Below are 144179 nucleotides of genomic sequence, written 5' to 3' on the forward strand. Positions count from 1 at the left end.
AAAGTCCCATTGAATGCAGGACTGCTTCTGTTTATCTATAGGCCTGAATCTGCAAATTCTCCTTTCACCAACCTATCTCTATCTACCTCAAGTTAACTCTTTGCCATGTTGGGCAAGTAAATAAAGCACAGAAAACGACACTCTGCTGTTTGGACATTCCGTTACTCCACCATCATCCCTAGACACATCACAGAGGTAACATAATCATGCCGTCCCAATCTAATCAGCGGCACTGGGTTTTTATTTTTTGCTATATAAACGAAAAATAATGAAAATTAAAAAAATATATATATTCTTTTAATTTCTGTTATATAATTTTGCAAACAAATAATCTTGCTTAGGCCAAATTTAGGCCAAAATGTTGGTCTCCTACATTTCTTGGTTAAACATAACATAAATCAGAATATATTATTTAGTCTGTGAGAAATTTATATAGTCTACAAATTTTAAATTGATCAATCCTGATGTACTGACTGCCTATATCATTTCTTGAGGCCCTAAAATGACAGGACAGTACAAATATCCCCCAAATGACCCCTTTTTGTAAAGTAGACAGTCCATGGTATTTAGTAAGAGGCGTGGTGAGTTTATTTAGGTTGTAATTTTTTGTAAATTTTTTGGGAAGATTAATTTATTATCTATTTTTTTAACCACCGCCCACCCAGCCTATAGCAAAATGACGGCCGGGTGGTGGTTCAGTTATCCTGACTGGGCATCATATGACATCCAGCAGGATAAGCCGCGATCGCTGGTGCAGCGTGTCAGTCTGACACACCACATCACTGATCTCGGTAAAGAGCCTCTGGCGGCTCTTCTGACAGGGGGGGTCTGTGCTGATTGTTTATCAGCACAGCTCCCCCTATGGATGCCCGACCAGGCCCACCAGGTATGCCACCCTAGACCACCAGGCATATGCCAATCAGTGCCCAGGCAGCAGCCAATCAGTGCCCCTTAATAATGGCTGCTAGTGCCATCAGTGATATCTTCTATCAGTGCCACCCATAAGTACACATCAGTGCAGCCTTTCAGCGCCCATCAGAGGTGATCAAATACAACCAAAAGAAAGCTATATTTGTGGGAACAACATGATAATAATTTTGTTTGGGTACAGTGTTGCATTACCACGCAAAGTGCCTGGTATTGAAGTGGTTAATGAAATAGGAGCAAAACATATCCCTCTATAGTGTGTATTTGTCTCAATTAAGAGCACTAAGTGTCATATCTGTCTGCTGCCTCATTCCTCTACTATCTGCATGACTCACTTCTGACAAGTTTTTCTGACACCAAGGGAAAAAAGGTGACAGGGGAGGGACTTCCAGCATACAGTTTGTGATTGACAGTCTCAGCTCTGTTCTTGTGTGTTGTGCGAAGGGGGTGTGTCCCTTCCCTCCAATCAGCTCTCGGAGCTCTCCTTACTGAGCTCTGCAGTGTTTAACTTCAGCTCTCCACTTCGTGATTTGCAGAACGTGATGTGCCATTTATTTTTTGCCACAGCATGTATACAGCTCTGAGCAGCTGCATCTCCTTGTTCTGGTGGGCAGTTGGGGGGCAGTAAAACTAAATTTATTGTTCCCTGGACTCCCATGTAAATGATCCCTTACAACATTGGTGGTTTATTTGCTCTTTTCTAAAATAGTTTTGAGGCTAATTCATATGGCCAGTTCAGATGCAAATATTAGTTGGCAAAGGTCTAATTTACCATCAATTTATAAAGCGTGGGTTTTCTTTTATTTGATCTGCTATTCTCTTCTTTTAGGCTTAGGTGGATGGTACAGCTACCGGATGTCTAAAGCCGCTCTGAACATGGCCACCAAAAACCTTTCCATTGAACTAAAGAGGGGAAGTAAGAAAGTGATTTGTGTTTCTCTTCACCCAGGCACAGTGGACACAGACTTGTCAAGACCTTACCATAAGAACGTGCCCAAAGAGAAGTTGTTTTCTCAAGAGCTCTCTGTGAACTATCTCATGAAAATTATTGATGGCTTAAGCATTGAACAGAGTGGAAAGTTTTTCTCCTGGAATGGTGGTGAAATTCCTTGGTGAAATAGGTCTGATTATGTTGTGTTGTGTTATGTTAAATGAATTAGTCAGGACATAACTTCTCTTGATATACATATACAAGTATTCAATGTATTTGATGGGATTCCATGTAAAAGAGTAAATTCATATGCAAATCAAATTTAAAGGTATGTAGAATAAGTGGAAATTTGCTTGTCTTAATTCATTTATTATGACGCTTTGGAGACCACAGTATTTATCATTAAATGTAGGTCAGAACATATTGAACTGCAGAGGATATGTCATATTTTGAATTCACCTTATTAATAATGCAGAGCCATTGAGGTTTTTAGGAGACAAAACAATAGGTTACAGAGCCATTTTAAATCATGGCTTCAGTATTTAATCTATGTGAATAGAGAGGCCACCTTCATGACAAGGGTTACTGGAAGCCTTGCCAAACACAAATAGTATGGAAGCCCGCATGGCCCAATATGGAGGACCAAAGAGCCCAGACTTTAAGGTAAACCTCCACAAGGTGCCTGGACTATGGAGACAAGAGGAATAGAAAGAACATATATTTTCACAAAAGTGAGGACTGACTCCATTTGAACTTTAGACAATCCCTTAATGGAATACTGCTGCTTTCCTCATTGAAAAACTCTCTTCTATGCTGTTAGTTCCAGGTTATCGTTATCTATTTTAGCAGTGGCATCTAGCACTGACTAGCTGCATCAGTTTAAAATTTACTTTGGAAGGTATAAATCCTGGAAAAAATAATAGCACTTTGAATTGATAAGTTTTCAACCCAAAAGCAAAGACACTGTGAAGCCTCGTACACACGTCCGAGAAACTCGACGGGCAAAACACATCGTTTTGCTCGTCGAGTTCCTTGTGAAGCCACCGAGGATCTCGGCGAGCCAACTTTTCCCATTGCCCAATGAGGAAATAGAGAACATGTTCTCTTTTTGGCCCGACGAGATCCTCGTCGGTTTCCTCGGCGAAAAGTGTACACACGACCGGTTTTCTCGGCAGAATACGTCTCCCATCGAGTTTCTTGCTGAATTCTGCCGAGAAAACCGGTCGTGTGTACGGGGCCTGAGTTGTATACATAGAAGTGGGCATATTTTGTAATAGCGGAAAACAACACGTGACCCGCAAGTGTGCTCTGCAGTTTACTCGACAACAAGGAAGACAAGCACAGTACATTTTACTGCAAGCTGACTTTAAGTACACGCACTGGGAAGAGGTGAAATGTTATGGTTTTGTGGCTTGTGCATAGTCAAAGTAAGGTAGTCCAAGAGATAGAACTCATAGTGAGTTCCTAGAAGATGCATGGCAGTCTACGAGAGATTTGGGGAGATTTGTATATTTATTTGGAAGACTAGCACAGTGGGAAAGTGGGTGATGCTCAGGTTATTCAGGTCACATGACAAGTCTGCGTTAAATACATGTAAGGTTACGGAGCCGCCCACTTTCTCACCCAGGAAGCCGCCCACCCACTCACTCACCTGCATTCCCGGGTGGGGGGGGATGCCCCGTTGCCCCCCTGGATCCGCTCCTGTGTTAGACAGTCATTTTTGCCATATTCATTGTTAATGAGATGCCACATTACATTTTACTGAAGTGCAATGTTACACAGCAGAGACCTTGCTAGCATTGTAAAAGATCTGAGGCACCCTGACAAAAGTAAAGAGTCACATTGCTCTTACAGTGGGAGGGGCTTAGGGAGGCATGGTTAAATATAAGCCAATGTGCACATATGTCACAGTCCTTGCACCCATAAAATATGCAATATGTAATAAATATTACAGTATGCAGAGTGCAGGGGGCAGACCTGCATTATGCACAGAATTCAGTGGTTTGGAGTATGTAATGTAAGGAATGCAAAGGCCAGATTTGTATGTAACGCACAGCATCCAGTAATACACAGAGTGCAGGAGTCAGTAATACGTAGCACAAGAGTGTCTGGGTCAGTAGTATGTAACGCACAGAGTGCAGAGGTTAGGAGTATGCAACTTATAGAATAGTATTCAGTAGTGTGTAATGCACAGAGTGCAGGGTCAGTAGTATTTAAAGAAAGAGTGTAGAGGTAAGAAGTATGTAATGCACATTGTGCAGGGGTCAGTAGAATGTAATGCACAAATGCAGGGTTAGTATTATTTAAAGTATACAGTCTAGGGGGTCAGGAATATGTATGCACAAAGTGCAGTAGTATGTACCGTACAGAGTCCAGTGGTCAGGAGTTTGTAATGTACAGGGTGTAGGATTTAAAAGTATGTACCTCCCTCTCTTTTACGCACAGATCCATGACCCCTTACCAACCCCCCCCCCCGCAAGAAAATCCACGCCAGCAAAAAAAAGAAAAAAAATACCCAAGAAATCCCTTCCTCACCCAGTCAGCAGAAAATATCTTACCCCCAAGAAAACTCCCTCTGTGCAAAAATTACCCACTTTGCAAGCACAAATCTTGACCGAGCAAAAAAATGTACCCTCTCCCAAACAAAAATCCCCACTCCACAACACTAAAATCCTCCCTCTGTAGCACTGAAATCACCCTATAGAACAAGATCTCTATGTGTCCAGCTTCACCCTACCAAACACTCACCAGACCTCATGCAGAGTGGCGTCCACGCAGAGCAAGGGATGTGTCCACAGCTGTGTGATATCACACGTTAGAGCCGAGGAGGAGCTTAAATGTTCTCTTTGCTCTGCACTGCTGCTCTGATCTAAGGTCTGGAGGGGAAATATGGTACTTTGTTGCTCTGTAGGAGTCTCTGCATAGTGACTGGTAATATAACCCATGGCTGTGCAGTGAAACCTGTATAACAGCAAAGTGTGGGGCTTCGCTAACCAGGCCACTGATAAGGTGACCCAGGACACATGCTATCAGGGCCTGGCATGAGCAATGCCCATATTACACAGTGCATGTTGTTGTATAACATGTTGTTAAAGTGCCATGTTATATACCATGTTACTTAGATGCCACACTACAGATTGCTGTATTGTCATATACCATGCTACTCACATTTTTCCTGTACCCTATTGCTTCCAGGTTATTCTGTGCTGTCTTTCCCTATATCTACTTGTTAAATACACTTATCTCAATGTTATCCTTCTTAACATATAACCATCCAAAAATTGTGGCGGGATCACAGTTGTACCATTCACTTGATATTTTCGGCCTGTGCACTTCTTGTCCAGCAAATTTGTGAATGGAATTAGTTGTTGCAAATGGTGGCTCCTCATAGTCTTCTATTCTAGTGACTAATTATATTCATAAAATAGCAGGGAGAGGGCAAAGGCTTTGAGAAATGATTCTGCAGTTTTGAGAGAGCCATATCTAAAAAATCACAGGACATACACTTACCTCTAGCTGTCCTTGATAGTCAAGTTTTCTGGAGCTTTCCTTCAACCTTAATATCTAGTACAGGTCAGTAATAACAAGGAAGTCAGTGTGCATGATTTGGTTGATAATAGTTAGACTACATACCCAACATCATGTATGGCAATGATCTTTTTCTACAGTATTTTAGCAAAGGACGGGTGTTTCTACTTGGTCCGGGGCTGCTTTTTAAGGAAAAAAACTCTAGAACTTTATACACCTTTTATTTTGATGCACCTGGACAGTTCCGATCCTAGGATCACAGATGTCTGGATGCAGAAATATTTCTTGCACCCCCAAATTGGCGCGGTCATTTTACTAACCTGGAATATATTTAGCTGATTTAAGCTGAAAGCTCATTTGGGCTTTAAAGATGCTGTAACTCACTCAAGGCCTACTCCTGCTAGTTGTATTTTCTTTGATCTGCCTTAGGCCTCGTACACACGACCGAGGAACTCGTCGTAAATGAAACGTCGTTTTCCTTGACAAGTTCCTTGTCAGGCTTGTTGAGAATCTTGTCAAGCTTTCCTTGCATACACACTGTCAAGACAAAATCTCGTCGTTCTCAAACGCGGTGACGTACAACACGTACAACGGCACTATAAAGGGAAAGTTTAATTCCAGTGGCGCCACCCTTGGGGCTGCTTTTACTAATCTCATGTTTCTGCATGTTAAGTAAAAGTTTGGTGAGAGACGATTTGCGCTTTTCAGTCTGTTACAGCGTGACGAATGTGCTATCTCCATTACGAACGCTACTTTTACCGAAGGTGCGCTCCCGTCTCATACTTTATTCTGAGCATGCACGGGTTTCTAAGCATACACACGAACGTGTTTCTCGTCGTAAACCAGCCCGACGAGGAAATTGAGACTCCTGTCGAGGAAAAACAAAACTTGTTCTCTTTTTTTCTCGTCGAGTTCCTCGGCAGTTTTCTCGATGAAAAGCATACACAAAACCGTTTTCCTTGGCGAAAAAGCTCTGCCACCAGGTTTCTTGATGGATTCTGTCGAGGAAAACTGTTGTGTGTACGAGGCCTAACAGTTATGCCGCGATACTGCTGCTTCCTGAATGCCTGTTTTTATCTTTGGCAGCCAAACAGATTTTCGATTTAAATATTTTGCCACAACCATGATCCAAGCATTTGGCTTGTGGTTGAGGCACCACTTACTTGAATGTATTGCATTGACTGTACTCACTAACACATCATAGTGTAAAATATTTTCTGTGGCCATGAAGCAAGCCATCACAGAACTTGTTCTCTTTTTTTTTTCGTCGATATCCACGACAGTTTTCCTCTGCAAAAAAGCTCTGCCACCAAGTTTCTTGATGGATTTTGTCGAGGAAAACGGTCGTGCGTACGAGGCCTTACAGTAGATTATTCTTTGAGATCAGACCTCCTCTTCTACATTCTACATTTCAGTATAGAAAGCTTCTCACTAGGGTTGTCCCGATACCACTTTTTTAGGACCGAGTACAAGTACCGATACTTTTTTTCAAGTACTCGCCGATACCGAATACCGATACTTTTTTTAAATCTGTCCCCAAATGCAGCCATGTCCCCCCACAAATGCAGCCATGTCCCCCCCATATATGCAGCCATGTCCCCCCACATATGCAGCCATGTCCCCCCACAAATGCAGCCATGCCCCCCCATATATGCAGCCATGTCCCCCCACATATGCAGCCATGTCCCCCCCATATATGCAGCCATGTCCCCCCCATATCCAGCCATATCCCCCCATATCCAGCCATGTCCCCCCCATATCCAGCCATGTCCCCCCATATCCAGCCATGTCCCCCCCATATCCAGCCATGTCCCCCCCATATCCAGCCATGTCCCCCCATATCCAGCCATGTCCCCCCCATATGCAGCCATGTCCCCCCCATATCCAGCCATGTCCCCCCCATATGCAGCCATGTCCCCCCATATGCAGCCATGTCCCCCCCATATGCAGCCATGTCCCCCCCATATCAAGCCATGTCCCCCCCATATATGCAGCTATGTCCCCCTTACCGTACATGCTGCCGCGCCGTGCCGCCACTTGGTTAATATGGGCGGGGAACATTACAGCTGTCATTTGAATAGCTGTAGTCTTTCGCGCCGCGTATAGACACTCCCCCTTGCTCGGGATTGGACAGTTCACCCGAGCAAGGGGGAGTGTCTATACGCGGCGCGGAGGGAAACACTACAGCTATTCAAATGAAAGCTGTAATGTTCCCCGCCCGTATTAACCAAGCGGGGATGCGGCGTAGCGGCGGGATGCGTCGGCGGCGGGGGGGGAAGTATTCTATTTTGGTATCGGGGGTATTTGCGGGAGTACGAGTACTCCCGCAAATACTCGGAATCGGGACAACCCTACTTCTCACAATGCCATGAGTGGATCTATCCATTGAGACTTTCTGGCACAATGATAATCCCTATGATAGTGCCAAAGAAAGAAGACACAGATGGGTTTATCTACTAAAGGAAAACTGTGCACTTTGAAAAGTGCAGTTGCTCCAGAGCTTAGTAAATGAGGTAAATTTTCACTTTGCAACGAATTCCCAATCACGTGCAAGGAAAAAAACAACAAAAAAAACAGCATTTTTGTTTGCACATGATTGGATGATGTCAGCAGATCTTCTGCTAATTTACTAAGCTCTGGAGCAACTGCTAAGTGCACAGTCAATTTGCCTTTAGTAAATCAACCCCAACAAAACTGAGTTGTAAAATGCTGGTAATATGCTGAGCAGAACATATGTTCCTGTACCAGGGACACATGACACAGGCACCACGTAATTAATTAAAGTTAATTCCTGTGACATCAGATTTATTCATAAAACGTTAAAGGTATAAATGTTTCAAACATCAAAATAACTCACAATTGGCTAAAGAGTTTGACTCCAGATTACTAAACCACCAGGAATTAAACCATGAATTGGCTTATTCAACCAAGCAGAGCTTTAATACTGTGGAAGGTACAGCAACCCTTAGCAACCAAATTCCAAAGTTTAATTGGCTGTTCAGAATTACTGCTTGAAGCACCTTACTCTTTAACTTATTGAATAAGCTCATTCAGCTTTCCAAAACCAACAATAAACCTCTACATTTCCCTGCACTCGACATGCTCCAATGCACAAGAAGTTCTGGTTTTGAACATGATTTCGGCAAAGTTCTATTGCTTTAAATGTATTATGCAACAAATACAACATCAATGTTTCCATTACTAAACAGTTCATGGTTTATCTTCTTCAATGCATTGCATTGAATCCAGTCTTACAGCCACAAAGGACTGTTCATCATTGTATAAAATATTTAGTCCTTTTTAAAAACTGTCAATGTCTAAAAAGTTTATCGACTTCTTCACAAAATTCCTTATAAAGTGCAGGGTTGCTGCATTTATTATGCAAGTAGGACATCTGCCATTGTCTATTCAGCTTATTGTAGTAAACTGAAAAAGTCTTTGCTTTCAAAATTCCGAATGTTGTTCCTACGGTCCGATGTGCTGTATGGTCACCCTGAATAAAACAGGTCCTGATAGTTTAGGGTAGCCCATTCTGAAGACTCCAGTCTGTATATTGCTGTCAGATGGACACTTTGAAGGCTCCTTTACACCTCTTTATGCTCCTCTGTGGCTGGACAAGATAGGTCTCCATTAGTGCAGATTTCTTGCTTGGTTTCAGAGGTTGGCACTGATTGTGTATGTCTTCGGGATTTTATCTTCTTTATTAGTTTGACAAAAACTAATAAAACAGCACAAAATATCATAGAAAATCCACTTATAAGGAATGCCGCTGTATAGTTTCCTGTGGTGTCTACCAACCAGCCTGTTTAGGAAGAAATACATATTTAAAATTGATTCCAGCATTAGGTTAACTAAATTAACAAACTTTCCTTTTATTACAAGAATGTTACTTGTTTTCTTCTCTGGGAAACATACATTTAAAGGTCTCTCATCACTTGATTAGAACATTTCTAAACCCCATTTTTTTTAAAGTTTTGAATAGAGTAGGGAAGGGTAGAACCTTGTCAGGTTTCTTTTCCCATTAGGGAGATTACCGTATATACTCGAGTATAAGCCGACCCGAATATAAGCCTAGGGTGTCCATCTGCATGCCTCACTTTGCCTTACTGTGTCCATGTGCATGCCTTACTGTGCCCATGCCTCACTGTGCCCATGCCTCACTGTGTCCATGCCTCACTGTGACCATGCCTCACTGTACCCATGCCTCACTGTGCCCATGCCTCACTGTGCCCATGCCTCACTGTGTCCATGACTAGAATGAGGTTTAACATGGGAGTCTATGGAAGGGGTGCCTGGCTTTGAAAACTCGGTGCTCCCCAGCCGTAGGTCCCCCAGACAACAAACTTTGCACACATGTAGAGGAGAAATGGGGCTACATGTGTGCCAAGTTCCAGGTCCAAGGGAACTATGACCGGCCGGTACTGGATCCCCAAATTTCAGAAATGACCATTTAACATGGGAGTCTATGGAAGGGGTGCCAGGCTTTGAAAAATCGGTGCTCCCCGGTTGTAGGGCCCCTGGACAACAAACTTTGCACACTTATAAAGGAAGAGTGGGGCTACATGTATCCAGGGGACCTATGGCCGGCCGGTACCCGGTCCCCAAAGTCCGGGAGATCAGCCTCAAAAAGACTAGGCTTATACTCGAGTATGTACGGTATTCCTTTCTACATGTTCTGGTGACTAAGTCAGTGGAAATCCAGAATTTTGGGTTGTCGCCAGAACAGGAATAGAGGGAAAAACTTCCAATAAGAATTTTTTTAAACGTCGCTGTCATGGATATGCAATAAAGTCTGGCAGCTTACCTGTCTCCATCTGTTCATTAGAGGCCTGACTCTGTTCTGGTTGCCTTTTTATCACCTCTCCTTCCTGTATGGCCCCACCCAGGCCATCCCAGAAAGTGTATATTAACTGTTGCACTACAGGTCTGCAGTGCGTTAGCTTAAGTTCCTGTCTGCAGTGTGCTACGATTACCTTCCTGTGTACCGTTTTTGGCTCATCCCTGACTTTTCCTGTTTGCCTGTGACCCTGACCTTTTGCCTGTCCTTCGGTTAAACCCTTGTCTGCCTGTTGCCCTGACCTCTGCTTACCCATCACTATCGCTTGTCCTGCTTGCTGCTTCCCCTCTCTCCCTGCAGAGCGTGACCTAGGGGATCCCAGGGGTCGCGACCTGGATCCAGCTGCGGCGAAGGCCATCCTCACCACTAGAGGCTCTGGTGAACACAAAGCTTGGTCTTAGACTCCGCACCCTGGGGAATCTTGGGTTCACGCTTCCTCTCTGACAGCAGCAGTCGGCTATAGGGTTCACTACCCTGTGGTGCATCCCTGACCCCAACGGGGTGCACTTGTCACCTGGCCACAGGTGACCCGACAGTGGCCTATGGAGATTTTTAAGGGTAAATGTTTGTCGCCATTCCATGAGCGGGCGCAATTTTGAAGCGTGACATGTTGGGCATCAATTTACTCGGTGTAACTTTATCTTTAATAATATAACAAAAAATGGGCTAACGTTACTGTTGTCTTATTTTTTAATTCAAAAAAGTGTATTTTTTCCCAAAAAAGTGTCCTCGTAAAACCGCTGCGCAAATACGGTGTGACAGATTGTATTGCAATGACCGCCATTTTATTCTCTGGGTTTTTATTAAAAAATATATATAATGTTTGGGGGTTCTAATTAATTTTCTAGCAAAAAAAATGTTTTTAACTTGTAAACAACAAATCTCAGAAAGAGGCTCGGTCCATAAGTGATTAAGCGTCGCTTTTGCACCGCTTTTCAGTCACCCAAAAAAGGGTTAAAAACTCCTGTTTTGCCGCGCATTAAAAATGCCTTTCAGGCGCTTTGAAAGCGATGCCCATTTATTCCAATTGGACTGGGCATTTTGGGAGCGCTAAATACAGCGCTCCCAACGCGTCCCAAAGATGCTGCTTGCAGGACTTTTCCGAACGTCCTGCAAGCGCATCACCCAAGTGTGAAAAGTCATACTGTATTGAATGGGGGGTGGTTTTCAGGCGCTTAGCAGAAGCTATTTCCAGCACTGAAAACCGCCCCAGTCTGAAAGGGTCCAAAACACCCAGAACCAAGGAGACACCATAAGCTAGGCAGTCAACCAGCTGCAGCTGAAGTAACCCCTAGCAATCTCTGGAGGAACCCTGGGGTTTCACAGAACCCTGTTTTAGAAAAGCATTAATACACTTACTGTAGTTCCTCATTACATACTGATGTAGACTTACCTGATATAGGAGGGCTCACTAAATAAGGCACTGCATGGAGAAAGAACACCACTCCAAGAGCAGACGATAAGTAAGCTGTTCCAACTACATCTCCAGTCACCACAGGAATCAGAGCCACATAGGCACCATCAAAATAACCAAATGTAACAGAGAATGGCACAAGCAACTGAAAGGAATTAAGAATTGGCAGAAAGAGACAGCTAAGACCATCCAGTGCCACAGCTATGATATAGCAGGAATATCTGTGTTTTTTCAGGACCCTGCAAAACAAACGCATAATATAATAACACGCATATTAATACTTTTAATAGTTTTAAAAGACATAAAACTAACCAGAGTTGCTGTTATCCTAGGTACCCTTTTTTATGTAGCCCTGAGGCCCCCTGGATTCTGTGCCTATATAGAGATCTGAAAAGATTAGAGTGTAAGCTCTCATGAGCAGAACCCTCTTGTATTGATTTGCATTGTACTGACTCCCTTTTTTGGAGCTGCTGACTTTTTTCTGAAGAAGCCTGGAGCTCCGCTTTAAGCCTAGTACACACGGGCTGAATGTCAAGTAACATCGGATATTTTTTATTGAGTTTGGCGCATTTGTATGGCAGCCGGTCCGACAGAAGCTAGCCGTGCATGCTGAAAAACCAGCAGCCGATGGCTGAAAGCGCTGACCGGAGTGTTCTGGTGGGGGGCGTGTACTAGGCTTTAGCCCTGGTTTAGGCTGCATTCACACCTAGGCGTATTGTCGCCTGTAGCGCAACGCTATTGCAGCCTGCAATACGCTGGAGGGGTGATTTTACATTGTCGGCTATGGAGATGGTTCACATCTCCACGCCGAAAGCCGAAACGCCTGAAGCTCAAAACAAGTCCCGGACCTTTTTTTCAGGCGGCTTTCGGCGTTCGGCCATAGCCGACAATGTTGATCACCCCTCCAGTGTATGTAACCGCGGCGTATTTTACCGCGTTTTGTCGCGGCAAATCACGGGACAAAACGCCGCAATTTGTCGCGGCAAATCGCGGTAAAATACGCGGCGTTCAGGTGTGAATGCAGCCTTGAACTTGAATGTTTTTCTGCTTATTTCCCTACGCCTGACTACAGTCAACATGCAGAATCCCATTTTTTTCGAATTGTCCCTGTCCACACTTGTTCGTACAGTCACCCTACACTCTACGGACTATGCTAAAAAAAAAAGTACAAGAGCTTTTTTTAACATATCCAGGCCTTGTTACCACAGACCTCAGTGGAAGTGTCTGTAACTGACAATACATACATTTTTGTGCCTTTTTGCACATTTTGCAAGCTTGAAGAACTCTTCTTTTCCTCCCCTTGCTAGGCCCAGCTAACAAACTCCTGAAGCCTGATTTAAGTGCAAAAATGCCTGAAAAAAATGCTTAAAAAAATCACCAGAAATATGCTCTGCTCAGCTATGAATAACAAGCTTAATTTCCTGGACACACACAGAAAATTCCTAAAATAATTGCAATAATGACTGCAGATTCATTTAATGCTCAATACTTAAAGTCTAACACATGAGGGCAGTAGCTTCTTATCAGTTTTTCTAAGGACCTGTTCACACTGATCTGCAGCCCAAGCTGATGCTGCATATTTTTGGGCTGCAGAGCAGTGATAGGAGCAGTGTGATGTATTTTTTTTTAACAAACTATTTTTTTGATGTGTGCATTGTGACACTTTATTCATACCACTGCACAGAAACATGGTGTGCTGTGCTTCTGTGCAATGACATGCAGAGCTGAGCAGAATGGTGCAATATTATGCAAACATTAACCACTTAAGCCCCGGACCATATTGCTGGTCAAAGACCAGGCCACTTTTGGCGATTCGGCACTGCGTCGCTTTAACTGACAATTGCGCGGTCGTGTGACGTGGCTCCCAAACAAAATTGGCGTCCTTTTTTTCCCACAAATAGAGCTTTCTTTTGGTGGTATTTGATCACCTCTGCGGTTTTCAGTTTTTGCGCTATAAACAAAAATAGAGCGACAATTTTGAAAAAAATGAATATTTTTTACTTTTTGCTATAATAAATATCCCCCAAAAATATATATATAAAAAAAAAATGTTTTCCTCAGTTTAGGCCGATACGTATTCTTCTACCTATTTTTCGTAAAAAACAAAAAAAAACAAAAGGCGTTTATTTAAGGTCTGAATAAAGAATGATGAGCGCAAACTAAAAATCTAAAAGTGAATATAAAGACAGTCCATAGGGGACTGATAGCAATCAATAAAGATATGCAGTGAATTCAAAATTTGTGAAATAACCCAAAACTGATAATAAATCCAAAAATAAAAGTCCAAATATAGAAATCAAAGTTTGGATAAATCAATCTGGTGTGCCAGTGATAAACAAAACTTCTGCACTTCGGGCATCAATGTGGACAATCTTGATAACTCTTTGCTTAGCCTGGGATCACAGAGCGCTTACCTCCAGACACTAGGTCATGCGTATCAACGAAATCCTCCCAAAACTGGAACAGAATCCAAACAGTGGGTAACTCGTGTTGCACGGAATCTTCCCAGTGCTGAGATAGAGTCGAGGGGCGTTCTCTGTATCCAATACCAGTATCGGTCCAGGCGCAGCGAAGTCGACTCCACAGGATAGCCACAAGGTGTATCAAGAGCAAATGTAGAAATAAAAAGCTCTCATGGTGAAGTATGCAAGCACTTAAAATTTAAGTGAAGTCACGTGTCGTGACGTAATGCATAAGGTTAGACGTGACCGGAAGTGACGTGACACCCTGACCGTCCACCGGAAGTGCCGCTGTTTGGCATTTATTCGTTTTTTCAATGTAAGCACATTTTTACCTTTATTACATTTTAAGTGCTTGCATACTTCACCATGAGAGCTTTTTATTTCTACATTTGCTCTTGATACACCTTGTGGCTATCCTGTGGAGTCGACTTCGCTGCGCCTGGACCGATACTGGTATTGGATACAGAGAACGCCCCTCGACTCTATCTCAGCACTGGGAAGATTCCGTGCAACACGAGTTACCCACTGTTTGGATTCTGTTCCAGTTTTGGGAGGGTTTCGTTGATACGCATGACCTAGTGTCTGGAGGTAAGCGCTCTGTGAGCCCAGGCTAAGCAAAGAGTTATCAAGATTGTCCACATTGATGCCCGAAGTGCAGAAGTTTTGTTTGTCACTGGCACACCAGATTGATTTATCCAAACTTTGATTTATATATTTGGACTTTTATTTTTGGATTTATTATCAGTTTTGGGTTATTTCACTAATTTTGAATTCACTGCATATCTTTATTGATTGCTATAGGTCCCCTATGGACTGTCTTTATATTCACTTTTAGATTTTTAGTTTGCGCTCATCATTCTTTATTCAGACCTTTATTTGTTGTTAGCACATTTTAGATTTGAGCAGCATTTTGTTTTTCACTGGTCACTTTTAATTTTCACTGTTGGCTAGCGCTTTAGTCACCCACTTGTTTATTCCAATAAGCGTTTATTGATTGGTTTGCGCAAGAGTTATAGTGTTTACAAAATAGGGGATAGCTTTATGGCATTTTTATTAATATTTTTTTTTTACTAGTAATGGCGACTATCAGCGATTTTTTTCGATACTGCGACCTTATGGTGGACACTTCGGACACTTTTGACACATATTTGGGACCATTGGCATTTTTATAGTGATCAGTGCTATAAAAATGCATTGATTACTATAAAAATGCCACTGGCAGGGAAGGGGTTAACACTAGGGGCGAGGAAGGGGTTAGTTATGTTCCCTGTGTGTGTTCTAACTGAAGGGGGGTGGGACTGACTTGAGGAAATGACAGATCGCTGTTCATACATTGTATGAACAGACAATGAGGCTTTTCTCCCCCTGACAGGAGCGGGAGCTGTGTGTTTACACACACAGCTCCCGGTTCTCGCTCTGTAACGAGCGATCGCGGGTGCACAGCGGTGATTGCACACCCACCGGGCACGTGCGTCGGGACCAGGGGCGAGCGGCCCCTATTGGCTGAATCGCGAGATGACGTATAGCTACATGATCTCGCTGCAGCGGCTGGTGGGCAAGCAGTTAAACGATGCAATAATTTGCAGCGTGACGAATGTGATATCTCCATTACGAACGCTAGTTTTACCAGAAAGAGCACTCCCGTCTCATACTTGATTCTGAGCATGCATGTTTTTTTCCCCCTCTGAAAAGCATACACAAAACTGTTTTTTCAGATGGCCAGGAATCCCGACGGGAAAAAAGAAAGTTGGTTCTCTTTCCGGCAGTTTTCTCGTCGGGAAAACTGCGATGGAGCATACACACGGCCGGTTTTCCCAGCCAAAAGCGATCATGACAGTTTTCCCGATGGGAAAACCGGTCGTGTGTACAAGGCAATAGTGTAAATGGACCTTAAAACTGCATCCATTAGGTTAGCATTTTTTTAAAGTGTTAATTCTTAAAGTTAATTTGCAACATATGCTGCCTACAAGGTGATATTTGCTTCTCTTTCTTTTCTATTTATTCACTAAAACAAGGGCAGTCAGTTATATTTTACAATTCAGAATGCTTAAAGAGGGCTTGTGTCTTTGGGTTTTCGCTCATTTCAAGCAGGTTTTGCATTTTTATACACGTCTATTGGAATGCAAAGCCCACTTGAAGCAAGTCAAAAGGAGGTCAACTGCCCCGTTGATGAAGGGGAATTTGCTAAACTGGAACAGAGACACTCTGGGGCAGCTGTGCATAGTAACCAATGAGCTTATAGCTTCAGCTTGTTCAGTTAACCTTTAAAAATAAAAGCTAGAAGCTTATTGGCAGCCATACCCAACTGCCACAGATTCAATGTAATCTAAACATGTGAAAAAAGCATTTTTTTTTTTTTATGCTGAGCTCCATGTGCATGTTGGACCAATTCCATAGGTGTAGGATCGCTGTAATCAATATAGTAGTCACTACTACTTCAGTGACAATTGCTGTCTTCCAGGTTGATTGCTCAGCACAGGTTCCAATCAGAAAATCCCTTGCATCTTTCTTAATGTCTGAAAAGCGTTTTTATTGGAGGGGCAGGGCAGTGACATCACAATCTGCACCTCATCCAACAAGAGAGCACATTGTATTAGCACAGAACCCAGAAGACTGTGTAGTGGCAATTACTGCAGTAATTCTCTGCTTCCACAGTTATTTCACAGGTATGACATGTACACACTTACATTGGTGGACCAATGCAATCTGGACCAATGTAACTATGTAACTATGCAGTAAAATGTATACCTGGAGTTCAGCTTTAATCAATTCTGTCAAGAACCTGGATGAGTAAATTTTAGTGTGAAAAAATACATAAACCTTCAGTAAAAACTGCATCAAAGACGACTGTTCCAGAATAGGTCAACCCTGGCACCACTACCCCTTTCACCTTATTTACCCTCAAATTGGTAATTTAATATAGTGGGTAGTCCCATTTTCTAAATGAATGGAAGGCAGGGTGGGGACTGGACTTATTTCAACATTTTCAGGAGAAGTGAAGATCTGAATTTAAGTTCAGCTGCCTATAGATCTCTACTGATCATGTTGACATGGGATTTTCCATTGAATTAACCTTTGCCTATGCATGTTTTCGTCATATGCTTATATTACATACATCAGTAACATGTGTAGGCTAATCGGAAGTTAAGTACATATAAATTGTTTCATCACAATTTAAAACGTGAAAAGGTTTAATCAATATAAAAATGCAAATAAGTGAATATTAGAATATTGAAGTTATAATAATGTTAACTTAAAATACATTTTTGATGATTTTGCATTTTTATGACTGTGTTCTTCTATTTTTATATTCGATTCACAGATTTATTAGTTCTTTTTGTAGTATTAGCTATCTATATGTTAGACTTTGCAGTAGCACCTTTCTCAGTGCCTTCAAAGATAACAGGATAAGCTGCCAAGGGATTGTACTGTTCTTACCAGAAGAGTACACTACCCAGATAGCATGCAATTGTGCTGCAAGTTTGAAAATGACTTCCTAAGCTATTGCTAGACTTGCCAGGCTTCACAAGTTTGTTGCACAATTGCAGCAAGTTTGCATTGCATGATTCCAGATCAATTTTCTTTGCAAATATTTTGCAAGTCAGCTGCAAGTTCTGGTTCAGTTATGTTGTGCAATAGTCATCCCCACCACAGGGGTCACTGTGCAACTTTGGTCTTGCTAGAGACTTGCCACGCAAATTTGCTACAAATTGGAAAAGTGTCAACTAGAACTTGTGCTTCAGGTGCTCTGCAAGTGTATAACTTGCCAGTGAAAATGTGCAGCAAGTTAACAGACTTAGGCCTAGGGTGACCACATTTCCAAACTGCCATTCAGGGACACACCCCTCTCTCACCTTCCCCAAAAAAAGATGAGGGGGGTGGGGGGAAATGTGGTCTCGGGGGTTGATGGGGAATTTGGCGGCGGGGTTATTTGTCAGGTGAATGTGCCACTTGCCACCAGATGCAGTGCCGCTTGCCACCCATAGCCTGCCACCAGATGCAGTGCCGCTTGCCACCCATAGCCTGCCACCAGATGCAGTGCCGCTTGCCGCCCATAGCCTGCCACCAGATGCAGTGCTGCTGTCGCTCCCTCTGCATGAGCCACGTGCGTAGAAGGAAAAGAGTGGCGTCACTATCTGGAGAGTGAAGATCACACCAGTCCCTGCTGCTTGCTTCTGGGTGCTGGAGAAGGAGGAAATGCTGAGGTGGGTGTGAACAGCAGTGCTGCACTAGGCACAGGCCTTGCTCTCGGCCTCGCTGTCTGAGAGTAAATTGTCACTGGTTGCAAGATGCCAGACAGCGCTGGCCCTAGCAACCAGTCCCAAAAATGTATTTATTAGTTAGTAGGGGGTGGCTGTGTCCTCTATTTCATTCCGGGACATTGTATTGTCCCAGAATGAAGGTGCCCGGGACCCGGGACAGACATGTCAATTGCGGGACAGTCCCGGGCAATCCGGGACACGTGGGCACCCTACTTAGGCCTCATGTACACTGCTTCTGGTAAATGGAGCAGATGGGCATTTTTTTTACAGCTGCCCCTAAACTCTCCTATATGTCATCCTATCAGTACTGTACATGTACACAGGGTCGTTTATAGTAATTTTTAGGCAGTTGAGTTTGGAGACATTTTTTGGAATGCAAAAAAATTAGCTCAGACAGATCTTCAGAGGCATTTGAAACGCCAAATGCCGGTAACAGCTTGTAAACGATGCTAAACGCAGTAACTCGCGTTTAGCAGCATTTCCTTTACAGACGTTTTTCATTTTAACAAAACTCTTCTAGATGCAAACACGGCATGTAAAGGTGGCTAAATGGACGTTTTTAAACACCGGGTTCTAGCTGTCAGGTTAAGTCGCTCAGGATAATTTGGGTAGTAGTACAGTAAATGCTTCTGCTATCAGTATGGAGTTCAACTAAGCAAAACATATATAATTAAACCAGGGCTTGACAAATTTGCTTGGAATCTAGGAGCCAGCTAAAAAAGTTAGGAGCCAGTCTTTCGGTTGCTGATTTTCCAGCATGCGTGTCTGACAGAAGCCAGCAGAACAGCCGGCTTCTTTCAGACCTACTGACCTACTGCCATACACATGGGCCCAATGGCAGCAAGTTTTTTTGAGCCGGCCGATGTTACCTGACATTCAGCCCGTGTGTACTTGGCTTGATGATGTGATGGGTAGCAGCTCACTAGAAAGGGACAGTGCAGCAAGGTTACAACTGCAGCATGAAGATCAGTATTCTGTGAAAGACGGTACCCTTGCCGCTACTGCGCATTCGCCGGTTTCAGACAAAAGAAACATAGCGCAGAGCTGCTCACGATGAATACAGCTGACTCGGATTAACCCCTCACACTCGATCGATCGGTTACACACAGGAAGACATGAGCTCCATCCAGATGACAGCAGCTGTGGGACATGGCGAGGGCTCATGGCGGACACACAGGCTGGTTGCGAGGAGGGGAGAGCAACAAGCTGTATCACATACACACAGGCTGGATGGGGGCACACCATGGATATCACATGCTGGGTGGTTGGCACAGGGGTCACACCTCGCATATCACAGGCTGGATGGTTGGCACGGGGGCACACCATGGATAGCACAGGCTGGATGGTTGGCACAGAGGGCACACCATAGATATCACAGGGGGCACACCATGGATGTCGCAGGCTGGCTGCATGTCACAGGGGGCACACCATGGTTATCACAGGGGGCACACCATGGATGTCACAAGATGGGTGCATTGCACAGGGGGCTCACCATGGATAGCACCTGCATTCCACAGGGGGCTCACTATGGATATTGTGCTATCCATGGTGTGCCCCCTGTGCCAACCATCCAGCCTGTGCTATCCATGGTGTGCCCCCTGTGCCAACCATCCGGCCTGTGATATGCATGGTGTGCCCCATGTGCTATGTCCCCTGTGCCAACCATCCAGCCTGTGATATGCATGGTGTGCCTCCTGTGATATGCATGGTGTGCCCCTGTGATATGCATGGTGTGCCCCCTGTGCCAATCATCCAGCCTGTGATATCCATGGTGTGCCCCCATCCAGCCTGTGATATCTATGGTGTGCCCCCATCCAGCCTGTGATATTAATGGTGTGCCCCCATCCAGCCTGTGATATCTATGGTGTGCCCCCATCCAGCCTTTGTGTATGTGAAACAGCTTGTTGCTGTCCCCTCCTCGCAACCAGTCTGTGTGTCCGCCATGAGCCCTCGCCATGTCCCGCAGCTGCTGTCATCTAGATGGAGCTCATGTCTTCCTGTGTGTAGCCGATCGATCGGTGTGAGGGGTTAATCCGAGTCGGCTGTATTCGTCGTGAGCAGCTCTGCGCTCGGTTTCTTTTGTCTGAAACAGGCGCACGTGCAGTAGCGGCAAGGGTACTGATCTTCATGCTACAATCTCGCTCTAAAAGGCCGCAAAGCCGTGCAGCATCTTAGTCTGCCCACCCGCGCGGTGGTGGGAGGGGAGGGGGTCGTACAGGGACAAGACACCTCGCGCAGTACAGCCCAGGAGCCAGGTCACTAATTCTAGTCGCCAATGCGACCTGGAGCCTGGGGTTTGTCGAATCCTGAATTAAACAATAAAAAGTCAAGGTTTTTAAAACTTTTACACACATAGACAATATTATTTACATTTAAATATGTCTAAAGCCAAAGCCAAAACTTTGCTTTTGGGTTCGCGTATAATAGACAATGGTTAGAAACCCGGACACAATTCTTCTTGTCTGTAGCCCATTGGGGAGATTTCCCTACACTTCCTATCCTGTATACACAATGGAAAGTAGGAGAACATCTCTCCAAAGAGAGAGGAGCTCCCATTTTAGACAGCAGTCACCAGAAAGATATCCCCATTTAAAGATTTCCCCTTTGTTCCTGTACCGGTGATCTCAAAATTTTAGATTTTTCTCACTATAAAGGTGGCTATATACTGTATGGCTCACCTTGCAGTCGATTCATGTGAATGGGCAGAAAATTTGAGCTGTGTTTTCAACACCACCCAGTTCGACAAAGTTCTGTTGGGAAAAAGTAATTGTTCTGGGAATTTGATAGACGTGGGTGCCAGCTGTCAGAATATAATAGGCAACAGTGTCTATCTACGCTATTTAGATTGGGTGTGGAAATTTATGAATTTCTCTTGTTTAGCCATCTGGGCTGAATTAAAGAAGTCTTTAAATGTATGGTCAGCTTGTGTTCCAGTTGCAGTGGTTACCAGGGAAAGTAGACAGTGTAAATCTCCCCAGTATGGACCTAGATAGTGATTAAAACCTGACAACGGTTTTGCTCTATCCAAAATTACAAAAAAATTTAAATAGACTTTAAGGTGACTGCATTCACATATCTAAAACACAAAAAAAAAAAAAAAAAAGACTGTTAGCCCTGGTTCACACTGGGTACGATTTGAGATGCGATTTGACATGTCAAATCGCATCTCAAATCGGCGGCAATTGTCGGCAATGGCACTGTCCTAATCAGTGCGACGCCGCATCTGCGATTTCAAAAAGTAGTTCCTGTACTACTTTTTGCGATTTTGGGCCGCGATTTACATTAAATTGCGGCCGAAATCGCGGCGAAATCGCGGCAAATCGCGGCGAAATCGCGGTAAAATCGCGCATTTTACCGCGATTTTGAATTCGCAGCAGTGTGAACCTAGGCTAAATTCTCTTTAAAGAGGAAGTAAACACTGATGGGTTTTACTTCCTCTTTTTTCCCCTGCAAAGTAAAAGCATAATGGGCTAGTATGCAATGCATACTAGCCCATTATGTGCCACTTACCTGCAATCGAAGCCTGTGCTGTCCCGCTGGTGGCCGCATCCATCTTCGCCCCTCTTCCTTCCAGGACCTCGGACTCTGACCCTGTGAATGGCCGGCGTTGCGTGCCGTCACTCCCACGAATGCACGCGGGAGCCGCTAGTCATGGCACTTGTTAGTGAAGAAACGGCACGGAGGGCCGTCTCTTCACAACGCATGTGCCGATTACATCATCGGCACACTGCAAGGTAAATATCTCCTAAACGGTGCGCGTTTAGGAGATATTTACAGTACCTATAGGTAACTCCTTTTATAGGCTTACCTGCAGGTACAACTTCCGCATTGGGGGTATACAACCACTTTAAGCGCCAAATATGTTGATCTTTTCCTGGCCTCGAAGTCCTGGACATCCTGAAAAGCTAATTCACAGATATAGCCATTAAAGCCATTTACCCTAGACACAGTAGCCCTTGTATATTCAACATAAAACACTGTAGGTTCAATTCACAAAGCTAACATACTAGGATTATGGTGTTTATTAAAGACAAAGAGTGACAGCTATTATTAATTTGAGTTGAATGAAATCTGAAAATTGGAGTTGCATTGCGTTTTCTTTGTTAAAGCTTTGTGAATATTGCCTTATGGCATCTATGGTCTACTGCTTTGGAAGCAATGAGCCATTATATCCATTCACTTCATACCATCTCATTGCTCTCAAAACCCGTCTCCACAGAATCCAGTGTATCTTAGAATCATCCTACATCATATCATGTTAAACCATTACTTTAATTAATTAAAAAAATAACCAAAGTATGATCATCATTGCATTGTATAGTTAAGAATTAACTCAATTTACCTTCTGTCTGTCAGCCATCCAAAAGTAATGTTCCCAACAATGTCTATGATGCCAAGTATTGACATTAGGAAGGCCGCTTGTTGGTGGCTAACTCCAACACTTAGGGCATAAGGCACAAGGTAGACAAATGGAGGGCTGCACCCATAGGCCAGGAAGAGGAAGGACACAGCCAGTACAATGAAGTTAGGCTTTAGGAGAAAGCTGTATTCCTTTTGGGAACAGTAACAGAGGCTCTTGTGACTGCAGTCCTGGCTCAGAGGTGAGCATTTGGTGGATGGGCTTGTACTGTTATTTGATTCATTTGTACTAAGCTCCTGCTTTAGTGAAGATTGTGCACCGTCCTCTCTTAGGTGTATCGGTCTCATTAAAGCACCACAGACGCAAAGATTGGCCACAAAACCACCGAGAATGAGGAGAGCCCCTCTCCAGGAAAATTGTTCAATTAGCAGCTGAACCACCGGAGCTAAGATAAAGGTGCCAATGCCACTGCCTGACATGGCAATTCCATAAGCCAAGGCTTTTCTCTTGTCAAAGTACTTTCCCACCATGGCAATTGCAGGGCTATAGCAAAGTGCAAATCCCAAGCCTATAAAAACAAAATAATACAATTTATTTTGGGAAGCAAACACAATAATGCATCTTAGAATATTTTAAGGGCTTATTCACACCAGTTGTGTTTACATTAATCAACGCATACTCAATACAAAGGGAACAAAGAAAACAATTGTTCTCTACGTGCCCTTTTTCCCCCATATATGCGCAGTGGCCTGTAACATCCTTAAACACACAATACCACATGAGGTCGCAATGCGATTTTGCACATAAACTTAAATTAAATGCCGTTTTGCGACATTTCGATAAAGTTAAAAAAAGTAAACAGTGTAATGCTTTGTATTGCAGTGTCCCTACACAACAAACATCAGCTAGCATTAGTTATACAGAGCATAACACAAGCGGGCTGATGTGAACAGGCCCTAACACCCATGAGGACAGAAATATTGATGCTGCCATTATTGATTTCTTTTTAAAGGCGATAATTCACTTTTAGTAAAAGCTACCGTATTTATCGGGCTATAGCGCATCCCGGCGTATAGCGCGCACCCCCGAATTTGAAGGAGGATTCCTGCAAAAAAAATTAAAAATACTTACAGTTTGGATGCCCCTCGTCGGTGTCTTGCCCGTCGTCCATCTTGTCCTGCCCGTCGTCCAGCTCGTCCATCGGCAGCCGTGTCCGGTCCGGCGTCCTTCTGCGGCCATCCCCACTTCCAGCGCTCTGTTCGAACCACTGCGACGAGTACACTCGTGTATAGTCGGGCGGGCTAGGCTCCTCTCGCGTAAACGACGTACAGGACGCACACGACGTGACCGCGAGAGGAGCCGAGCCTGCCTGACTATACCCGAGTGTACTGCGCTCGGTATATGTCGGCGCAGTGGTTCGAACAAAGCGCGGGAAGCGGGTATCGGCGTATATCGCACACCCACGATTTTGCCCTGTTTTTCAGTGCAAAAAAGTGCGCGATATACGCCGATAAATACGGTATTTAGGTCCACACTCCCTCGTTCACTAACCTACTCTAACCAAGTCCCCCCACCAAGCTGCATACTTACCTCAGCTTTAAACCATGCTCCATCATCCCCTAAACTACAACTCCCTACATGCTGCAGTATTGAGTCACCTTGCTGAGTTTATCAATATCTGCTATTTGTTATAGATGAGCCCTCACAGTATGGCTCTATTCACTGCAAGGGACAGGTAAGCATGTGCAGCTGTGAAATGAAGCAAAAAACAAGTTGAATTTGATGCTTAAAGTGTTACTAAACCCACAACAATGAAATCAGTCTGTATATGCAGTACAGCATGCTTGTTATACTCACTGTGGAACCTAAGGGGTTAATCCTCTGCATTGTGTAAAAAAGCTGCTTTATCCTGTCTGAGCCATGGGAGCACTCTGGGAAATGCTCTATAGCTAGAGAGTTTTTATTTTTTCTTGGGACGGTGCATGTGACTGGCACAGGGCCAATCAGCACTGTCCAGATAGAAGGTCAGGGGTCAGCATCATAGGACTGTCAGAATGAAAACTCGTCCTACAAGCTTTAACTAGACACTCATAGAAGTCATAAGACTGCAATACACCGCTGATGAGAAAAAGGTATTTAGTTGTTTATATTTACTAAATGAATTGCTTTTCTATGTTCTATGTACTGTGGGAGACCAGATATAGTGAATGCAGAGTCCTGGGTTTAGTAACACTTTAACCCTCAGTCTACAAGTGGCATACACATTAACACTTCCAAACTGCAATTTGTGATTTGACAATTGTGCAAATCGGTATATTAAAATTTTCAATGTAACAATTACATTGAAGGGAAGTATTTGCATTATCTGTTTTGTTGAATGCATTGATAACCCCTCAGCCCTTTTTTATCCCCAATTGTTTGTTCCCTGCAGTCCTTTATAATTATTATGCACTCATGTACATTTCAGGCCACATTGTCAGCAGTGCTCATTATGTAATAGAGTAGACAATTTTTTAATTACTGCTCATCATATTAAAAATGTTTCACAAGAAATAAAAGCATTCAAAGCAAACAGCCACTGGAGTGTTGATGCAGGTGCCTTTGTGATGCACATTCTTCCTTTGCAAATGCCTGGCAGATTTCCATGCAAAAACAATAGTAATGCCAGATTATTAATACTATCCTCTAGGAGACTGCATACTAAGCTTTTAATACCACAGCTACTCAAAGCTAATAACGGTTGTTAGTATTCCTGTCTCCATTTAACTAGTGAAATAGCCAACAGTCACTGACACATGACCACATTTTCTATTTCTGTGTGTGCTTTACGTTCACTATAATATAATGTAATCACTATAATAGGATTCAATCACTATAGTATACTAGGTTGTAAGCTCCAACGAGCAGGGCCCTCTGATTCCTCCTGTATTACATTTTATTGTAACTGTACTGTCTGTTGTAAAGCGCTGCACAAACTGTTGGTACTATATAAATCCTGTGTAATAATAATAATACGATGCAATTACTATAATACAAATTTATCATATGCCGTTATCTATGAATTATGCTCATCATTCTGTTGGTTGCATTTTCATGATCCCTTGTTTTCATTTAATGAACTTAAATGATGGCCGCATATCCACAGAGCATGGGCAGGTTCTCAAGAGGGGTCACTACAGTAATTTTAGGACTATGGACAGCCGAATGATACCAAGTCCACTTATCTCTCCAGCGTATTTGTTTTCATAATTACAGTATTTATCGGCGTATAACACGCACCTTAATTTTAAGAGGGAAGTTTCAGGAAAAAACATACATTTTAAATAAAGAATTTTGAAGCAAAATAAGGGTCAATGCCCATCAATGCAGCCTGATCAATGCCCATCTGAAGCCTCAAAATTGCCCATCAATGTAGCTTGATCAATGCCCATTCGCAGCCTCACAATTGCCCATCAATGCAGCTTGATCAATGCCCATCTTCAGCCTCACCATTGCCCATCAATGCAGCTTAATCAATGCCCATCTGTAGCCTCACAATTGCCCATCAATGCAGCTTGATTAATGCCCATCTGGAGCCTCCCCATTGCCATGAATGCATCCTGATCAATGCCCATCTCAGGGAGGGGGGGCGGGATGAGCTCCGTCAGATTACATAGAGCAAGAATATCGCGTTTACTCGGCGGCCTCTTTAATACAAAGTCCCGCCTCCTGGACCGGCATCTATGATAGACAGAACACTGGTCCAATGCCGGCCCAGGAGATGGGACTTCCTATTACAGAGGCCACTGAGTAAACAGGAAATTCTCACTGTATGTAATCTGACGCCAAACGTCCCGCCCCAATCCCTGTTCTCTCCGAGGCGGCCCAAATTGCAGTATCAGTGTATAACACGCACACACTATTTGCAACCGATATGCAGGGTGAAAAAGTGAGTGTTATACGCCAATAAATACAGTATTATAATTGTTAGCCTAAAAGATGCCTAGACCCCCTGCAGTTTGGTTTTCACTGAAAATCACATATAGTTTGCAGTTCTCACGTTATTTCCTTTGTTGACAGCAACCAAAGCATAGTACAGAGTTGTAAAGCGGAAGTAGAATTTAAACCACAGTATATTACAGTATACTGAGGTATGTGGCAGACAGATAAACATTAGGAGCTAAGAAAGGACAGGATAACAACCTAATATGATGCAATAAGCTAATAAAGATAATATAAAGCAGAATATTGATCGACTCAAGAAGTCCTTCTGCTCAAGCACTGCATGTCTAGATGCACATCTAGTAACAAAGCTTATGATTCAAGGGGTAAAACACCAGTGGTAGAGAAAATTAGAGGACCAATGACTGCTCACAGTAGGTGTTTGGGTGCTGGCCATTTCAGGCTGTATGGTGCTCCAATGGACAGAACTTGAGAATGTTGTTTTGCAACTTACGAACATTTCAAAAAGTCTTCTCCAATTTTTTAATTATTCACAGTTTATATTACTTAAGATCCCTTTTATTTTGAATCAAATACATATATGAAACTATATTGAGGATTACCTGTAATGACTCCTAGTGTGAGGTAGAGATACTCTAGGCTTGTAGCAAAGGAACTCAGGACAAGTCCTGTGGATGCAAGAAGTCCACCGAGTATGATGCCCACTTGACAAGAGACATGGTTGCTCACATAACTTCCAAGAGGGGCTGCAAAAAGCAGAATAGATCATTATATAGTTTGTAAGATACATTTAAAGTACATCAGAGGTGAACAAGAGCAGTAGGGAATTACCTGTTCAAATGGTCATAGGACTTTCCTTTTGAGCAACATACTTATGAATTGGGAAGTTTTGGGAAGAATTATATCCGTTGAAGTCTTCCCATTCCCCTGTTGCCCCTATACTTAATAACCTTCACTTTCCTCTGGGACAAGATCCACAAACATTTTCATGGTGGGTTAACAAGGGCCTTTACAGGATAGCACATTTCATAGACCATAGAGGAGTTAAACCTCAGCAATACTTCCGAGAAACATTGCAAATGCCCCAAACAGAATCCTTTCGTCTTGGTCAAATCACTCGCTTCATAGAATCACTTGATACTGATCTAGCAGTTATAACCTCTAAATCCTTATTTGAAAACAGATGTTTACATATGCCTGATTCACGTGGGGGAATTTCAGATCTCTATAATCTCTTCAATGCTAAACAGTCGAAACCCTCCTATCAATTGTCCTGGGAAACGGACCTGGGTGAATCCATAAGGGACGAGGTCTGGGAGCGCTGGTCGGCCATGGTTCACAGAGGGATACTTAATACTTCCCTAGTTGAAGCAAATTTTAAGGTACTATCCAGATAGTATTTAGTTCCGGCGAAATTAGCCAAATTGTATCCTGAGGCATCACCTCTATGCTTCAGGAAATGCGGACAAATAGGTACCATGTTTCATATCTGGTGGACCTGTCCCAAGGTACAACACTTGTGGGACAAAGTTTTCAAGTTGATCCACTCAGTGACTGGGCACAATGGGCCAGATCCACAAAAACCTGACGTAACTTAAAAAATCCAATTTAAGTTACACTGGCTTAAAGTTTCTACCTAAGTGCCTGATCCACAAAGCACTTATCTAGAAATTTCAGGCTGTGTAACTAAAATTCCGCCGGCGCAAGGCGTTCCTATTCAAATGGGGCGAGTCCCATTTAAATGAGGCGCGCTCCCGCGGCGGCCGTACTGCGCATGCGCGTCGGCCGTACTGCGCATGCGCGAAGTTACGTTACGCCGAGTTTTGAGAATCGCGACGGCTTAAAGTTGCGTCGGGGAAAAAAAAAAATGACAGCGGCATGCATTCCTGAGGGAGAACTCCATGCCAATTTTCAAAGAAAAAACCGGCATGGGTTCCCCCCCCAGGAGCATACCAGGTCCTTAGGTCTGGCATGGGTTGTAAGGAGACCCCCCCACGCCGAAAAATTGACGTAGGGGGTCCCCCTACAATCCATACCAGACCCGTATCCAAAGCACGGTACCCGGCCGGCCAGGAAGGGAGTGGGGACGAGCGAGCGCCCCCCCCCCTCCTGAGCCGTGCCAGGCCGCGTGCCCTCAACATGGGGGGGTTGGGTGCTCTGGGGCAGGGGGGCGCACTGCGGGCCCCCCCACCCCAGAGCACCCTGTCCCCATGTTGATGAGGACAGGACCTCTTCCCGACAACCCTTGCCATTGGTTGTCGGGGTCTGCGGGCGGAGGCTTATCGGAATCTGGGAGTCCCCTTTAATAAGGGGGCCCCCAGATACCGGCCCCCCACCCTAAGTGAATGGATATGGGGTACATCGTACCCCTATCCATTCACCTGGAGGCAAAAAGTAAAAGTTAATAAACACACAACACAAGGCTTTTTAAAATAGTTTATTATTCTGCTCCGGACGCCCCCCCTGTCTTCGTTATTAGCTCAATTACCAGGGGGGGCTTCTTCTTCCGCTCTCCGGGGGTCTTCTTCCACTCTCCGGGGGTCTTCCGCTCTCCGGGGGGGCTTCTCCGGACTCCGGGGGGGCTTCTCCGGACTCCGGGGGGCTTCTTCCATCTTCTCCCCTCTTCCGCTCTTGACTCGGCGAACCCCGGTTCTTCTGCAGCTCTCCGGTGCCTTCTTCTTCAGCGCTGGCTGCCTGCTATGTTTGTGTGTTAGCTCGATTTCAAACAGGCAGCCGGCGCGGTCTTCTGTGGCGTCAGGGTCTTCTCTTCCTTTCTTCCGATGTTGCCTCGTCGCCTGTTGTCGCTGTAATGATGGAAGCGCGCCTTGCATCACATTTATATAGGCATCACCGTCCCATCATGCTCCGGTAGGTACCCACGTGGTGGGTGCCTACCCACGTGCACCCACCACGTGGGTACCTGCCGGAGCATGATGGGACGGTGATGCCTATATAAATGGGATGCAAGGCGCGCTTCTATCATTGCAGCGACAACAGGCGACGAGACAACATCGGAAGAACAGAAGACCAGAAGACCCTGACGTCACAGAAGACCGCGCCGGCTGCCTGTTTGAAATCGAGCTAACACACAAACATAGCAGGCAGCCAGCGCTGAAGAAGAAGGCACCGGAGAGCTGCAGAAGAACCGGGGTTCGCCGAGTCAAGAGCGGAAGAGGGGAGAAGATGGAAGAAGCCCCCCGGAGTCCGGAGAAGCCCCCCCGGAGTCCGGAGAAGCCCCCCCGGAGAGCGGAAGACCCCCGGAGAGTGGAAGAAGACCCCCGGAGAGCGGAAGAAGAAGCCCCCCCTGGTAATTGAGCTAATAACGAAGACAGGGGGGGCGTCCGGAGCAGAATAATAAACTATTTTAAAAAGCCTTGTGTTGTGTGTTTATTAACTTTTACTTTTTGCCTCCAGGTGAATGGATAGGGGTACGATGTACCCCATATCCATTCACTTAGGGTGGGGGGCCGGTATCTGGGGGCCCCCTTATTAAAGGGGACTCCCAGATTCCGATAAGCCTCCGCCCGCAGACCCCGACAACCAATGGCAAGGGTTGTCGGGAAGAGGTCCTGTCCTCATCAACATGGGGACAGGGTGCTCTGGGGTGGGGGGGCCCGCAGTGCGCCCCCCTGCCCCAGAGCACCCAACCCCCCCATGTTGAGGGCACGCGGCCTGGCACGGCTCAGGAGGGGGGGGGGCGCTCGCTCGTCCCCACTCCCTTCCTGGCCGGCCGGGTAGCGTGCTTTGGATACGGGTCTGGTATGGATTGTAGGGGGACCCCCTACGTCAATTTTTCGGCGTAGGGGGGGTCCCCTTACAACCCATACCAGACCTAAGGGCCTGGTATGCTCCTGGGGGGGAACCCATGCCGGTTTTGTTTTTTACAAATTGACGTGGAGTTCTCCCTCGGGAAAGCATACCAAATGCCGTCGCTGCAATGGGCCTTTACAAGGTGTGACTAACTTTACACTTTGTAAAACCAGCCCTAATTTTACACTTGCAAAATAACACTTACGGCGCAAAAAAGAAGCTAGAAAGCTTTGTGGATCGCCTTAAGTGCTAATTTGCATACTAGCAACGGCATTTCGACTCGAAATGCCCCCAGCGGCGGATGCGGTACTGCATCCTAAAATTAGGCAGTGTAAATCAATTACACATGCCGGATCTTCTGTGTAACTTTGGAAAAAGCCTTTTGAGGATCGTTTCCAAAGTTACACACAGACTGAACAGCACTTAAGTCGGAGTATCTCTTTTGAGGATCTGGCCCAATGTACCTATTGATCGAAAATCAGCATTGTTTGTAGACATATCTATTGATGTTCCTAGAAGTATTCGAGTTCTTATTTTTTTTATTTTCTCTGCTGCCAAGATTACAATAGCACGTGCATGGAAGACTTCAATTATCAGTATTAGAATGTTAAAAAATAAACTTTCGTGGATTATGGTCAACGAAAAATTGACCAGCATCCTCAAAGACAAGCAAGCAAAATTTGACGAGATATGGTCCCCATGGATTAAATACCTGCAGTCTCCATGATCCTAAGTTATAGGTTTTTGGGATGATTTAGATATGTAAACATTGATTTGGACTGATTGATAGTGATTTTATTATCTATATACTATATTCAGTTTTTATTCTTGAGAGGGGATGTAGAGATTCGTTGTTTGATTGTTAGATGACTCGTCCTCCCTTCGCAACACTACCTGTTGCATGATAAGTTGTCTGAGGATGCCAGATGATTTCCTAGATCTTATGCTTTGTGATGAATTACTATGTTACCATAGGTTTGTGGTATTTGCTCTTTAGGATGCACACATTTGATTTATATGTCCTTGTATATGATTAACTGGTTACCCCTTATTCCCTCCTTTTTATTTCTGTCATCCCTGAAATTTACTTCAATAAAAATATTGAACGTGAATTGGGAAGAACAACAATTGGCTATCTTCACTACTGGATACGCACACAGCACAGTATTATAATATCAGATCCTTGCTCTAGCTCAGAGATCTCCAAACTACGGCCCTCCAGCTGTTGCAGAACTACACATCCCATAAGGCATTGTAAAACTCTGACATTCACAGACATGACAGGAATTATAGTTCCTGAAAAACTGGAGGTTCATAGTTTGGAGACCCCTGCTTCTAGCTTACTATACAAAATCCATAAGTTAATTATTCAAATATGTATTATTCTAATTACATTTAGGATTACAAGATCTTTTCCTTAGGTTACTTACCACATAACATAGTGGCACAATCAACAATGGAATGTATCCAAGCCGTTCTTGAGTAATCTTGACCAAAATATAATTGGAATTCAACAAAGAATATTGAGATACACCTACAAATATAAGTAATAGGCAATGAACAGGTCATCACATTCTGCTGAATATGAGTTATGGGTGTTGGGTAGTTCTTTTAGGAAAGAGAAACTGACATACCTTGTAACGGCTCTTGTGCAAACTGTGACAAGAAAGCAGCCAATCACAATCATCCACCCCCAGCCACCATCAGGCGGTGTTGTGTGCAAACTCTTCTTCTTCATCATGGCTGCCATCCTCAGTCTGTTCTTCAGTCTACAGGTGCTACCTGAGGCAGGTAAAATATTTTGTACAGGGGCTTTGTACACATAAGATTATATCCAAATACAAAAAGATTTCCAGCGACATACGGAACGTTCCACGGAGTTCACTTTTTTATGGAAGATTTTATTTACCATCTGTAAGAGTAACATTAGAAATAGATGTATTCTGATTAAATTTCACAATTCAAAACATTATACACAAGGGTACAATTGTATAGCAGCAGCTAAAGTAGCCACTCCAACACTTCACAGCTACAGTAGTAGTAGTCACATTCAACTGGACTTGTTCTGTAACATTGAGGGCATTCCGCTGCTTAACCATAGAGCTTAATTTGGATAAGCAGCAAAATACCTTCAACATTACAGAACAAGTCCAACTGAATGTGCCTAACTACTACTACTAGCTATACCTTGACCTGGATTAATGAGAACCTTCACACACTTAGCACTGCATGCTTTTCAGCTCTCTTGGTGCACAAGTAAAGTAGATTGATTCCTTTAGAAAGTCCATTATTAACCAATTTCTGCACCTATTTCAACATCTTAAAGAGTAACTCCACTTTTGTTGAGAAAAAAAATACTCCCCTGGATAAACAATGTACATTACAAGGATTTTATTTTGTTGAGGATTCCTTCCTTTTGATATATATCCTTTTGATATTCTGATTGTCTGTGTCCATGTTGTAAGTGAATCTAACAGGAGTGGTTTTATAATTATCAACCAGCTGCTGCACCTGCAGGGCATTAACCTCCCTGGCGGTATGATTATTTAAGAAAATAGGTGCTGAAAGCGGTACCATTATTTGCAAGGAAATTTGGCGTTTTATACTGTAGGCCTGTAATTCTTAGGAATAACTCACTTAAATATGTCCAAACAAGAGTCTAGTAGGCATCCCGGGTATGAATTTTTTTAAAAAACAAAATTATAAATTATAATATAATAAATAATTATAAATAATTCTAACAAGTAATAATATAATTATAATAAAAATTATTCAATAATGTAATCAACTCAAAATCACTGAAATTTGCTCAGTTGCAGAATTGTCGCTGTCATTACTTTTATTTCTTTATGACAAATTTCCCCACAAATCGCTATTGCACAATTCTGCAAGTGATTATAATTTATTATCGCTGTTTTCTAGCTGCTCTAAAATCATTTTTGACATAAAGGGACACTTTTGGTTGCATTGGACAATCTACAGTTTGCAGGCAGAAAGAACAGTTTTTATTATATAAAAGTACATGTAGGACACTGGGCAGACCACTAGGGACAAGGGGGGTGTGTATTTTTTACATACAGTACTGTAATCTATAAGATTACAGTATACTGTATGTAAGGTGTTTGTTTACCTTTTTGAATTTGGCGCCCTTCTCCGCCCCCGTGCGTCGTAACGTCGCAGGGAATGGAGATCGGCAGCACACAGAGGCACTGTGTGTAACGAGCGAGCACCCGCTCGCTCACACAGTGCGGTGGCATCGCTGGATCCAGGGACAAGGTAAGTAAACCATGCCTATGGATTCAGCGAGGCGAGCCCGAGTCTGACTCGGGGTTACCGATCGCAGCACAAAAATGTAACCCCAAGTCAGACTCGGGAATACCGCCAGGGGGGTTAATAAGGAAACTTGCAGGGTCTGCATCCCTTTACATGTGATTTCCTATTCGGAGTATCTCACCAAAAATTGCATTTTTGTTGCAGGGGATGCCTGAAATCTGATTAGTATCTTAGTGTAGACTTCTGGCAAAATCAGTGAGCCAATCACACAAACAGAAAATTACGTTTCTGGGAGGCGTTCTGTACACATTCTATGTACAGTACACCCCCAGGTAGGCATATTGCATTGCACTTTACAGAAAATTACAGAGCTCCAGTTTGAAAAGTAAAGGTAATTTTTAATAACAATACAATATGATTATAATTTAAAATTGTATATGCTATACTATTTTTTTTCTATTTGCTATTTTTTTACCCACAAATGTGGAGTTACCCTTTAACCACTTCCCGACCAGCTCCTGTACATATACGGTGGCAGGATGGCTCTCCTGCGCAAATTACCGTATATGTACGGTGGCTCCTAAAAGCCATAGCACGGTCGCCGCCGGCCACCCGAGATCACGGGCACAAGAGCCAGAACAGGGATTAAACACAAACAAATCCCTGTTCTGACAGGGGTGGAGAAACAAATCGTCTGTTCCTACTAAGTAGGAACAAGTATCTGGCTCCTTCTCTAGTCAGTCACATCCCCTCACAGTTAGAAACACACCTAGGGAACACATTCACCCCTTGATCGCCCCCGAGTGTTAACCCCTTCCCTGCCAGTGACATTTACACAGTAATTAGTGCATTTTTTTTTTAGCACTGATCACTGTATAAATTTTAATGGTCCCAAAAATGTGTCATAAGTGTCTGATCTGTTCACTGCAATGTCGCAGTCCGGCTAAAAATCGCAGTTTGCAGAAATTAATAGTAAAAAAAAAGGTCATTAAGGGGGTAAACCCTTCCGGGGCTGGAGTGGTTAAATACTTGCCCTGTTGGTGGTAGTTCAGAATTTTTTTTGTAAAAAATGGTAGCATAATCCATTGATGCAGACAGAGGAACAGTAAAGGACGTTGCTGTGACACCACAGGAGCATGCATGATTAGTGAGAGAGAGAGGGAGAGTTAGAGAAAGGGAGAGGAGGAAGGCTCTTATCAATGGGGGAAAAAAATCTATTGTTTCAAATTGATCTTTTTTTCCAAAGGATGGTTGCTCAAGGATGTCCATTGTGCCCTTAGGTGTAAGACTGTCATATAATATTGCCAAAATTGACCATATCTGATGACAGACATCCTAATTAGGCAACATAACAAATATGTGTACTTATTAAATTAATATAAAAGCCAATAAATACAATACATATAAAGCAAAACTAAAAAAACAAGAAAAAGTAGAATCCACTATTATATTTTACAACACAGATTACCTGAAACCAATGAGTATCTTATGGTCGCATTGGCCACAATAGCTAACAGGTGGATAGATTTCCTATCAATATTCATGGGAGAGGATGGATCTGTTCATCCTCATGACCATAGTTATAAGGCTAGATTTGCTGTAAGTTTTGCTTCCAGGTCAACATTTTTTTTGCTATGCAAAGATAGTAAAAGAACCACTTCCTTTTTCCTGTAGGAAAAAAAGGTTGATCCTTAATAAGTCGTAAGTTTTCCAGCCGTCTGGAAAGTCTCTGGTACTCATGACAAGCTCTTTGTTGCCAGTTCTTATTTTTTACTACATGCTTATTACTAGTAATCATACAGTCTACTCTTAAGCCCAAGTGCACGTAAGAGATATAGCTTGCTCACCTGAATGCAAATATGCAGATGATTAAAATGCATTCGTCTACATGTCTACAATTTACAAAGAGACCTCATTGCTTTCAATGGAAGTGGTCATATTGGCTGCTTTTTTTGTGCACTAAATCAGGTTCTCGTTTGCACCAATCCAGACAGATATTGAGAGTTCAGTGGTGAATGGTCTGCCGTATCACAATTACGAATTATTATTGTACTTCTGAACTCCAGACAAAACATATGGTTAAAAAAGTTTGATACATAGCCATAAAATTCCATTTTACCAGTAGACGTTTGATGTGCATATTACTTTGTTAGATGAGCCTGTTATTTATTGTATAAAACATATCTATCTATGTTATATAGTAGGTAAAATATATGTAAGGTGAACATGTGACAACAACATATATTACAAACAGGCATAAATGGTTAAAAATGGGCAATACTTTGTGCTGGCGCAAAAACAAAACCCTGGTGCTACCCTAGGTCAATATGTACACTTTGTCTTTTAAATATTTAAAGTTACTGACTTAGTTCATTTCCACACCATTTTGTGAGATGATTTGAAAAACCCATAGAGATAAAATGACTGCTAGCCGAGCTGCTTAATATTGTGTATGAATTTACAGTTTTGCCTATATATTAAAGCACATATCAAATTCATTCTAATACATTCCTATGTCCATTATAAAGTCAGAGGCTTTAGTCATTAAATGTAGTCTTACCATAGAAGAGCACATTGCCTGTATCCCTGCAGGTATGCCTACTGCTGAAGGTCCTTTGGGCAGTGTCATAGTTTTTAGAGCTACAGGCAGCTGCTACACAATCTATCCCTTGCTTTCTACCTTTGACCCTTTATAATGTGAGGAGGGGAGGGGGGCGCCTGCACATGTACTTCCTAGAGGTCTAAGGTTCTCAAACAGAGAGATCAGCAGCAGACATTCAGAGCAAACAATCCAAACATCAAGACCGCTAATACCTGGAAGGTGTGCTTACTCTTCCTGTAGGAGTTTTTGTGCATTTTTATATGTATATAAAGGCTCTATGCTGGCTTTTTCCCAAGGACCACCATGTTACATTGAGATGATAACTTTGAGCATAAAATGGGACAATATGCTGTGAACATAATCATAATAATTCAAACAGCAAATCTTAGAAATATTGCAGAATATAATGGCATAACATCAACAATCCCTTTGAAACAATTCATGTCAACTAGTACGTTATATACTGTAGATATCTTCTTTAGAGTTTGTCTAGAAAGCAATAGCAAAAGTGCACATGAAGGTGAAAAAACAACAATATCTGTCATTGTCAGTAGGATGTTTTTCCAAATCCCACTCTTGCCTCATCTTTTCGGGAAAGGAACTGGACCCATGGGAAGAAGATCACAGCAAAGCATATAACAGAAGAAGAAAGGTAGCTGAGAAAAATAACCTGTCCATTAGGTGGATTCAGAGAGAGTTAGGCCGGCGTATCAGTAGATACGCCGACCTAACTCGGAAACTGCACCGTCCTAAGTTTAAGTGTATTCTCAAACTGAGATACACTTAAACCTATCTAAGATACGACAGCCTGCGCCGTCGTATCTTAGGGTGCAATATTTAGGCTGGCCGCCAGGTGGCGATTCCATTGAGTTTGGCGTAACATATGTAAATAACTAGATACGCCCGTCGCAGTAAAGATACGCCGTTTCCGTAAGAGATACGCCGCCTAAAGATAAAGATGTCCCCTAGGTGGCGTAGCCAATGTTAAGTATGGCCATCGTTCCCGCGTCAAAATTTGACGTCGTTTGCCTCAAGTCGTTCGTGAATAGGGCTGGACGTAATTTACGTCCACGTCGAAACCAATACGTTCTTGCGGCGTACTTTGCCGCAATGCACACTGGGATATGTACAAGGACGGCGCATGCGCCGTTTGTAAAAACCGTCAATCACGTCGGGTCACAGTTAATATGCATAAAACACGCCCCCCACATCCTCATTTGAATTAGGCGCGCTTACGCTGGCCTAATTACGCTATGCCGCCGTAACTTAGGAGGCAAGTACTTTGTGAATACAGTACTTGCCTCTCTGACTTACGGCGGCGCAGTGTAAATACGCTACACTACGCCGCCGCAAAGATGCGCGCCCCTACCTGAATCCAGCTACATGTGTATATAGTATTACAAATGCTGGTCTAGCACTGCCAAATCTGTATTTATACTACATGTCTTCTCTTTTAGTTACTCTACATTGGTGGCTTTACGTCCCTGAGGAGAACCTAGCCTGGGAGGCAGCTAGAGTTGGTTCCCTGCAACTGCTTCAATCTTTAATACACAGGGGACCCAGGTCCCCTGGGCTTGGTCTACTATACTTAAATGGCCCTCTTCTCCTGGGATTTGATCCCTTAATACCCCCCTTTGAGACAATCCCATCCTACCACATCTTTCCACCCTCCCAGAACCCCAGATTTGGACAAGAGTGGGTATACATGAGGTAGGAAGGCTGCCGCTCCAGGTGAGCACACTAGAACAATCAATGTCCACTCAGGAACCAATGGGTGCCGGCAATGCACGGGATATGCAAAAGATGAACAGCTGTTTTTCCCACTGTGTGCTGATGCTTGTAGTGCATTTTTCCTTTACCCAATAAAGGGCACGTCTTTTTTTAGAAATTGGAGTGCGGCTGTCCATATCTTTCTTCTTTTGGGTATACATGAGCTGGGGCATGTCTTCCCAACCAGGGAATTCATATCCTACGACTCACTGAAAAAAATGTTTGCCCTTCCTAACTGGTATTTTTTCAAGTACCTATAACTATGGCATGCTTTTAGGACCTAGTCCCCCCCTATCACCTGTCTTTCAACAACACTCCTTGGAGTCTGTTTTAAAGGGCCTGATCTTGATAAGTCCCTTTCTCATGCATTCTCATGCATTCCTTAGAACTCATCATGGGGCCAGAACTTCTCTATTATTCCAGAAGTGGGAAAACTGACACCCCCACCCACTGTGAGAAGGAATGGGAGGATGTGGTGGCTCAATATACTAAACTGATGATATCTGCTAGCGATAAATTTATCTGTGTGATATTTTTACATAGGGTATATTAGAAGTTGCATTGCAATAAGCCCACCCTTTTTTCACTCTGTGGCAAGTTTAAATGACACTGGCACCTTCATCATATGGTGTGGAGGTGCCCCCTGTATGCCGATCATTGGAAGCAAGTTTCATCCCAGTTGGCCAGGGCACTGAGACTGTCACTGGTTCCAGATTCCACTGTTTTGCTGCAAGGCATTTATGGCTTTTTCTCTATTTCAAAACACAATAAACTGCTGCTGTTTTACATGTCCTACTATGCTAGAAAAAAAATTCACCTTAAATGGCAAACTTTCCACCCCACCATCCTACATTGGTTGGTGCTTGACTATTAGATTGGCACTCCCCTTATACCAACTGACAGAGTATATGAGCTAAGGCATGGTTGGATTCGGCTTTTTCTCCCCCTTGCCCCCATCCCTACTTTTCCCCTTCTTCTTGTGCCTTGAAGAACTTGTTGTTAAGATGGTATGTGTTAGGACATCTTTCAGCCTCCTGATTTAAAGGTATCCCCCTTAATGTGCTGACATCTACCTGCTGCTATCGTAAACTCTATAATTCTATGTTATTGACAGGTCTGCCTGAAGTATAAGTTAAACCTAAAAATTAACTTTGCTTATTTGCTCCCTCTTGGTCTGTTAAGTGTCTTGTTATACTAGGACAAGAAGGGCATGGCTGGCAAGACCACCAGACACAATGAAGCAGTAGAAAATGCCTGAGAAAAGAAAAGAAATGTAGCCACCTTACCTATAGGTAAGTTTTCACATATAAAAAATATTTTCTTCGGTTTGGGTACTTTTTTTAAATTTGAGGTCAGGCTTTTCATCTGAAGTCAGATATTGTTATAGAATATATCTGCCGGGGGCGTGGCCTGACGCGGAGGACAATGGAGGCTTTCTGAGGAGGCTCCGTATAGCCGAATTCAATCAATAGCCATCCGGTACCTAGATTCGGAGATTATCGCTCCTAAATCCTCCATCCCTACTCAGGATATCCCCCAGTACATTTCGGTACCATTATTGTACCTTCAAAGGGACCCCCGGTGGTGTACGGTGCTCCGTAACGGAGCTCTGTAGGAGAGATCTCGTCGCCATTTTGGGGCCTACGAAGCCTTCTCCTCAGGCGCACTCAAGTGGGGAAGACTGGGCAAATACTGACACATTCATTGTGTCTTCTCCCTCGCGGGTAGCAACCGCAGTGAGGAGGATACGTTACCCGATAGACATAAGGCATACTTTGTACCCCAGCACCGGATCCCTCGCTCCTGAGGCCTATGCTCCCTCCTTGATCCACGGTCTCAATTGCCGCAGAAGACGTCACGATCGAGTACAGCAGGGAAGGCAGACAAGTTAATCTGCCAGTCCTCTCCCATCTGTACCGCATCGATCGACGGGGGGACCCGAGACGAATGTCTGACAGGAGACTGGTGGAGATACACAGCTGATATACCTTAGGCCCTCTGACGTACTTTATAATCAGGCTGTGAGGGGGAACGTCGCCATCTTGTGGTCTAAGAATATATTATATTACAGAACTAGTTCTTATGTACTATAGACTGCATGGATTCAGATTGGCCTTTTTATTTTTTATTTTCTTCTAATTAATTCATCCCCTGGAGCCCGAAAATTGGAGTGAGATCATCCGTTTACTTGCACCGGTAAAACGCTGCCTCAAGAGGGAAACTGAATAGTATTTCTGATCGGCGACCGGGAAAAGAGCCCGATCTTACTATCATAAGCCCACAGACATCATTTGAGGTCTATGTGAGGAGGTAACGCTGCCATCTTGCGGCCTGCATACTTCAAGATACTATAAAAATAATATGAACACTTTTCTGTGGCAATAACTACTGAAAATACACACTTTTCTCTCATAATCCGCCTCAGTAGCTTAAACTCGATGTGTGGTGACTTGTGGTAATTTTGAAACATACATGATCCAATATGTCACGCTATTTGGAGTTCTTATTGTATTTATCTCTTCTCTAATCTGAGGTAATTCTTTTTACACTGGCTACCTGACTGCAATAATAGTCTAATAGCGGTAGTCAAAGATTGGTTACCAACTGGATACGGTGCCCAGGGTAGGTGTTGTATATTGTAGGACTATCCTATGATTGCCCCTGCTATGGAAACTTGCTGAGGTATTCCTACACACCGTCCGATGTTAGTCGACAAAAGCTACAAACCAATCCGCTAATATAACACCTGCATGATATGTAATTTGAGGCATTTTTATGATGCTGATCTTTCCACAATACTTAATGTAAAGGCTCAAATCTGGGCCTGGTCTGTTCACATAAGCAATACCCACTGTAAGATGGTGGTTATAAGACTGTTATGCCTATAGGAGCTGATATAGGAGTGAACTGTTGATTTTACGATATAGAGCAACTCTACCCCTGCTGATAAGAATTCACTATAACACTTATTATATATGAAGGGGAAACAGGGCAAAAAAAATAAGAACTCAATTATCAAGGAGAGTCTTTTTGATATGGATACCCCTTCTCATACAAGTCCTCAGGTGTCTGTGGTGGATCCTAAGTTTACTGATGATTTCTCGTCTCATGTGACACCCTCCTCATCACCTCCTCCCTTAAGTTCTACTACATCTTCAGCTTTATTTTCATCTGTAGTAAGGGAGGGTATAATACCTATAATGGCTGATCACGGGATTCCTATGGTTTCTCCCTCACATGACCCTATACAAGTAACTGCTAACGTTGAAACTGCCCCAGAAGTTTCTTTAAATGTTGCTGATCTCTATAACAGGATCTCTGAAATGCTGGAAAGGGGTTTAGCTCACACGGCTGAGAAAATTACTAAAGATATTAGGGCAGACTTCCAATGTCTTGGCAATAGGATGGACTCAGTTGAGCATAAATTGGACACTAACGTTTCTAAAACTGAACAACATGATGATCATATCCATTTCCTACAAGAACAACTGGAGGCCGCTCAGGCTAAGATTGACGATTTGGAAAACAGGTCAAGAAGAGAAAACTTCAGGGTTAGGGGTCTTCCTGAGTCCATTATGGACGTTCATTCAGCAATACGAGACATTATGAGAATCCTCCTTCCATCTGCACCTGATATAAAATTGGAAATTGATAGGGCTCATAGATCATTAGGTCCACTGAGAAGAGATGGTTTGCCCAGAGATGTGGTGGTCAAGCCTCATTATTTCTCCACCAAAGAAGACATTATGAAACGGTCCAGACAACAGGAGAATCTTCAATACCAAGGTACTAATATACAAATATTTTCTGACATTTCACCATATACCATTCAGAAAAGAAGAGCAATGAAACAGTTATTGTCTGCCCTCATCAACAAAAACATCAAGTATAAATGGGCTTTCCCCTTCGCCTTAAAATTCAATTATAATGGTAGAAACCATATAATACATAATTTCCAAGAAGGTGAGCGACTTCTGTCTGATCTGAAAATTATATCTCTTGATCCTGTCATGGACACTAATCCGCCTCAACTTCCATCTGCCAAGAGGAACACACCTACTAGTCCGACTCAAAATCCTTGGAACAAGGTCAAGTACAGGAAAATTGGAGGTGACCAAGCACCCTGATATTGAATAGACTTACCCAGGACGTATCTCTTAATCTTTAATTCAGATGAATTTTTATCCCGGATGCTTTTTAAAAAAGAAGACTCCGGGACTACATGTCTAGTTTAATGCCGTTTTTCTTTAGATTATTCTCCTATTGTTTTTGGGTCATCCTATGATTCACATGCCTTTTTTCTTAAACTTGTTTTAAGGTGTAATGTTTAATCTGTCGGCAACTGACGACGGTGAGGTATTGAACCTCAACTTACCTCTTGTGTCGACATTTTGTCGACCCAATGGGTAAGAATATAGTCCTTTTCTGGGACTATGAAAAAATTTCTTGTTTGAATGAGGGAAGGAGAATCATTCTCTTCCCCCATTCTGGGTCACGAATTGACCTTGCACGATCTAATAGTTTATTGTGCCATATGTTTTTATATTTTTCTCTTTTTATCTCTCCTTTTCATTTCTTTTTCTTTCTTCTTCATACTCTCTTCGTTTCTTCAGCCTGCCTGCCATTGTTCGTATTTGTGAGACTATTGACGATATCTGTACGGTCCCGCATGTTCATAGATGTAGACAAGACTTATGGCTGGATCGAATGATGTATCTAAACCCCTTAGTGTTGTTACTCACAACACTCAGGGGTTGAATTCTCCTGTTAAGAGGCGTAAAGCCTTTCAAGTATACAAGTCTCTCCGTGTAGATGTGGTTTTCCTTCAAGAAACCCACTTTCCTAAACGATACAACCCTTCCTTTATGCATGCCCACTTTCCATTGTTTTACCTAGCTAAAGCAGAAAACAAAACTAAGGGTGTGGCCATTTTGTTTTCTAGGTATTGTAATTTTAACCTGACTAAAGAATTTGGAGATCCGGAAGGTAGGTTTCTATTGTTACAAGGTACCCTTGATGGCAGACTATACACATTTATTTCTTATTATGCTCCTAACAGAGGTCAGAAAAAGTTTTTCTCACAGATGCTTGATACCCTCCGACCATTTATGGAGGGGATCATTTTTATGGGTGGAGACTCTAACCTAGCTTTTGACACGGGATTGGATAAGTCCAAACCTTCTGTCAATGGAATCGTCAGACCGACTAAACTTAGTCTACAAGTAGCACGCATTATACATCAGTCTAGATTAACTGACATCTGGAGGGAGTTGAACCCCAAAATTAAGGACTATACTCACTATTCTAACCCTCACCATTCTTATTCGCGTATAGATCATATATTAATCTCTAACCATCACGTCCCAGCTGCCATTAAGTCTCACATAGTTGATGTTTCTTGGTCAGATCACTCGATGGTTCTATTGTCACTGAGGAGAGAGGACACTTCTCCTAAAGTGTCTCATTGGACACTAAATAAGTCTATTTTGAAGGACCCTGCCCTAATGAAGGATATTGAGCGATCTCTTCTAGAATACTTTAAGCATAATGATACAGGAGATGTGTCCCCTGAAACTCTGTGGGCTGCCCACAAGGCTTCTATCAGAGGCAAAATTATACAAGTGGCCGCTGGCCTCAAGAAACAAAGAAACATAGACATAAGGAAGCTGGAAAACAACTATATAGAGCTCCGTAAAAAACATAAATCTGATCCTCTTAACTTTCCTACTCAGGCACTTGATGCAGCTAGATCTGCCCTAAACTTGGTACTTACCACTAAAGCTGGGGAAGATATGAAATGGACTGGAGCTAATTTCTATAAATTTAAAGACAAAATAGGCCCGATGCTAGCTCATAAACTCTCACCCAGATTTCAATCACGGTCTCTCCCTAAAATAAGGATGACTGATGGTTCTCTTACCCTGAATCCTAGGAAGATAATGGAGGCCTTTCATGATTTTTTTTCTAAGCTTTATGCATCCACTGATGATTCTTCTTCAGAGGGAATGGATGATTTTCTAGACAATTTGAATCTACCTCAATTGACTGAAATACATAGAGAAATGATGGAGTCTCCCATATCAGCTGAAGAAGTATTGTTAGTAATTAAAAACCTAAAATTAGATAAAGCCCCGGGCCCTGATGGGTTTTCAAGTGCTTATTATAAAACATATTCGAGCATTTTAACACCCTACATGGTTAAATTTTTCAACCACATGACCGGTGGAGTTCCCATAGACAGGCAACTTAATTTGGCATATATTTCGGTTATCCCAAAGCCAGAAAAAGACCATAGCCTGGTGGAAAACTATAGACCTATATCCCTCATTAACAACGATCTTAAGATACTTACTAAGGTAATGGCCAATAGAATGTCCTCTTTCATTGGCCAGTATGTTAGTAAAGATCAAGTAGGCTTCATCGCTGGAAGGCAAGGTCCTGATCAGGTTAGGAGGGCTGTGGATCTGATCTCCATTTTGAACTCGGGTTGGACTGGTGATACTAATCAAAGGGGAATGCTTCTTTCTATTGATCTACAGAAAGCATTTGACTCAGTATCATGGCCATTCATGTTAGAAGTGATGAAACGTTGGGGGTTTGGCACGAAATTTCTTGGAGTCTTATCTGCACTTTACTCTCATCCTAAAGCTAATATACGCTTTCAGGGTATTTTTTCGGAACCTATTGAGATTCATAGGGGTACTAGGCAGGGTTGTCCTCTGTCTCCCCTGGTGTTTGCAATAGTTATGGAATCCCTGGCTATAGCTATTCGTGAAAACACAAACATCAGGGGAGTTAGATGTGCCAAAATGGAGCATAAATGTGCCTTATTTGCAGATGACCTTTTACTGTTTTTGACCGCTCCAGATACATCCCTACCGGAATTATATTCTCTTTTAGACAAATTTTCTATGGTTTCAGGTCTAACTGTAAATATGGCCAAGTCTAGGGCCCTCAATGTTTCTCTCTCTGAATCCACGGTTTCTCTACTGAAGGAAAATTATGGATTCAAATGGGACACCTCTTATATCAAATACCTGGGTATCTATTTGACCCCCAACATCCAAAACTTATATTTGGCCAATTATCCACCTATGTATAGAAAACTTGAGAAAGATTTGAGAGATTGGGGGACTCAGAATATAGGTTGGATTGGTAGAATTAACTTGGTTAAGATGACTCTTCTCCCTAGGCTTTTGTATCTTTTTAGATCATTACCCATACCGATAATTAAAAGTCATCTAAAATCCTTTCAAGGAAAGATTATCAAGTTTATTTGGAACAATAAGGGTCCACGCCTTCCATCTCGCACTCTCTATAACTTGCCTGAACAGGGGGGTCTGGGGGTACCCAACTTATTATGGTACTATCAATCAGCAAGATTGGCACAGTTATCGGAAACTTTTCTTAAACATGAACGCCCTGACTGGTTAGATATAGAAGAGCAGGCGATCCCGAATCTAACGATAGAGGAGTTAATGTGGAGTCCTACCAAGAATAGGCCTTCTATTTTATCTCCGACTCTTTCTCAAACCTTTGTTTTATGGGATTCACTTAAAAACAATCCCTCTCTAATTTCTAAAGGCAGACCTTTATCGAGTGTTTTTCTAGACCCACTCTTTGTTTCTAAAATTGAAGTAGATTCGTTCAAATGGTGGCATGACAAAGGGTTGTATCGTATAGGCCGTTTTTTTTCGCGCTCGGGTCCACTTCCTGAACAACACTTCATTGACAAGCTAGGTCTTCCTGTCTCAGAAAAATTAAGATTTTCTCAACTACATGACTATGCACAAAGCCTATGGGATAGTGGCTCGATCTCTGGACTATTGACACCTTATGAAAGTAATTGCGATCAGGGTTTGATCAGGAAGGGGAATATTTCAATCATATATCAATCGCTTGCTAATAACTGCACCAAATTACCTCATATGCTGGCCTGGGAAAGGGAACTTAATAACAATTGGGATTTATCTGACTGGTGTAGTAATTATACTAGATCCATTAAAGGATATGTGAATATATCCCTTGTAGAGGCTAATGTAAAAATGTATACTAGGTGGTATTTAGTTCCCGTTAAACTGGCTTCCATGTATCCGTCAACTTCGCCCCTTTGCTTCAGAGGTTGTCAGGGATTGGGGTCTATGGTACATATATGGTGGGAATGTCCCAAAATACGTGGATACTGGAATAAGGTGTTCAACATAATAAGACGTGTCACAGGCTGTAATTTGCATCAATCCCCCACTATCGCTTTACTTCACGGGATGTTACCCCAAACCTCCAAGGTTACTAGAAAACTCATCCTATACATTCTGACAGGTGCCAGGATCACAATTGCAGCTGCGTGGAAAAAATCTACTGTCTCCATCCGGTATATGAAACAAAAGGTTACATGGATTATGGAACAAGAAAAGAGGGTCTGTTCCATGTTGGATATGTCTACTCTTTTCCATGAAATATGGGAACCGTGGATGAAATTTATGGGAATATCTTTTACCCCATAAAGGCTGTGGTGATATTTATATCCTTAGGACGATGTTGTTCATTGGCAGGCAGGCTGCCATTTCTTTTTCCTTTTACTTTCCCCTGATCTTCTTCGTACTTTCTTTTTTACTCATCTTCTTGTCTTCTGTTTTTTTTTCTTTTTCTCTTCTTTTCATTGATTGTTCTTTGATTTGATAATTTTGTTTTTTATACGAGGATAAAATCCTTGTTATTTCTCATTCTCAGAGTGTTATGTTTAGAAAAAAAAAAGATATATATTAACATTTGTATTAGCCTATGTTTAGGTTGTCAAAAGATTCCACCAAATTTTTGGGGATGTTAGGTATGTTAAGGGTTTTGAGAATATATATTTACAGATACAGGTGGGTATTGGTGATAATTATTGGAGGGAGGGAGGGGGGATTGAAAGGTTTGCTTAACCTCTTGGACACAGACAGTTCCCAGTGGGGGTGTCAGAGAGGTCATTGTTATCCAGAAATCCTATCCTTTATTCGTTCCATGAAGTTAGATCCAGTACACACATGGGGTTTTTTATTGTGTGACAACAATAACCCTAAGGAATTATATAGTATATGGAAATATCCTTTTATTTATTTAATTATAAATTATTGGTTAAACCTAGCTTTTCTTCTTAGCTATTACAAACTGTTATACTCTCACCGTATGGTGATAGCATATGATATGGCTGTATATGATAGACGGTTTCTACGACAAGACCATCTACTATGTAAAGCAATGCATTTGATTTATTATTTCCTGTGTATTACTGACTTGTATACTGCTGTTATAGTACAAATGTATGTACTTTTATTGAAAATAAACTTAAATTTGAATGAAAAAAAAAAGAATATATCTGCCACGAGTCCACCAAATAAGCATGCCAGCAATATTCTCTCTGAAAAAGGTGCCATACACAGTGCCTTAACAGGAGGCTTTTCACAGCTATGGGAATAAGAACGCTAACTTTCACATGGTGCTCTCACATGGGCTGGAAGGGTGCCAATTCATTTGACGTTTCTTACAGCACAAACTTGAAAACTTTCAAGAGCATATTTTAAATGTCCCTGAAATCTGCCATCTGACTTTAGCCTACAGAAGGTTCAAGTGTAAAACAGGGAGGTATGTGTGTGGAGGCTTAGATACACCTATGAACTGGTCGATGGCTACCACTTACTGGAATATGGCGCAGAAAATGAAATAGGCTTAAAAAAACCCAGTCTTGTTGTCACATTGTTACATTTACTAAATGTACATACTATAACTGGGTACTAACATTTATAGGTAAAATTGATCCAGGGAAAATCCGATTGCGTCTCAGGGGATCAGGAAGGATTTTTTTCCCCTGCTGTAGCAAATTGGATCATGCTTTGCTGGGTTTTTTTTTTGCCTTCCTCTGGATCAACTGTGGGTATAGAATTGGGTATATTGGATTGTCCGATATATATATATATATATATATATATATATATATATATATATATATATATATATATATATATATATATATATTTTTATGGTTGAACTGGATGGACCTGTGTCTTTTTTCAACCTGACTAACTATGTAACTATGTAACAGTAGGTTGATTTACTAAAACTGGAGCTTCCAGTTTTTTTTTTTGTCAAAGCTTTATTGAACAAGCTGAATTTAGGAGCCGAATGGCTACCATGCACAGTTGCACCAGAGTCTATGTGTTCCAGTTTTAGCAAATTTGCCTTCATTGACAGGGGCAATTGGCCTCTCCAGTTTTAGCAAATAAACCCTAGTATGTCCTAATACACAACATGGCAGAATTTTCATGGCAAAGTAGATTCACTCTGATCAGTTATAAGAGCAGGGAACACATTGTCTACATTTAGCACCATTACCACTATTCATAGTGGCTAGGGCACACAGCAATCCTTCCAGAAACACAGGCCAGATGGTAGGTGAGACTACAAATAGCCTCATCATACCCCCAATGCTTCAGTTCCATTCTTACATATTTACCTTTGTCTTCTGACGAAATTGATTGATATAGGACAGCAAAGTGATCCATCACTTTATATATTTACTTAGCCAATTAATCTTGTCTCTAGACAAATTTAGAAAGCCAAAAAATTCAACAGAACAAAATGCTTTGTATAGGCTGGTACATGTGCACATACTGGATTGCATTGCATTATTGAACTTATTATAATTAGCCATTCTTTGGCAACATTGCCAATCAAAAGTTAGTAGGACATAGCAGGGAAGAGTTAGAACCTGTGTCAATTTTATTTTGCTGTCTTCCTCCACATTTGGTACAACAGATAATTAAAGGAACTCTCTACAAATCGAAGGTAAGCCAAGACTTTCCCTAATAGAAATAAAGATGGCAACAAAACCCATCGCCACTCTACTTAAAACTAGTAAGAAAAATTTGCTTAAGTTCTACCAGAAGCCAGTAATACGAGATGATTAGCAAAAGGAGCCATTTAGTATTGGATAAGTACAATCCACCGTCTAAGCCAGCTAATATTAAATATTCATGTCTGAAGAACATTGTTATGTATGTGGGTTAATGCTGATCTGTCTACAGTCACTATTCTTCTCAACTAGGGTTCCTCCATGGGTTGGCCTTGAGTTGTGGCTGATTGGCCTCCCACCTAATGATGCTTGTGTAGTTCCAGGGTCAACGCCACTTGGCAAAGTCAGCAGCCTGACACCAATCATCTTTTTTAGCTGTCTGTAAGAGTGGTAATATTCCCACTGACAACTAATGTATGCAACATTTTCCCCATGATACTCAATGATTGTTTTAGTAAGCTAAAATAAATGTACGGGTTCCTCTACGGTTAAAAGGTCAAAAAAGGCTGGTGTACAGAATGTCTTCCTTACTGCTGTACCTGCTACAATAATTTCCAGGCTGATGACTGTACAACACATTTGCTGAAGGTTACTATCAGCTCTACCAGCCTTGTCTGCCGTATGATGATGACACAGTTAAAAACAGCTGTATATAGAATTTGCTGAGGCTGCAGTTCCACCTTGTACTGCGTACTGCAAGCTGGCTTACAATGCAAATTTGTTAACAAGTGCTTAAAGAGATATTCAACTTGTACTTTTGGATTTTCCCTCAAATTAACTCCCAGTAAATGTAAGCGTCTTATAGCTGTCCTGAACACTGGCACAACACTAAAGCCTCGTATACAAGATACAATTGTTGGAAGGGGATTGTCTGTTGACAGACTGTTGTCTTAAAATCTTACCGTTAGCATGCTCCTTTTGACAATTGTTGTCCAACTTTTAGCTAACAAATGTTGGATGACAGGCTAGTAAATTTTCGGCGGATAATGGTTTGACGTGATTTTCGTATTGGCCAGTACACAAATCTATCACACAAAAGTCAAAACGTACAAACACATATGCTCGGAATCAATGCTGACCAAACACGAAATTAGCAGAAGGAGCCCAAAGGGTGGTGCTCAAGAGCTTAAATTTCTCGTAGTACATCACTACGTTCGTGTTTGTGGCACGGCAATTGTGTATCGTTGGTATGCAAGACAAGATCCTGGCACATGCCCTTTTGACAAAAATCAGACACTCGATTGGCCAACAATAGTACCGTGTGTATGAGGCTTTATTAACCACTCACCAATACGTGGGAACCGCAATGGCCGCCAGGCACCCGCGATTGCCCAGTAACGGAGCAGGACCGTGGATCTGTGTGTGTAAACACACATATCCACATCCTGTCAAGTTAGAGGAGACCGATGGTGTGTTCCTTGTACAGAGGAACACCGATCGGTCTCCTCCACTTGTGAGTCCCCTCCCCCTACAGTTAGAATTACTCCCTAGGACACATATTTAACCCTTTGATCACCCCCTAGTGTTAACCACTTCCCTGCCAGTCACATTTATACTGTAATCAGTGCATTTTTATAGCACTGATCACTGTATAAATGTGAAATGTGTCAAAAGTGTCAGTTATGTCCGCCGCAATATTGCAGTCACAATAAAAATCGCAGATCGCCGCCATTACTAGTAAAAAAAAATGCTATAAATCTATCCCCTATTTTGTAGACGCTATGACTTTTGCGCAAACCAATGAATATACGCTTATTGCGATTTTTTTAACCAAAAATATGTAGAAGAATACATATCGGCCTAAACTGAGGAAAAAAAACGTTTTTTTTTTTAAAATGGGATATTTTTTATAGCAAAAAGTTAAAAATATTATTTTGTTTGCAAACTTGTCACTTTTCTTTTGTTTATAGCGCAAAAAATAAAAACCTCAGAGGTGATCAAATACCACCAAAAGAAAGCTCAATTTGTGGGGGAAAAAGGATGTCAATTTTGTTTCGGTACAACGTTGCATGACCGCGCAATTGTCAGTTAAAGCGACGCAGTGATGTATCGCAAAAACTGGCTTGGACAGGAAGGGGGTGAAAGCGCCCTGTATTGAGGTGGTTAAAATAGCCAGCAGTGAGTATCTTGTTTTAAATTATGGACACAATTTGAAGCCCCCTGACCCCTGTCAATCCAAGTTGGGGATTGGTCATGGCTCCTCTAAACACCCCAAGCAGCTCCACCTCCCCTATCCTCCTTTCTTTCCAGCATATTCTAGAAAGCTCTGGAAAGAAGTGGGAGGTCATGGTGATGCTGCTTGTGAGTCACCAGCTCTACACTGAGTCACTCCCAGCCCAGATCAAAACACGCCAAGCCTGGAAATGTACCTACTCTCAAAAAAAAGTAGCACTATCCTTCTAGCACACAAGAGGGTGCTACATAAGGTATCAGAGCTATCTATATATGCTTAGCATTTGAATTCACACTAGCTTGTGTCATAAAATGCTCTGCAATAGAAACCTGATTAGCAGCTTCAGGCACTTGTTCAACAAGGGACAACATGTCTTAGGAAAGCTTTATGATTCTTTTCCTCACCATACTATTAATAGCTATTCTATAGAATCATCGATAGAATTCGCTTCTGTACAACATGAATCACAGTTCCCACAGTGGAAATGTGTATACTTACAGTACCTCTCAGTATAGAAAAAAAATAGTTTGCTTTGGAGATAAAGTAGCATGTCTTGTCACATATGGCTGAGCTTGGCCTAATTGGTAAACAGATCTGCTCAATTATAGTTGTATTTGCTCTGTTAAATTACCCAAGCAATGTGTTTGTTCTCCAACTCTGCCAAAAGCAACTTCTCTTTTTATTACTTCTAACACATCAGTCTAAAAGCCAGCTCCCAAATCGAGGGCTGCAATATAAGCCCTAGCCCGAAAATAAGCCCTAGTTTAAAGTGGTTTCTCAATTATTTTTTATTGAATTTTTATACAAATATAAAACCTTACATACTTTGCAAAATAAATGTACAGATCATTCAAACAAACACAAAAACACAAAACATTCAAAAAACACATAAAAAAACACAAGAATGGATCTATCCCATAGCATATACTCCTAAGATTTTCAAAATTATGCGAGAGAATGAAGAGCGGCACCACCCCATAAGTGGTTGTAAAATCCTAAAATCCACTCTATTACAGTATTCTATAATTAACAATGTGTGTGTTTCAGCAGGGGATCTCGGCCCCCCTCTGCAGTGCTCAGAGCAGTGAAGAGAGCTCTGGCGGGTCATGGAAGCGCAGAGTTTACAGTTTTCATTATATAATACTAATACTATATAATAGTGGATTCTAAGATTTTACAACCACTTTTACTCAGTTGCATTGGATTCCCGACAGGCAGGGAGGGAGAGGGGGAGAGAAGACAGCACATGACATGATAAGACCTACCCCAAAAATAAGCCCTACTGTGTCTCTTGTTGCCAACATTAATATAAGACCCGGGCTTATTTTCGGGGAAACACAGTATATTAATTTCCACATTGTATTTCAATTATTGCTAGCTTACTCCTATTAATCTGATTAATCTTGAAGTTTGTAAACTAACTTTGTGAGGATACCCACACATTTACTTCCTTGAATTATGTGGCATGTATTTACTATGTATATACACAGAAATGCATATGCTTCAAAATATATTAAACATAAAAACCAAATAAATGCGAATGATCCAAATCACATTTATTTGGTTTGAAGCACTTTTATATTTAATATATGTGTACAAATATTTCTGTTCATCTTTAGTATTCAGATGTTAAACAGGTGGTACTCTGGATATAGTTTACCAATTAAAGTGGTTGTAAGCGCCATACAACCACTTTTACCTACAGGTAAGCCTATATTAAGGCTTACTTGTAGGTGCTGGAAATATCTCCTAAACCTGCACGGTTTAGGAGACATTTACAATATATACACGTGTGACGATGTAAAAGGGCATGATCGTGCTCTTTCTAAAAGAATAATGCCATGACTGGCGGCTCCCATGCGCATGAGCGGGGGTGACGTCACATGACTCCGGCCAGTCACAGAGCCAGAGTGTGCGATCCCGGAAGGAAGAGGGGTGAAGATGGACGCTTCCAGTCAGAGGGGACATCAGTGACATTGCAGGCTTTGTTTTCAGGTAAGTGGCACATAATGGGCTACTATGCGATGCATAGTAGCCCATTATGCTTTACCTTTGCAGGGAAAAAAAGAGGAAGTAAAACCCATCAGGGTTTACTTCCTCTTTAACAATCGTGCTATAGCCGAATGATGGTTACAATGTGGTTCGATAACTCTGGGAGGACGTACTATGACATCTTCTCAGAATCGACCCTGGGGCGTGCACACAGGAGTATCCACATCACGGATTTCGGTAAATGGCCACTGACAGCAACCATTTACCATGTGATCACTCCGTCAAATGACAAACTGATGTACCGATCGGTACAGTGTGAGCGGAGAGGGGAGAGCTTTTAAAATTCAACAATAACACAGTGTCTCGGATTTCTAAATCCTGTATTTCATGATATGAGCTTGGTTTAGTGGTAAAAATAAGTGTGAAGTGCAAGATTTCGGTGAGTGTAAAAAGATGTCCACTTGGCGACTTCAGACTGTAGGCTTACTTCAGCTGGGTGCAGGGTGTACTAAGATGGCCGTGACGGAATGTCACTTGCGTTACAAGTTTTAACGGGTCGCCTAATCTGACGGAACTACTTTCAGGGGAGTCAATACAGGAATCACTGCTTGCAGGCAATAAGGTACCATGGGATATGTGAACTTAGAAATGAGTAAACAACAGAGGAGAAACTGCAAAGCATGTATAACACTAACCCCGGAGGAGCTGCTGGTTTGTTTTGGGTGGCATGTTATCTCTGTGACTCTGTCGTCTAGGGTAGTGGATGAGAGCCATAGTAATGGAATGTCCACACAGCAGGTGTCTGTGACTCAACACCAGGATCTCCTTCAGGTAGTTTAGATTAGGTTACCGACTGACAGGCAACCAACATCCAGCCTCTCAGTGTCCAGTTCCCCTGGTCCCCGATGGATGGTCAGGCCCCTATTGGAACACCAGCCTCTCTTGGCACTCCTCAGGCAGACTCTCCACCAAACAGCTTCCTCCAACAGGATGGACAGCCCAGGAACTCTTTAGGTGGGAACCCAGTTGATTACTGAGTCCCAAGCGGCAGATCAAATGCTACGGGCCAACGTGGTCCCGAAGCCAGGATCTCTGCGTAGCACGTGCACCCCGGCCCGGAAGGCCATTTGCCGGGGTGCCGTGAAATGGCTACCCTGAAGGTGGGCGCCCCACGAGGAGAAGACCCAGGAAAATTGCGTCTGCAACATAAATACCCCCCCCCCAAGCATGCACAGCAAGGAAGCCTCCTCCTGATAGGCTGCTGGGGAAAAAGTATCCAGTCCTTGACTCCACTGCTGCCACCTGCCCTCCTGGGGTGGAACTGCACCCCAGGAACAATAGCATGAGCCCACAGCATAGCCAAGCTGGGACAGAAGCTCCAAATTTGAACCAATTAACAACTGACCCCCTCTAAATTTCAATAGCACCGGTTCTGAAAAGTAACCAGGCACTACACACTACACAGGAAAAACTCACAATATGAAAGGAGATTGTTAAATGAGTTGTAAAGGAAAATGTTTTTTCACCTTAATGCAATCTTTGCATTAAGGTGAAAAAACATCTGATGTTGCCGCCCATCCCCCCCCCCCCCCCCGAGCCCCGTTATACTTACCTGACCCCTCGAAAAGTCCAGTGCGGTCCCGATATTCTCTTCGCTGCTCAGCCTGGCCGCTGATTGGCTAGCGCGGATGGATTGAGAGCAGCGCAGCCATTGGCTGGCGCTGCTGTCAATCACATCCAGTGACGTGGCGCGCTGAGGGGCGGGGCCGAGTGATACAGCGAGCGGCTATGGCTGCTCGCTGTATCACGGGAGCGTGCCCGCAATTAGTGACCACCATGCGAGCTCTCGCATTACTGTGGTGACTAATTGCGGGGAGGACCGAGACAGCCGAGGGACCCCAGAAGACATGGATCGGGGGAACTCTGTGCAAAACGAACTGCACAGTGAAAGTAAGTATGCCATGTTTGTTATTTAAAAAAAAAAAATTCCTTTACAAACCCTTTAAGCTTACATTGGATGTCAAATAAAACTATTCTTTATATTACTATTAGAATGCTGATGTTATTAACCCCCTTAGCGGTAAACCCGAGCGTGACTCGGGGTGGGTTTTCCATGTTAGGATCGGTATCCCCGAGTCACGCTCGGGGTGGACGTGCAGAGTGTGCAGCAGCGCTGCTTACCTGCTCGCTGAATCCACAGGCAAGTTACTTACCTTGTCCCTGGATCCAGCGATGCATCCCCGCTGTGTGAGCGAGCGGGTCCTCCTCGCTCGATTCACAGTGTCCCCGTGTGCCAGCCGATCTCCGTTCCCTGCGACGTTACGACGCACGGGGGCGGAGAACGGCGCCAAATTAAAAAAAGTAAACAAACACTATACATACAGTATACTGTAATCTTATAGATTACAGTACTGTATGTAAAAAATACACCCCCCCCCCTTGTCCCTAGTGGTCTGCCCAGTGCCCTACATGTACTTTTATATAATAAAAACTGTTCTTTCTCCCTGCAAACTGTAGATTGTCCAAAAGTGTCCCTTTATGTCAAAAATGGTTTTAGATCAGCTAGAAAACAGCGATAATAAATTATAATCACTTGCAGAATTGTGCGATAGCGATTTGTGGGGAAATACGTCATAAAAAAATAAAAGTAATGACAGCGACAATTCTGCAACTGCAAATTTCAGTGATTTTGAGTTGATTACATTATTGAATAATTTTTATTATAATTATATTATTATTTGTTATAATTATTTATAATTATTTATTATATTATAATTTATAATTTTGTTTTAAAAAAAAATCATACCCGGGATGCCTACAAGACTCTTGTTTGGTCAGATTTAAGTGAGTTATTCCTAAAAATTACAGGCCTACAGTATAAAACGCCAAATTTCCTTGCAAAATAATTGTAACGCTTTTGGTACGTAATTCCAGACAGAATCATACCGCCAGGGAGGTTAATTTAAAGTGTGCACTGTGACCATAGAACTTCATTAGGACAGAGCACTACCCTGTGCTGATATAAAAGCATGTCTGATGCCATTTAAATGCAGCAGCTATTACTGTAGCCAGTACAAGCATTACCTTTGTAGCCATTATACAGTAAAAATAGATACCGTACAACAAAAATAATCCATATTCTTTATATTCAAACGTCTTCACTTTTATTAAACAACACGGTGTAGGTCTTTAAAAGCACGTGAGGTCAGTGAGTAAACATGTTTACGGTATATGTCCGGCATGGTGATTTGCTGTATGTAGCCACATCCTCTTGTGTATATTAGCTTTCCCTGCTCTGACTCTCTCAGTCCTGTTGGTCAATTAAAATATATGACCGGCAGCCCTCGTCATCTCCAGCAGTGAGATTTCTGGTAAGTGGATCGTTCTTAGACTGAACGCTATATTTATATATTGAAACAGTATACGCGTACAGTATTCCAGACATTTATTTGTACATACAGTATTGTACATAAGTATAGGTTGCCAAAATAGAACTGGAAATGACTATTATTAGGTGACTAGTGCCAGGCAAAGTGTTAGAAGTATTGACAGAACCTTGCCACATACAGAAATAGGAGATTGATCCTACTAAACTTCTTGCACTCATGTAGTCAGATTCACGTAGTCCGGCGTATTTTTAGGCGGGCGTAGCGCAGGTCATTTGCACTACGCCAACGTAAAATAGAGAGGCAAGGCCATTATTCACAAAGCACTTGCTCCCTAAGTTACATCGGCGTAGCGCAAATGGCCCGGCGTAACCCAGCCTAATTCAAAATAGGCAGGTAGGGGGCGTGCTCCATGTAAATTACCCGTGACCCCATGTAAATGAGGGTCGGTGGTACGGCGCATGCGCGTGCATGCTCAGAATCACGTGGCAAATACTCCTTGCTTTCAACGTGAACGTAACCTATGCCCAGCCCCATTCACGTACGCGTACGCAAACGACGTAAAATACGACGGCAGTTCCGACGTCCATACTTTGCATGGGCTGCGCCACCTACAGAGGTGTTTTATCTTTACGCCGGCGTATGTCTTACGTAAACGGCGTAGCTTACTACGACGGGTGTACGTACGTTCGTGAATCGGCGTATCTTGCTCATTTACATATTCGACGCGTAAATCCACGTACACGCCCCTAGCGGCCAGCGTAAATATGCAGCTAAGATACAACGGCGTAGGAGACTTACGCTGGTCGTATCTTAGCGACAGTGAAGCATATCTCAGTTTGAGAATACGCTTAAAGATACGACGATGCTCATTCGGACTAACGACAGCGTATCTACTGATACGCCGTCGTAAGTCTCTATGAATCCGGCTAATATTTTTTGTATTAAACCGGAAATGTATTGAGGCCCGAGTTAATGTGGCAACGTTGGGATGGAGAGAAGGCATGCTATGTTTTTCTGGTGGTTGCAGGTGATTTAGAATATTTTTTAAATGTGATATTGAAGTGCTGGCCCTGACCTATTTAAAGTGCACCTCTGCCCAGACTATAGACAAGCCATTTCTAACCTCCACCCCCCTTGGCATTTTTCGTGTTTTGTTGCCTCACAACCTGGAATTAACATGGATTGTTTGAGAATTTGCATCATTTAATTTACAGAACACAACTTTGAAGATTTTTTTTTATTATTATTGTGAAGCAAACGACAAATAGGACAAAATAACAGAAAAAGTCAATGCGCATAACTATTCACCCCCCTAAAGTCCATACTTTGTAGAGCCACCTTTTTGCGGCTATCACAGCTCTAAGTCGCTTTTGGATAAGTCTCTATGAGCTTGCCACATCTTACCACTGGGATTTTTGTCCATTTCTCCTTGCAAAACTGCTCCAGGTCCTTCAAGTTGGATGGTTTGCGCTTGTGAACAGCAATCTTTAAGTCTGACCACAGATTTTCGATTGGATTGAGGTCTGGGCTTTGACTAGGCCATTCCAACACATTTACATGTTTCCCCTTAAACCACTCAAGTGTTGCTTAAGCAGTGTGTTTGGGGTCATTGTTCTGCTGGAAGGTGAACCTCCGTCCTAGCCTCAAATCACACACAGAGTGGTAGATGTTTTGCTCAAGAAAATCCCTGTATTTAGCACCATCCATCTTTCCCACATCTCTGACCAGTTTCCCAGTCCCGACTGCTGAAAAACATCTCCACAGCATGATGCTGCCACCACGTTTCACTGTGGGGATGGTGTTCTTTGGGTGATGTGATGTGTTGGATTTGTGCCAGACATAGCGTTTCCTTTGATGGCCAAAAAGTTCAATTTTGATCTCATCAGACCAGAAGCACCTTCCTCCATACATTTTGGGAGTCTCCTTTTTCACCTTTTCACAAACTCAAAACGTGCCATTTTTGTTTTTTGCTTAAAGTAATGGCTTTCTTCTGGCCACTCTGCCATAAAGCCCAATTCTATGGAACGTACGGCTTATTGTTGTCCTATGTACAGATACTCCAGTCTCTGCTGTTGAACTTTGGAGCTCCTCCTGGGTTATCTTAGGTCTCTGTGCTGCCTCTCTGATTATTGCCCTCCTTCCCCGGTCCGTGAGTTTTGGTGTGCGGCTGTCTCTTGGCAGGTTTGTTGTTGTGCCATGTTCTTTCCATTTGGTTATGATAGACTTGATGGTGCCTAGGGATCATCAAAGATTTGGATTTTTTTTATAACCTAACCCTGACTTGTACTTCTCAACATCATTGTCCCTTACTTGTTTGGAGAGTTCCTTGGTCTTCATGGCAGTGTTTGGTTAGTGGTGCCTCTTGCTTAGGTGTTGCAGCCTCTGGGGCCTTTCAAAAAGGTGTGTAATGACAGATCATGGGCACTTTTTCTTTTACTGAAAAATCATGTTATTTTTTTCTGAAAAATCATTAATGTATATATTTTTCAAATTTTACTTCACCAACTTAGAACATTGTGTTCCGATCCATCACATATAATTCAGATTAAAAAAAGATTGAACTAAAGGCTGTAATGTAACAAAATAGGTAAAAGACCAAGGGGGTGAATACTTTTGCAAGGCACTGTATTTGGAGTTTATATTATATTAAAGCTTATATTATATTACTTTTCAGTACGGGCACTACGTTAGAGTAGGTGGGAATGGGAGGATTAGTCTACTCCCATTCACTGTTTATGAAAATTTAGGCTGTTGCCAATTTTCAGAATTTGTCCTGTGGGTCAGTCTGCGCTCCGGGGATGCGTTGTCACCCCCGGGCGGCAGATGGGGCTAGAGGGGATTCTGGCGGACCTGCCTTCTCCCAGCAGCCAATCAGAGGAGTTCTTCCCTTGTTGGGCATGCTGGGAGGGGGATATATCGGGGCAACCGCCTTTTGGCCGCTCTGTTCTGTGCGGGGCCCGAGTTCCAGGTGCGGCATCCACCTTCAGGTTGCGCGCATCCATGGGCCCCGCCACCGTGGCCTGCTTTACTGAGGTCATGCACCATGCGGAGCCTCATCCTAACCTAGAGAGGGGCCCCAGCGACTGGCTGGGCCCCAACCTTCTACAGAGAGGATCCTAAGCCGGGAGCTGTGCGATGGGCTTGAGAGAACCTAGAATCAGAGGTTGTCCAGGAGGCCTAGACGAACCATCGGGGATCCAGTCACCACACTGCATGACAGGTATGCTCAAGTTGTCAGTGGGTGACACTATCTGAACTGACTGGGAGGATTCACCAAATCTAATTTCATAAATTTCAAATTTTTAAGCCTGTGGCAGAAGCCTGTTCCTCCCAGTGATACTTAAGTGGCGCTCCGGCTGCCAGGCCTATGGTAGACGCCTGTCCGGGGGCACTTTACCCACCCTGATTGTGGTGGCGACTAATTGGGTTACATTATTGCTGAGAGCAGGCTTGCTCTCTTTCATATCCAAGGCCTGATGCTAAAGTTTCTCTACGCTCATCAACTATTCTCTATAGTGTGTCATGTTGATGTTGGCCATGTTAGGCCTTGGAATAAAGCATTGAAAACTCAATTGACGTCTGGACACTTGCTCTTTATTCACACTCACAGCTATCACCCCTAGACCAAGTTAAGAAGGTAACTTGAATAGGCCGATCCCAAACTAAACAGTGGCTCCTTTCGGGGGTGAGCGCTACACTTATATTATATCTCTCTAGCTTATTTAAAGTGCTTCTGCCTAGACTATAGACACTACAAGCCATTTCTAGTTGCATATTCATTTAAAAAAATGCATTCTCAAATATCCTTAAAGATCACAAGTCAGGTATCAGTTGGTTTGCAACACCACCTTACAGGATTGGCAGTTTGCCAAGGTTCTGCTACCTACCAAAAAGAAAGGATCTGGGATTCAGTGCCTCTGTTGTGAAATTTAAAGAGGAATCTGTCCACAATGCCTACATTGCAGCTATAGAGGTGAATGGAGACTTTATTTAGGCTTCATTCACACTGCTGCAGGGGGACATACACTGTTAATAGAAACATTTATTTCTGCGCTCAGGAGTATAGGTACTTGTATACAGCCCAAACAAATGGCCTCTGTCTTCATCTATAAGGGCTCATGCACACAGGACGTTTTTACAGTTGCTGTTAGGGTTGCTTGCTCCTAAACGCCCCCCATATTAGCCTATGTGTCCATGCACACATAAACTGCCAGAGGCGTTTGGAGGCATAAGCGTTTAGGGGCAGTAAAAGCTAAATACGTCAAAAAACGCGGCTAAACGTTTAGCCACGTTTGAAGTTTTTTGGCATTTTTACACTATAAAGAGTGTTTTAAAGGAAAAACGCTCAAAAACGCCAACGTCAAAAAATGCAGAAAAACGCACAATAGCCCTAATTTAAAAATGTCCTGTGTGCATGAGCTCTAACTGGCCCTTGCAGCAAGGAGCACATGGAAGGGAGACACAGGCTAGGCAACACCAAAGAAAATTCCCATCTTCAACCAACCAAATTAACCTGTCTAACAGTATGCGTTAAAAACGGATTTTATTTGCACACATTTGCAAATATATGCGTAAGCCTCTTCACGGCACCCCAATATTATCTGCAGTCCTAACTCTAAATTTTGAGAGCCTCCACAGTGGAAGCAAATGCATGATAATGCATAGGTAGAGGGTAAGTGAGCCTTAGGGGGAGCCCACCCCTCCTTTAAAGCGGTTGTAAACCGCTGAAAAAAAACCAACAACCTGTAATGCCTTGTACACACGACCGGTTTTCACGACGAGAAAACTGCCATTTTTTATATTGGTCGTGAAAACTGGTCATGTGTATGCTCCCTAGCAGTTTGAAGACTGTCCGAGTTCATCTGATCCCCAAATAGGGGAGAGCGGAGAAAGAACAGGGCGGTCCCTGCACAGTGTGCGGAGACCGCCCTGTCATCCAGCGGCTCAGCGGGGATCAGCGGAGTGATCCCCGCTGAGCAAGCGGAGGTTCACGGGGCGGATCATCACTGATCCGCCCCGTGTGAAAGAGCCCATAGTCTTTTTTTTTTTTTTAAAGATAATCATGTGAAAGGTCACTTTTATGTCAATCAATATGTGTTGCTCTACAACCCTGTTTCTAATAGTTTATGTACATGGGGCAGCCAGACTGGCTCATTACATATGCAGAATCTGCCTCTTGTTTTGCAGTTAGGGCCGGCCCTACCATGGGTCCCAAATGGAAAAAGAAAATATGGACAGCTGCACTCCAAAAAACCTTGATGGTTGTCTTTATTTAAAAAAGGAAAAATGCACTACCATGGGTCCCAGTGGGTCCATTGGACCCAGGCAGCACTTTGAGAGGGGCAGCAAATTGAACTACAACCACCTCTCCTTCTCTTCTATTTACCCAGCAAATTGACGACCAAGATTCTTTTCCCACTCCTATACTGCCCTAGCCTGTCTATATACTACCCTAGCCTGTGCACAGGGCTGCTGATATGGGGGTGCCCACCAGTCCTACTGTAGGGGGCCCAGGCACACAGTGGGGCTCAAACAGCAGGAGGAATGTGTGTGGTCGGGCAGAGGTGCAATTACAGAAAGATGCCCTGTGTGGCTTTTTGCAGCTGCCTAAAGTCGGTTTCTCTCCCTCCCGCTGGCTTTCAGCTGCTGCAAAGAGAGACACAGACACAGGGCATCGTTCCTGTAATTCTTTCCCTTGCACCGATCTCCCTCCTTGTTCTGCCTACTTCTGATACCCACCATATGCCCCCCTGTCACTGTGCTGTACCCCCTCCCCACTCCATGTGGCACTGTTGGCTTCCCTGTCCTGTTAAAAAAATGATTGTAAAACTTTTTTTTTTTTAATTATACATTTTTAAAATGTAAAAAAAAAAAAAAAGATTAAAAAATTTGTGAATAGGCGTATCTTGATCATTTGCATATTCTCTGCGTAATTCGGCGTACACGCCCCTAGCGGCCAGCGTAAATATGCAGCTAAGATACGACGGCGTAGGAGACTTACGCCGGTCGTATCTTAGCAACAGAGAAGCGTATCTCAATTTGAGCATACCGCTTACAGATACGACGGCACGGATTCGAACTTACGCCGTCGTAAGTCTTTATGAATCTAGCCCATAGTGTCCACCCCTACCACAGTAAACATTTGATTGTTCCCATTTTAGGCTGGATCAGAAACCTTTCATGCCCATGGCCAACCAAGCATGACTACCATGAACAAACATGATTATGGTCTGCCAGTTATTGGCTGGCAAGACATTCTGGTATTCTGTACATTTTAACAATAAATCATCAGGCTGCCCTCGATGTAGTCCATGCATACACACACCTTCTGATATGCATAGGAATTCATCATTTAATGCAGGGGTCTCCAAACTTTCTTAGCAAAGGGCCAGTTAACTGCCCCTCAGGCTTTAGGGGGGCTGGACTGTGGCCAGTGGGAGTAGAAAATGCCCCAGCATCAATGCCTCATCATTGGTTTTAATTGGAGAAATGGAGCCCCATTGGTGATATCAATGAGAAGAATAGTGCCCCATTGATGATGTCAATAGGGGAAATGGTGCTCCATCATTAGTGTCAGTTGGTGAAATAGTGTCCCAAGGGCCATATAAAGGCAAGCAAAGGGCCCCTGGCCCGCAGTTTGGAGACCACTGGATTAATGCATAGTTCACTTTATATGATGTTTTCCATTTATGTTCGAAATTAGTTGAGCCAGATAATGTGCATGGCCCTATTTAAAACAGCCATTTGCAGTTTCGTAGTACAGATTTCCTGAGCTGCAAAGAGTCTTCTTTTTTTTTTTTTTTAAAGTGTATTTTGTGTGTGTACTCGAGAGAGGAGCCGGACTGCAGGAGTTGGGAGTAGGCAGGCCTCCCCCAGAGGCAATCTGCCACCTTTCTCCATGCCCCGGGTGGCAATGGCGGGTGTGTGAGGGGTCCTCCCACACAGCCCGCCCTACCTGCTCCGCTTTGAAGCCCAACGGGGGAGAGGGACTCCCTATAAGGGAGTGAGAGGATCTAGCCCGCTCAACCAGCCCCGTTAGTCCTTCGCCTCTCTTTTTAGAGACCGCGTGGTCAAAGTGCGTGCATGTTAACCCAATTTCGAGTGCGTGTAAGTGTGGTGGTTTTTGTGGGAGGGGGTGGGCGTACTAAGCGCAGGCTTACCTCGCATAGCAAACCCACCGGGAGACCACCAAACTCAATTCACATGTAGCCGAGACCGGCTTTGGCTCAATCCACAAGTGCTCATAGTTGTCCAGAAAAGACAGATATAAAATAAACACAAATTTTTATATTATGCTTTGCTGCTTCCCCACTTACCTTTCCACTTCATAAAATGACCCATATGAGATCTAATAACAATGATACAGCTGATGTTTATCACTAGCATGGTAAAGGTTCTTATATTTCTAATACCCAATCAGCCATAATAATTATATAGAGAGAAAAACAGTTGCAGTCTTTAATAAAGACACAAAGTTGTTAATAATTGCTGTGCCGTATGCAGTAATTGCTGAAACCCATGAACCCAATTGATGTTTAGAATTTTGTCAGGAATTAAAGGTAACCATTCACCAGTGCAGAGTCAGCACATTTTCAGAGCTGTACATTTTCTCTATATACAGGCTGGTGAGTATTTCATGCTTAGGAAAGTAATCGTCTATATTACACTTTTCTGAAGGACGGTGCCAATAATTAGCTAAATCAACAGACTTCTTCACTCGAAGGTTTATTTTTATCCATGTTCTGAAACACACTGTGTACTCAGTGCAATCTAACAAAGGTTAAACTTGGCACCTTCTAAGAAGTAAACTGAATTTATTATAGATTTTCTCTCTAGTAAGGTAACTTACAGAGACAGACATTAAAAAAAAGAATTGCACTCAGGATAAAAAATATTGTTACGTAATTTCGGGGTCTGTTCACTTGCTGATTCTTTTTGATTGTGAGTTGCAGCAGAATTTAGGCTGCATTCACACTTCAGCGTTTTCAATCGCGGGCAGATTTGCAGCGAATCTGCCGTGATTTAAAATCGCTCATGTGTGAATGGCAAATCGATGGACTCCTATTTAACATGCCATTCATTTAAATGGCACCTCAAATCTCGGCTAGGACCTGCCATGATTGTCGGCAACACCCATCGCGGGAAGCATGTCGCCCAAAAGTAGCTCCCCGCGCCGCGATTTGAGGTGTCATTCAAATGAATAGCATGTCAAATGCGAATCCTGCGATTTATGTGAAGTGAAGGCAACCTAAAGCCTCGTACCCACGATACCATTGTTGGCAGGGGATTGTCTGTTGACAGACTGTTGTCCTAAAATCTTTACGTTAGTACGCTCCTTTTAACAATTGTTGTCCAATTTTCTTTCCAACAATTGTTGAATGACAGGCTAGTACATTTTTGGCACTGCTGCACGTCTAATTTTCGTATGGTCAGTACACAAATCCCTCACACAAAAGTCGAAAGTACAGTGGTGTAGTGAGTAGCACTTTCGCCTAGCAGCAAAAGGGTCGCTGGTTCGAATCCCGACCACGACACCATCTGCCTGGAGTTTGCATGTTCTCCCTGTGCCTGTGTGGGTTTCCTCCGGGTACTCCGGTTTCCTCCCACACTCCAAAGACATGCTGGTAGGTAAATTGGATCTTGTCCAAATTGGCCCAGTATATATATGTATATCTGTGTGTATGACTGCGTTTCCCAAGCGTGTCACGATCCTACGGGGTAAAATGACTGCACCAGCCAAGCAGACTCTGGCTGGAAAAAGCGCCCAGAGGCGATTCAGTTCGCATGAGTAGCGCTATACAATTCATTCACTCATTCATTCATACACGCATGCTCAGAATTATTGCTCACCAAACACGAAATTACCAGAAGGGGCCCAAAGGGTGGCGCTCAAGAGCTGAAATTCCTCATAGTATGTCACCACGTTCATGTTTGTTGCACAACAATTGTGTACCGTTAGTATGCAAGACAAAATCCTGGAACGCCCTTTTGACAAAAATCAGACGCTCAGTTAGCCAACAATCGTACCTTAGTTCTTTAGTATTTGACCCCAATTGCTGTAGTTCGTACAAGGGGAGATGGAGGTTTATCAAGCTGTATGGACTATGATGAGATGTGCTCAGCTATACAGCGACGGCATGGTGCACAACTCATGACGTCAACCTCATGAAAAAAGTAGCTTTTACTCTACTCATTTTTGGATAATCTGTCATTTGTATACATTTGTACATGTGTGTTCCCAGGCCGTTTAATGCAGAGGACAATATCAGAAAAACCTTGCTAGTACATACTGTATATTACATCAGCCTAGCAGAGAGCTCACTGGGGTCCATTATTCCATTTTTCGGCAGGTTACAAACTTTCGGCTGTGCTGTCCAGAGCAAAAGGGCATAGGGAATAGAGAACTCTAATCAATTCCAGCTCACTGTTATCTACAAAGCGATAGCTAAAAAAAAAAAAAGATTTTATGATAAACCTTTCTGTACTTGCAAGGCCTAAAGCAAAATAAATCCTTAGACTTAGCTAATATAAAAATATTAGTTGAAAACTCTAATGCCCCGTACACATGATCGGTTTTCCTGGCGGTAAAAAGTCCGCCGGGAAAACCAAGGAGAAAACCGAGAACCTGCTTGGTAGCTTTTTTCCCCTACACACGGCTGGTTTTCCTGGCAGGAAAACTGCCATGAGAACTTTGGTCAGGAAACCCGGCTGTGTGTATGCTCCACCACAGGCTTTCACCATAGACAAACTGCAGGGGTGGAAATAATAGAACACTGTCATGGAGGTAAGGAGAATTAAAGTGATTGGGCCAGATTCAGGTAGATCCGTGCAATATTTGCGTGGGCACAGGGCAACGAGTTTTGCTCTGCGCCCACGCAAATATTTTGAAATGCCCGCGATTCACGGAGCAGTAGCTCCGTAAATTGCGCGGGCGATATGCTAAATAGCCGGGCGTAAGGCTGCCTAATGTAAATGATCCCGCCGGGGGCGGGAATCATTTAAATTAGGCGCGCTCCCGCGCCGAGCGAACAGCGCATGCTCCGTCGGGAAACTTTCCCGACGTGCATTGCGGCAAATGACGTCGCAAGGACGTCATTTGCTTCTAAGTGAACGTGAATGGCGTCCAGCGCCATTCACGAATCACTTACGTAAACGACGTGAAATTTAAATTTCACGAGCGGGAAGCGCAGCTATCCTTTAGCATTGGTTGCCCCTGCTATAGCAGGAGCAACCTTGCGCTAAAGTCGCCGTACGGAAACTCCGTACCTTGCGTGCGCAGGGCCCGCGCAACTTTTGTGAATCGGTGGTAGTATGCAATTTGCATACTATACGCCGATCACAATGGCCGCGCCCCCTAGCGGCCAACGCAAGAATGCAGCCTGAGATATGAAGGCATAAGGAGGCTTATGTCTGTCATATTCTAGGCTGCAGTCGGTGTAACGAGGTTCCTGAATCAGGAGCACTCGTTACACCGGAGCAAGTAAGCACTTGTGCCGCGCAACCTATGGTTGCACGGGCGCAAGTGCTTCTTGAATCTGGGCCAGTGTCTTGTAAAAAAACGCCGGGAATCCCGTCAGGAAAAAAGAAAACATGTTCTCATTTTTCCCGGCGGTTTTCCTGACGGGAAAACTGCCATGGAACATACACGCGGCCAGTTTTCCTGGCCAAAAGCTGTCATGGCAGTTTTCCTGGCGGGAAAACTGGTTGTGTGTACGAGGCATTACAATTATTTATCAACATCAGTGGGTGAATTGTGCAATTATGTAGTATGCATATGAATTTATTTATGATTAAATAAATACATTTTCTAGGAGGCATGTGTTAAGGCACAATTTATTGTCCTTCAGACTTTAGGAGGGCCGGATTGTGTCCAGCAGGGGGCAGAAAATGTCCTGGCCGAGCATCAGTGAGAATAAATGTGGCCTCAGGGTTGGTGGTCAGTAGGAGGAGGAGGAGTAGTGCCCCTATCAGTAGGAGGAATAGCATCCAATCATTGGCATCAGTGGAAGAAATAGTGCCCCCTTGTTAGTGTCAGTGGGAGGAATAGTGCCTCATATCAGTGGGAAGAATAGTGCCCCAAGGGCCAGATAAAAGCTAGCAAAGGGCCACATCTGGCCCTCGGGCCGCAGTTTGGAGACCCCTGCTTTAGGACATTAGGTAAGAAGTAATTAGAAGAAGCAGGGGTGGAAATAATAGAACACTGTCATGGAGGTAAGGAGAATTAAAGTGATTGTCTTGTAAAACAACCCATTAAGTTTAAAATAGAAACGAAAGGCAAAACATTTGTGTATAGATATAAAAAAAAAACATTCATACCTTTTTTTCCCCTATAAGTGATCACATACCCTCTGTTCTGCATACGAGCTGGAGGGAGGAGAAGCAGCAGCACACTGATCTTTCCAGTGAAAGGCTGTGAAGGTGTATGGACAAGTCTGATCATTGGAGAAGAACAGGCTCAGTTCCCAGCACAGCTAGAGAACTGACCAGGCTCTCCTGCTTAGTATGGTCAGTTTGTAATGCCTCGTACACATGACCGGACTTTCCGAGAAAAAAAGTCAGACAGGCTTTTTTTCTCTGAAAGTCCGGCCGTGTGTAGCCTCCATCTGACTTTTTTTGTCAGAAGTCCAATGGACCGGTTCTCTATCTTTCCGTTGGACTTCCAACGGACTTACCATGTACACATGGTCAAAAGTCTGCCCATGTGTACAAGGCATAATAGGAAACTAGAGGGACTGGTAGAAACACCAGGGATTTCGCAAAAGGAAGCAATACAAAGAGAGCATGAAACTTTATCATACAAGTACCCGGTACAGCAGACACATATCAGGAATATGACATGTTGGGGTAACAAACACTTTAATACATCTTAGTCCATCGCTGATTCTTATTTTCCAGGTTCCCATTTAAATGATAAATACCCTGTACACCATAATGCCACCAAGAGAGTCATTCTATCAGACAACCACTATGACCTCATATACAAAATCAATCTACAGTTAGTATCTGAATTCATATTTTTACTACTGTTTTACATATAAAAAGTCAACCAAGAGTTAATTTTTGTAAATCTCCATAGGTCTCATGTATTCCAGTGATTTTCTGAAAATTTGTTTAAATTTTAACTCTCATCTAGATCAGTACAAGGTCAGATGTGCAGAGGTGGTCCTTGGTCAGGCCGAGAATAAGACAGGACAGACACAGCCATACAGAACAGAAATATCAAAACAATCTCTTGAATCATGATACCAAGAAATGACAGATATATCTGATCAGAATAATCTGAAAACATTAGCCAAACTACAAAACTGAATATTCTTTGTTAAAGATTAGGGGAATACAAGCGGAATTTCTAAAGAAGGAAAGCATGATTGCAGATAACTATACAGTCTGGGCAAAGGTCTAGGACATTTTTTTTAAGATACATAGAGACATGAGACAATGACCACTCAATGATCCTATGTCTGTGGAATCTGTGTACAACCGTACGCAAAGGTGGTTTATTTCATCCGTGTGCACATACTGTATGTAATTGCACTCTAATGGGCAGATCCACGTACCTCGGCGCTTCTCTCCGCCGGGCGCAGCGTATCTAAGATACACTACGCCGCTGTAACTTATTATTATTTTTTCAAATCCACAAAGAATTTGCAGCGTAAGTTACGGCGTCGTAGTGTATCTTTGGCGGCGTAATGGCGCGGCATTCAAATCACTGTGATGGGGGAGTGTTTAATGTAAATACGTCATGACTCGACGTAAACTACGTTTTTTTTGGGGGTATCCCAGTGCGCATGCTTAAAATGAAACCGGAACAAGCCAATGTTTAAGACGGTGATGTCATTCTACGCAAATCACTATTCGCGAACAACTTACGCAAACGACGTAAAAAAATCTAAATGCGAGGCGGGAACGACGGCCATACTTAACATTGAGTACGCCTCATAACAGTAGCTTTAACTATACGCAAATGACGTAAAAAAATGCGCCGGCCGGACGTACGATCGTGGATCGCTGTAACTAGCTAATTTGCATACTCAACGCAGAATTCAACGGAAACGCCACCTAGCGGCCGCCGAAAAATTGCATCTAAGATCCGACGGCGTACTAAGACGTACGCCTGTCGGATCGATCCCAGATGCCGTCGTATCTTGTTTTGTAGATACAAAACAAAGATACGACGCAGAAAATTTTAAATTATGCTGGCGTATCAATATATACGCTGCCGTAATTCTTTTGTGGATCTGCCCCTAAAGCTGGATAAACACTATACATTTTTCTGTAGGTTTTTTTCCTTCAGATTTACCAAAACCATATAATATATGAGGTCAAACCTTAAAGCCTCGTACACACGATCGGATTTTCCCACGGGAAAAGTGTGATGGCAGAATGTTGTCAGATTAGGCGACCGCTTGTACGCTCCATCGGACAATTGTTGTCGGAATTTCCGACAACAAATGTGGGATAGCATGCTTTAAAATTTTCCGACCACAAAAGTGTGATGTTGGATTATCCGATCGTGTGTACAGAAGTCCTTTGGAAAAAAATCCAAAGTGCAAACACGCATTCTCAGAACACAATAGCAGAACTTGTCCAAAGGGTGGCACTAAAGAGCTGAAAAAAACTCATAGTTTTGTATTTGTTGGCCAACAATTCTTTGCTGTTTGTATGCAATACAAGTTCATGGCCAATGCCCTTCGGACAAAAGTCAGAAGCTTGGTTCGTGGAAAATCCGATCGTGTGTAAGGGGCTTAAGAGTATACGTTTGCTTAAAATCATGACACTATATCAACTTTGCCTGATTTATAGAAATCATGAGCTACTGGTCAAAAATGTACAATGCAGTTGGTAGCCTTTTTTTTAACTGATAGTTTTTTTGCCATTGTTAACTGTATTAATGGTTTTTATACCCCATCCTTCTGTGTGCACCATCTGCCACTTTTTTCCTTACACAAACAGACTTACAACTACATTATGAATAAATAAAATGTCTGAGGTCCCCTGGGAAGAGGAGCAGCAACAAATATACAAAGGAGGTTAAATTACCTATACAATGAATGACTATGGTTGAATGAGATGTCATTTGATCATTTCATAACAGTCATTGTCTAGTGTAACAAAGAGTAGTGATCTAATTAAATAATAAAGAAAAATAGATAGATTCAGAAAGAGTTAGGCCGGCTTATCTACAGATAAGCCGACCTAACTCTGAATCTGCACCGACCTATGTTTAAGTGTATTCTCTAACAGAGATACACTTAAACATATCTAAGATACGACGGCTTGCGCCGTCCTATCTTAGATTGCAATGTTTCTGATGGCCGCTAGGTGGCGCTTCCATTGCGGCCGGCGTAGATTATGTAAATGAGCTTGTACGCCGATTCACGAACGTACGCCTAAGGCCTTACGGAAACGACGTAATTCGACTGCGGCGGCCTAAAGTTATTCCACCTATGAAGTGGAATAACAATGTTAAAGTATGGCCGCCGTTCCCGCCGCAAGGTTCGAATTTTTTACGTCGTTTGCGTAAGTCGTCTGCGAATCGGGAGTTACGTTGTTTACGTCCACGTCAAAATCAATAGGCCCGTACGGTGTACTTAGCCGCAATGCGCACTGGGAAATGTAGGCGCCCGGCGCATGCGCAGTAGCAAATAACGTAAAAAAACGTGAGGTCAAGCCTCATTTCCATACAACACGCCCCCCTCCAACCAGTTTTAATTAGGCGCCTTAACGCCCGCCCGCTTTAGGCTACGCCGCCATATATTAGCAGGTAAGTAGATTGAGAATCACTACTAGCCTAGCTAATTTACGGCGGTGTAGCCTAAACAGGCTAGGCTACGCCGCCCTAAAGTTAATCCATTGTACTTGAATCTACCTAAAAGTGTGGGGACTTCCTTTGATGAACTCCTAGAAATATAAGTTGTCTACTTGCTCCTGGATTATGCCTTTTAACTTAGAACAAGCATGCAGATCAGAAAGATACAACAAAGTCAGATCTCCTGAGCTGCATATTTGTTCCAGGTCTCAACGATTTCTTAATTCCTCGAAATTGAAAAAAAAAGTCCCCTCTACTGGCCCTTGTCTGATTTCTAATGTTGTAACAAATAATAATGCTAAGCAGGTTGTAGACATACTTACAGCTTTATTGCCACAATTGTTCTCAGCTGTCATTGCAGTTAGTGTAGGCAGTGTCTAAACTGTTATGCCTCGTACACACAAGCGGGATTCCCGACTGGAAAAGATCCGTCGGAAATCCCAAGGGGAAAACCGAGAGCCTGCTCTCTACTTTTCCCCCGTACAGACAATCAGTTTTTTCGTCGGGAAAACTCTGATGAGAGCTTTTCCTTGGGAATCCCGACCGTGTGTATGCTCCATCTGAGTTTTTCCAACAAGAAAACTGCCAAAAAACGCTGGTTTTCTCGTACACACGGCCGGGTTTTCCGACGGGAAAAAGTCAGTCGGGAATCCCGGCGGGAAAAAAGAGAGTAAGTTCTCTTTTTTTTGTCCGGCGGTTTTTGGCAGTTTTCCCTTTGGAAAAACTGCGAGGGAGCATACACACGGATGGGATTCCCGGCCAGAAGCTCTCCTCGCAGTTTTCCTGTCAGAAAACCAACTCGTGTGTACGGGGCATTACAAATACCATGGTCAATTTGGGTTAGGAATGGCAGTTCTCAGGTTGGCTATAGACTTTAGCCTGAGGGTAGTTACGTGGCTCAGTCATGCATGCTTGGATCTGTTGAGAATACAAGTTTATGTAACTTCAGAAGGGAGGAAATAGAAACGGGAACAAGGAGAAATACTGTAATGCTTCCTGCTTCATCAGGACAGGTTTTCTAACCAAAGAAATACGAGGGTTCTTCAAAAGGTTTCAAAACTTTTTTTAGCCACCTTCACCACAGTGTGACAACACTTTTACTAAACTGCAAGGTCAGCTGGCTTGCCAGACGGACTAGTCACATGACACTCTCAGACACAACCAATTACTATTCCTCCCACCCTCACCGTTTCCAACAAAAATATAAAAGTGCAGAAACTTTTTGAAGATCCCTTTTGCATGGAAATTCAGTATTTTTTTTTTTATTGAAGTCTGGTATGCTTTAAGGCCTCGTACACACGATAGGTTAAACAGAGGACAACGGTCTGATAGACTATTTTCATCGGTCAAAACCGATCGTGTGTGGTCCCCATAGGTTATTTAACCATCCGTTAAAAAAAAGCCAACTTGCTTTAAATTTAACCGATGGATTCCTAACCAATAGGTCAAAACCGATCGTTAGTAGGCACGACCATCGGTTAAAAATCCACGCATGCTCAGAATCAAGTTGACGCATGCTTGGAAGCATTGAACTTCATTTTTTCAGCACGTTGTTGTGTTTTACGTCACCGCGTTCTGACACGATCGGTTATTTAACCGATGGTGTGTGGGTGCGACAGACCATCAGTCAGCTTCATCAGACCGTCCTTCAGACCGTTCTCATCGGATGGACAGATCGTGTGTACGAGGCTACTCTCTTGCATTGAACTTACACATTACCACCATTAACCAAGCACCCATCACAGTATGAGCAGTTAGGAGCCAGTGCAGCATTGATTGTTATCTAGTTTTTTAACCGATTTAAACATTTGTTCCCCCAGAAGTGTCTACTGGTATATGTAGACATGAGATTGTCATTGAATCTGCCTGGGGCCATCAACATCAAACTGTCCAGTAGAATAGCCAAATGCACATTGTCTACAATTTGCAGAAAAAGAAAACCATATATCAATTGAACGTGAAAGAGTTGATTTCAAACTGTTGGATTTTTAAAGTTCTTGTTGTGACTTTAGCAGCACAGGCAAAACCTAAAGATAATGCAATTCTGTTAAGCAGAGATAAGGATATGTGTGTACTTCATGGTGACACAGACATTTGTTAGGATTGAGTGGCCTGGCCCACAAAGATTTATTTAAAAAGTGGTAGCAAATTATTATTTTCTTATTCAGCTTTAAAGTGCTTTAAACACGCCAGAAGAGATCTTTTACTAATAATATCTGTTCTCATAGGGTGTTTCAGACAGTGGATTAAATGTGAATTATTTAGGTACAATGGGCCAGATTCACAGAAAAGATACGATGGCGTTTCTCTGAAACGCCGTCGTATCTCTCAGAGTATCTATGCGACTGATTCATAGAATCAGTTACGCATAGATAGCCCTTAGATCCGACAGGTGTAATTGACTTACACCGTCGGATCTTAGGATGCAGTACCTCGGCCGGCGCTGGGTGGAGTTTGCGTCGTATTCCAGCGTCGGGTATGCAAATTAGCAGTTACGGCGATCCACAAAGGTTTTTCCCGTCGTTACGTCGGCGCAAGTCTTAGTTTCCCGTCGCAAAATTAGGGGTACTTTAACATGGTGTAAAATTACTCCACCATGTTAAAGTATGCCTGTCGTTCCCACGTCACTTTTGATTTTTTTGTTTTTTCCGGCGTAAGTACGTTATGCACGTCGCGATTCACAAACACGTCGCGCCGCCGTAATGTCGCGCAAAGCACGTCGGGAAAATTGCGAACGGAGCATGCGCAGTACGTCCGGCGCGGGAGCGCACTAATTTAAATGGTACCCGCCCCATTTGAATTGGGCGGGCTTGCGCCGGACGTGTTTACGATACACCGCCGCAAGTTTGCAGTTAAGTGCTTTGTGGATCGGGCACTAACACTGAAAACTTGCGGCGGTGTAACGTAAACGGGTTACGTTACACGGCCGCAATTGTACCTGAATCTGGCCCTGCTATAAACCGCAGTGGTTAAAAGAAGTCAAGAAGCAAGAAAATGGCATACCGCAGTTTAATTAGGTCTGACAAATGGGGACCATGCCTGTAAATAAAATAAAACACGACCATCTAACTTGAATTAATTCAACCCTCACTGTTTTTCCCTTTACATGCCTCTTCTACCAGCTTTACTTGGCTGTACTAATTTTTTCTTGCTCAATTTAGAATTGTTCTCTCAATAGGAACTAAGCGGATTGTGGTTTAACAGTATAAATTAACTGGCGTACAAATTGCTATGTCATGTCATAGAGTTTTCATGTGATCCTTTAAAGTGACTTTAATTTACACAAGTTCCCATTGTATATGAATGCAATAGACTTGTACTATCTTCAGAACAAGACTGGAAGTATGAACAGACACAGACTCTGCCCTCATCTCACCAGAACCCACAGTTTGCCCTCCACCAAGGAAAATCTGTTAATGTGTAGCCAAATGCTGTGACGTCATATAGTTAATTTTAATCAACATTTTCTCGGGTCATTTTAATGATTATACTAAATATCTAATGTGCTCAATTATTGTGCACTTTCAAATCAGAGAGTCATTCTGTCACATATTTTGTGAACGCTTATTCATTTCCTAATCTGAAATGACCTTTAACCTTTCCAGTTTCCTCACTTGACCTGATGTTCTACAACTCTTTGGCCAGTACTTTATGTCACACTTGTTATTGCTTGTACAAAAGGCAAACTATGACCATCATGATTTGTTAAATGAATGTGGAAATTGGTTTACCAAATTTGTCAAGTAAATGTTTCTAAATTAAGTACTTCTTATTTTCTTTAAGCCATTATGCACAACAAAAATAAACATTTAGGCTGGTCTGAAAAGGGGTAGGACAAATTTGATGGGAAAAAAATGGGGGGCGCCAAGGGAATGGGTAGGGGTCCTGGTGGGTGGGCTAAGAGTAGTCCACGCAGAGCCATAGGCTCCCATCCTTTTTTCTTACCAGGACTACAGGACCGACCCATGGACTGCAGCATTCTTTGATCACCCCACTCTAACGCATATTGTGGAATAACGCCTTAACCTCTTGGCACAATACTGCTCCCGGATGGGCGGTACGTCTCCATGTGTATGGGTTGGTCAATGACCTTGGTGAAACCGTATTCCTCTGGACTGGTTGCAAACACCAGTAGGTGTTCTTCCAGCAGCTGATGAAGTCATCTCTGTTGGGTTAGGGAAAAGTCTTTGAAAGGAATGTCCAGCTGCTCTAGTAAGAGACCTGTACTGGGTTTCATCCCAGGAGGCCGCGGCTGCCTGCAGGGTTCACGAACCAGGGAAGGCGGGTGACATAAATCAATCAGCTGCACAGATGAATAAATAGGAAGTGCTCCGAAGGATTCCTGTTCATTCACAAACTTTGATGAATGGACACAGGAGCCATCGATACCAATCACTCACTCTGTTCATTCAGGAAAGGAAGGGGGCTGTTAAATATGACCTTTTGAACTGATGGGCCAGGGACTGGTACAGGAGGGCCAGCTGTACTGCCTTATCAGCGACCTCATGTAGACAAAGGTGATCACTTTCACCATTCCAAGTCTTGTACTGTGTGGGCTAAGAAAATGCAATATCCAAAGTATATCTAGAACAAAACCTTTTTATTTTCTAGTAGAAAATGGTTAAATTATTGCCATTTTTCTGCTATCTGTGTCTCATTCGGTGGCCTGGAGCAGCATGAGATAGGACACTAACGACTGGAGCTCCGCCGGCTGAATATCCTGCTATCATTTCCTGAGACCCTACTTACAGCTTGAAACATGAGACTGACATCCACAAGATTGGGTGACCTCCGGGCACATGTACCCACCAAAAAAGAACACGGCGGCACCCGGCAAACTGGATCTGTATTTTGTCATAGCAGCTTGGCGGGTCAGTAATTATTGAAATTGTTTCTAAATTGTGGGGTCCACCTAAGGTATGGCACCTACACGTGGTTGGTTAGTGGTACCCACCCCCCCCCCCAAGAGCTAGGTCCCTGGAGGGGGGGGGTGGAAGTATGGTGAGGCCGTAACATCTTCGAGCCAGTTGGGGAAGTATGGTGAGGCCGTAACATCTTCGAGCCAGTTGGGGAAGTATGGTGAGGCCGTAACATCTTCGAGCCAGTTGGGGAAGTATGGTGAGGCCGTAACATCTTCGAGCCAGTTGGGGTGCAGCTGAGGACATTAACTATTTCAGTAAAATTGTGCCTTATGGACACCCAAAGACCCCTTGTTTACATTGTTGTTTACATTGTTAGAATTACATTGTTGAATGGTATTTTCGTTGTTATGTTATTTATTTAGTGTTAATAAATTGGCTGCTGTGGCCGTATAAAAACGCATGTTGCGCAGCCTGTGTCTTTATTTTAGGGCAGGTTTTAGGACCAGAGGACAAATCCATTAGTCATGTGTTTGTAAGTGATCTCTAAAGATTTTAGCTAGAATTCTCCCTGATTCCCTTGTTTTTAGCAAGTTCAGAAGAACTCAGGAGGACTCGGCAAGGTGTACTGACCAGTCAGACACTGACTGTCCATGATCGACGTGCTATTTTGCGTAATATATAAGCTTAGTGTGTGTCTTTTAGTTTAAACAGGATGATCACATTGTGAAAAAGAGGCCAACTTGGCAGTACTGCGAGGATTTGAAAGTTTGCTTTGTGGAAGAAACACGTGGCTAAAGTATGATTCAATCCAGCTCTGACATTAGTCTATCCCTGCTGTCTCAGTGAGACTGATCATTTCTCAGTGTTTGTGGGAACAGACCACATGTGATTTTCTTTTGTAGTTCCTGATCTCGGGCTTCAGTCATTCCAAGATAAATACTGCTCTCTACCTTTCTGATATTTCTTCACCCTGTAGCCAGCGAAGAAATGATCGCAGACACACAGATTACCGTACACGCCTGGCTTGTGGTGGGTTCTACCCCCTCCCTATGTAATAATCACTGTGCAGTGTCATCACAATACCTAAGAGTGCAGCCCTATCCAGATTTCCATGAGTTCCGATGCCCCAGCACACTCAAGCCTAGTACACAGGAAGAGAAAATTGTATGAAAAATACCGCTTTCAATGCAATCGTACCAAAATTTGATTGTTAGTACACAGCTTTCCAGAGCCGATCAGGACAGGAGGTTGTCTGCTAAAAATGTTTCTTTTACAATTGCTGAATAAACGATATCCATTAACCAGTTCCAGACCGCCTACTGCAGCAGGGCGGCCCGGCTGCGCAAAATCACGTACAGGTAGGTGATTTCGTGCAAGTGGTTTTTGGTGCGCTCGCTCCCCGCCGGAGCATCACTCCTGCTGTGATTGGACACATGGCCGCCACGACCCGCCGATCGTTCACAGGAGAGACGGATCAGCTGTCTGCCTGTGTAAAGAAGGCAAACGGCAGATCTGTCAGGAAGGAAAAGAGAGATCTTGTGATTCAGCTGAAGGGGAGGGGGAAGGGGAGGGGACGGTAAAGGATCTCTCTGCCTTTCCCCTTCCTGGGGTTCTCTTTGGGTTGTTTTACATACACCATATTCATTATTTACGTGGTGCCCCCTTATCCCTTTATACAATATTTAATAGTATTGATTATTTCTCCTAATATTATTATCCTATCAGAGAACACATTTTTTCCCCCTTGTTCGCCGCCGGGGGCATTAATGGCACGCTCCATTGTGGTCCTTGATCCTTGGTGGTAAGCAGATCGATGTTATATTGCATACCTCTCACAGTTTACTCATGTTGTTTTGTTAATTTTTATGTTTTCTGCTAGTCATGTATAATGTTATTTGTTGTACAGATTACCTCCTGAAGAAGTGGTCTCCCGCGAAACCAGTAGAGGTCTCCTTTTGACTTCACCTCACATTAGATACCATACGCATTTCCATTTATGTTCCACTGCTGTAACTAGTGTGAGGTTGACTGTCATAAGTTCTGTTTTTAAATGTATGTTTTTTTTTGTACAATAAATGAATTTTTACTGTATCTACTTGTGTCATCAGTACCGAGAAAGTCCATATATACAAAATCTTTTTCTGGGTGATAGTTCAAATTTGGTTTGCGGTACTAGCAGCCGCGACCATTCTATCTTCCGATGCCCCTCTTTCTATTAAACCCTGGATGATGGTACGTTATATGATTATTTAAGTAATTTGATCTGAGGCTATACTCATTTTGCTGACTTTGCCTGACAGCGGCAGGCACCAATGGCGCCGCTGCTGTGTCTCAGCCAATCAGGATGAGAATCCTGCACGGCAGAGGGACTCATGGATATTGTTGGCTTGAGATGGGGCTTAATTAAGTACTAGGGGGGCTGAGGGGGGCTCCTGCACACAGAAGGCATAGAATGCATTAAGATAAAAAAAACTTCTGCCTTTACAACCACTTTAATCAGTACAGGATTTGTCCGAAAAAAAAAAGTTTTACCAAGATTGTGCATAATCAGAAACACCAAAATAACCTGGAAGGAGAAAAGGCCATTTGTAAACAATATTGCTAAGCACCCAAGATGCTGCATTAATTGTACAGGTTCATTAGCATTTTTACAACACTGTTGGAGTATGCAAGACCAGTGGCACCAGTTCCATTTTTCTTCAAAGGAAAGGCCATTATTAGCATCTCAATAACCCACCCCACCTTGAAAAAATGCAGCGACTGCTTACTTCTCAGTTCTCTTCACTGAACAGAGACCGGTGGCTATCAATCACCGTTCTTTGCTCTGCTCCTCCGTCGCTCACTGGAGTTCTGGGCTGTGGAAGGAGATGAGAGTGGCTGGCTCAGGCTCTCAGCGGTGTGCTGAGAGGCTGTCCTAGCTGCTGGTCAGGCATCTGGGTGGATTCTGACTTTAAAGTCAGGATCCTTCCAGAGCCTGGGATTGGCTGTGACATCAGCTGACAGCAGACTTTAAACCTTGCATGCTTGTCTCCATTTTAAAAATGAATAGGTTACGTTAGTCCAAAAATTTTCGTATTACAGAATAAAAATTCGGAGGTGATGTAATGTCTTTGTATTGTATTTTCGGACTAAAACTGTCCTGATTAAACAAAAATCGTACGATCTGGTATTGTACGAGAAACATTTTCGTGTTTTGGATGAAAATTTTGGATAAAAGCTTATCATATGATCAGATTATCAGACAATCGCTTTACAAGCTGTATTTTTTGTACGATATTCTGATCGTGTGTATGGGGCTTTAGTCCGCTGTCGGTTGAATCTGCATCATCAGAGTGCAGAAATAAGTGCACCCCTGTGACCCACAGAAGTATGACCAAAAGAGCTTTCACCATACTTCTTTTTCACTTTTATATGCCAACTATGGTCACTGATGTAGCCAATTATTTTTAAGTGCTAAGTCTGTCATTACATGAAGGAATACATAATATTTAAATTGTATCATATAAATGCACCTATTTCATGATTATACAGTAGAGCACTCACAAAGGTTTCCAGTATCTCATAATTGCAGATGGAACTCGTGAGAAGAAGATCTAAAACAGTTTAGAAATAAGGGGCTGGGAAGCATTTGAGTTGGCCTCAGGCAGTAAAGTCTGCACAGTCTGGGCTCTTCATCCCGTGTACACCCACAAACGCCTAAAACCCATTATTCTAATTCACCATATCTCCTAACATCCCCTCTTTAACTTGATAAATAACAAAAAACAAAGAGCCAAGGCTAAGCTATGGGAGAGGAACCACTAAGCTGAGCTAGCAATCTCTTCTTGATGTTTTACAAATACCAATCAATGCTCTGCTCTAAGCACAATGGCTGGGTATGAATGTTTTGACTTAAATTATTTGTACAAACTGGAAAATTCATCTTGGGTGAACTTGAGGTGGGAATAAGTAATGTTTCTATATGGGTAGGTAGTTAGGTATATAGGTAGGTAGGCAGATGAACATTTTCTAATGCCTGTGGGTATCTTAAAGATTGTGAAAGACCTGGGGCACCCCTGGGCACTCAGAATAAAAAGTATGCAGTGCACTAAGTAGAATCTTATTTGTATTGAGTATATGAAGATAAATGTACATTCACAAAGAAACATTATGAACATAGGAAAATACATCCAAATTGTCTTGTCGGCAAATAATCAGAGTAAAATTGGATACAAATGTAGACGAGAAGCATTTACATAACAGATAGCATATTGTCGGTATCGTCAGTCAAACCGAGCTGTAAAGCCAGGCATAGATGGTTTGAATCTCGACCTGTTCAGTAGGGACCGGCTGAGATTCCAACTATGTATGAGCAGGTTGATTGTACCCAGGGGTCAAGTCCTGTGGAAAAAAGTGTGGGAACTCCCACCCAAGATCCACTCCCCCACCAAAAAAAATAAAAATGATACGCTCATATGCATAAATACTAAACCGCAAGTTCTTTCTAAATCCCGCGATAACTCGCGGCAGACCTCCGCAATGTCTCCTGGGAACAATGACAAAAGCTCCCAGGAGACATTGCGGCATCAAGGAAGTGACGGAATACCCGCACACTACCCGATGAATCCATATACAGGAAGCGGCCAGTAACATAAAGGATTACTAAGGTTCGCCTGCCCCTGACAGTGACTCGAGCTGGGCATCGCCGGTTAGTGAAGGATTGGCTCGGGGGGGCTCGGCTGCTCTAGTCCTGCAAAGGGAACTGTGTTCCTGCTGTGAAAAAAGTGCAGGAACTCCATTCCCACGCGTTCCTGCAGGACTTGAGCCCTGATTGTACCCAAGTTGATCAATTGATCAGCTTGGGTACAACCAGCGTGTTGGATTTTTCTACATACTACAATACATTTGCACCAACGAACAATGCAACTCCCATAAAACAATTATGATAAACTAATTTTAAGAATTGAATACAAAGCACATATTACACACACAGCTTAAAATCCCAACACCTCATGAGGACCAATAGTGACTGTTCTAGGTGCTCACCGGCCATACATGGTTTAAATCTTGGCCAACAGGAACCAGCCAAGATTCGAACCATTAGTGGACAGGCTGAATGCAGTTGATTGATCGATCAACTTGGGTACAACCCGCCTGACGTATTTGCTTCCGTTTATCGCAAGTGGCTGCTATAGCTGCTATCGATAATCACTGGCTTCTCCCACCCCAACACTGGGAGAAGACAATTGCTTGGCAGGAGGAATCCCTGTCAGCACTGTCTGTGTTGATGGGGGAAATCGTACAAAATTTCTTTCCTGCAACCCATAGTTACAGAAAAGGAATTCGCACCATCTATGGGCTGCCTAAGCCACACAATGTTTCAACCTATAAAAAAGAAAAGGGGTGATATTTGTGCTCAGTACAAACAAATGGCAACCACCACAACCTATAACAGTGTTGTGCTCACCCTTATTGTAAAAAAAAATCAATTGGTTCCCGCTTGTGATGACTGCACCGTGAGATTGTACAATATCAAATACAGCCAGCACGACAGTACAAAAAACAAATAATGGGCCTATGGTGTGGAATTCGTTATCAAGTAAAAAAAGAGAATGCGCCGGGTCCTGGGTGTTTAGCCAAGGTCCCCAAATTTTGAGAAATTTCCCTGGGCGACCCCTAGACTCATATGTCAACTTGTACAGAGGCAAGGTTTGATTACATTTTTTTTTGCACATCCTTATATGCAGGAATTTAGTAGAAAGCCATTGAAGGGCTATTCATTTCCTAGAATAATATAGCGAAAACCTCAAAAAGTGTTTGGATATAGCAGAAGAATCAAGGTCCTCGAACATTCCCAATAGACACCATTTAGGGTTGCATGCATTTGAAGAATTAGAGGTGTCAGCTATAAAGGCTGTTATACTCAACCAAAAAGGTCTAATATACTGTATATTGTCACAGTATCACAGCATTTGCAGAAAATCATCAGAGAGAGGCAAGTTCATTTTGCGCACGTTAAATAAACGCGGTGGGGTATAATATATTAGTTAAGTATAGTTAAGTTTATATAAGTTTATCTCTGGGGGAGAATACTGCGATGGGGTAGGAATTAAACAGTTCCTGCCAATTAGACATGTCAGGACTATCTGCAGCCCAGCGTGTTTGAAGCTTAGATAAGTGAGAGGAAGGTTTACTCATTAGAAGAAGATAATATAGATATAAGACATGTGAGGACAGAACGGAGGAGAGTCCTTTCAAATTTAGTGTTCCAGAGTGTTCCACACCTTCCAGAGCCCAAACTGTGTCTCCGCGGCATGTCTGTAAATATCTGAAATGCCAATTTGCGAGAATCACCAGTTTATTTAGCAGGGTCTTAAAAGTTGTTAACATAGAAATCCCAAAAGAAAACAGAGGGCGCACCAACCTAGTGCATTATCCTAAGAACGTAGCTTTATTAATGTAAAAAATGGTAAGTACAGTGGAACCTCGGATTGAGTTTCGCAATACGAGCACTGTACGAACAACGGCTCCGTTCGGAAATGGCCAGAAAGAGGACAGTTTGGCTGACCTCTGCAAACCTCGGAATGGCTCTTGAATGGAGTCTTTCCAAGGTTTGCCGAGGTCAGCTGAACTGTCCTTAGGCATTTCCTGGAGTTTCCGAGGCTCTCCGGTGCCCCCCCCCCCGCCTCTGGCCGCATGCAGTATTGCATGCCATTGAAGTCAATGCAGAACAAATTATTTTCCTTTCCATTGACTTCATTGGGGAAACTCGCTTTGATATGCGAGTACTTTGGATTATGAGCATTCTCCTGGAACGGATTATGCTCGTAATCCAAGGTTCCATTGAATAATACTCACAAAAGAGCAATTGTATCAATGCTCATCACAAAGAACAGCTCCATCCAGTCCACAGTAGATTATAACGTGTGACAGGACAAAAAGCAGATCCAATAGGCTAACGTATTTCGAGGACTACCTAATACTTACCACTTTTTACATTAACAAAGCTCTGTTATTAGAATAATACACTAGTCGGTTCCAGACTCCCCCAGTCTAACGAGGGCAGCAAGACAAGGCTTATCCAGGAAAGCCAGGATGGAAGCATAGTTATCACTGGGCCTACTCTCGAACACAGGATACGGTATCTGTGTCTGTTACTGCTTGGAAGTTTTGAACATACCCTGATAATATAATTGATGTAGATATGTGAGGCAGCTTGCCTCACCTTGCCCCCAACAGACCCTCTTGTAAGGCAAACAAATGTGGCAATCTAGGATTGTGCCAGAGGTGTTGATTAGGAGAGAGAAAATGGGAGCTGTCAGAGAGTAAAGAAAGACACTAATTATATATCTGCAGGGAAGTTTTCAATATGGCCATAGTGGGGAGCACACATCTGTATATAAGATTGGACCGTGTCTCATATGAAGAAACCACAGTGATCTCTCGTTTTTCAGTTATGGGAACAGCCAACAGTGAATATATACCAACTGGACAGCGTAATAGTTCATTCTGAGGTTCGGGAGTGCCAAATCCCCTGAGAAGCAGGGAGTTGTAGAGTGCCTACTCACTTTATGCACAGGACACAGTCCTTGTACCTACAAAATATGCTTTAATTATTGTGCCAAAAGTGAGAGTTTCACAGACACATATAAACCTCAGCACAATAATTTAAAAAACTAAAACTCTTCTATTAAATATTCTTTTTTGCATACAGAATATAGACATAGCACTTACACTTTGTCTGAGCCTACCTTAGGGCTTGTTTATTTTTTGTATCCCCTCCTCACCAACTGATTTAACACCTTAAACCCCGCATTGAAATGCCTATTTAATTGAATGGGTCGCGTTCAGCGGGCAGTACAGTGAGGATAATTTTTTCCACGTGGGGATGCAAAGTATCATGGCTGTGGCATAAGTACTTCACCTCGGCTACCTTTGCAGCATAAGAGGAAGCAGCTGTTGAAACAATGAACACTTTGGTCAGGTGTATATAATTAAAATATAGTATAAAGAGAGGAAGGGTCAGGAGTTTATAATGTACAAGATGCAATGGTCAGAAGTATGTCATGTATAAGCCAGCATACAATGTGCAATAGTCAAGCATATGTAACATGCAGTCAAAGTACTGAGTGCAGCAGTCTTAAAGTGTTACTAAACCCAGGACCCTGGATTCACTATATCTGGTCTCCCACAGTACACAGAACATGGAAATGCAACAGTTTTAGTAAATATAAACTAAATTGCTAATAAATACCTTTTTTTCATTAGCCGTTAGAACAGTCTAGTGACTTATATTAGTGTCTGGCTGAGCCCTGGTTAAAGCTTGTAGGAGGAGTTTTCAGTCTGCTCTCGACTGTCCTATGAGGCTGCAGGACCCCTGACTCTCTGTCGGGACAGTGCTGATTGACCCTGTTCTGATCACATGCACTCTCCCAAGAAAAAAAAAACCTCTTGGACAGTGGAAGAAGGGGAAGATCAGAGAAGACAGGATGAAACAGCCTTTTTACTCAGTGCTGAGGATTAACCCCTTAGGTTCCACAGTGAGTATATATATATATATATATTACATACTGATTTTACTGTTTCGGGTTTTGTAACACTTTAAATATGAAAGGTTCAATAGATAATGTATGTACCACACAGCACACCATACATAGTGCTTGCATCAGGGCTAACGGATCTTCTCAGGGAGGATCCTGTAATATTTTCAGAAAGCTATGTACAGCATCCTGCCTGCCCTTCCCACCAGCATTGATCTGCATGCATTGCATATGTAGCGCTACCCCCGAAGGAGCCGCTGATTAGATTTGGGATCAGCGTATTAAGTTACCTCTATGTGATGTCTAGGGTGAAGGTAGTGAGTAGAGCAGTAATCGAATGTCCAATCTGTAGATAAGGGTTTTCTGAATGCTTTATTTTCCTGGTCCAACATGACCAACACATCAACTGGAGGTAGACAGAATAGGTTGATGAAATCAGAATAACTTTGCAGTATCGGGCTTTGGATAAGGAAAGCAGTCCTGCCTTCTGTAATTGTGTCAGTACGTCGCCACGCTAGCCAGAGTGGGTGATGTGCCCCTGGACAGACCTCTGCCATAGGCCTGGCAGCCAGAGCGTCACTTTAGGTTGCTAGGAGGAACAAGTCTCTGCCACAGACTTGGCTCTGATTGGGTGTTGAGACCTCTGCCACAGACCTAGTGCAAGATTAAGTTGAACAATAGAGCAAATCCTCCCAGTAAATCACGTTATGGTCACCGGTTGACAGCGTAAGTGTACCTGTCTATGTCCGGTCACCAGATCCCTGATGGTTCGTTCAAGCCCTTTTGGATCACCTGCCTCCGGGTTCTCCACAAGCCGATCCCCCACTGAATGGCATGCAGCCTGGCATCTCCTCAGTAGAAGTGGGGACCCAGTAAGTCACTGGGGCCCCTTGGCAGCATCAGTTGCTCCAGGCCAGGAGGTCCCAGAATCAGGAACTCCGCGTAGCACGCGACCCCAGACCAAGTAGGCCATAGTGGTGGGGCCTGTGATGTGCGCACACCCTAAAGGTGGGTGCCGCACCCAGAACCAGGAACCCGCAAAGAACCCAGAACAACGGCCTCCGCCACAGAAATACCCCTCCCCAGCATGCACAGCGAGGCCCAACTCCTCTCATTGGCTGCAGGGAAGAAGTGGCTCCGCCTGGATCCCTCTGGTGCCATCTGCTGTCCAGAGATGAGACCAAATCCCTGGAATGCAGACTAACCCACAGAACAATCCAGATTTGGCGACAGCCAAATTTGACAAAATCAAGAATGAGAGCAACATAACTCTCTCATTCTCCCACTAAATTTAACATAGCGTCCTTTCTGAAAGTAAAGGGGCGCTACACATAGAGAAGTACAGAGACTCAGTGATGCTATCACTGGATTTAAATGGTATATACCAGAGCTGGAGTGGGACAAAAATTTGTCCCTGGACTTCATCCAGACTGGCCCACTTTAAAAGTACTCTCCCATGGTGGCCGGACAACTCCCGCACCCCCCCCGGCCACTCAAGCCCCCTCTCCCCCTTCACTAGCCACTAGCTGTTCTACTTTATTAGAGTAGAACGGCTGGTACTGGTACTCTTATAGGCAGTACCAGTGGGGAAGCTGGACATTATTTCACCCGGGGGAAAGAATCAGTTCGGTGCCCCCCCTTATGGGACAAGATTAGGCAGAAGTGAGAAACTCCCAGGCCATAGCTGTTGAGTCAGCTGTCTGTCCCCTTCCCCATGCTCCTCTGTCGTCCCCCCTGCTCCTCTAGCAGTGCCGGCCCAAGACATTGTGCTGCCTGGTACCAAGAATGAAATGCTGCCCCCCCAAAAAAAATTACGCCCACCAAAATTCCCCCACATCCATTATTTTATATCATGATAACTAAAGACTAAAAACCTATCATGGCTCTATACATGTATATAGGAGTATAAAGAGGACCTGTTATGGTTGTTTACATGTACATAGGAGTATAAAAAGGACCTGTTATGGCTCTATTCATGCAATTAGCCCCACAGTGGAGCGGAGAGCGGAAATGGCGGGATGGGATAGCAGGCGGGCGGCAATTTGCCGCCCCCCCCCCCCGCCCTGAAAGTGCCGCCTGGTACAATGGTACCATCGGGTCCCATGGTAGGGCCGGCCCTGTCCTCTAGTCCTCCCCTGCTTCTTTGTTCCCCCCGGGTGAGCGCTGCGGGGAGGGAGAGGAGGTGAGCGCTGTGGGAAGGGAGAGACAGAGGAGCGGAGGGGGTGCGGCGGGCCGCTGTCACTGAAGCTGCCCCACTGAGCCACCGGCCCATCGGGAAACTCCCTGTAGCCCAGTGCATCCCTGGTATATACTGAAAACTGAAAGGTGAGGGAGTAGGCAGGGAAGGCAAATATTTAGGCAGATTAAACTTCAGTCTTACTTGATATAAGACCCAACCCTAAATACTTGTGACATCTATGCCTTTTAAGCCTTTAATAATGTACAAAGCTTTACTTTTACCTTGATTTGGAAAACATGACCTGTTAGCAATTTACTGAGAACAGGAGATGACAATCGTCAGTCTGGACTATGAACAGGGTGTACGGAATGCGTGCCAAATATTTTCCTGACCTTATGTATCAACATATTCATACTGAGAACTTGAATAACTTCACCACAGTTACAAATGACATTCAAGCACTTGTGGTTGGTCTAATGAGGTTGGTGGCTGAGAAGTAACTCTTGTTCTAAGTAACATAAAACCATATGTCTCAGCTGTGTTTTGGTCAAGCACAGGAAAAAGAAAGCACAGCTGTGACTTAAAGCGTCATACACAAATGAAGACCTTATGCGTCTCTTAGCATTGTTAGAGAAGTAAAAGATGCGGAATTGTCACCTTGCGTTCTGGGGGGAGTCCAGAGCTCGATGTGTGCAAATGTCCAGAATATTAAGCCTACCAGATGTGTGCTGTTGTACCAGAGGTCACATTACACCTCCAGCAGAGATTAGAAGATACAGGGAAGAGATTGTGAAGCTTTTATTTATTTATTTTTTGTCCAGGCTACCCTAATAGCTTCTTATGCCTTGTGCACACGATCAGAATTTCCGATGAAAAAAGTCTGACGGAATTTTTTCATCGGATATTCCGACCGTGTGTGGGCACCATCTGACTTTTTTTCTGTTGGAGTTTAGAAATAGAACATTTATTTTTTTTACGATCAGAATCAAGTTGAGGCATGCTCGGAAGCATTGAACTTTATTTTTCTCGACTCGTCGTAGTGTTTTACGTCTCCGCGTTTTGGACGGTCAGAATTTGGTCTGACAGTGTGTATGCAAGACAGCTTGAATGGAATTCTGACGGAAAATTCCATCGGGATTTATCCCATCGGAATTTCCGATCGTGTGTACAGGGCATAATTGTGTTCCTAGGATCTATTGCTAATTCTGAGCGTAAAATTAGATTTCCTTAACCTTAAAACACTGAATATATTCCTTTCCAATTCATTCTTTGCACATAAGATTTCAAGATAGTTGGATGGTGATTTAAGATCTAGAGTTTCAATCATTTAATTTTCCAAGACTCAAGGTATTCATAGCTGAGTCATATCCAGAAAAATAGCGGTATATGGGACACCTGCAGCAAATATCTTTGAATGAATGAATGAATGAATGAAAAACTTATAAAGCGCGGCGCATGCGAACTGAATCGCTTCTGGGCGCTAGTTGTTCGTGTCTCATGACATCAAAAGAGCAGAGTTTTGATTCGTCTTCTGAAAGTCAGGTGGTTTTCCTCCAACCGAATGCTGGTTGGTAAAGCGTTCCATAGTCTAGGACCCTGAAAAGCAAACCTTCTTTCTCCTTTGGACTTGTATTTGGTTTTTGGTACCCTGACCAGATTTTGGTCGGTGGATCGCAGAACGCGATTCGAATTGTGAGGTTCTATCTTGTCGCAAAGATATTGCGGAGCCTTCCCATGGATGCACTTATGTGTCAGGCAGAGTGCTTTAAATGCAATTCTGTCTTTTACTGGCAGCCAGTGAAGGGTTCTCAACGAAGGTGAGATTGATTCCCATTTTTTTTTCCCAGTCACAAGTCTGGCGGCCGTATTTTGTACGACTTGCAGACGAGAGATTTGGTACTTTGGGAGTCCGAGGTAAAGGGCATTTGCATAGTCCAGTCTGGAATTCACGATTGTTCCCACCACGACTGCTACGTCTTCTTTGGGGATAAATGGAATAAGTCTGCGTAGTAGGTGCAACAGATGGTGCGCTCCGCTGACTACTGACCCTATTTGTGCGTCCATTGTCATGAAGGTGTCGAAGATGACCCCGAGACTTTTGACTTTGGAGCTAGGGGTGATGATTTGGCCCAGAATGGGCGGGGGTGTCCAGGTTGTTGCCAGTTGACTCTTTCGGCTGGCGTGAAACATAAGGAGTTCTGTTTTTGAACTGTTGAGTTTAAGATAACTCTTAGTCATCCAGTTTTCTATCAAAGAGAGACATTTCTCTAAACTGAGATGATGATCCTTTTTGTTGCAGATGCGAAAATACAGTTGCGTATCGTCTGCATAAGAGTGATAGAGTAGTTCTTGGCTACTGATAATATCAAAGAGAGGGCGAAGATAGATGTTGAAAAGCACCGGTGACAGGGGGGATCCTTGGGGGACTCCACATGACACCGTGCGCTTTTCCGACGTGAAACAACCCAATTTAACTGTTTGTGATCGGTTTTCAAGAAAGGAAGAAAACCATGGTAAATCACCTTCTGCGACTTCTGCTACCTTGGCTAGTCGCATCAGTAACAGTTTGTGGTCTACCGTGTCAAAGGCTGCGCTTAGGTCCAGCAGAATCAGGAGACAAGATTCTCCTTCGTCTGCGGCCTCGAGGGCATCGTCCCATATTTTGAGTAAGGCCGTTTCTGTCCCGTGTCCGGGACGGAAGCCTGATTGTAATGGATCCAGTAGATTGTGGGTATCTAGATGCTGTTGCAGCTGTTGTACCACTACTTTCTCCATTATCTTGGAGAGAACATTTAGGCCTGTTATGGGACGGCGGTGAGTTGGGTCCTTGGGATCCAGGTTAGGTTTTTTCAAGATGGGCTGGATTGTGCCCTCTTTCAACAGGGATGGCACTGTGCCTTCCTTAAATGACTGGTTTATAAGCTGTGTGATGGGTGGTGCCAGGATGTCGGCACATTCCTTCAGCAGTTTGGTGGGGATGATATCATTGGGCGATGTGCTGTTCCGCAAAGCACCAATGATATTTTTTGTGGTATCGATGGAGATCGGTTCCAGAGTGAACTTTGTTGATTGTAGAGCGTTTCTGTGGGTGTTTTGTGGTTGATTGACGGTGGGGTTGAGGGGGGTATTGTTTTGCATGATGCTTTCCCGGATTCTTTCAATTTTGTTGATGAAGAAATCCGATAGTTCATTGCAGAACTCTTGGGTGTCTGAGTTGGGGACTTCAAGACATCCTGGGTTCATGGTCTGGGTGACCATCTTGAAGAGTTCGCGGGGGCGGTTTAGGGCGCTGTTAATCGCCATAGAAAAATGATGTTTCTTGGCTTTGAAGATTTCTTTATGATATCGTGTTGTTATTGCCTTGTAGATGATGAGGTTATCCTCTGCAGGACTTCTTTTCCAGGCAGCTTCCGCCCTTCTGCGCTCTTGCTTCAGAAGCGACAGCTGGTTGTTGAACCAGCCGGACTTTCTTTTTCGGATGCAGGCTTTGCGTTTCGGTGCTACTAAATCGGCTGACTGTAGCAGGGCTGCGTTTATGGCATCCAGTGTATCTGCGGCTGTTTGATGTGGATGGATTGTTTTGATTCTGTTTCCCAAGGTAGATTTGAAGAGTTCCGAATGGAGCTTCTTCTGAGATCTAGCCCAGTGTATTGTCACCGGCTTGGGTGCTTTTATCACTGGGGGAATTTTGGAGATTATGAAATTAATTGCATGGTGGTCTGTCCATGGCAATGGTTCATTTTCTAAAATGCTTATTTTCAGATTTTGTCTGAAAATTAGGTCGAGTGTGTGACCTGAAGCATGTGTTGGCCCGCATATAAGTTGCTGTAGCCCTAATCCCTCCAGGTGATCAATGCAGGCGTCCGCAATGGGATCCTGTGCGGAGTTGGCCCACAGATTAAAGTCCCCGAGCAGCAAAAGGTGTTTGCTGTTAAGGGTATAAGTGGATATAAACTCCGTTAATGATGGCAAAAACTGCGATTTTGGCCCAGGTGGCCTATAGCAGAGGAGAATGTGAACAGTCTCCTGGGGGGAAGTTTGAAGTTGAAGAGTAAGGGTTTCCATGAATGGAAGAGGATTTTGAAGGGCTGGCTTAGTGATTGTAATGCGATTCTTGTGGATCACCGCCAGGCCTCCTCCTCTTTGCCCTATTCTGTTTTCCGTTATAATGCGATAGTTTTCTGGCACCAATTCTCCGAGAATGGTGTTGCAGTCGTCTGAGAGCCAGCTTTCTGTAATAAAGAGGCAGTCTAGATCGTTTTGTAGTAAGAAATCGTGGATTTCTAATCGGTGTTTTACTGCCGATCTTGTGTTGATCAAAGCACATGATATGTGCTCGAGCTGGGTTAAATAGTTAAAATTTTTGATGGTCGATCGTCGATCGAATCTCAAAAGTTGCTCTATTTTTAAGGCCTTTTTGGTGACGGCTGGTAATGCTGTTGCGAATTGTCTCAGACCCCGAATAGAGTGCGCAGAGTATCGCAGATTAGCCATTGTCGCCAGTCACATTGTCATCAGTCTTTCCTAATTGCGGCGGCCGCGAATGAGGCCTGGTCTGGCGCGGATGCGGGAAGAGCCGCGAGACGCCGGACGTGATGGGTGGAAGACTGTCCAAGTGAGCCGTCACTCGTTGAGTCTTCTCTCCCCGATTGGTCCAGAGGAAGGCGAAAAACCCCAGGCGTGCTGTGCCAATCTGCAGCGATCGGGGGAAAAAATTCCTTCCTGACCCCTTAACGGCGATCGGTGCAACCCTGGATCAATTGGCTAGGGGGGTGTGGTGGACCCTGCCTGGCTGCACTATCCCTGGGGAGAGCCGACTCGTTTGAGAGCGTCCTGCTCTCACTATCCCTGGGGTGAGCAGACTAAGATGAGAACGTCTGCTGCACCGCTGAATCTATATAGCAAGAGTTCCAACTTTATTAGCTGCAAGCTTGTTCTGGATCAGTGATTGAAAAAAATAATGAAGACTCCTGTCTTACCTCCTGTTTCAAACTCCTGGTTTTTAACTCGCACTTTTGATCAAAGAATGCACTTCTGATCAGAGAGTCCACATGTGAAGCCACCATCAACTGGGAGCCAGCTCCTCTGGGAGCTTGTACAGCCACTTTAATACTCACCTGTGAAGACCTGTGAACAAACACACACCTGTGAACAATTAAACCCTCCCCTTAATTGAGCTCAGGGCTTTTTCTCTCAGAGAATAGGTGCAGGAACTCAATCAAGCCCCCTTCGCAGGGCGAGAGAGCGCTGCATCACATGGTTGGCATGGCCAAATTGCACAGTGGCAGGGTCCTAAATAGCCTTTGTTAAATACCAGAAGTGCGTTATGTACAGAATGCAGAGTTCAGGAGTGCGCTTTGTACAGAGTGCATTCAGTAAGTCAGGTAGCAAGTGTATGAGGGTAGATAACATGTTCAGCAAGCAGAGCAGAGTGTATAAGGTTGGGTTGTATGTTCAGGAAAGGAGTTTGGAATGTATGTCAGTGGGTAGCATGGGCGTCCGCTGAAATTGTTTCAGGGGGGGCGCTTTGGCAGCGGCGATACAAAGTCGCATTTTACCCTTTCTTCGACCGCTAGCGGGGGTTAAAAGCGCCCCCACATTAAAATGTAAAAACACCACACTGTGCCACCTGAATCTTTCAATATCTCTTTGTCACTACTGTGTACCCCATCTCCACAACTGCACCTCTGGACCCCTTTCCACACAGCACCTCACAGCTCTGGACCCGTCAACGGCTCTTCCTGTTTACATCGTGATCAGCCGCGATTCGACACGGCTGATCACGTGGTAAAGAGTCTCCGTGAGAGACTCTTTACCGAGATCGGTGTTGCGGGGTGTCAGACTGACACCCCGCAACAACGATGGCCGCGATGCGCGCCCCCGGGGGCGCGCAGCGGCTCAGAATCCTGAGGACGTCATATGACGTCCAGTCAGGATTCTACAACCACTTTGCCGCCGTCAATCTGTCATTGGCGGGCGGCAAGTGGTTAAAAACCCTCCTCTTGGGTCCCCCACCGGTGCTCCTGACCCCTCCCCTCTGTCCAGTGCCCCATGGGAAGCCGCTTTCCATGAGGTCACTCATGCCTGCTCGCTCACAAGCATCGCTGCTGCATCTATTGACACAGCCGGCAGGAATCGGCCATGCCCCTGTTTTCTTGTCACTGGCTTTGATTGACAGCAGGTGAAGCCAGTACCCCAGCAAAGCCAGTGAGACCTGGAAGTGGGGGGAGAGAAGAACTGCAGATGTGCACATCGCTGGTTCGAATGAGGGCTCAGGTAAAAAAAAGGTGGGGAGGCATGCTGTTTGCTAAACATTTTTTACTTTAATGCAAGGAATGCCTTAGGCCCCTTTCAGACGTCCACTCCGTCTGTCCGTTCATTACAAGTCCGTTAACGGCTTCCGGGTTCTGATTCCCGTGGGACTGGGCTTTCCTATTGAGAGGTTAGATGCTTGACGTGTAGTGAAAAACTTTCCATGGCGCATAAGGTGCGTCACCAGTTTTCCGTAAATAGCCGACCTGCGAGTCGGCTCTATACGGCGCCTGCACCCGCCATGTAGAGCTGACTGCGCAGGCACCATATAGAGCCGACTCGCAGGTCGGCTATTTACGGAAAACTGGTGATGCGCCTTATGCACCATAGGAAGTTTTTCACCAGACGTCAAGCATCTAACCTCTCAATAGGAACGCCCAGTCCCGTGGGAATCAGACCCGAAAGCCGGGTTGGAAATAACAATATAACGGTATGTACGGCGAAAAAAATAAATATAGCAGCATACTGTACATGTCGTTAGTATGCTGGATGTAATGTTATATAATTGTTTTAGGGTGAACCTCCACTTTAAGCTAAAACATGTTTGGACTTTAGAACCACTTTAAGGAATATGTTACAAGGCAAAACCTGTTAAACTTCACTGCAAGTGGTGTCTTGTCCCTTGGATCATTGTGTAGCTCAAACCTAAAATGACAGCTTTTATCTGAGTCTTTTTAAATAGGTTATTTGATATTAGACGTATTTTGAGTATGGCAATTGTCTAACTTTCAGTGGGATACTGGGAAGAGTGCATTCTTGAAATTTTGCCCCCCCATAGCTGATCATTATTGCACATAAAAATTTTCCAACATGCTGGAGAAACTCCCAGTGAGCTGTCTGGATCCTTCAGATCACATCACACGTGCACCAATTTTACCAACAGAAGCTGAGTTGATACCCCCTACCCATCATTGTCATGGAAGTATTTATCGCCATCCATAGAAAATCTGCAGCTCTGGCTGATTAAATACATCAGTGAATTGGTGATTAAATCAGAGTAGATCTCACAGATTTCCACAAAAATGTATCTGGTGTTAAGGTGTTAAGTGTGACCTCATATGTGTTTCTAACTGTAGGGGGCGGGGCTGGACGTGTGACGTCATTGATCGTCTTTCCCTATATCAGGGAACAGACGATCAATGACTCTGCCACAACGAAGAACAGGGAAGGTTTGTTTACACACACCTCTCCCCGTTCTTCAGCTCCTGTGACCGATCGTGGGACACCGGCGGCGATCGGGCCCGCGGGTCCCGCGGGCATGGTCACGGAGCTTTGGACCGAGTCGCGAGCATGCTCATGGCTGGGCTTAAAGAGACACGTACAGGTACGTGATTGTGCCCAGCCGTGCCATTCTGCCAACGTATATCGGCGTGAAGGGGTCCTTAAGTGGTTAAGTTAAGATTTATCTATAGCCAAAGATATTTCCCCCCACTTTTGTTTTACTGGCACATCAAGAAAGGAGAGAAAATCCTACAAAGTTAGGGGAAATCCCTTGTTGATATTTGTCACTGGAACAGGTGTCCCCATTGGAACATTTGCCTTTACCTCATGGTCCAGTGACAGACACAAAATGGATTTCCCACCATTTTCTGTGGTAGTGACAGTGGACAATGAGACAAGAAAAGGTGAGTGAGTCTCTGGTTAATCTGCACAGTCACTAGTCAGCAGCTCGCATGCTGTGTAACATAAGGAAATGATTACGGACGGCGGCACTTCCCAAAATCATTTTATTGAAGCTTCATATAATAAGTGGTTGACATATGGAGCAGGAAACAAAGAGGTAGACGCGTTTAACCTTAACATTTGCATGAAACGCGTCTACCTCTTTGTCCCCTGCTCCATCTGTCAACCACTTATCATATGAGGCTTCAATAAAAGGATTTTCTGAAAGTGCAGCCGTCCGGAATCGTTTCCTTAAAGGGTCACTAAAGGAAAAAAAATGTTTTGCTGAAATGACTGTTTACAGGGTATAGAGACATACAAGTTAACTGATTCCTTTTAAAAATGATTAAAAATAGATAAAAATCAATCATATAATGTGCCTGCAGTTTCACTTTTTTTTCACGTTTTTAAACTGGTTTCATGTTTCTGTGAAGTAGAGAGAGACACAGAACAAAAACAAACAAATCCAGGGCAGTGTTTTGTTTTTAAAATGAATCTGATTGGTTCTGAGGAGTTTTAAACACACAGCTTGGACCACAGTGAAAAGCTGCCATGAGATTTTTCATAAGGAGCCAGACAAGCAGGAAGTGTGGAGATCACAGCAGAATTACAGCTACTTCAAAGCAAAAACGAACAATGAGGACATGAAACCAGTACTGCAGTAAGGTAAAGGAAGCTATTTAGCTAAAAAAATATTTTCCTTTAGTGATCATTTAAGTGACAGTGGACACTAGGACAAAGTGAGAGGATAAATCACCCAGTCTGCAATAAAACCCTGACCGTTTCCTTGATTTCCAAGTAAAATGTTTTGGCTTTACATACTCTTTAAAGTAGTATTAAACTCAAACTGTTAAAAATTAATTGCTGACAGGTAGAGTTTATTTAACATAAGAGACCAAGGGCCAGATTCAGGTAGAATTACGTTACGCCGCCGCGGCGTAACGTATCCCATTTACGTTACACCGCAGCAGGTTTACAGCGTAAGTGCCTGATTCACAAAGCTCTTACCTGTAAACTTGCGGCGGTGTAACGTAAATCTGCTCGGCGCAAGCCCGCCTAATTCAAATGGGGCGGGCACCATTTAAATTAGGCGCGTTCCCACGCCAAATGTTCTGCGCATGCTCTGTTAGGAAATTTCCCGACGTGCTTTGCGCGAAATTATGGCGCCCGACGTTTTTTTTGAACGGCGACGTGCGTTACGTCGTTTCGTATTCCCGAAAGTCTTACGCAAAAAAAAAAAATTGAAATTCGACGCGGGAACGACGGCCATACTTTAACATGGCTGTTCTAAAGATAAGCTATGATAAAGCAGGCCGAAGTTTGCGACGGGAAAAACCGACTAGCGACGACGTAAGAGATTGCGACGAACGCGCGTATCTTCGTGGATCGCCGTAACTAGTCATTTGCATATTCTACGCTGACCGCAATGGAATCGCCACCTAGCGGCAGGCCTAGAATTGCATCCTAAGATCCGACGGTGTAAGTCAATTACACCTGTCGGATCTTAGGGCTAGCTATGCGTAACTGATTCTATGAATCAGCCGTATAGTTAGGACGGGCGGATCACAGAGATACGAAGGCGTATCAGGAGATACGCCGTCGTATCTCTTTTGTGAATCTGGCCCCATATCGGTTTCTTCTGTCATAAATGCTTACCCCTGCCTGTCAGCTGTCATGCACACTGAGCTGTGCAGCACTGTTCAGCATATATTTACAGCTCTCGCAATGTGCCATGATGATGTGACTCCCGCGTGTATGCACAGGAGTGACATCATCGCGGCCTGGCCATTAAAGACGTGGAAGAGACCGAACCTGGGAGGAAGGTCAGATGAAGATGGAAGCGCCAAGAATCAGAGGGAGTAATGACAGCTCAGCGCTCGACGGCTTAGTTTCACAGGTAAATGTGTCATAATGTGCTATTATGCAGTTATGACATAAACCACCTGGGGGCCCATTTAGTTAGAATAGCAAGTTTATTATTGCTATAATACATGAGGAGCAGGCCAGCCCCTCACTGTAAAAACAGTGTTGAGTTGAGGTACACTGAAAAGCGCGGTGTGAAAGGACACCAATACAGGTCACTTTATTACTGTACATATCATAAGTTTGACAGTCAGATATGAGGGTGCGGTTCCATTTTTTCTGCACCAAAGCTCTCATACCAGTTGTTTGACTTTTCTGCTTGTTGTGATCTCACGACAAAAGGCAGACTGCCGCTGGCTGGGAGCTTTGTGGCTGTTTGTTGACTTAATTATTATATGTCATTGTCTGGCATTCCAGATCTCAGCTGTGCAAAAAATGTATTTGTGTTTGTTTCTAACCCATGAACCTGTTAGATTGTGCTTTCAGCTTAAAGTGGATGTAAACTCTGTAAATTTGGGCCGCTGGTGCTGTTTCTTCAGTAGCCGCGCCATGACCAGCGGCTCCCGCGCACATGATTGGTCGGGGGCGTGAACCTGAAAGTAACTCTGGTGGAAGATGTCGGCCCTGTACTCGGAGTGCCGACTTCAGGGAATCGTTCTGAGGTAAGTATTTTATAATGAGCTCATTATGCCTTTGTCTTGCAGGGTTTGTTTTCAGTTTTTTTTCCGAGGTTTACAACCTCTTTAAATTTTACAAAGACAATTGTAGATGCTAAAAGTCATACCCAGCCAAAATCATTGCAGCTATTCCTTGTTGTCTGCAAGCCTAGTATGGAGATCCCCCGTTATCTCTAGCATTGGTGGGCTGTGTGTATTCACCTGGTAGGAACTACGGCCATTGATAACATGTGACATGGCTGCACTAAGGGGACTTCTCACCAGGCTGTCAATCAAATTGAGTACCTCCTGTGAGAGACAGAATAGATCAACCCTTAGCAACCAAAGTTTTGTGAAGCCCTAATGTTCCTCCAGTGGTTGCTAGAGATTCCTTGAGCAATAAGGAATATCTTACTCTAAGATAAGTAACCCCTGACATCAAAGATCTTTTTGAACTATTTGACCACCAATGCAAGGAGCATTAATTCTACTGACTACCAGTATGGTCAATGCCCATTAATCTAGGGGAGCTCTTCAACTGCTAGTCATCGTTCTAACAGGTCCTTCTCCCACTTACCACCAGTGTAAGAGGCACTGCATTGACGTAAACTGTGTCCTTAATATGGTTGTCTAAAAATAACAGATTTTATTGCTTGTTTAGATTTGATCAGAATTATACTTGTTGCTGGGGAAGCAGACAAATAACTATTTTTATAGTTTCTTTAAAATGTATTACACTTTTTACGCCCACTGTTCATCCTGGTTTGTGTATATACAGTATTGGCCAGATTCAGGTAGGGCAGCATAACTTTGTGCGGGTGTAGCGTATGGTATTTACGCTACGCCGCCACAAGTTAGGGAGGCAAGTGCTGTATTCACAAAGCACTTGCGTCCTAAGTTACGGAGGCGTAGCGTAAATGTGCCGGCGTAAGCGCGTCTAATTCAAATGAGGAAGAGGTGGGCGTGTTTTAGGGAAATTAAGCATGACCTCACGTAAATTACGTTATCAACGAACGGCCCATGCGCCGTCTGTGGACGTATCCCAGTGCGCATGCGTCTTATAGAATGCCTAAGATATGTCGACCACTGCCTACGACGTGAATGTAACTTACGCACAGCCCTATTCGCGTATGACTTACGCAAACGACGTAAAAAGATAGGCTTGTTCCGACGTCCATACCTTGCATGGGCTGCGCCACCTAGGGAGCAGCTTTATCTTTACGCCGGCGTATCTCTTACGTAAACGGCGTAACTAATTGCGACGGGCGCACGTACGTTCGTGAATCGGCGTATCTTGCTCATTTGCATATTCGACGCGGAAAACAACGGAAGTGCCACCTAGCGGCCAGCGTAAGATAAGACGGCGTAGGAGACTTACGCCGCTCGTATCTTAGCCCAATTTAAGCGTATCTGGTTTCCAGAATACGCTTAAATTTACGACGGCATAGATTCAGAGTTACGACGGCGTATCTACTGATACGCCGCCGTAACGCTCTCTGAATCCGGCTATATGTATTTAAAATAAATTCTAACATAGCTTAACGGAATCCTGAATGTGCACAGTGAGCACATAAGCAACACACTAGACCTGAGAATTGCACATTTTTTTTCATTCCATTGTCCCATCTGCAACAGAATCATTAATTAATTAATTCTGTTTATAGTAGTTTTTATAGTGTGTGATCTACTGCAAACTGGACAAATCTAAATCTAGCGATTTTGCTAAATCAAAAAGTGATGAATTAGTAATTATCCTTAGCTGATTTTCCATAAGCAGTGGATCTTTAGACTTTCAAGCTGGTTACGATAGAGCAGGGGTCACCAAACTTTCTAAAAAAGGGCCAGTTTACTGTCCTAAGGGGGGCTGGACTGTGCCCAGTGGGAGTAAACAATGCCCATTTGTTGGTGTCATTGGGAGGAACTGTGCCCCATCATTGGTGTCATTGGGCCCCATTGTTGGTATCAGTGGGGAAACTGTGCCCCATCATTGGTGTCATTGGGCCCCTAATTGTTGGTGTCATTGGATGGAATTGTGCCCCATCGTTGGGCCCCGTTGTTGGCGTCAATGGGAGAAACTGTGGCCCATCATTTCTGTCATTGGGCCCAACTGTTGGTGTCATTATAAGGGACTGTGCACCATCATTGGTGTCATTGGGCCCCAATTGTTGGTGTCATTGGACAGAATTTTGCCCCATTATTTGTGTAATTGGGCCCCATCGCTGGTGTCAATGGGAGGAACTGTGATTTATCGTTGATGTCATTGGTAGCAATTGTATCCCATCGTTGATATCATTGGGAGGAATTGTGCCCTTCATTAGTATCAGTGAATAAAATGGCACCCCGAGGGCCGGATAAAAGCAAACAAAGACCCCCGAGCTGCAGTTTGGAGACCACTGGTCTAGTGGAAGTGGAAGTGGAAGTGGAACTTTCACAGAGATGTAACTAGCAGTGTAGGCTTCCCACTACCCATATATAAAAAATAAGATAAATCATAGGCTGACATGTTATATCATAATATATCACCAACGGTATTGTCTCCATTATCCCACACATGACAAAGTATAAAGTTCTTCTTAGATCCACATAAATATGGTAGCACATGTGGGATTGTTCCATGTTACGATGTCAGCCTATGATTTTACCTTAATGGAGGGATTTTGTATTAAAAAAACATATATCTGGCTGTATTGTTGGAGTGCCTGAAAAGTCCAATGCCTAATGTATAAGGATGATGGCGCCTAAACAAATATATAGTCACCCTGATGCGTTACATGGACTGAAGATGAAGAAGAAAGATGTCTGACACCACAAATGATCTGCATGCACTTTAAAGTATATCTCAGCATCCATATATACCCCTATGGAGACCCTAGGCAAACCAGGATAAAGAAAAGCAACAATTTCTAATCTGTTTACTGTCAAGAACTGCTTTCCATTGCCCTTGATGTTATAATAGGCAAAATACTTTTTATTTTTATAATTTTCATAATTTTGAAAATGAACAGGAATTTGTTGCAAAAATAATTTTGTAACTATAAAAAGAATCAACACAATATAATGATTGAATTTTATTTGACTAGTTTCACCTGTTACAAGATCCATGAATGCAGACTGAAAACCGGGTGTCAACCACAGTGGCCCACAGAATGATGGTTGAGGTAATCCATAATAGATTGGAAAGAAAGAATCAACTTTGCTTTTAAGCAGGTAGCATTTTGATCCAAGGTTTACATTTGTTCACCTAATCCGGGGAACACTGCAACCAATCAGATTCTCCTTTTTTGATTTTTTTAAAATAAAAATCTGATTGGCTGTTACCCACTTCAATACAGGGCTTTTATACCCACCTCCATACCGGGCCTATTCTGGCATTTCTCTCCTACATGTACAAATCATCATTGTTTTGCTAGAAAATTACTCAGAACATCCAAACGTTATATATATATATATATATATATATATATATATATATATATATATATATATATATATATATATGTTTTTTTAGCAGACAGCCTAGGGAATAAAATGGTAGTCATTGCAACTTTTTATCTTGCACGGTATTTGCGCAATAGTTTTTGAAAAGCCTTTTTTTTGGAAAACAAATGGTTTCATAAATTAAAAAATAACAAAACAGTAAAGTTACCCCATTTTTTTGTAAAATATGAAAGATGATGTTACACCGAGTAAATTGATATCTAACATGTCATGTTTTAAAATTGCGCACACTCATGGAATGGTGCCAAACTTCGTTACTTAAAAATCTCCATAGGCGATGATTTGAAATTTTTTACAGGTTACCAGTTTAGAGTTACAGAGGGGGTCTAGTGCTAGAATTGCTGCTCACGCTCTAACGCACGCGGCGATACCTCACATATGTGGTTTGAACTGAGTTTACATACGTGGGCGCGACTTACGTGTGCGTTCACTTCTGGGCGCGAGCTACCGGGGACACGGGCTGTTTAATTTTTTTTATTATTATTTATTTATTTAACTTTTTTTTCTACACTTTTTTTAAATTTTTATTTTTTTGATCACTTTTATTCCTATCACAAGGAATGTAAACATCCCTTGTAATAGAAATAATGTGTGACAGATCCTCTTTATGGAGAGATGCAGGGTCAATAAGACCCCACAGCTCTCCTCCAGGCTGGAAAGCATGAGATTGTGAAAAAAAATTCACCGATCTTATGCTTACTAGCCGCAATCGTGGCTTTGTTTACTTCCGGGTACCTCTGGGTACCTCTAACGGTCATAGAGATGACTGGTGACCATCTGGTCACCAGTCATCTCTATGCTTCCCATCTGGTGCTGGACGATTCTTTCTCCGGGCCCCCGATGGCACGGAGGAGCCCGGAGGAGCACCGGATGGCGCCTGGAGGGGGGATGTCCCCTCCCACCGCCTATAAGAACGATCAAGCGGTGGAACCGCAGCTATGATCGTTCTTATGGTGCGCAGAATCGCCGCCGGCAAACAATGATATCTGAATGATGCGTCTAGCTGCAGGCATCATTCAGATATCCCCTCACAAAGCCCAGGACGTCATATGACGTCCACCCAGGATGGGAGATCCCCTCTGTGGACGTCATATGATTATGGGCCAGTACTGAAGTGGTTAAAGGCTGTCCATAGATCATGCAATTTTCTTTCCTTCATCCATGGCTTAAAGGAAAGAAATTTTCTTGATTGCCACAATAGCACAGTCACTGTTGATGGGGGAATCCCTCCCACTGTGCTTTTGTATTCTGACAGTGGGAGATTTCCCTGCCATCAGAATACAATGACCATTACTGCCAGCTATAGCAGTACACACACAAAAAAACTGACAGGCTGGTTGTACAGAAGTCGATTGATAGATCGACAGGTTCCTGCTGAAATGTCTGAATTTTCAATCCGTTTCTGGCCAGCTTAACTCCTCAGCACATTCCATTCTTAAATGTCACAAATGAGTTTTTTTGGAAATATGTAATAAGGTGCTATCCAGCTCCTTTCTTAAATACATTTTGAAGTTGGGGGTCACAAATAGGTAATAGTGTAGTATCGGGGTGGGGGGGTTTCTGTGTATTATGTAAATGACTGTACTTGTATAGATATTTTGTGTAATGTGTATTTTTATGTTGTAAGTTGAAATTTGTTATAATAAAGAAAAAAAAGTGATTATATAAAAAAAAACCTCCTCAGCATATTTGATCACAAAGCCCAAAACAAATCCAGCCAAATTCTTAACCACTTCCATACCAGGCACTTACGCACCTTCCCGCCCAAGCCAATTTTCAGCTTTCAGCACTGTCGCACTTTGAATGACAATTGCGCGGTCGTGCGACGTGGCTCCCAAACAAAATTGGCGTCCTTTTTCCCCCACAAATAGAGCTTTCTTTTGGTGGTATTTGATCACCTCAAAAAATTACGTTTTTATTTTTTTCTGTTAATTTTTTTGTAAATAAGTACGTTTTCTCTTTCAATTACGGGCACTGATATGGCGGCACTGATGGGCACAGATGAGATGGCACTGATGGACATCGATGAGGTAGTACTGACGGGCACAGATGAGGTGGCACTGATTGGCGGCGCTGGTATGCGGCACTGATGGGCACACATAGGCGGCACTGATGGGCACACATAGGCGGCACTGATGGGCACACATAGGCGGCACTGATGGGCACACATAGGCGGCACTGATGGGCACACATAGGCGGCACTGATGGGCACTCATGGGCGGCACTGATGGGCACTCATGGGTGGCACTGGGCACTCATAGGCGGCACAGATGGGCACTCATGGGCGGCACTTATGGGTGGCACTGATGGATACTTATGGGTGGCACAGATGGGCACTGATAGGTGGGCACTGAGCATGGATGGGCACTGTGGGGTGGCACTGATGGACACTGTGGGGTGGCACTGATGGACACTTGGGGTGGCACTGATGGACATTGTGGGGCAGCACTGATCTACCCATGTTGCCAGTCAGTGCCCATTTGTGGGCACTGATTGGCATCTTTTTTTTAAAAAAAAAAGCTTTTATTTTTTTTTTCTTAAGACTTTTTTTTTTTTTACATGCTTTTTTTTTTTTTTTTGGCCCACCCTGGTGGTCCAGGGTGGGCTTCCCTGGTGGTCCATGTGGCGATCCGAGGGGGGGCTGCGCTGATAAACAATCAGCGCGAACCCCCCCTGTCAGGAGAGCCGCCGATCGGCTCTCCTTTACTCGCGTCTGTCAGACGCGAGTGAGGAAGAGCCATCAACGGCTCTTCCTGTTTACATCGTGATCAGCCGTGATTCGACACGGCTGATCACGTGGTAAAGAGTCTCCGCCGGAGTCTCTTTACCGAGATCGGTGATGCAGGGTGTCAGACTGATACCCCGCATCACCGATCGCCGCGCTGCGCGCCCCCACGGGCGCGCGCGGCATGAAATCCTGACAGGACGTCCATGGACGTCCTGTCAGGATTGTGTAACCACTTCCTGGACGTAAATCGGCCATAGGCCGGGCGGGAAGTGGTTAAGCAGGCCATACATGCAAATTTCTTTCCTGCAACTATGTGTTGCAGGTAGGGTTGCCATATCATCCCTTTAATCCAGGACACACATTATTTAACACGGGTTCTGTGGCTGATTAGGTGGTAATTAAACTCACTTGGTGCCTAATGCCACGTACACACGATCCGAATATTGTACGAAAAATGTCGTCCGAGGAAGAATCATCCGATAATCGGATCGTTAGTACAGGGCTTCCGTGAGCCGATCATGACAGTTCATACGATATTATTTTATCGGACATGCACGAAAATTTTCCTCGTACGATACCAGATCGTACGATTTTCGTTTGGTCAGTACAGTTGTCGTCCGAAAATACAACACAAATACATTACAACACATGACATCACTTCCGATTTTTTTTTTTTTTGTCGTACGAGAATTTTCGTGACTTTAGCAACCTATTCAATTTCTACTTGCGACTAGTAAACGGAAAAAGTCGGACGATCTGTCGTCCGATTTTCGGATCGTGTGTACGTGGCATTATCTGCATTAAATCAGTGTCCTGGATTAAAGGGATGATGTGGCAACCCTAGCTGCAGGAAAGAAATTGGCACGTTTCCCCCATCAACACAGGCAGTGCTGACATGGTAATCAGCAATTGTCTTCTCCCGGCCTGGGGGATGGGCGGGAAAGCGGCCCCCGCCGGGAGATGAAAGTGATTATCGCAAGCGGCTGTAGCAACCGCATGCAATAATCACAAGTGAATCCGGCAGGCTGGTTTTACCTAAGTTGATCAACTTTGTACATTTAGGGGTAGATCTACAAAGAAATTACGCCGTCGTATCTATTGAGACGCCGGCGTTATTTCAAAATTCCCGCGTCGTATCTTTGTTTTGAATCCTCAAAACAAGATACGACGGCATCTCGACTAGATCTGACAGGCGTACGTCTTCGTACGCCGTCGGATCTAAGATGCAATTTTTCTGCGGCCACTAGGTGGCATTCCCGTCGTAATCCGCGTCGAGTATGCAAATGAGCTATTTACGGCGATCCACGAACGTACGTCGCCCCGTCGCTTTTTTTTCTGTTGTTTGCGTTCGGCTTATTTCGGCGTATAGTTAAAGCTGCTATATGGTGGCGTACTCAATGTTAAGTATGGCCGACCTTCCCGCTTACAATTTTGAATTTTTTACGTCGTTTGCGTAAGTCGTTCGCGAATAGGAATTTGCGTAGAATGACGTCACCGTCATAAGCATTGGCGGGTTCCGGCTTAATTTCGAGCATGCGCACTGAGATACCCCCAGGGACGGCGCATGCACAGTTCCAAAAAAACATTGATTACGTCGGGTCACGACGTATTAACATAAAACACGCCCCCATCACAGCCATTTGAATTCCGCGACCTTACGCCGCGAGAGATACACTACGCCGCCATAACTTATGGCGCGGATTCGTTGTGGATTCAAACCAAAGCAAAGTAAGTTACAGCGGCGTAGTGTATCTTAGATACGCTGCGCCCGGCGCAGATGTCTGTGGATCTGCCCCTTAGCCTGCCCATTAATGGTTCGCATCTTATCCAGTTCCTGCTGAACCGGTCGAAATTCGAACCGTGTATGGCTGGCCTTATAGCTGCCATTTACTGTTTTCTTCAGTTTTAGTCATTTCTATTAGCACTGAGCAAACATGCGGAAAAAAAAGTTGAATACTGACACTTGACAGCAACAATCTGCGTTGCATTTGGATCGCTGGATTAAGATTTTGTTTCTGCAATGTTAACTAATTACTGTATATATTTGTCACATTTCATTTCATTTAATTATTTTCTTTCCCTGCAGGGAAGGAAGGAAGTTGATGTCATCAGAATATGCCTCAGGATAGTGATGGAGTCGATTTTTTATTTTTTATTTTACTGTTTGCAAGCTTCCATCCCATTTTTATGTGCACACGATCGGAATTTCCAATAAAAAAGTCAGACGGAATTTTTCATCGGATATTCCAACCGTGCGTGGGGCCCCATCTGACTTTTTTCCGTCTGAGTTTTAAAAATAGAACATTATTTTTTTCCCATCGGACATTTTGATCGTCTGTGTGGAACTCCGACGGAGAAAAAAAACACGCATGCTCAGAATCAAGTCGATACATGCTCGGAAGCATTGAACTTAACCACTTAAGGACCGGACAAATATGCTGCTAAATGACCCAAGGGGTTTTTACAATTCGGCACTGCGTCGCTTTAACAGACAATTGCGCGGTCGTGCGGCGTGGCTCCCAAACAAAATTGGCGTCCCTTTTCCCCCCACAAATAGAGCTTTCTTTTGGTGGTATTTGATCACCTCTGCGGTTTTTATTTTTTGCGCTATAAACAAAAATAGAGCGACAATTTTGAAAAAAAATTCAATATTTTTTACTTTTTGCTATAATAAATATCCCCCAAAAACATATATCATTTTTTTTTCCTCAGTTTAGGCCGATACGTATTCTTCTACCCATTTTTGGTAAAAAAAAATCGCAATAAGCGTTTATCGATTGGTTTGCGCAAAATTTATAGCGTTTACAAAATAGGGGATAGTTTTAATTTTTTATTTTTTTTTTACTACTAATGGCGGCGATCAGTGATTTTTTTCGTAAATGCGACATTATGGCGGACACTTCGGACAATTTTGACACATTTTTGGGACCATTGTCATTTTCACAGCAAAAAATGCATTTAAATTGCATTGTTTATTGTGAAAATGACAGTTGCAGTTTGGGAGTTAAACACAGGGGGCGCTGTAGGAGTTAGGGTTCGCCTAGTGTGTGTTTACAACTGTAGGGGGGTATGGCTGTAGGACTGACATCATCGATCGAGTCTCCCTATAAAAGGGATCACTCGATCGATGCAGCCGCCACAGTGAAGCATGGGGAAGCCGTGTTTACATACGGCTCTCCCCGTTCTTCAGCTCCGGGGAGCGATCGCGATGGGGCAGCTATAAACGAATAGCCGCGCCGTCATCCCGGATCACTCCCTGCGGGAATCCGACCGCCGCATGTAGCGGGGGGGGTCCCAATCGGACCCCCGAACAACGTCTAGGCAGGGACGTACAGGTACGCCAATGTGCCATTCTGCCGACGTACATATACATGCAGCGGTCTGGAAGTGGTTAATTTTTCTCGGCTCGTCGTAAGGTTTTACGTCACCGCATTTTGGATGGTCGGAATTTGGTCTGACAGTGTGTATGCAAGACAGCTTGAACGGAATTCCGATGGAAAATTCCATCGGTTTTTAACCTATCGGTAAATTCCGATCGTGTGTACAGGGCATAAATAAATCAAAAAGAGAACCAATTTATGTGCTGTCAGGCGTCAGTATCTCAGTTTAGAACATGAAGAAAGGTGAGAAAAAATGTGTCTGCTCATCATGAACAGACATGAAAGCTGGTTCCTTATAATAGACCTAGCTTCTCCCAGGCCGGAGGCTATTACCTGACCTGCCCTCCACAGTTGGGAACATAAAGATCAACATTGCAAATATCTTTCCAGATGATGCAGAGAGATCGTCTAAGCTAACTGTTAGCGTGGGTAAACAAAAAGCCCAGACTGCAAATATGAAAGCAAAGAAGAAAGATTGTGTTGTGACATGTTAACATTCTAATTTATTTTAATATTGGTCTCATTCATATTTCATTCATCTTATTATATATATTTTTTTTCAGTGCTATAAATTTAATCAAGCCTCCATGGAGGTGCCAGCCACCCATACCAGATACCAATTACCATACCAGATGACACTGATAGCTAGATTCAGGTAGCCCCGCGCAACTTTAAGGCGGCGTAGCGTATCGTATTTACGCTACGCCGCCTTAAGTCAGAGAGGCAAGTACTGTATTCTCAAAGTACTTGCCTCCTAACTTACGGCGGCGTATCGTAAATGTGGCGGGCGCAAGCGCGCCTAATTCAAAATAGGCTGAGGGGGCGTGTTTTATGATAATATGCTTTGACCTGACGTGATTGCCGTTTTTTTGGAACAGCGCATGCGCCGTCCGCCTACATTTCCCAGTGTGCATTGCGGCTAAGTACGCCGCACGGTCCTATTGATTTCGACGTGGACGTAAATGACTTAAATCCCTATTCATGGACGACTTACGCAAACAGCGTAACATTTTCGAATTTCAAAGGGGGAACAGCTGCCATACTTTAACATTGGCTACGCCACCTAGGGGGCATCTTTATCTTTAGGCGGCCTATCTCTTACGGAAACGACGTATCTGTACTGCGTCGGCCGGGCGTACGTTCGTGAATAGGCGTATCCAGTGATTCTACGCCGACCGCAATGGAAGCGCCACCTAGCGGCCAGCCTAAATATTGAAACATATAAAATATAGATGCGCTAATATTAACTTAAAAGGTGATAAAACGTACAAAGAAAACTAATCAGGGAGAACACTCCATAAACTGTGAATTACTAATATGTCCTTAATTAGTGCACAATGATTAGCAGGATTCCATGCAGGGAAAAAATCAGCCTAAATATTGCACCCTAAGATAGGACGGCGCAAGCCGTCGTATCTTAGATAGGTTTAAGTGGATCTCTGTTTGAGAATACACTTAAACTTAGGTCGGCGCAGATTCCGAGTTAGGTCGGCGTATCTACTGATACGCCGACCTAACTCTACCTGAATCTAGCTATAGGAGTGATCATTTCCGCACACGTTGGGCCAGATTCAGGTAGATCAGCGGATCCTTAGATCCGCGTGATCTATCTGATTTAAGATACGCTGCCGCAAGTTTGAGAGGCAAGTGGGTAATTCACAAACCACTTACCTCCAAACTTGCGGCGGCGTCTCGCAAATCCCCCGGTGGAATTCAAATTCCGCGGCTAGGGGGAGTGTACTATTTAAATCAGGCGCGTTCCCGCGCCGATTTAAATGAGCATGCGCCGTCCGCGAAATTTCCCGGCGTGCATTGCTCCCACTGACGTCACCAGGACGTCAGGGGTTTCGACGTGAGCGTAACTTGCGACGCGCGGGTTTCTGAATCGACATACGCAAACGACGTAAAAAAATTCAAAATCGACGTGGGAACGACGGCTATACTTAACATTGGCTGCGCCTCATAGAAGCAGTGGTAAGTATACGCCGGGAAAACCGCTACGGAAACGTCGTAAGAAACTGTGTCGGGTCCGTGTACGTTCGTGAATTCGCGTATCTTGCTGATTTACATATTATTCAGTGTAAATCAGCGGGAACGCCCCCCGCGCCATTTTCAAATTTAAAATAAGATCCGATGGTGTAACACAGTTACACCTGTCGGATCTTAGCCATATCTATGCGTAACTGATTCTATGAATCAGGCGCATAGATACGACCAGTGTATATCAGGAGATACACCGTCGTATCTCTTTGTGAATCTGGCCCCTACCCTCCAAAGAGGTTTTTGCATGATAACATCTCAAAAATAAAAAAAATACATTTTTTGCTCGCTGGCAAAAAACTTTGCACATCGATCTCCCTTACCAAATAGCTTATGCGTACTTATAAACAGTCGGTTAAAGGTAATATTCTGTGCAGAGGAAAATTATTTAGATTTAAATTTATGCTGAGTAATCAGAAGTGGAAAATCAATCACCTTATTTACAGTTCATCTCATATGCACTCAACAGTAAAAGAGCATGAATAAATGAGAACCACAGAAAATGATGACATTGTACAAAATATCATGCTCATTGATATATTATAATTAAGGTACAGAATCTGTTATTAATGGTCTATTTGAAAAAGAGACCTTCCGATAATGCAAAGCGTTTGTCCAATACATGATTCTTTTACATTAAAGCCTGACCCCGACACATCTGTTGCAAGAACATTTAGAAGAAAATGTTTGTGCATAAAACATTTCCAAATTAACTATTTTCTTTTGGAATTTCAGATTTTTTTTTACAAAAAGGGTTTCCAGATGACAAACCTTATACCTAAACTGTAGTAAAAACCTTTAACACAACAACACTGTTTAATAAATAAACTGCATTACAGCAGGACAATTATTAGCTAAAATCCTGCTTTTGCTAGTTAAAGTAAAAAAAAAAAGTTGGGTTAAAGGTAGACCCCAGTTTGCTTACTCAGATATACAGATTAGAAGAATTCCAGCCATAACTTTTGTAGATTAAACTCAGATCCGCTTACCATAGACTGTGCTCCGGGACAGACAACAGCAGCCTCAGCTGTATATATATCCTGTGTGTGTTATCTGAGCCCACACAGATCCAAAGGAGGTTTGGAAATTGCCCACATGTCCACTCCACGATCGGATGCTGAGCAACATGTATTTCAACTCAGGTGCTTGTAGACTGTATTCTAATGCTAAATCCTAAATCCCCGCCCCCCAGACCAGTCCTGCCAATGCAAAGCAATAGTAAACTCCTTGTTCATAAATCACCAGAATCAGGTTACACAGTTTTTTTTTTCTTCATCAGCTTTCGAAACTCATCCCACTCTCTCACCATACCAACGTGTTGTTGTTTACATGCATCGTAGTTGCAGAAGACCTGCCCTCTACGTTGTGATAAGGGGTATTGTCCAAAAAATATAATGGGACTTGGATCAATAGTGTCTTAAAACAATTAAGTCATTGCCCTGTGACCTAGATGATTATGGCTAAATTGGAGAAGATCCCTATGGTATAGGAGTGTTCGGTCTTGGCGTGGAGGGTGGTGATTGGCCAATTTGGTCTGCAAAAGCTGATTGACAGTTAGCTCTTTAATTGCCATATGTGTTTCTATTCATCGGGTCCATTTCCCTTTTTTTTAAAATGATAATTTTTAGATTTGGGTAATTACAGCGCCCCAAGCAATTGTTGTTGACCGTTCATTCAAAATCCAAGTGTTGAATTAGCTCTAGCCTTGCTGTCCCTGCCTGGAAAGGGACAGTCTTAAAGTGGTGGTAAACCCTGTTACACCACTTTTACCTACAGGTAAGCCTATAACAAGGCTTACCCGTAGGTACCTTGAATATTTCCTAAACTCTAAACACAGTTTAGAAGATATTCAGTATAAGCGCTGCTGCCGACGTCATCGCCGCATTCGCACTGAAGAAACGGACTGCTGGTACCGTTTCTTTAGGAGCTATGCCATGAGCGGCATTGTGGCTCCGGCTAATCACAGCGCCAGAGCCGCAAACCCGGAAGAAATTCTGGTGGAAGATGTCCATGCTGTACTCGGAGGGCCGGTGACTTGTCCTCAATGTTCCCCTATGGGGGAAGTTCCTTCACTGACTGCGCAGGCGCAAACTTCCCGACGGAAATCTCCGAACCTCGCCCGGCATCCAGGCTCATTCTTTAACATCCCCGTGGATTGGAGGATGTTAAAAAAAGAGCCAGGAGGCCGAGCGAGCGAAGCGAGCTGTCCGTGCGCAGTGAGGACGTGAGGCCGACTGGCCACTTTCCTCTAAATCCACGTCGCCCTGGATGCCGGCCGCCGTTCGGGGATTTCCGTCAGCAAGTTTGCACCTGCGCAGTGCTTGAAGGAACTTTCCTGATAGCTGGAACCATCTCAGCGCATCAGTTCGCGCATGCGCTGGAACTTCCATGATACCTGGAACCAGCACGGCAGATCACCGGCGCCAATCCAGGGCATCGTTCTAAGGTAAGTATTTCATAATGAGCTAGTATGCGATGCATACTAGCTTATTATGCCTTTTGCAGGTTTTTTTTTTATTATTATTTATTTTTCGAGGTTTACAACCTCTTTAAGCCTAGTACATATGGGTTGAATATCCTCCGATCCAACAGAAACCGGCTGACATTCGACTCATGTGTACACCAGCCTGTCCAACAGAAGCCAGCTGAAAGGCATCGATCATTGCTGGCAGCCAAGGCTGTGAACGTTGACCGGTGTGTTCTGGCACAGGGGGGCAATCACCCTGCCAGAACACAATAGCTCAGCGGGGAGATCACCCCAAGCTCTTCAGTTTTTTCCCGTTCAGCCCACCAGGTTGAACGAAACAACCAGGCTTAAAACGGTGAAAGAAAACTGAAAATAAAAAATTGAAAGTATAAAAACATTCTAATTTGAAAATAATGTGTAAAAAAATAAATATTAACTGGGAAAATGTTAATGTAGGACATGCCCAAACCATGAACTGGGGGAAGGATGCTATATTTGCCAGCTGTATTGGAAGCAGTTAAAGTGCCAAACTGGCATACAGGCCTGTGGGAGTTTGGGGACATTTTGGTATTCCGCTCCAACGAACACCTAACATGAGAAGGTTATTACTGGACACAGTAGGGTAGCATTTGCAACTACTACTTTGGATATGGTGACCAGACATCCCCGGTTTCAGGGGACAGTCACCGGATTGAGGACACTGTCCACGGACCAAGTCTGGCCCGGTTTGTCCCCGGATTGGAATTAAACAGGGGCTGGGGTAATTTCAAAGACAGTGCAGAATAAAAAAAAAAAATTCTGAATTACACACCCCCGCTCCGCCGCTCCTACTAGCTTAGGGGGTGTATTGTTTTCCATTATCTGTGCTCCTTTCTGATGATCATGTGCTGGTCAGAGCAGAGGGAATATTTCTTCGGTTTTGAGTGCATGCCCATTCAGCTCCGCTTGCATGTTCTTCTGCCTTGGCCCAAGTCCCTGCCAGTCGCCTGCCTGCTTATCTCCTTGCCTTCCCTGGCGGAGTAATCTTCCTCTGCTTACCACCCAGTAGTATCCGGGGCCCAGAGAGTGAGACTTGACATGCTGTGAGGCGGGTGGCGACGGTGGCCAGAGAGTCACTGATTGCCACCATTATAGTAAAAAAAAAATATGTTTAATTTAAAAAATCTGGTCACCTTAACTTTGGGTCTCAGGCAGGGCTCAAGTCCTGCGGGAACGCGTGGGAACGGAGTTCCTGCACTTTTTTCACAGCAGGAACTCAGTTCCCTTTGCAGGACTAGAGCAGCCGAGAGCAGCCGAGCCGCCCGAGCCAATCCTTCACTAAGCGGCGATGCCCAGCTCGATTCACTGTCAGGGGCAGGTGAACCTTAGTGATCCTTTATGTTACTGGCCGCTTCCTGTATATTGATTCATCGGGTAGTGTTCGGGTATTCCATCACGATGCCGCAATGTCTCCTGGGAGCTTTTGTCATTGTTCCCAGGAGACATTGCGGAGGTCTGCCACGAGTTATCGCGGGATTTAGAAAGAACATGCGGTTTAGTAATTATGCATATGAGCGTATCATTTATTTATTTTTTTGGTGGGGGAGTGGATCTTGGGTGGGAGTTCCCACACTTTTTTCCCCAGGACTTGACCCCTGGTCTCAGGGCTTCACTTTGAGGAAGGGTGGGTAACTTATAGCTCTTAGGTTTGTGTGATTAATGTGTTGCTGCCTGCCTGCTCCTCTTATTCCTGAAATAGTTCTCCCACCAATTGTGGTGGTCCCACAAAAAATTGGGACCCCATTACCAGCTGTGTTTATTTTTACCCAGTTTACATTGCCATCCCTGCCTGCGTTTGGTTGAGCAGGGCAGGATTTCCTTACAAGGAAAACAATTTAACATTTAAATTAAAAATATAAATTGTTCTGTAAACATGTTCATAATAAAATATATAGAAAATTGTAAAGGCACTGGGAATATGTCACAGTGGGGCCAAGCAAGCCAAAAACTTTACAATAAATATGAGGAGTTGCAATGATTGTTTTCTGGAGCGATCACATCAAAAGCTTTCTGATAGAATTTCTGCAGTATCTCTTTGCCAGGCTTGATTCATTGGCGCGTTAGTCCCTCCTGCCACTGTACTGCACCGCTTGCTATTCTCTTCGCTTACTCTGCATAGTATGCCAGTGACCAACAACTCATCAGATACAAAAGACTACAAAGGGCTCAGTTCCTCTGCAGCCTGCCACAAACAGAACACAACCTCCAGTCTATGACAGTGGATATCAGTCTCCATCTGCCCCTCTCATATGTTTGATCGTTAAAGGAAGATTTGAGAAGGGATGGGCATTCTGGTTTTATGTGTTTGTGTATTTAGCCATCTGTCTAAGGTATGGTTACCTCATAGGGCGATAATTAGGGCACTTATCGAAAGCTGTACAGGAAAGTGTGTGGAAGATGTCTTTGAGAATATGTCTGTTTACTTGTTACCTACGACTACCTCAGTAAAAGATCTTTATTGTTCATCTAAATTGCCTGGTCTGAACTTAAGTCTCTAAAGGGGTGCATGTAAGGCATATAAAAAGAACAGGGCTTCCAACAAGGGTACTTAAAAGGGTTGTAAAGGTTCGTTTTTTATCTTCTAAATACCGTATTTATCGGCGTATACCGCGCACTTTTTTGCCCTGAAAATCAGGGCAAAATCGTGGGTGTGCGGCATACGCCGATACCCGCTTTCCCGTGCCGAGTTTGAATACTGCGCCGACATATACCGAGCGCAGTACACTCGTTTATTGTCGGGCAGTCTCGGGTCCTCTCGCGCTGATGTCCTGGACGTACAGGACGTCAGCGAGAGAGTAGCCGAGCCTGCCCGACAATACATGAGTGTACTGCGCTCTGTATATGTCGGCGCAGTATTCAAACTCAGCGCGGGAAACGAGCGGGGAGGACGCGAGGACGCCGCAGAAGGACGCCGGACCCGACGAAGAGGACACCCGAAGCCGCAGACGAACACCTGACCCGACGAGGCCGCCGATGGACGCCGCGCAAGACACCAAGTACAAAAAAACTTTTTTCCACAAGAATTCGGGGCAACTTTAGGGGTGCGCGCTATACGCAGGAGCGCGCTATACCCCGATAAATACGGTTGGTTCGTTTAAGCTAGTGCATTGTTGGTTCACTTACCTTTTTCCTTCGATTTGCCTTCTAAATGTTTTTTTGCTTTGTCTAAATTTCCTACTTTCTGTTTCTCCTCAGTAAACTTGCCCCCATCATCCGAGCGGCGGTTAGTCAGCCAGAACAGCTTACTGAGGAGGAGCAGGAAGTGAGAAATTCAGACAAAGAAAAAAAACATATAGAAGGGAAATCAAAGGAAAAGGTAAGTGAACCAACAATGCACTAGCTTAAAGGAACCTATTTAAAGAAAAAGAAACAAACCTTTACAACCCCTTTAAGAGGTTACAGATGATTCAGTACGGGGGGTCTAAAGAGTAGAGAGCTGTCCAGAGGAAGCTATATTGCCCTTGCCAATGTCCTCCTATGTTTGTGTCAATTGTTAATTTGACCAACCAGCCAGGAAACGGGTAACATGGCACAGAGGCATAACTAGAATCTTCAGGGCCCCGGTGCAAGAAACCAAAATCAAAGGTTTTTAACGCCTAACTTTTTGGTTCTGGCTGCCCTTCTCTCTGGCAATAGAATTCCCCCTCTCCATTTGTTGGTACCTACTCCTACCCCTGCACTGCATAATGGTATGGCAGATTGTGTTAGGTCCCCCTTTGCAGTTATGTCTCCAGGTCCCTGACTATAATTAAATAAACATTAATAAATGCTGTGCCTAGGAAGAGAAAGATAATGCTGACAAAGCAAAGGCATTGCAGATGGGCCTGGCCTCTGATTTTTGTAGCCCAAACTCTGCATCACTAAAAAATACAGAATAATAAAAGTATAAGTACAAAGGTATAACTACAGTAGGTATATATAAAAGAAAGGTTTTGAAACATAAAAAAAAGAAGAAAAAAAAATGCAGATGGGAATTTGCCACTCAGACAACCCAGGGCATTACATTTCCACTAGATTATATGGGGGGGGGGGGGTTACAGCACATAGAGCTTGGGCAAAGTGGGGCTCAGACCAGTGAAGTGAACTTGGGGTAATCATGCAGCTTTTTTATTTTTTTAGCTCCAAATTACATTGTGGGTTTTATCTCAGATATTACATTCTAATATTTACGTTAACATAAAATCTGCCTTCCATCTACCTCTGTCCAGCTACTGATCAACATTTGTGGCTATTGTCTCTCAAATAATATACTCTAATTTGTATTACGGGATAAAGTCTGCATTGGCTATTAGTATTTATTGCACATTCAAGTGATTGCACACTATCCCAATGGAAGCCATATCTGAAGTTTGTAGGGTAAATATTTTGTGAATCAGTGGAGATATAGGGATGGGAGGAGATTCTGGCAATGTGGTCCTGAAATGTTATCGTGCACTGATTTTTGACATTTTATTAAACACTTAAGACAATGGTGTGTGATACTGTAAAAAAAGAAGCTCACAAACTATGCTGTTTTGCCACTGACCATTTTGTACGAAGTTGAAAGTTTTAGTTTCATTAGACTAGCATTTCCTATAGCTTTTAGATTGTAGTTGTGGTTGCTGCTTACACCGTAGAAGTACCTAACTCATCATGACCTTTTTGACAATAGCATGCCTATTAGTCTTGAACATGGTCAGAATTTAAAATAAAGATTGGCACCCCACCCCAGAGATTTTAATGCGATTTGCTGCTAAGTATAGGTTTTGTGGATTTTAAGCAGAAATTGATTCCCCCCCATGGTTTAATCTTGGATAGTTTGACCCATGCTTACATGGTGTAAACTTGGATAGTTTGACCCATCCTTACTTGGTGTAAACTTGGATAGTTTGACCCATCCTTACTTGGTGTAAACTTGGATAGTTTGACTTATCCTTATGTGGTGTAAACTTGGATAGTTTGACCCATCCTTACTTGGTGTAAACTTGGATAGTTTGACCCATCCTTACGTGGTGTAAACTTGGATAGTTTGACCCATCCTTACTTGGTGTAAACTTGGATAGTTTGACCCATCCTTACGTGGTGTAAACTTGGATAGTTTGACCCATCCTTACATGGTGTAAACTTGGATAGTTTGACCCATCCTTACGTGGTGTAAACTTGGATAGTTTGACCCATCCTTACTTGGTGTAAACTTGGATAGTTTGACCCATCCTTACTTGGTGTAAACTTGGATAGTTTGACCCATCCTTACATGGTGTAAACTTGGATAGTTTGACCCATCCTTACATGGTGTAAACTTGGATAGTTTGACCCATCCTTACGTGGTGTAAACTTGGATAGTTTGACCCATCATTACTTGGTGTAAACATGGATAGTTTGACCCATCTTTACTTGGTGTAAACATGGATAGTTTGACCCATCTTTACTTGGTGTAAACTTGGATAGTTTGACCCATCCTTACATGGTGTAAACTTGGATAGTTTGACCCATCCTTACATGGTGTAATAGGCAACCTCACTGACCAATAGCAAGGCATGAGATGAAGGATGAGGCAGGCAAAAGCTCTAACTTGCTAGCTAAAATCAGTACACAGATGTGAAAGTTATGTGAATGTTAAAGTGGTTTAAAAGGCTAAAGGTCTTTTTTATTTGCCTTAGTGTAATTGATATTCTCTACATTAACCGCTTCACTACCGATGTGTAAACAATAATTTTACGCCTGAAGATTGCATAAACCCCCAGAACATATATTTTCTGAAAGCAGACACCCTAGAGAACAAAACAGTGGTAGTTCAAAAATTTTTATGTCACATTATATTATCACAAAAGGTCTAGAAAACGCAGTAAAAATACAGCTAATAAGCTAATTTTAGGGCACACAAATGCAATAATGTACCCAATCTTCAGTAAAATATAAAATATGAGGTTGCACCAAGTAAATAGATACCCAGAATGTCAAACCTTAAATTTGTGTGCACTTGGGAAAATGGAAACAAACTTCAGTACCCTTTATTTTCAATAGGTGACACTTTAAAAGCCCCCTATAGGTTATCAGTTTAGCGTTATGGAGGAGAATTGGTGCCAGAATTATTGCTCTCACTCTGGTGCGTGCGGTGATATGTAACATGTGTATTGCAATCAACGTTTTCATGTGTAGGTGCCCTCGATGCGTGCGTTTATGTTCATGCGTGCGTATACATGGGGGTGTTGCCTCAGAAAAAAAAATCATATGGATTTTATGTGCTTGGGCATAACTTACATTTTTTACAATTTACATTTTATTTTACTTTATTTATTTTTTCATTACGTAGGGGGAAAAAAGTCCCGTATGTGATAATTTTTTTGTGACAAGTTCTCTTTAATGAGACATCCGGGGTCTAAAAACCCTGGATCTCTCCCCTGTGCTCCATAGAATGTAATGCAGTGCAGATAACACTGCATTTCCCTTTTTCACTGCCATGCTGGAGGGGGAAACTGACAGGGGAACCTGGAAGTCACTTTTTATATGTCTCTTCTGGGTCAGCAACAAAAAGTAGATTGGACGATCAGCTCCCTCCCCTCTACCTGGCGGCACCCACCCAGGGTTGCCAACTATCAGTAAATTTACAAAAAGTTTGTAAAATCCATAATTGTTGCATTTCTCCATGAATGTCAGTTACGGAGATGCAGCCTACATGTCCATAACGGACATTCAAGGACAGATGCAAAAATTACGGATTTTACAAACTGTTCGTAGAATTACTAAAAGTTGGCAACCCTGCACCCGCCATGGCTATTCCTGGCCTGCAGATAGGCAAGCGGAGGCGCTGGAATACTTCCAACCGACAGCCAAAAGTCTGCATGTCAGATATTTACACACTGATGTATGGACCTGGCAGATAGATATAAAATGTAAGGATCAGACTGTCTTGACGTACGGTAACTCTATGCGTTTCATGGCTCATGTCCACTCATCAGGAGTTTGTTGTTAAAATTCTCTATGAATAGTAATAAATAAAAGACATGTAGGGGCAAAAATCCCTATATGGGTAACAAAAAAATAATAATATAACAGAGGCCAGAAGTCTGATACTCGCATGTCAACTCAGAATAAAAATCCAACCTACAGATCCTTACACTTTATATCTATCATGCATTTGGCCATTCTATTGTACCATGTATTGTTTTTTATGATCTTATTATAATAATCATGTGCCATATGTCAGCTCTTAATTATGTTCATCAACCAATTTTTATTCTGTACTATGTATTTCACTAAACATGAAGGGGCAGATCCACAAAGAAATTACTCCGGCGTATCTATTGATACGCCGGCGTAATTTCAAAATTCCTGCGTCGTATCTTTGTTTTGAATCCTCAAAACAAGATACGAGGGCATCTCGGCTTGATCCGACAGGCGTAAGTCTTCGTACGCCTTCGGATCTCAGATGCAATTTTTCGGCGGGCCGCTAGGTGGCGTTTCCGTCGAAATCCGCGTCGAGTATGCAAATTAGCTATTTACGGCGATCCACGAACGTACGTCGGCCCGGCGCATTTTTTTTCCGTCGTTTGCGTTCGGCTTTTTCCGGCGTATAGTTAAAGCTGCTGTTCTGAGGCGTACTCAATGTTAAGTATGGCCGTCCTTCCCGCGTACAATTTTGAATTTTTTGAGTCGTTTGCGTAAGTCGTTCGCGAATAGGAATTTGCGTAGAATGACATCACCGTTGTAAGCATTGGCTGGTTCCGGTTTGCATGCGCAGTTAAAAAAAAACAATGTTTACGTTGGGTCACGACGTATTAACATAAAACACGCCCCCATCACTTCCATTTGAATTCCGCGCCCTTACGCCGCAACAGATACACTACGCCGCAGTAACTTACGGCGCGGATTCGTTGTGGATTCAAACCAAACAAAAGTAAGTTACAGCGGCGTAGCGTATCTTAGATACGCTGCGCTCGGCGCAGATGTATGTGGATCTGGCCCCTTATTTGCTTCTACAATGAATTTTTGAATAAACTTTATAATACATTTTTTATTTTTGTCATTTTATTTTGTGATATGCCTCATTTAAAGTCCCATGACTAGAATTTTTGTTTGTATGCATACAGGTATATTAGGGATGGAGGCATGTTACGGTGGTGCTGTCAAATCACACTCTTCTTATGTCTGTAAAGAGAACTGGATATTTTTTTTTACAAGTACATGGTACAGAAGGCACATACAAGGGATATGAAATGTTGGTGTAACAAGCGTGCAGCTTTTTGCTCCAGGTCAGTGACTCAGCAAACATTAAAGCATTTGGATCAAAATAACAGGCAGAAAACTAGCTTTTTAGGAGGAGGGTTCAGCAATAGTAGCCTATATATATTTTCTCAGTCTGGGTTTTCTTTAAAGTGGATGTAAACCCGAAAAATTTGTATTTTTTTTTTTTATGTCACAATGTAGAGTATAAGATTTCCTATCATCTGTGCCCAGTCTTGCCACACAGAGTTAATCCATCTCTGAGCAATACTCTTTTATTGTTCAGTGAAATAAAACGGACTTACAGAGAAAAAACTTAGTCCGTTCCGCCCCCTTGCTGTGAGTGACAGGTTATTTACATATCTCATGCACTAGCCTGGAGACAGGCCTTATTTTTTTATTCCCACTCCCCACTTCTTTTCTTAAGTCATGTGGTTACTTTTCTGGATTTTGACTGGATGTTAGGCCCCGTACACACGGTCGGACAAAACAGATGAGAATGGTCTGACGGACCGTTTTCATCGGTTCACCGCTGAAATGGCCTGATGGTCTGATGTGTGTACACACCATCAGTTCAAAATCCGATCGGGTCAGAACGCGGTGACGTAAAACACACAACGTGCTGAAAAAAACGAAGTTCAATGCTTCCAAGCATGCGTCGACTTGATTCTGAGCATGCGCGGGTTTTGAACCGATGCTTTTCTGTACTAACCATCGGTTTGGACCGATCGGGCAGCGGTCCATCGGTTCGGTTTTGAAGCATGTTTTTAAATTTTGGACCGAAGGAAAACAGACCGATGGGATATACATACGGTCGGTTTGGTCCGATGAAACTGAACTTCGGTTCATTCTCATCGGTTTTGTCCGACCGTGTGTACGCGGCCTCAGTGATCATAGCAGAATTTAGTGTAAGGAATACATAGGACAAAATGCATGTTGACAAGGGGAGTATAGAGGAGGGTGGGGAGTCTACTGACATCACGACTCCACCCACCGAGCTCCAGACAACAGATCCACCCACAGAATCTGCCGTTTTTAAGTTTTTATAACAGACAGAGGGGAGACATGTGACAGGTAAGGATACATGCAGGAGGCATCTATATCCTTATAGAGCAGCACTATGGCAGTAGTTTAGAAAGGATGAGAGTGGGTTTACATCCACTTTAAGACAACACAAGAAAACATGGTCTGCAGCCACAACATCATTGTGCTGCTGGAAGCTGCATTATGTATGCTGCTTTCGATATCTGCTCTTGTAAATTCTTCAGTATAGGAGTTATATTCAAACAACAGCTGTTGCATCGCCTCATTGCCCTGCTTGACCAGAATCCACATACTCCAGAGATCCCATGTAACCTGTACTGAAGTGCAACAAAGACAGTTTACTGAAAGAATAAACTATGTATGTGCAGGGCTCCCTCTCCTTTCCGAGTGTATGTGGTTATGGCTATATACACTATATTGTCAAAAGTATTGGAACACCTGCCTTTACACTCAAATGAACGTTAATGGCATTCCAGTCTTAATCTGCAGGGTTCAATATTGAGTTGGCCCACCCTTTGCAGCTATAACATCTTCAACTCTTCTGGGAAGGCTGTGCACAAGGTTTAGGAGTGTCTATGGGAATGTTTGACCATTCTTCCAGAAGCGCATTTGTGAGATCAGGCACTGATGTTGGACAAGCAGGCTTGGCTCACAGTCTCCACTCTAATTTATCCCAAAGGTGTTATTTCCTCCAACCCAGACTCGTTCATCCATGACTTTATGAACCTTGCTTTGTGTACTGGTCCAAATCATTTGGTGGAGGGGGGATTATGACGTGGAGTTGTTTTTCAGGGGTTGGGCTTGGCCCCTTAGTTCCATTGAAGGGAACTCCAAAATTGGACAATTTCACTCCCAACTTTGTAAGAACAGTTTGGGGATGGCCCCTTCCTGTTCCAACATAACTGTGCACAAAGCAAGGTCCATAAAGACATGGATGAGCGAGTTTGGGGTGGAGGAACTTGACTGGCCTGCACAATCCGATAGAACACCTTTGGGATGAATTAGAGCGGAGACTGCGAGCAAGGCCCTCTCTTCCAACATCAGTGCCTGACCTCACATATGCACTTCTGGAACAATGGTCAAACATTCCCATAGACACACTCCTAAACCTTGTGGAGAGCCTTCCCAGAAGAGTTGAAGCTGTTATAGCTGCAAAGGGTGGGCCAACTCAATACTGAACCCTGTGGACTAAGACTGGGATGCCATTAAAGTTCATGTGCGTGTAAAGGCAAGTGTACCAATACTTTTGACAATATAGTGTATGTTTATACAACTACATGTACCTGTCTGCAAAATATTCTGTATGTTTATATTATCTGTATTAGTCCATAGCTCCAACTGTCCCTGATTTCGAGGTACTGTTCCTGATTTGGAACAAAGTCCCTCTGTCTCTCTTTCTTCCTCATTTTGGTCTGATCTACAGTATATAGTTGTATATAAAATGCACTTTATATCTTTTAAAAAGTGTTTCCCAGTGCTAAACCTTTCATCCAATTTCTAAATTGCTACATTTGTACATTTCAAATGCCAATTTAAAGGAAAAGAAGTGGTAAGAAAAGGCATTTAACCAATCATTTTTTTGTATTATTCTCCTTTTAAGGAGGCGTGGCAGGGGGTGTGTCCTATGCCTACATACTTTTGCTAATAGGTGTCCCTCGGTCCCATCTCACAAATTCGGAAGGTATGGTATTACTCGCCTTCCCTTGTTTCACTTACTTTGTACAATGCTATGGGATATGATGTTGCTTTATAAATCATTATTAATAAAGCAGACCTCTCATGATCTGATGGAGGTGGCTGAAGTACAGTTTTTAGGTAGAGGTGGGGTAGGCTTTCCTAAATAAATGAGGGGTTACTTAAAAGAGGGCAGGTGAGGAAATAAGTGGACATACTGGGGTAGGGAATTTCAGAGGATGGGAGAGGTTCTGAAGAAATCCTGGAGGTGAGCATGGGAAGAGTTAACATGGGAGCTAGAGAGCAGGATGTCTTAGGACAGGGGTGTCCAAACTTTTTTCAAAGAGGGCCAGATTTGATGAAGTGAACATGCGTGAGGGCCGACTATTTTGCCTGACATTCTTTGAACCATTAAAATTCTGTCTAAGTGTGTTCGTCCGAGCACTAATACACGGCCCAACAAGAATTCTCTTGCCTTTGTGGCTGTGTGTGGTGAAGACATGAGCTCGGGCGTGTTATTTGGATAAACTGTATATATTTTACTTGTGGCCCCAACGAATCCCAGAGCGCTTCTTAGGGTTAAGGATGAGCTTGGGCGTGTTATTTGGATATACCGTATTTATTGGCGTATAACACACAGGCTTACCATTGCCATGAATGCAGCCTCACCATTGCCATGAATGCAGCCTCACCATTGCCATGAATGCAGCCTCACCATTGCAACCAATGCAGCCTCACATGTGCCCTAAATGCAGCCTCACATGTGCCATAAATGCAGCCTTACCATTGCCATCAGTGCAGACTGAACGATGCCCATCTGCAGCCTCGGAGGGCAGAGGAAGGGGGCGGGAAGAATCCCGACAGATTACAAACAGGAGAATGTCTTGTTTACCCTGTGGCCTCTTTAATACAAAGTCCTGCCTCCTATGATAGACAGAACAGTCGTCCAATGGCATCCCAGGAGACGGGACTTCCAATAGAGACGCTGCTGAGTAAACAGGAGATTCTCTTCATGTAATCTGACGGCGCTCGTCCTGCCCCCTCCCTGTCCCCTCCAAGGCAGCGCCAATAAATACAGTATATATCTTTTGTGTCCCTGGGGGCCAAAAACAATATATATATCCAAATCCCCAGGGGGGCCATATTAAATCAACAGGGGGGCCGCATTTGGCCCCCGGGCCTGACTTTGGACATGCCTGTCTTAGGAGGAGCGGAGAGGACAGTTTGGGCAATGTTTTGAGATTAAATTGGTGATGCAATTGGAGGCAGTGTTGTGGATGGCTTTGTATGCTGTGGTGAGTATTTTAATTTTATACATTGGGCTCGTGTAAGCCAGTGAAGGAGTTGGCAGAGATAGGCAGCAGTCGCAGATCAGTTAGTAAGGTGTAGAGGGATAGTCTGTATAATGGTAGTCCAGTAAGGAGGGAGCTGCAGTAGTCAAGGCAGAAGACAACCAATGAGTAAATAAGTTGTTTTGTGGGGGGGGGGGGGGGTTGTTGTATTTGTTCTTTCTCTTCCTTTCCTTTTCTTGTTTTCCTTAAAGCGGGGGTTCACCCTGTTAAAAAAAAAAAAAAATGTTTTTTTTTATTAGACCATTACATTCGGCATCGTAGCGCGAGCTACGGTATGCCGGTCTTACATTTTTTATCCCCGTACTCACTGTGCTATGGCTCATTGAAGATTCCGGGGAATGGGCGTTCCTATGGTGAGAGAAGGTGATTGACGGCCGGCCCTGGCACGTCACGCTTCTCCGGAAATAGCCGAAATAGGCTTGGCTATTCACGGCGCCTGCGCATAGCCTGTGCGCACGCGCCGTGAAGAGCCGAGACCTACTCCGGCTGTCTTCGGGGAGCGTGACGTGCCAGAGCCGGCCGTCAATCATCCTCCCTCTCCATAGGCACGCCCATTCCCCGCGGGAGTCGGATTCTTCAATGAGCGATAGCACAGTGAGTACGGGGATTAAAAATTTAAGACCGGCATACCGTAGCTCGCGCTACGATGCCGAATGTAATGGTCTAATGATGTGAAGGAGGGTGAACCACCGCTTTAAGATATTAGTTCATGTATTATTTTATGGGATCATTATATGTTTCTGCCCTATATTTGGGGTTAGGAGAGTTATAGTCATTTATAAAAAAGCATAAGTAAAATTAAAGGAAGTTGCTTTGCATAAACACATAACTATTTTCACTTTTTTCTTCTGTATATGGAGATATTTTTGTCTTTTGTTTTTCCCCTTCCTTTTTCTTTTTCTGTACCTAACTGATATATAAGGCTCCATGCACACTGAAGCTGATAAAAGCTATAAAAAAAACGCCAGTAGCTTTGCAGGGAGCCTTTCAACATTTTTTAGCGTTTTTAGCTTTAATCAGCGTTTTTCAGTTTTTTTTTTTTTTTTTTTTTTTTACTTTTTTTTTTTTAATGGATTAAAAAAATGCTAAAAAACGCTGGCACCAGTGTTTTTGAGCGTGTTTCTGCGTTTTTGAGTTTTTTTCTGCATTTTTGAGCGTTTTGCAATTTTAAACATTTTTTTCCGCCAAAAAACGGCACTTTGAACGCAAATTTCAGGCGTTCAGAAAAAAGCCAATAAACTCCAAAGCTCATTAACACTAAAAAACGCACATAGGCTAACATAGAGTTCAGTTTATGGGCTTTAAAAAAAAAAAGCCAAAATGCCAATAAACTGCAGTTTATCAGCTTCAGTGTGCATGGAGCCTAAATGTTAAAGCGGTGGTTCCCCCTTAAAAACAACTTTTTTTTATTCCACTGCCCCCCCACATTCCATCACGATTAAGGCTATTATTATTTTTTTCCTGCTGTACATACCTTAGTACAGCATATTCACCCGTGCATCCGGGTTGCGAGTCCCGCGGGAGTGGGCGTTCCTCACATGCTGTTGATTGACGTTTTGCCCAAAAACGAGCTCCCCCCTGTCGCGTAAGCCGCGTCACGGTTGGCGAAAGGAGCCGAACGGCGAGTCGGCGCTATACTGCGCATGCGCATCGCCGTTCGGCTCCTTTCGCCAATCGTGACGCGGCTTATGCGACGGGGGGAGAGCTCGTTTTTGGGCAAAACGTCAATCAACAGCATGTGAGGAACGCCCACTCCCGCGGGACTCGCAACCGGGATGCAAGGGTGAATATGCTGTACTAAGGTATGTACAGCAGGAAAAAAATAATAATAGCCTTAATCGTGATGGAATGTGGGGGGGCAGTGGAATAAAAAAAAGTTGTTTTTAAGGGGGAACCACCGCTTTAATAAAAAAAGATTACAAAAAGTTGTTTTGTGGTGTCGTTAGTTGAGAAGGGTTCTAGAAATCTTACGAAGATAAGATTGATTGTAAAGGTTCGTTTTTTTTAAAATAACAAACATGTTATACTTACCTCCTCTGTGCAAGGGTTTTGCACAGAGGGGCCCCTGTCCTCCTCCGCATGGAATTCCCCCGCACTCCTGAGTCCCGGTGCTGCGTCCATTGACACAGACAGGAGGACTCTGCCCCGCAAACCAGAGCAGAAAGGTCTTCAGTGGTTCAAGCAGGTGGGGTCCAGTGAGGGTTAAAGCGGAGCTCCACCCTAAAGTGGAACTTCCGCTCATCGGATTCTCCCCCCCCCTCCGGTGCCTTTCGGAGGGGGACAGGATACCAGTCTTTGACAGGTATCCTTTCCCACTTCCAGGAGGCCTCCCACCGCTGGGCTCCCTCCTCTGTCCTCCCCTGGCCGCCGGGCTAATAGGAGAGAGGAGCGGGGCCTTGCACATGCGCAGTAGGGTTCCCGGCGTGAAGCCGAAAGGCTCCACTGCCGGTTTCCCTTACCAGCAATGGTAGGGTTCCTGGCCTCATGCCAGGAACCCTACTGCCGACATCGCTGGACTCCAGAACAGGTAAGTGCCATTTTTTTTTTAAGTAACTGACTGTGCCTAGGCAATGTTTTACTTGTTTTGCCAGAAAAAAAAACCTTAAAGGGAGAAGAATGTCACTGGTATCAGGGTTGCCAACCTAAATTTTATTTTATTATGGATAGAATGAGGTCGGACTTCATAACAAGACTTAGAAAGGACCTAGCAACAAAAGTAATACATATACGTTGTCCCATTAGGGGACAGATTGATTTCTAAAAAATTGTAATGATAGTTCTTCTTTAATATGTTTCTAAATTACATTAAATATCTTGCAGTCTTAAATACAAGTAACAATCAAACTTCTAAATTAAATAAATGTGTTTCTTAGGCTAACAAGTATATTGTAGATTCTTAATTTAAACTGGGAAATTTAAACTGGGAGGTTTGTGGTTGAATAAAAATAAAGAACATAACGCATAAAACTGCATCTTGTAAGAGCAAAGCTAGGACACAAACTAAACCAATGACCCACTAATGTTATCTTTGTTGACTTCTAACATCTGTAGGATTATATATTTTAGTAAAATATTTTGGCAATTTTCACTTTTTTCTTTAGCTCTTAAAACAGCTCCACCTCCGGTAGCAGCAATAGGCATTGCAGAGCCAAATGAAGGTCTAGGCTCCTCCTCAGCTCTGACATTACTTACCATTACTCCCTGAACCTTCTGTAATTTACTACTGACCCCTGAGCTCCTAAAACCTTCCTTCATTTTTAATGGAGAAAAAAAACATCCAAGAGGTACTCTGACATGAGTTCACTAGACAGGGCTACCCTCCGGTGAGTACCTAGCAGGTTACCTGAAAAAAACATGCACAAATGGAATGAGCTTTAGACCAAAGGGAAAAAAGTCCAAACTATTTTATTGGCTTCAACTAAAACAACAGCCAACGCTTTTCAGAGGTCAGAAAAATGTCCCCCTTCATCAGGGCTTTAGTGAAATTAAGTACCTTGTCTTATCTTGATTGATCACTGAGAAACTGCTGGCCAATAACTCTCCTGATCCAGTAAGTAGCTCCCCTATACAGTTTCACGCAGAAAAGCCCTATTTTGAGATCATTCAAAGTTCTTATTTTAACTAAAGCCTTAAAAGGCGGTTGTTTTTTCTGACCCCCCCAAAATTCGTTGTTTAGTTTAAACCAGTAAACAAATTTGGACTTTTTTATCCTTTGGTCTGGCAGTCTTTCCATTGGTGCATGTTAATTTGTAATGGATGCAAAAAAGGGGTTTTTATCACTCTGGGAAACTCTAAAGAACAGAGGGCCAGATTCTCCAAGATCCCGCGTTGGCGTAGTGTAAGCCATTTACACTACGCCACTGCAACTTACTGGAGCAAGTTCCGTATTCTCCAAGCACTTGCTTCGTAATTTGCGTCGGCGTAGTGTAAATGCCTGGCGTATGGCCGTGTAATTCAAAGGGGGCGGCTTGTATTCAAATTAAGCGCGCCCCCGCGCCGATTGAACTGCGCATGCGCTGGGCTGAAAAATAGCCCAGTGCGCATGCTCCAGCTCACGACGGAAAACGTCAATGACGCCGACGTGTGCGTCATTGACGTAAAGTCGTATTCAAGAATGACTTAGTAAAACGACGTGACCGACGGAAAAGGACAACGCGGACCCGACGCCATACTTAACATGGCATACGGCGGACTGGCGTAAGGTTACCCCTCATATAGCAGGGGTAACCTTACACTTACGTAAACGACGTAAACGACGACGACGCAGCGCAAATTCGTTCGGGAATCAGCGTATCAGGCTCATTTGCATAGTCAAATGAGACCTGAACGTAAACGCCACCTAGCGGTCAGCGTTGTATTACATTTAGGATCCGACGGTGTAAGTGACTTACACCATTCGGATCCTAGCCTAATTCCGGCGCATCTTGTTTTGCGAATACAAAACAATGATACGCCGGCGGGAATTTTGAATTACGCCAGTGTATCTGTAGATACACCGGCGTAACTCTTTTTAAAATCTGGCCCAGAGTATCCCAGGGGATATAGAGGGCTACTATAGGCTGTAAAGGACAATGATCAGGTCATGAATATAAAATATAACAATGTATTTATCTATTTGTTTATCAGTGCAACACTTGCCGGCAATTAGCAGCTAGTTTTCGGGATTTGCTATCTAAGGGCTATTTTGTATTGTGTAACCTTAGTATTTGATACAATAAATTGTTATATTTTGTATTTATGACCTGATAATTGTCCTTTACGGCCTATAGTAGCCCTCTACATCCCCTGGGATACTCTGGGCCAAATCCTCAAAAGGGATACGCAGGCGGAACTGCTGTTCAGCCTGCGTATCCCTGTGCCTATCTTTGGAACTGATCCTCAGAAGCAGTTTTCCAAAGATAGGCAGAAGATCTGACATCTGTAAGAGACTTACACTGTCAGATCTTAGGATGCAGTACCGCATCCGCCGCTGGGGGCATTTCGAGTCGAAATGCCGCTTCGCGTATGCAAATGAGGACTTACGGAGATCCACAAAGCTTTTCAGCTTTGTGTTTTCTGCGTAAGTTTACGTTTGCATACGTAAAATTAGTTCTGCTTTTACAAAGTGTAAACTAGTTACACCTTGTAAAAACAGACCTTTTTTTCGATCGCCGCGATTTTTTTTACATTTTGAATTTTATTTTTCGGCGCGTAACTTTTTTTTTACCCGACGCAACTTTATTGTCCCGTCGCGATCCACAAAGCCCGGCGTAACGTAATTTCTCGCGCTGCCCGTCGGGAAAATGACGTCACGAGCATGCGCAGTACGGCCGGCGCGGGAGCGCGCCTCATTTAAATTGTCATCGCCCCCTGCAGAAGAGGACCGCTTTGCGCCGGAGACATTTAAGTTACACGGCCTGAAATTTCTAGGTAAGTGCTTTGTGGATCGGGCACTTAGGTAGAAATTTTAAGGCAGTGTAACTTAAATGGGAAAAGATAAGTTAGGCAGGATCTTTGAGGATTTGGCCCCCTGTTCTTTAGAGTTTCCCAGAGTGATACAATCCCCTTTTTTGCATATTTGTTTTTGGCTATGGCGGTAACCTCTATATGAGGAGCGACTTAAGACAGGGACCTCAGGTATACAAGGGTATTTACTTGTGGGGGGTGAGTTCACCTCTTTTTGGGTTTGTATTAATTTGTAATGGAGCCTTTGCGAGGCACTTCATCCTTTTTCAGGTAGGTTTCCAACCCTTCAAAATTGCCTACCCCTGGTTGAATGTTTCCTTTCTCCTCAAATTCCTTTATTTCTGTTTCCGCACCAATTAACAAGTTAGCCTTAAATATAAAAATAAAATGTGCAAGCAGTAAATTTTAGACCTTGCCAGTAGTTTTAAAACCTTCAAGTTCGTGAGTATATCAACCCTAGCAAGTCTTCCCGTCATTCAGGTATGCCAAATGATTTACAAGGTTTTAATTTATGAAGAACTCAATGAGCTCTCAAACTTACAAAAGGTGCAGTAAATATTTGTTCCAAATAAATTCTTTCAATATATATATATATGTGGTCCATTTGCAAGAGATATCACCAAACTCAAATAATATGAAGGCAAATACAGCTTTGTTTATGTTATAAAGCACTTAACAGTGCACATTTCTTAACAAAGTTTCTTTATCAATGTATTTCAGTAATAGGGGCCACACTATAAAAATAAATCCTTGAATCAATACTAAAAGCAATAAATCAGTAACACTGAATGTCCCAGCTGTTATTTCATAGGAGATACTTTAAAATGTTTTACTTCAGCTAAAAGTCCCTCAATTTAAACAAAATAACAGCAGAAGAGTTATTTCCTATGTAGCTGATTTTGTTTTTCCAGCATTAATAAAATCATCGAAATCCTCGGGCGAAGTATTACCCGATATATAGTCTTCACCTTTCCTATTTCTCATAATTTTCTTAGGTACAGCGCACATAAATAAAAAGGAAGAAGCTAGAGAGGTAGATCTCCTGCCTCAACGTATCAGAATATAGCGTAACATTTTAGTGACTTGACTTCTTCCCTAAATTAACAATAAATGCTAAATGTTATTAGCCACTTATGTAACAACAAACGTTTTTAAAAAGGAAAAGTGGTGAACGCTTATTTCTGCAGTGCCTGCTAATAGCTGTGAACCTGATGGTGGCCCAGTTCACAGACACAGTGTACAGAACTTATTTGAGTGGCTCTGTACCATGTAATCACTGTGACGACCGATCACAAATGTAAACAGTGTAGTGCTTACATTGGAGAGCCTGTCCCTTCTTCTTACAAAAGAGTAAGGGGAGGAAGGAGCAAATAATGAATAAATTAATTATTAATTTATTGGTTACAGATCAGAATTTCAGTGGATCTCAGGATTGTGGGATAATTTTTAAACCTTGCAACCCCCTTCTTATATCCAGTTTACCTTAGTTCTATCCTGTCTGTATATGTGGCTTCACCTCCTTATCCAGCGAATCTGTACACCATCAACACCTATATGGCTAAGCAAGTGGTATATTTTATTTAATTGATTATTATTTAAGTTAATAAAGTTATTGATATAGTTTTAAATGTATTGTTATTTATTTAAACCAATAAAGTGATGTGGCCATTTCATGCCATTTAATTTCAAGTGTCATCTGATTTTATTTATATAGCACTGAGTTTTATTGGTGCCACCTACAATTCCAATGAATACAAGGCATTCTTTGATTGGACAAGGTGGAGACCATGACATTACCATCCGCCTTTCTACCTTGTCCAGGCAGATAATGCTTTGCATTTATTTAGAAAATGCAAAGAATTCTCTGAATTAAGCCTGCGGCGAGCGGCCAACCTTCTGTGTTCACAAAGCAGGAGAACAGCCACTTGTCACGGGACCCGCAAACAAGTGGAAATCACTGAAATAGCAGTGTCTACTTCAGTCATTTCAAGCCTCCAGTGGCATCGGCATGGTTATGTGTGTGTGTATATATATATATATGTATATATGGAAAAATAAATTTAGTAATTGCGCAGGTGAAGAGTGGTGATAAATAATCAAAAAAGCAGCCGGCAATCAGAACAGAACACTGTGTGTAAAAACATAAAAAACAAAAGATTGCAGTGAACTTGTGAACAATGTAATGACTAAATAATGGTGATTAGTCCATAAAGTGTCCAAATATTAAGAAATCCTTGAAATTGTGTCTCTAGGGGTGATAGATGGCAGAAACACCCAAAGTGCACCTTTCACCGTGAAAATTAAAGATGTTTCCTTACTGGATAGCTAGACTTCACATTATAGGAGCCTCCTTAGACTTAAGCCCCATACACACGGTCTGACTTTTTGACAACAAACTTCAAAATTAGCAGGTTTACCTTCCTGTGTACCGACCTTGGCTCGTCTCTGACTTCTCCTGTTTGCCTGTTTCCCTGACCCTAGGCCTGTTCCTTGATTACCCTTGTCTGCCTGTTGCCCCGACCTCGGCTTACCCATCACTATCGCTTGTCCTGGTTGCTGCTTCCCCTCTCTCCCTGCGGAGCGTGACCTTGGGGACCCCAGGGGTCGCGACCTGGATCCAGCTGCGGCAAAGGCCATCCTCACTACCAGAGGCTCTGATGAACACAAAGCTGGGTATTAGACTCCGCGCCCTGGGGAATCTTGGGCTCACGCTTCCTCTCTGATCGCAGCAGTCAGCCATAGGGTTCACTACCCTGTGGTGCATCCCTGACCCCAACGGGGTGCACTTGTCACCTGGCCACAGGTGACCTGACACATTGAAGTCAGCCTTGCTGGTTTCTCCCTTTCCTTCTCTCTCATAGAAGTAATATAAAGGAAGAAAAAGATCGCCACATAGTGTAAAACCGTGGTGGTTTATTGAAATTATCCACAAGTCCAACAAAACATAGATTAAAAAGTCCTGGGTTAAAAGAATCTGCAGATCACAAAAAAGTATTGTGGTGTATTGAGCATAGACTCCGCCCTACTAGTTTCGTCATACATGACAACTTGGGGGGTGTGTAGATTATATCAAGAGTCACGCTTAATATAGGGTCCAGGGCGGAAAGAGCACAGCTGATCTAGCGCAACAATTATTGCTAAATGTGGCCGCCAGTAATGGAAGGTGGAAACCTTATTTAAATAAAAAGGGGTTGGCCCACACGTGTGAAATCCAAACCTCTTTTGTAGAAACAAAATGGCCACTCATAGTATCACATTGGATGGTGAAGCCTCGTTCTCAGTTGAAAGGAAAAAAATGGACTAATCACCATTATTTAGTTATTACTTTGTTAACAAGTTATTAGCGCGCCAATCTTTATATATATATATATATATATATATATATATATATATAATATATATATATATATATATTTTTTTTTTACATTGTTCAAAGCTGAACCTATGTAGGTATATAAAAAATGCCATACCTGGAATTCACCTTTGGCCGTCCAAACCGATGAAAACGGACCGAAGTTCAGTTTCATCGGTCCAAACCGTCCGTGTGTACGCCCCATTGGTCTTTTGTCCTTCAGACAAAAGTTAGAGAACTTGCTTTAAAATCGAACCGATGGACCGCTGACCGATAGGTCCAAACCGATGGTTAGTACACAAAAGCATTGGTTCAAAACCCGCGCATGCTCAGAATCAAGTCGACGTATGCTTGGAAGCATTGAACTTCGTTTTTTTCAGCACGTCGTATATTTTACGTCACCGCGTTCTGACCCAATCGGTTTTTGGAACGATGGTGTGTACACACATCAGACCATCAGTCTGCTTCAGCGGTGAACCGATGAAAACGGTCCGTCGGACCATTCTCATCGGATGGATCGACGATGTGTACGCGGCCTAAGTGATGTATTAATGAATACAGAGCTGCATAGATGTTGGTGTTTTAGATCTGTTTGATTTCAGCTTTAAGATATTTACATTATGTTTGGGCTAATGATTAGATAGTATTGCAGTTGTTATACAGTACATACATACAGGGCCAGATTCAGATACAAGATATGACGGCGTATCTCCTGATACGCCGTCGTATCTCTGAGTGCGGGAGGTTGTATCTATGCGACTGATTCATAGAATCAGTTACGCATAGATATCCCTAAGATCCGACAGGTGTAAGTGTCTTACTAGGTGGCGCTTCCGTATGTTTACTCGAGGAATATGCAAATTAGTATTTACGCCGATTCAGAAACGAACGACCACCCGGCACTTTTTTTTTACGTCGTTTGCGTTAGGCTTTTTCCGGCGTAAAGTTACCCCTGCTATATGAGGGGTACGTGCGGCGTATCCTATGTTAAGTATGGCCGTCGTTCCCGCGTCGAATTTTGAAAATTTTACGTTGTTTGCGTAAGTCGTTCGCGAATAGAGCTGGACGTCATTTACGTTCACGTCGATTCCAATACGTCCTTGCGGCATACTTTGGCGCAATGCACACTGGGATATTTTATGGACGGCGCATGCGCCGTTCAAAAAAAACGTGAAAAACGCGGGGTCAAGTCAAATTTAAATACAACACGCCCCCAACATCCCCATTTGAATTACGTGGCCTTACGCCGCAACACATATGTTACGCCGCCGTAAATAAAGGCGCAAGTTCTTTCTGAATACAGAACTTGCGCCCAAAGTTACAGCGGCGTAACGTATACGTTACGCCGGAAGAAAGATACGCTCAGGTATCTGAATCCGGCCCACAGTCTTTAGCAAATTATGTTAATATCATAATGCAATACTTTTGTTTTGCCCATACACATGAGATGACAACAATTTACTGTTTATGTAAACAGGTAGACATCCGGGGGTAGATTCACATAGATTAGCGGATCTTTAGATCCGTGTAATCTATCTGATTTACGATCCGCCGGCGCAATTTTGCGAGGCTAGTGCAGTATTCAGAAAGCACTTACCTCCAAACTTGCGCCAGCGGATTGTAACTCCCCTGGTGGAATTCAAATTCCGCGGCTAGGGGGAGTGTACAATTTAAATCAGGCGCGTCCCCGCGCCGATTTAACTGCGCATGCGCCGCCGGCGAAATTTCCCAGTGCGCATGCGCCAAATGACGTTGCTAGGACGTCATTGTTGTCGGCGTGAACGTAAATTATGGCCATCTGTATTCGCGACCGACTTACGCAAACGACGTAAAAATTCAAAACTCGGCTCGGGAACGACGGCCATACTTAACATTAGCTACCCCTCATATAGCAGGGGTAACTATACGCCGGAAAAAGCCGAACGCAAACGACGTAAAAAAAAAGCGGCGGGCGTTCGTTTCTGAATCGGCGTATCTCCTCATTTGCATATTCCTTGCGAGTAAAACACGAAACGCCACCTAGCGGCCAGCGGAAGAATGCAGCCTAAGATCCGACGGTGTAAGTCACTTACACCTGTCGGATCTAAGGGAGATCTATGTGTAACTGATTCTTATGAATCAGTCGCATAGATCCGACCGTCGGATCTCAGAGATACGACGGCGTATCAAGAGATACGCCGTCGTATCTCTTTGTGAATCTACCCCCCGATGATCAACCTCTCTTGGGGGGAACATGTTCTGGGCATGTTAGATATTCCTAATAACTTCTTCCAGTTATAGGTGACACTGGCAATGCCTATCTCCACTCATTCCCCTATTCTTAAACGTGAACACTCAGCCAAGCGATTGTGTTTGAAGCAGTGCCATGTGACTAAGGTATCTGAGGGAGGTTGTACCTGCATATGCACCCAACATCAGAAGCGTGAAGATCTATGCGACCCAAAAAAGAATGATTGTTTTATAGTATTGAGACGGTTGTCTGCCCCCTATTGAGCTATGTCATTTCTGCACGCAGATGAATCGGGATCTCTCTGTACAAGCGCACCACAGGGGGTGGGGGTAAACCTCTGCTGTGCGGAAGATGGCTTCTATAGACCAGCTTACAAATACATGATCACATATCCAATCAAATAAAATTGCAGAATGCAAAAACACTTATCCACTTCAAACACTAAAATTGTAAAGGCTGTATAGTTAAATTATCCATATAGCTGAAAGGCAACGAAAACACACAAACAACCTGCCATATAGTAAGGAGGTTTATGTTAATTTGTAAAAGCTCTTAATAGCTCTAATGAATGCTTGAATTTACCTGTCAATTCATCTTCCATCGGCTTTTGTGTGGGGAACAAAAAGACTAGAAGGTCATTCAGGTGTTGTTTTTTTCTTCTCCACTGATGTCTTTTCTCCAGAGACACAACACAAGCTTGGTAATCCAGGTAACAGCGGGGAGGTGCAGGTTCAATTATTCCACAATGCATAGCCTATATAATCTGCACAGTTATGTGAACTTTTTTTGCCTTTGCAAGGAAGGAGAAGGGTGTTTAAATTACAAGTATGCAGCGTAGGGAGTGTATATTATTTCAGCATATCCTCGGGACGTTAGTCATCCATGTAAAATCGGGGAATGAGTTGAAAAAGTTTGCCCTGTTTTTTTGGAGGAGACGCAGATGTAATCTGCTGAGTCTATACTATTCATTAGCCGCGTGACTAATTTGATCGTCATTAGTCATAATTAGGTATGAAATCAGGTGTGTCTGGATCCTAGTCTTAATCAACCTAAGGGGGCCCACCAGTAAGCTCTCACTGTACTGGGCCAATCATAAATGGCCAAGGCATTCCCCAGCTAATAGCTGAATTTATACACGCCTATTGTATACGTGAAGCTGTGGGGTGGAGAATAGACATGTGCATTCGTTTTTGTTAGAATGCATTTTCGTCCGAAAATCAGTTTTTTTCGTTATCGTTTTAACAAACGATAACGAAAGTGCAAGAAACGAAAACCGAAAGATCCGACATAAAAAATGCTTTATTTTCGTTTTCATTGCGGTAAAAATTCGATATAGAGAGAGTCGACATTATAGGGAAAAGATTCGACATTATAGAGAAAAGATTCGACACTATAGAAATAATAGATTCGACATTACAGAGAATAGATTTCGATTTATGAGAAAATAGATTCGACATTATAGAGAATAGATTCGACATTATTACTAGTCATACAACATTAGAATTCTTGTAGGCGGAATATTCGAACGGAAATGTACGATTCGGCGTAAAGATTCGACGTTCCGTCGAATATTTTTGAACATTAGACAGCACCCAACAAAGATTCGACGTTCCGCCGAATATTCTTTTGACCATTCGACAGAAACCAAGTATTATTGGATTTTCGGACGAAAGCTATTCCCCAACGAAAAACGAAATAAATCAAAACGATTTTCGGGAGTAACTAAATAAATTTATTTTCCAAACGAAAACGAAAAAACGAAACAAAATATGCCAGTCTGCACATGTCTAGTGGAGAATGCCCCATTGCAGATGATTAGCCCAGTACAGTGACAGCTTCCTTAGGGGCTTGTCTAGATTTGTCCAGACTAATGCTGGCCATACACTATACGAAAATTCGGCCGACATTTGGTCGTTAACCACTTAAGCCCCGGACCTTTAAATGCCCAGGCCAGGTTTTGCGATTCGGCACTGCGTCGCTTTAACAGACAATTGCGCGGTCGTGCGACGTGGCTCCCAAACAAAATTGGCGTCCTTTTTTCCCCACAAATAGAGCTTTCTTTTGGTGGTATTTGATCACCTCTGCGGTTTTTATTTTTTGCGCTATAAACAAAAATAGAGCGACAATTTTGAAAAAAATGCAATATTTTTTACTTTTTGCTATAATAAATATCCCCCAAAAACATATAAAATAACTTTTTTTTTCCTCAGTTTAGGCCGATTCGTATTCTTTTACCTATTTTTGGTAAAAAAAATCGCAATAAGCGTTTATCGATTGGTTTGCGCAAAATTTATAGCGTTTACAAAATAGGGGATAGTTGTATTGCATTTTTATTAATTATTTTTTTTTACTACTAATGGCGGCGATCAGCAATTTTTTTCATGACTGCGACATTATGGCGGACACTTCGGACAATTTTGACACATTTTTGGGACCATTGTCATTTTCACAGCAAAAAATGCATTTAAATTGCATTGTTTATTGTGAAAAGGGGATGACACGATCGATGCAGCGCCATAGTGAAGCACGGGGAAGCCGTGTTTACATACGGCTCTCCCCGTTCTTCAGCTCCAGGGAGCGATCGCGACGGAGCGGCTATAAACGAATAGCCGCGCCGTCGTCCTGGATCGCTCCCCGAGGGAACCCGACCGCCGCATGTAGCGGGGGGGGTCCCGATCGGACCCCCGACCCGCGGAAAGGCAAGGACATACATGTATGCCCATTTGCCTGTACGTGAAGGACAAGTTTGGAAATTTTCTGCCGAACGAACGATAAATCGGAAGTTTAATGTGTTTCCCTTCCGAACTTTCTGCACTAGGTATATGTAAAAAAAACGAACCATTTTTTTTTATGTCCACTGAACAATTTATCGGTCATTACATGATGGCACTATTGTTTGCGCTCACGACCGAACTTTCGTTTTTCGAAAGTTCGTTCGGACCATTGTTCGTGGAGTGTATGGCCAGCATAAGATCTGAACATGCCTAAGCTCATCCCTAGTAATGATCTAGCTGGGAAAACTGCCTACAACCATTACATGGACCTGACATACAGGGCCAGATCCACGTACAGCGGGCGCAACTTAAATATTCAGATTTAAGTTACACCGCTGCAAAATCTCTACCTAAGTGTCCGATCCACAAAGCACTGACCTAGAAATTTTGCAGCGGTGTAACTTAAATCCGTCCGGCGCAAGGCGTGCCCAATCTAATGGGGCGAGTCCCATTTAAATTAGGCGCGCTCCCGCGCCGGACGTACTGCGCATGCTCCCGACGCGATTTTCCCGACGTGCTTTGCGCGAAGTTACGTTGCGCCGAGTTTTGAGAATCGCGACGGGCATAAAAGAAAAAAAAAGAATTGCGGCGGGGAAAAAAAATTTTTTAAAAAAATTTGACAGCGACGCGGGAAAGAAGGGTCTACTTTTACATGGTGTACTAAGTTTACACTTTGTAAAAGTAGCCCTAATTTTGCGACGGCAAACTAACACTTACGGAAAAAAAACGAAGGGAAAAAGCTTTGTGGATCTCCGTAAGTGCTAATTTGCATACCCAACGCGGAATTTCGAGGAGAAATGCCCCCAGCGGCGGCCGAGGTACTGCATCCTAAGATCCGACAGTGTAAAACTATTACACCTGTCGGATCTTAGGAATATCTATGCGTAACTGATTCTGTGAATCAGCCGCATAGATAGAAACAGGGATACGACGGCGTATCAGTAGATACGCCTGCGTATCCCTTTTGTGGATCTGGCCCACAGTTCCTCCCAACTAAAGTGGTACTAAGTGGTTCAGCTACAAAAACAAATACTGTAACAAACATGTCATTCTTACCTGTTAGGTACAGTGGTTTTGCATAGAGCAGCAACAATCCTCTTCTTCCCGGGTCTCCTGTCGGCGCTCCTGGCTCCTCCTCACTAACCAGTGTTACCAATACCGAAAGCTGCTTGCTATGGGGGCACTGGTGCATGCTCGCTCTCGAAAAGAATGACATCAGAACATGCATGCATACATATTCAGTCTGTGCATATGAGACTTGGCCACTCAAGATCTTTTACAACGTGCAAAATTACATCAATCAAACTTCCATGTTTGTGTGCTATGGGTGCCAGCCTGACAAAAGAGAAATAATAGTGATCAGCCTGGAAAAATTATCTTAACAAATCAACTTTCCCCCAATCAGGCATGGCCAGGGGACATAGGCCAGGGTCACCATGTAGGTGTTTAAAAATATGTGAACATTGCACAATTTGACAATTGTGAACATTCCCCTAATCGACAATAAACATTTCTTTGGACACTTACAAGCAAAAATCATTTCAGATGATGGTGGGAAGTAAAGGTGTCTTTTGGGAACGTCCTTGTCCCTAATTGTAGCTTTTAAAACTGTTTTGATGTATTTATACAGTATTTCTCAATATAGTGATGCTATATTCCACAGGAACTTTGCATTATTCTTTTAGTATTGGAATTACACATTTATAACTATTTCTTATTTATTTGCTATTATTTTTTATTAATATTTATTTAATTCATTATATAATGTTTCCTTTATTATGTATATAAGTATATGCAATATCAAGTTAAACATATTTATATATATATCGTTTTTATAATACTTCCTTTATGATTACAATTATATAATTTTTAATTGTTTTTTATTAGTAATAATTATTACTAATAACAATTATTATTTATTACAAAAATACAATTATTTATTTGATTTATTATACATTTATTTCTTTATTATTTGCAATACTCTTTTGTTACCAATTTCTGCCTTGGAGGACCTAACAGTCCAGTGTCCCCACCACCACTTTACAAGCATATTCACATGTTCTAGTGCTGATTTTGGAAACACATAATTTGTCTATGTATATGTTGGACTGTGAAAGTCAATCTTAGAATGTCATTAAAAATCTATTAGTGTTGCCCATTTTTTATGACTGCATTGCTTTTTAATTTGTAAAAAACGTAAAGCACAGGGGTGGACTGACCATTCGGACACTGCCCGAGGGCCCCATGCCACTAGGGGGCCCCATCAGGGTTGCCAGCCTCAGTAAAACCAAGGACAGTATGTAAAAATCTGTGTTTTTTTTTAAATCCCAAGATTATAGATGCCCCGCCTCTCCAGTACCTTTTCAGTGTGTGTGTGTGTGTGTATTCTGTGTGTATGTATACTGAGTGTGTATATTGTGCGTGTATACTGTGTACAGCCCTCAAAAATTCCACTCGCCTACTCGCAAAAGGCGAGTGGAATTTAGTGCAGGGCGAGTAAGGAGCAGGGCTGGAACAATCTGACAGCTTCCTCGCTGATGCTTCTGGCAGTGCAGGCTTTTTTTGTTACAGGACACCAGAGCGGCCGGAGGGGGATTCCCTGATCGATATATGCTTGCGGTGGATGGAGCGCCTTCTGAAGCCTGGCCGACCTCCCAGCATGAATGTGATTGCCCGGCCGTGCCGCCTTCCTCCTGCGTGCCTGGATAGGAGGAGCTCCAGTGGATGGATCACATCCCGGCGCCTGCTGCTGCCTGGCCGACCGCAGAGAAGGTGAGTGCCTGGCCGTGCCGTCCTCCTGTGTGCCTGGATAGGAGGAGCGGCAGGGACAGCTGCACATGGAGGAATTGATCTTTCCATATTTTTTCTGCAGCCAATGAACGCCCGCCGAAGAAGTGGTCATTCAGCAGCTGCAGGAGGAATATGGAAAGATCAGTTCCTCCGTGTGCAGCTGTCCCCTCTGCTCCTCCTATCCAGGCACATCCTCCTATCCTTCTCTCTGGTCCGTCGGCCAGGCTGCAGCAGGCGCCGAGATGTGATCCATCCACCGGAGCTCCTCCTATCCAACTTTTTACTGCCAACGTGCTCCCTAGTTCCTACTGCATACCCCCTCTGCTCCTTGGCTCCTCCCCAGTGCTCTCTGGCCCCGTGCCCCCTGGCTCACTCACTGTGCTGCCCTGCCCCCCACTGTGCTGTCCAGTCCCCCTCCCTCTGTGCTCCCCCCCCACAGTGCTCTCTGGTCCTCTCTGTGCTCCCCCATGCTACCCCCACTGTGCTGTCCAGTTCGCCCCCCCCCCCCCCCCCACTGCTCCTTAGCTCCCCCCTAGTGCTCTCTGGTCCCCTCTGTGCTCCCTGGCTCTCCCCCCTCACTGTGCTGTCCAGTCGTCATCCCCCCGAATAACTCTTCACCTCCCCCCAGTGCTCTGTGCTCCCCCACACTGATATCCCCGCCACAGTGCTCTCTGGTTTTCCCTGTCTCCCCCCCATACTCCCCCCCAGTGCTCTCCAACCCTGTGCTCCCTGGCTCCCCCAACATTGCTCTCCAGCCCCCCAGAGCTCTCTGCTTCCCACATGCTCCCTAACCCCTCTCAGTTCTACCTGCACCCCCAGTGCTCTCTGCCCCTATGCTGTCCAGTTCTCCCCAGGCGCTTTCGGCCCCCCCCCCCCATCCTGTGGCACTCCCTGTCTCCCCCTGTGCTTTCAACTTGCCCTGTGCTCTCTAGCTTCTCCTTGTGCTTTCCTGCCCCCCACTTTTCTCCCTGGCTCCCCCCCATGCTCTCCACCCCACTATGCTATCCAGCTCCCCCCCAGTGCTTTACAACAACCCCCACCCCCCTGTGCTCCCTGGCTCCCCCCATGCTCTCCACCACATTGTGCTATCCAGCTCCCCCGGTGCTCTCTGGCCCCTATGCTCTCCATCACCTCCCCGTTCTCTCTGCATTCGCCAGGCTCTCCACTCCCGCCAGTGCACCCCCCCAGTGCTCTTGCCCTCCACACTTTTCCCCCTCTGCTGCTCTCAGCCTCACTCCTGTGCTCTCCGCCACCCTGTTCCCTTTTCTGGCCCCCTCACCCCCTGGCAGCTCTGCTAGGTTCCCCCCTCTTTTCCCTTCGGCTGCTGTGGGGGTCCCAGGCTGGGGAGCGGGGAAGGCACCGATATCATGGGCTGCTCAGTCTATTTTTTTACCCAGTCCGGGCCTGGCGCGCAAATTGAGCAGCGAGGCTTGCAAGGATCCATAGTTCTGGAGGGAGACGAGCTCTAAAGACCTTCCAGGACTGGAGGACAGGCTGACTGGGGCCGGAAAAAAGTTAACGGGTGGAAGGTAAAGATGACCGGGGACCACTCCACCTCACAGCAGGATGCTGTCCCCACCCAGAATGAGAACGGACCCTGCCTGCTACTGGCCGTCATGAACATCCTGCTGTCATGAGGTACCGTACCAAGCATCACACACAGCTTCCTACAGACAGGCACTGCAGACTGGTACACAGGAGGGGCTGCAGACAGGGACGGGGCTAGAGATCTCTCTCTTCCTCTCCCCCCGCCCTCTCTCTCTTCCTCTCTCTCCCTCCCTCGCTCGCTCTTCCTCTCTCTCCCTCCCTCTCACCTTCCCTCTCTCCTCCTCCGTGTGTCACGGAGATGCAGGCTGTGTTACAGAGCCGGTGTTCCTGATCGATACCCCCCCCCCCCCCACCGCAGCCGCTCTGATGTCCTGGGTTGGGAGGGACAACTGGTGGCTAGTAACTTTCAAGGCCTCGCTAGTGGCTCGTGACTTCAAATTTTGAGCCCTGCTGTGTATGTGTACTGTATGTGTGTGTGTATACTTGAGGCCCCATAATCTATTGCCCGGGGGCCCCATAATCTCCTATTGCCCGGAGGCCCCATGAGTTGTCAGTCCGCCCCTGGTAAAGCATTTTATACTTATGTATCTCGAGGTGTGCCAAGTCCACATATATTTTGGTGACAGAGGATATATTTATATTCTCTGCTCCAGTTTTTCTATAATCAATTATTGGATGTGACACTGTGGAAGCCTTTATTGGTATCCTATTCAAGTACCGTATGTATTCTTAAAGGGAAACTAAACCCCCCAGAATACTCACCTACACCTTCCAGTAATGTGACGTCATCCTGTATATATGCTCGGGAGTACAGCCAAAGTGTGCTGGCCATTCAAATGAAGACTGTGAGCAGGCAGGTAGGTAGGTTTGTGTTATTGCAGAAGAGACATAGCATGTCTCTTCTGAAATAAAAAGCTGCCTGCTTGGATCTTTAAAAAACTTGTTCAGTTCCACTTTCATTTTAAAAACACCTTCTATTGCTCTCAGCCTCCTCCAAACCTCTTGCTGCTGTGAACTTCCTGTTCCTTATTGATGTTGCCACTGTATGTAAGACTATAGCCACCCTCTCTTGCTCGCTTTCGAGATGGGATTTGTAAAGTGCATAGAGCAAACACATTACCACAACTAACATGCACTGCTTGATCCGAAGAAATGAAAATGAGGGGGTAAAGGAGAGGTTCATGAGCTCATGGAAGGCAGGTAGGCTTAAAGGTGTTGTAAAGGTTTGTGTTTTTTCACTTTAATGCATCCTATGTGTAGCATTACCCCCAGTGGAGCTGCTGGATTTTTGGGCGGCGTATTACCTCATGGCTCCTCCGAATTAAAAATCCCTAAATAGCTTCCTTTACCTTAGTGCAGTCCTCCTTCACTTACCTCATCCTTCCATTTTGCTTTTAAATGTCCTTATTTCTTCTGAGAAATGCTCACTTCCTGTTCTTCTGTCTGTAACTCCACACAGTAAGGCCCCGTACACGCGGTCGTTCCAAACCGATGAGAATGGTCCGACGGGCCATTTCCATCGGTTCACCACTGAAGTGGTCTGATGGTCTGAAGTGCGTACACACCATCGTTCCAAAAAATGATCGGGGCAGAACGCGGTGACGTCAAACACACGACGTGCTGAATAAAACGAAGTTCAATGCTTCCAAGCATGCGTCGACTTGATTCTGAGCATGCGCGGGTTTTGAACCGATGCTTTCTGTACTAACCATCGGTTTGGACCGATCGGGCAGCGGGCCATCGGTTCGATTTTGAAGCATGTTCTAAAATTTTGGACCGAAGGACAACAGACCGATGGGCTATACACACGGTCGGTTTGGACTGATGAAACTGAACCTCGGTCCATTCTCATCGGTTTTGTCCGACCGTGTGTACGCGGCCTCATGCAAGGTTTTCTCCCTGGTGTGGAGTGTCATGTTTGACCCCTCCCTTGGACTACAGGAGAGTCAGGACGCTCACTAACACACAGCTCCTTTCTCTATCTGCAACGTAGAGAGCGTCCTGACTCTCCTGTATTCCAGGGGAGGGGTCGAGCACGACACTCCACACCAGGGAAAAAGCCTTGCATTACAGTGTAGAGTTACAGACAGAAGAACAGGAAGTGAGGATTTCTCAGAAGAAATAAAGACATTTAAGAGCAAACTCAAAGGATGGGGTAAGTGAATGAGGACTGCACTAAGGTAAAGGAAGCTATTTAGGGAAAAAAAATTGTACCTTTACAACCCCTTTAAGGGTCTGATGATACTGAAAT

The 144179-nt window shown here is 43.6% G+C and overlaps 2 protein-coding genes across 3 annotated transcripts in view; one reads left to right on the forward strand and one right to left on the reverse strand.

Annotated features, from left to right (window-relative positions):
* Positions 1 to 2281, forward strand: part of LOC120947110 (C-factor-like) — a 9450-nt gene extending 7169 nt beyond the window's left edge. The window contains exon 3 of the mRNA XM_040362109.1: positions 1757 to 2281. Coding sequence (XP_040218043.1) covers positions 1757 to 2043 — 287 coding nt within the window. The 3' untranslated portion in view covers positions 2044 to 2281. The remainder of the gene's footprint in view (positions 1 to 1756) is intronic.
* A 5879-nt stretch (positions 2282 to 8160) lies between these two features.
* Positions 8161 to 110168, reverse strand: SLC16A12 (solute carrier family 16 member 12). 2 transcript variants are annotated; one of them, XM_040362111.1, is made up of 7 exons: positions 110001 to 110168; positions 32108 to 32385; positions 31904 to 32007; positions 27266 to 27409; positions 22704 to 23289; positions 11617 to 11876; positions 8161 to 9188 (listed from the first exon to the last, which is right to left on the reverse strand). In XM_040362111.1, the coding sequence occupies exons 2-7, from the start codon at positions 32221 to 32223 to the stop codon at positions 8971 to 8973; spliced, it is 1428 nt and encodes a 475-aa protein (XP_040218045.1). In that variant the 5' UTR covers positions 32224 to 32385; positions 110001 to 110168; the 3' UTR covers positions 8161 to 8970. The 2 variants fall into 2 exon arrangements, with proteins under 2 accessions (XP_040218045.1, XP_040218044.1); XM_040362110.1 differs by lacking the exon at positions 110001 to 110168 and adding an exon at positions 36307 to 36413.
* Between the last annotated feature and the right edge of the window lie 34011 nt (positions 110169 to 144179).

Source organism: Rana temporaria, chromosome 8 (genome assembly GCF_905171775.1).
Source record: "Rana temporaria chromosome 8, aRanTem1.1, whole genome shotgun sequence".
Taxonomy (NCBI): Eukaryota; Metazoa; Chordata; class Amphibia; order Anura; family Ranidae; genus Rana; species Rana temporaria.

Coding starts and splice junctions, on each gene's coding strand:
- SLC16A12 (XM_040362111.1), bottom strand. CDS start 32,223: ATGGCAGCCATGATGAAGAAGAAGAGTTTGCACACAACACCGCCTGAT. Junction 32,008..32,107: donor TGCACAAGAGCCGTTACAAG/GTATGTCAGTTT, acceptor TTATATTTGTAG/GTGTATCTCAATATTCTTTG. Junction 23,290..27,265: donor CACACTAGGAGTCATTACAG/GTAATCCTCAAT, acceptor TTGTTTTTATAG/GCTTGGGATTTGCACTTTGC.